Genomic DNA, 144,179 nt, shown 5'->3' with positions numbered 1-144,179 from the left:
TAAACCTAACTCACGTCCCACTAGAACAGCCAACTCGTTTTGTCTTAATATTCCTAGATTTAAGTTTAAAAAAGCAGGAGGAAGCAGTTTCCCTGTGAAAGCTGCACAAGCATGGACCGCACTACCACTGTCCCTCAGAGTGGATCAGTCCTACCTTAGCTTTAGACGTAATCCTCTGAACTGGCTGAGAACTAACGATATCTGACTGGATGCTGTCCACTACTGATCTCTGTATTCTGTATCCTGATTACATCCTCGCTGTCATCACCTCCAGATGTACTTCTTGATCGCATTTGTATCCATCGTGTACTCTCTATTTCTGTATGTATCCTGGTGATTCCCCTTACCTGTATCTAACTTTGCTCTGAAATAATCTTGTATTCCTTACCCTGTAACCTAAGCTTAAAGTGAAACTGTAAATGTTGCACCCAGATACCTCTGGGTTTGGTGCGCTTTACAAATAAACAAACAAACGAACCAGCAAATGGACCACAGATAAGCATGAGCTGAACCAAGGCCATAATGATGAGGAGCTACCTGGAGAACTCCCTCACCTGCACCCAGAAAGCCCTACTTACTTACCAGCTGGCTTCCTCGTCCCTCGCACCACCATTTCGAGAGTTTCTATGCTCTCGGGCTGCCATTCACACTCTCTTCCTAGGCCACACCCCCTCCAGCCACTGAAATGAATGTGAGACTCCATGCAGCGTCGCGGCTGCCATTTCAGTCACACTCCATTTTGTCTGTGTTTCTCAGGTCACTATCAGCTCTCGGGTGCATGCGAGGTGCTGATAGTGTTAATTCCCGTGTGAACCCAAAGCCTCTCCAGGTGAGGGCCCACGGCCCCCTCTGAGGAGCTCTCTTTGGCTCTAGGCTGGCCGGCCGTGGATCTCAAAGCCTTCAACATGAGAGAATGCAAAGAAGAGTTGATTGGCACCTGGATTCTACTGGAGAGGTAATCGTTCAAAAGTATCCCCTGCACAAGAGAGGACGCCTTGCACTTCTGAACTCTGATAACGATGAAGTTACTGAGGAACTAATGATTAATATCGAGTTCCATGATCAAACTCAGGACAAAGAACATTGGAACATCAAGCGCTCCATGTGCATCAATTGGGCGTTTTCCTTTCCTTTTCTTTCTCCTTTCCTCTTTTTACTCTCTCTTTGATCAGTTCTTCTTATTTCTTTATTTCTCTTAAATGTTTAAGCTGCCTTATTTTCTTTTTAAAAAGTTTGTAACAAACTGAATTAAAATAAAATGAAAAAACAAATAAATAAATAACGAGAGAGTCAGTCTTGTACGAGAAGGAAATGGTGTATTCTGTGAGAATAGGCATGTGCCAGAATACTCACCATTTAGATTTAGAGTCATAATAGTCTAGTGTAGCAAGGATAATCATTGTGACACAGTTTCTTTTGTGACAAACTCAAGTTGAGAGAATCAAGTGCTAACAGGAGCTGAAACATTGCATCATGGGAAACAGAGTCTAGTTGCAAAGCATTATGCAAGCAAGTGAAGCAACGTTGAAACAGAGAGAAACTCTCTTGTGAGAAGGGGCAGGCTAAACTCAGGGAGGTCATGCTGAAACCCAAAGGATGATGGACAGGAAAGAAGGGCCTATTAAGAGAACAGACACTGAAGGAACAATAGTCAAGTCACAGACAGAAATAGATGGAAGTCTTGTTTTCTTGGAAATAGCCTTCAAACCCAGAAACAATGGGTCTTGGAGGTTGCCGTAAGTGGAATAAACCAAGGTACAGAGGGTAGAGAAGGGACCCAAGAGAACTGTGCCCTTGAGGGAAATAGCCCCCAAAACATAAGAGACAGTGCAGTGTCCCACAGCTACAGCGTACTTGAAGCCATTGAAGCTTGAAGCCAATCACATGAGGCTCACACTGGCAGACAGATGTTAGAGGATTGTTGTTGCTACTGCGGTGAAGTTCCCTACCTCATTCTGATGGCTACCAGTTAGTTGACGAAAGGGACAAGCTGCCTCCCCAAGATATTGGATGAGGGATGGTACAGCAAGGATTCCCGGTTACCCCCACTTAGTCCCGTCCATGGGGCAGGTGGCAGCCACAGGAAACGTTCACAAAGACAATGGCCATATAAGAAACCCACAATCCTTGGACCCCACTGGTAGTGATCCCCCACTTGTATAGGCAACCGAAATCATGACACAGTGCGTTTAAGGGAATGGAAAACAAATCACGTCCCATACGTTTCCGAGGAAACAACAACCCAATGATTGAACCTGCTCAGATTTCAGGGGTCTTTTATAAAATTCGAAACATCTTGATTCACAAACCCTGCAAGTACCAAAGGAATTCAGAAATCTTCTGGGCAGCTTCCAAAGGAATTTAGCATTGGAAGGAGAAAACCGGCAGCCCAATCTCTGTGACTGGGAGGGGGAGTAGCCAAAGTAAAACTACTTACCATAGAGGTGAGCTCTACCCTCTGAGCCCTAAGGGGTAGAGGCAATTAGGACCTCACCGGGAGAGGCTCCCCCTGTGAGGACAAGTGCTCCTGTTACCTGGAGGAACTTCCTAAAGCACATCCCAACATTACTTGTTTAGGCTTACCCTGTGAAGACTTATATGAAGAGAGAACAACTATATGTTATTGTCAGCAAGAAAATGTGAGTAGCAGGCAGAGAGAGAGAGGCACATAGGTACACCAGGGAAGACCCTCAGCTACATAGCACCTGAGAGGGGGGGAGACTTTGAAGTCGGAAAAGCACATGAGTTGCAAAACTACTCACATACTGTAACTCAAGATCTGGATGTACAGCGGCCTGTCAGCTGGAGAGAGAGAAGAACGAAGAGTGGTGGATCGGTGGTCCCAGAAACTATGCCGAAACCACTATACAGTTGGAACACATACCGTCCCTGTATCTGACACTCCGGATGGCCATCCGACATGAAGATACGTAGTACGTAACATTGATAGAATAAAGGAAGCCGAAAGTTGGAGAAAACCAATCCCAAACAAAGAGAAACCCCAGTGACATTATCCCTGACAGTATCCGGTAATGGGAAAAACAGGAGACCCGGGAGAGAGACCGAGAATCGTTATATGACTACTATACTTGTTCCAGTAAAGATAGCAAGATTATAACATTGAAAGTAAAAGAAGTGAGTGAGAATAGTTATGGCCCTGCTCATACTCGTCCTAGCCAAGATAATAAGAGTTTAAGCCTGAGAGCGAGAGAAGTGGATGAGAATCGTCATACGAGTGCTCATACTGGTAGCCAAGATAATAAGAGTATAAGCCTGAAAGCGAGAGAAGTGGATGAGAATCGTCATACGAGTGCTCATACTCGTCCTAGCCAAGATAATAAGAGTATAAGCCTGAAAGCGAGAGAAGTGGAGGAGAATCGTCATAGGAGGGCTCATACTCGTCTCAGTCAAATCAAAGAAAACATACTCACGAAAGAAAATGAAGATATAAGTGAAAAAGCTGAAGAGAAGGATTAACTGATATATATGTCCAAAGACAGATTCAATAGTGGAACCAAGGTGGTGAATTCTATGACAAGACAGGAGGCTCCCATTATGCTTTACCTTCTTTGATAATGCTATATCAGCAATTTCAACAAAACATTTAAAACCGTAAAATTTGCTCTTTTTTTCTTCATTTATGCAAAAAATACCAAATATGAGAGGTTTTAAAGTTCAACAGTCACTGTTCCCTGCAGCACTACAACCCCCATGATCCTCTGGGGTTTAGTAGTCCTGACCTCTACTGATCCACCTATCCAAGAGCAGGTCCTAGTATAAGAACCCTCTATGTTAGTCCTCTTCCTCTTTCAATTTGCTGCCATTTTGAGATAAGTACCTGCCTCTTATATGTTATATAAGTTTCTTTGTGTACTTGGATATTTATTGCAAGCGCTCATACATATTGCACCTATTACGCTCTTGACATAGTGCGGCTAGTAATCTATTAGGACAGTTCTCACCTCACCGAGTCCCTCGGCCGTGCAGCCGCGTTCGTGAGGTATAAATAGTTTGTGCTCAGATAGAGTTTCGATCCTTGTCAGGTGAATAATTTCTTCATTTATAGTGTTGCAGGAGCGGGGGCCAGAGCCGCGAGCTAACGTGCCCACCTTAGGCAGCTGGCCCCGCTCCTTGTGGAGACGCCGAGAACACGGCAGACTTTAAGACCCAGGGGAGCGGGAGGCGGTATGCTTCCCGGCGTCCCCTGGGAGCTCTCCAACGCTCATGCGTAATGCTTTCATTACGTTTGTGGAGCTGAGAGTAGCAGTGAGCCTCCAGAGCATGGAAAGCATAGAAAAAAACCAAAAAAAAAACAAACATGTCAAGCTTTTCCGTGCAGAGGGGAAAAAGGATTAACTTGCAACAGCAGAGGCTGGCTCTGAGTCCATAAGGTTCTTTCCTTCCACTACCTAGTGCAGCCTTCTCACCCCTCAGTGCTGACAACCTGATAGTTGGCCTTGCCAACAGAGGTAATGGCTGTATACAGAAGCCCTGGCCAAACCCCATCAACTTCTCCTGAATGGAGTGCAGAAAAGTGGGAGGAAGACCCCTCTCACCTGGAGCCTGATTTATCACAAAGTTTTAAGAAAGTATGAGGGGACTCGCTTACTCAAGCAGTCTCTCTAGGGGTTCAGCCTATAACACAGAGGCTAGAAGTTTTGGAGGCAATGAGGCAGAGCAACAAAAGCAGATAACTGCCAAGAAAAGATGGGCAGAAAGCCTGGATGAAGGGCCGTGAGCCAGACACCCCGCAGAAGGGGTTGAATTTAAGGGGCGTAAGGCAGCTCAGAAGAGCAAACACTCTTTGACCCCCCCAGAACACAAATGAAAGGGAGGGTACTGCTCCCCAAGATAAAAGCGACCCTGTCGCTAGGCTAAAGAGAGCCTTCCTGGACAAACAGAAAGAAAGCCAGGACAGACCCCCTGCCCCAGGGGTGGACAATTTAGGGGATCATGATGAGGGCTACTCGCCCGATGATGTGGGGGAAGGAGACAAAGACACCTCCCGGCACTTCGAAGAAAATGTCTACCCTCAGGATTTGGAGAACACCACAGATATGTTCGATCCAGAGGCCATCAGGCACCCAACATCCTCTGAGTGGGTGCCATCACCCAGAGTAGCGGCGTACAAGTGCCAGCATATAAGAAAGCTGCTGGATAGAGATGTGCGATCGCGCATGAGATCGGAGTGTCCTAGGCCGGAGTTTCCAGGGAAGCTGGCGGAAACCTTTGATCTAGACCCCAAGATGGTCACATTTGTGATTAAATCAGTGCGGGACATTAGGAAGGGGGTTGACCGCGCTTGGAGGGGATACCAGGACAAACTTTTGGACATAGCTGGTCCGTTAGCAAATATAATGAACCTGGCAGAGAAGGCAAATGATACCAGAACCCCGGTAGACCCCCTTGCTCTTGGTAGCTGGGCCCAGAGACCAGTGTTTCTTCTGGGCAACGCCAATTGCGCAATCTCGTCAGAAAGGAGGAGAGGTGTCTTATTGAAAATTGACTGCAAATTGAGCGACCTAGCTTCTTATGAGGCGGGGGAGAATGCCAAGGGCCTTTTGTTTGGTGAAGCTTTCACTAAAGAGATGGCACAATTTGTGGGCACATACTCAGCATTAGAGAGAGCTCGGAGCTCAATAAAGAAAATCTTTCCGGGATGTGTTTTTTTCAGGACCGGATGGCACAGGGGTCGAGCATCTGGTCGATATAACTATCAGCGCAGGCCCCAAGGACAACGAGCCCAATACTTGGAAAGGAAGCCACAGGATACCTTCTTCCCATCCAGATCCAGATTTCCGAGAGGTCGGAGAGGGAGAGGATCTTATCGCAAACCCAGTGTTGTCGGCGGTGAGTACACCAAGCGTGAAAGTAGGAGGGAGAACTCTCCAATCTTTAAGCGAGTTGCGAGCTTTGTCGCGCGATGCATGGGTGCTACAGGGGGTGGCACGGCTGCACCTAGAGTTTGTAGGAAACCCCGTCCAAAGGGCAGAACCTCTCCCCATATACATGGCAAGAGAGGTGTCGGCATTATTGCACAACAAGATCCTCAATTTAGTAGAAAAATGAGCTATAGAGCGAGACGTGCAAGGGGGACAAGGTTTCCTCAGCAACATGTTTCTGGTCCACAGGGGAGACAAGACGCGGCCAGTCATAAACTTGATGAGTTTGAATGCATGGCTCGAGTACAATCATTTCCAGATAGAAGGCATAAATCTTCTGCGCAACCTCCTACGCAAAGGAGACTGCTTAGAGCGCCTAGATCTCAAGGACGCTTATCTTACGATTCCGATAGCTCAGGAATTTCGGAAGTATCTGCGCTTTCGGTGGAAGGACCAGATTTGGCGTTTCTCATGTCTCCCATTCCGCCTAGCATCCGCTCCTTGGGCTTTCACCAAAGTCATGAAGCCAGTAGCGGCTGCCATACAAGAAAGGGGAATACGTATTATCATATACCTAGACGATTTTCTCGTACTGGCCGCAGACAAAAGTATTCTCATCAAGAATGTACAATGGATCTGCACGCTCTTGTCCTCTCTAGGGTTCTTAGTGAATTTGGACAAGTCTCAGCTAATGCCAGTTCAGAGGTTGGAATTTCTGGGCTTCACTATAGATACAGTGAAAGCAACCCTCGACCTCCCTCAACACAAGGTGAGAGTGATAAAGAAGGAGCTCAGAGTAGTGATAGCGAAGAAAGTTAATTTTCTTCGGTGTCTGGCCAGAGTAGTGGGATTGTTAGCAGCCTCGATTCAGGCGATATTTCCAGGCCTACTCCACTACCGAGCACTTCAGCGTCTCAAGATCAGACATCTACAAGGAGGCGTAGGGTATCGCCAAATGGTGACCTTAGACAATGAAGCGCACACCGAGCTCCTTTGGTGCCGTCAGAATATGGAGGCGTGGAACGGCCGAGCCATATTCGGAGACGCTTCAGATTTGGTTATAGAATCGGACGCAAGCAGGTCAGAATGGGGAGCCAGATGCGAGAACATAGAAACAGGAGGGAAATGGTCAGAGCAAGAGTTGCATCTGCACATAAACTGTCTCGAATTGTTAGCAGGTTTGTTTGCAGTGCGCGCCTTCATGAAAGACAATGCGAGATGTTGTGTACTGCTCAAGATCGACAATATCTCTGCAGTACATTATATAAACAAACTAGGAGGAACAAAGTCCAAGTTACTAGCAAAGGATTTCTGGCATTATTGCCTGAGACACCATATTGCAGTAACAGCAGTATATTTGCCAGGGACTCTCAACGAGTTAGCGGATTGGAACTCGAGGTATCGTGTAGATTCAAGCGATTGGAAGCTAGACCCGCGAGTATTCGAGAAGCTACAGAGTCACTGGGGCCTGGTACACATAGATCTATTTGCGTCCAGACTGAACGCTCAGACGTAGACATACTTCAGTTGGAGGATAGACCTGGATGCAGCGGGTGCAGACGCATTGCTACAGACTTGGTACAGAGTGCTCCACTATGCATTTCTGCCGTTTATCATGATCACGAGAGCGTTAGCGAAAGTACGCAGAGAACGCGCTGAACTCGTGATGGTGCTACTACTCTGGAAATCTCAGCCCTGGTTTCCAGTGGCGATGGAACTTTCTTCGGATTTTCCAAGGATAGTTCCTCATCAGCCGGACCTTCTGCTAGGACCCACCGGCCAGAGGCATCCCCTGATAGCAGCAGGCAAGTTGCAGTTGATACCCTGCAGGATTTCAGGAGGAAATGGGAGTTGCCAGGAATTTCGCTGCAGATTGCATCAAGGACTCCTGGGCACCTTCCACCATTAGGAGCTATAGCACTGCATGGAAAGCCTAGGCTCGGTGGTGCGCAGACCAGCGTCTGGATCCCGTTTCAGCCCCTTTAGTACAAGTCCTTAACTTCCTAGTGACTAAATTTCAAGAAGGTGGAGCTTTTAGAACAATAGGAGTTTACAGATCAGCGATCTGAGCGGGACACGATAAAGTTGATGGGAATGCAGTAGGCGAACACCCAGCCGTCCTGAGGCTTCTAAAAGGAATAAAGATGAGAAAGCCCCCAGAAACAAAATACGCGGTCGTGTGGGATGTTAGAGTAATGTTCAAACTTTTTCTTAGATGGCCAGCGAACAAAGATCTTTCCCGCTCTCAGTTATAAAGTAAACCGGCGATGTTATCGTGCCTTACAGCATGCTGCAGAGTATCAGATGTCAAGGCATTGGAGATTGATAGAAAGATTTTCTATCTTGAAGGGATAGACTTTCACATAGCGAAAAGAAGGAACACAGGGTCACAAGTTATTTCATACCCTTATTTCGCAGAAAATGAGAAACTGTGCGTCGCCCAGTGTATCAAAGATTACGAAAATGTCACAGCGCACCTTAGACCGCGAGGGGTGACCCAATTGCTTATAGTGCGCAGAAAACCTTACCACCCAGTAGCAGAAGCCACAATCGCTAGATGGGTGCGCAAGGTTATGCAGTGGGCTAGAATTGATCTTTCAGTATTTGGGGCGCACTCAATGAGGGGTGCGATGGCTTCTAAAGCATTCACAGTTGGGTATCTCTGCAAGATATTATGAAGTCAGCGGATTGGTCCTCTGAGTCGACCTTTAAGACCTTTTACTTCAAGCCTGTATCTAATATAGCAAATGCAGTGGTGGCAAGCTTTGAACAAGCATAATGCGAGCCTCCTGTCTTATCAAAGAATAAAGATTGCCCACGCTGACAGCTCAGGAAGTCTTCATTCTATTAAAGACAAGGAGGCAAGCATTATATCCCACCCGATAAAATGTTTAAAATCTGAACCTATGTATGTGTTTTGTTGTTTAGATGTTGTTGACCCGCCCTCATGAAGTATTTTCCATTTCTCGTAGGAGAGGATCAGAAGGCGACTCTAGTTCATGTACAGATCGAAGGTGCAAAGAAGTTCGCTCAAAGTGGTCCGGAGGACCTAGCAAGTTGCAGTTGAGCACTCAGTTCCATTTTTGTCAGTGGTCATGGTTGTGGACAGTTTCAAGTTCATTACACAGTTGAGAGGAAAAGAAAGCGGAAGAGGACTAACATGGAGGGGTCTTATATTAGGACCTGCTCTTGGATAGGTGTATCAGGAGAGGTCAGGACTACTAAGTCCCAGAGGATCATGGGGGTTGTAGTGCTACAGGGAACAGTGACTGCTGAACTTTAAAACCTCTCATATTTGGTATTTTTTTTGCATAAATGAAGAAAAAAAAGAGCAAATGTTACAGTTTTTAATATGTTGTTGAAATTGCTAATATGGCAGTATTAAAGAAAGTAAAGCATAATGCTTGCCTCCTTGTCTTTAATAGAATGAAGACTTCCTGAGCTGTCAGCATGGGCAATCTTTATTATGCAGGAGGGAAGACAGAGAAATATAAAGGTTTGATAATGTTACCCAGGGAAAAGGGAAGAATAACTATTTGCAAAAAAGTAAAGCCGAGAAGAACAAACAGAAACCATCCCAAAGGAAGAATATATCATTCGAAGGTCAAAGGGACCTCCTTTTTAGAAGAACTATTAAAAATGGTAAAGGGACTGTATGAACTGATCAAAGAGGTCACAGGAGACTCTTTGAAAATCAGCTATAGGACAGAAGTTTGCGAGAAGCAACATTCTGGAGAAGGCAGTACTTCTCCTGTTTTAGCTGTTAAGATAGATGAAGGGTCAATTAAGGTTAGTTTGGATGGAAGACAGATTCTTTTAAGACATTCACTGATGACTGACAAGCACCGTAGATAGTTTGTTAGGTAGGGAACACCCCAAAGAAGTAGGGAGAGACAGGCATGATCCTTTTATTTAATAAATACCAACTTTAAACGTACAAGAGTCTGCATCCTTCTTCTGACCCAACACAATACCCTTCAAAACAAACCCCACTCCATATGAACTTTGAACAAGTCCCTATTCCCACTTTCCCTATGCTCCCAGCCCGTCAAATCAATACATTCCTTTTCTCCCGTGCACTTTGTGTTGTATCATTTCAATACCATTGCCAGCATCTGCCCTTCATTTTCAGTCCAGTGTTCCCATTTGTCAGTCACTTTATACATATAGTAAACCATCAAAATACAGTACCTTCTAGTGTTGTTCTTCTCCACTTGTCTGGTCTGGCCCAGCTTTCTACACCCCGCTCTGCCGTGGGTGCTGCCATGGGTTTAAACACCCTGCTGTTCGGTGCAGGGCTGGATGAAGAGTTATGATGGAGATGTTTTTTCTTATTAGGGCAAAGGAAGCCCACTTTCCGCTGTGGCGCAGACGGGACCTGTATTTCCCTGTGCTTCCCTTTGTGGCAGTGCTATTGCTTTTTGGGAGCTTGTGAATTAGGGCAAAGGAAGCCATTTTCCTCTGTAGCGGTGCATTCATATGTAGGACTTGTAAATATTTTAATTTTCTCTGTTGAAGTGTTTTTTTTTTCTTTGTGGGGTCTCTAATGCCCTTCATTTCCTCTGTGGCTTATGTTAGCAAATACAATTAGGGCTATGGAATATCTCAGTGCTATCATAGCCCTTATTTACTCCGTGGCGATGTTCATTTCCCTTGACAGGTGGGTGCTGCCATTGTTAGGCTCCGCCTAGAGCCTGCCCACCTGGGCGGGACTATGAAGAACCACCACACTTTGCTGCAGAGCCTGGCTGCGTTAGACTCAGCAGTTGGTATTACAGGTAAGTCCTACACTTTGCCACCCTCACCATCTGGCTATGGGGGAGTGAACGGATCACACTGGCCTCCCGGCACTGCATGCAGCCCCGTGCAAGCCACTGCTGCCATGTGTGATATGCATCTTCACTACCCTGTCTTGCTCCAGGGCAGGTGGACTTCCTGCAGGCCACACCGCCACCATTTTCACACAGGCCGCTGCGAACCCCGAGCCCAGTGGCCCGGGGCTTTTGTTCTTCTCCGGTTCACCTGGGCCTGGACCAAGGCGGACCGCATCCACGCAGGCCATGCCCAGATTTTGGGATTGTTATAGTGGGATTGTTTGCAGCCTGGATTCAGGCGATATTTCCAGGCCTACTCCACTACCGAGCACTTCAACGTCTCAAGATCAGACATCTACAAGGAGGCGTAGGGCATCACCAAATGGTGACCTTAGACAACGAAGCTCTCACCGAGCTCCTTTGGTGCCGTCAGAATAGGGAGGCGTGGAACGACCGAGCCATATTCGGAGACGGTCCAGATTTGGTTATAGAATTGGACGCAAGCAGGTCAGAATGGGGAGCCAGATGCGAGAACATAGAAACAGGAGGGAAATGGTCAGAGCAAGAGTTGCATCGGCACATAAACTGTCTTGAATTGTTAGCAGGTTTATTTGCAGTGCGCGCCTTCATGAAAGACAATGCGAGATGTTGTGTACTGCTCAAGATGGACAATATCTCTGCAGTACATTATATAAACAAACTAGGAGGAACAAAGTCCAAGTTACTAGCAAAATATTTCTGGCATTATTGCAGTAGATCAAGAGTGGATAACGGATAAAACAAGATTATTCTTAACCAGGGATTGTCCAATAATGCCGGTATTGTATATCTTACCAAAAGTGCATTGCCTTGCCACACTCAATATGTGGGCCAGACTTGCACTCGTCTTTGGCCCGTCTGGTCTGGACCCCTGATGGGCCGTTGCATCAGAGGCCATACGACTCATCTCAGAGTCACCCCGCTCATGCAGCCCCGGGATGGGACACTTCTTCACCTGGGCCGCCCTCAGCATGTAGTCTGGGGATTTTGGGGATTTTGATCTTTGCCGGGCTGTGCAGCCCAGCCGGCCACCTCCTTGATGCCCTAGAGTGCTGTGGCCACTCTTGGGGATGCTAATATTCTTATCTTTTTGTATTCCTTCTTATATCTCTCCCTCTCTTTGTCTGTCCTCTTTTGGTTTCTCCTTCTTTTAATTGACACTTCCAACTGTCTGCCTTTTTCTTCTCATTCCCCTGTGGAACCATTTCTCTCACTCATCTATGCTGACTGGTGTACCATCATACTCTGATGTAGTGATCGTCTTCCCCATTTGTCTCATGATCACCTCCTTTTTCGTATTTGTGTTTTTTTGTCATGTTTCGCACCCTCACGCCTTAGGGTTCCTGGCTGTGCATTATAAATTGAATTGAATTGAATTTGGAAATCAATCCATTCCTGCTGTTAGAGCAGAACTGGTCTCGAGTCCCAGTGTTCTATGTGTCCCCCATGGTGTGTAAACGTGGTACAGTCAGGTAAGTCTTACAATCAAAACACATACACATTAAATAACTGTTCTTTGGCGGCACCCTCCCAAAGGGGGGGGGTGCCCACATCATGAGTGCACCCTGTAACACCCTTATCGTCTTCTGGGTGGCCCCATCGGCTGGGGGGCCACCCACACTTACCGCCGCACTTTCCTCTTCTGGGTGGCCCGTTGTCATGGGGGCTACCCACGTCACTGCCACGCCCCATTGTGCCATGTTTACTTCAGGCATCCCTTGCCATCGCTTTCACCGCTGCATTCGCTGTATCATGTTGGAATCAGGTGGTATTCCCATGGCAATGGGTACACTGCCATTTTTCACTGCCACAGCCAGGTGCCTTCTCACTCTCTTTGATGATGCATGTAGGAGATGCAGGGGGCCTTGACATCCTCACCTGGGTGGCAATCACTGAGCAGCCTGGGACTTTCTCACCTCCCCTGGGCTGCTCCGGCAGTCTAGGGCTTTCTTCACCACCTGCCCAGTGATGGTGGGGCGGTCTTCTCCCACTCTTCCTCCCCTCCCAGGCCACCAGGTAGTCGGCTGACATGGGGCCACAGTCAGGTTGCCCAGTTCAGGCCATCCCCCACACATGACCTGGATCAGATATCTCTTAATTCTTTGGCACGGGCAGCCCCGCACATGCTGCCTGGGCCCTTTGATCTTTCAGGGCATGTCAAGTCTGACCCATGGGTGGGCCAACTCCCACCTTGCTCCCATGGGTGGCCAGGCTGCTCCTAGCACAAAACCTGGCCCAATGGATCACCCGTCGGGTCCCCTCACACGTGTGGGCCAACACCACAATGTCTGTGAGCACTGGGGGGGCGCTCGGGCAAGAGCCCCCCCAGGGAGTTTGGTTCTCTGTTTCTGTTCCCTTCTCTCCTTTCCTTCCCCTTAATCTTTTTTTGAACTGTCTTCTAACTGTCCTCTTTTATTCAAACCTCCTTTAGATTCTTTTCTCCCCTGCCCAGCCCATTCTTGGGTAAGGGAGTTCTGCTCCTGTGTTCCTCTTGTCTTCTCCCTTCAACATTCCATCCACCCAATGTTCAGCTGGAGGGCTTATTCCAAAAGTAAAACACACTCAAACATACCCACACACCCTCCACCCAGTATTGTTATTAAACACTGGTGCCTGTGTCTTTATGTCTAGATTTTCACTTAGGGGAAAAGCGTGTAGCCATTTCTAGCCGGTCCACATCCATGGGCTACAGGTGCTTAGCAACACATGGAGTCTAGCTCATGTGTAGGGGATATAGGCTATATAAGCCTGGGCTCTCAGTAAGACAGTGCAGGTATTTGGGGAAGGTCCTAGCAGGAGGTCGGAAAAGGTTGGTGATTGTGGAAGGGGCTGTTGGCAAGAGTTTGTAGAGGAGGTTGGAGATTAAATGGCGAGCAGGAGAGGATAGCAGCAGGAAAATAGAACATTGTAGAACATCATAAGGTGGTGGCAGAAGGAGCAAAGGAGGAGGTTGACACACATCCGAAGGGGGCATCAGAAGGAGGAAAGGAGAAGGTTGGCACACCTCAGAAGGAGGAGGCAGAAGGAGCAAAGGAGGAGGTTGACACACACCAGAAAGAGGGGGCAGAAGGAGCAAAGGAGGAGGTTGACACACATCAGACGGAGGAGGCAGAAGGAGCAAAGGAGGAGGTTGACACACATCAGAAGGAGGCGGCAGAAGGAGCAAAGGAGGAGGTTGACACACATCAGAAGGAGGCAACAGAAGGAGCAAAGGAGGGGGTTGACACACATCAGAAGGTAGTTGTAGGAGGAGATAACGGGGAGGTTGGAGAACATCAACAGTTGGTGGTAGGAGGAGATAAGGAGGAGGTTTAAAAGCATCAGGAGGAGGTGGTAGGCAGAAAACCGAGTACATTTGGGGGACACCAGTGGAGCCCAGGGCAGGGGTAGGTGGACGTCTTTGACCTGGAGTGGTTGGCCTACATTGTGAGGAAGCATGTTGTGGAACATCAAAGAGGAACAGGAGTAGAGCAGCGCAGAGAGGGGCAAAGTTCAGGACCCTGAGGAGTTCATGTGAAAAGAACTTGCTCAACCCTCTTGTGGAGGTGCGAGAAGAACCACCCCACTTGTTATACCTGAGTCTGTCTGCGAACTGAGCAGTTGCAAAGAGAACCCCCGTTTTGGCTACAAGAGCTCTTTGAAGTGGGTAGCAGGCACAGCAAATTATGCTGCGAGAAACGCTTAAGCTTGATTCTGAGAGTAGAAGACTGGGGGGCATGGAGGAGCCAGGAACCAGACTCCTGAATGAGCTCTCTGAGTGGGAGAAAACTCTGGCTGCAGAAACCCTGCCAACCCGATACTAATCCTAAATTGTTGTTTTGACAGTTTTAACTCTGCCTTTGATGTTTAGTCTCGTTGTGCCACCCACTTAGATATCAGACAGATGGTGTAAGGATTGAGATGACCATAAGGTATGACAGAAGCCCAACCACAACATGCAGTTACTAACCTCCATGTATTAGATACTGGCTGAAAGGCCCAAGTGCCTTCAATAGTCATGCCTGTTGAGAAGGACTTTGACATGTGCAGTTTGGAGAATATAGACTTTCCATCATCATGGGGGGAGACTGGTCAGTGGGAGGTGAGTGGATGCTGTGAGACTTCTCTGTACTCAGGCCCATACTTGTAGATCCATCCTGAGTTCCAAGCACTCTCATTGGCTGACGCACCTGCTCTGGGTTCTAATGTACTGTTCATTAAATAAAATGTCAAGTCAACCAAATTATATCAAATGAAGAAAAAAATAGCAGGTTGTTTGAACGTTACTGTTACGCGCTACACGGAGAGTGATTTAGCTGTGGGATTCTGACTCTGGCATGCTGTGGGGGTGTTGATACCCTTCAAACTGTAAAGCATCCGGTGCACCGAAATATTTCAAAACACTCTCCAATGCAAATGCGCTCTTCCCAAAATTAAAGAAATGCACATTTAAATATAAATATTCATACATGGTGTTCTATATGAATTGAAGTGACTACTCATCTTGCATATATAATTACACATTTCTAAATGTATCGTTCGCATTCATAGTTATATGTTGTATGATGACACGTGTTTCGCCCCCTCTGTGCTTTTTCAGGACTATCACGTTATATAAAATGTTCTATACACATAGGAAATAAAGCTTCATGTAGCCAACGTTGTTTCTGCAGTCGCTGGCCATGCTAAATTATGGGGAACATTGAAACAAAAGCGGTACAAATGCGGCCTTTGATCCCACTGAGTCAAACAGAGGTGGTCTATTGAAGACATAAACATTAAAAACTGCAGACTGCCCACACGTCTGAAAAAGAGCCCAGAAGATTGACAAAGATGTTTTTATTTAAAGGAATAAGAATATAACATTAGAATGAAAGAAAAAGAAATATGCTTCTGGAAGTGGGGGCTGAACAGGATATACTGTAAGGAGATGAAGAAAAAAGGTGAAAAGGGCAACAGGAAAGAAGAAGGATGCAGGGCAGTACCAAAGAGGAGGGATGATTTGATGGGGCAAGGAGGAAATATAAACACAGACAACATGGTTCAAGAAAGGGAGGGTGCCTTAGAAGGGAGTGAACATGTTTGGACTAAAGCAAGGAAGTCACAGAATGTCACCCGTCCCAGAACCCGTTTTTTAGTATGCTCATTGCAATTTTCTGTTCATTTTGTTCAATATTTCTGTGGTACTCAATCCTGTTCAGGTGCACATGAGAAGAGGGGCACACTTATGGCTGTGATCAGGAGGATGGGGGAGGGGGAAAGCCATTGGCTGTTGGTGGCTGCTAGGGAGATTTATCAGTTCTATTCTTAACCCCACTCCTGGTGAGACCCCCTGGACTTCTGGACCTTTTTCTTTCTATCCTGAAGGAGGGGAGCCTTTTTCCTCCGATTCATTCTTATTTGCTCTGACTTTTGGGACTCTGTTCTCTGTGTTTCACCTGTCCTCTGAAGTCTGCGTTTCTCCATATCTCTTTAAAGGCATCTGCGTTTCACTTGCACAGCGCACAGCACCCTACGCGCACTGTTGCTGGGAAACCTTGGGTTCTCCTTTGAGATTCCTTTAATAACCCTAAAAACAAGTGTTCTTAAGGATAGAGGGATACTTTGTATCCTTCCTAAATCTTTATCTTTGCGAGAGAAGCACACACCACCTTATGTGGAGTGCTAAGGGGATACCTAGTATACTCATGTGACCTTCTAGTCACAGTGACAACCCTATAGTTAGGATAGCTCAGGAGCAACATGCACGCCTGGGAAGCAAGACAACACAGACCACCACAGGTTTGATCCCCGGGTCCACCCTTAGAAATCTCTAGCTATTAGGTGCGTTATAAATAACATATCATATCATACAGTTATGGCTGGTGGCAGTGGACGAGTTCTACCAACTACTGTGCTATTTTTTACCGCAGACTGTATTCACAGCCTCAGTTGTGCGCAATAGTGTCACCTATGTCCTAACTTGGTGCCTCCTTTCTTTTCTCACCATTTCTCATGTGGTTGTCCTTTGTTAACCCTTCTTCTACTATTCTAGGAGGGGGTGGCCGGTGTGTGTGTCTTGCCTTTGGTGGGGACCCTTGGCTGTCCCCTCCTAGGCTCCAGTGTGTATGGATAAGAAGCAGGGAAGGAGTTTGACACTCCCCTGCCCTTTGCCTACTAGAGTGCCTGGATGGAACCAGTTTCCACTGGGGGGACTGGTTGTCCTGATGAGACAGAGCCACCCGCCCCTTTCTGTAAAGTGCTTGGAGAGTTTGCAGAGGAGTGAATGGGAACTCTGCATATACGGTGAGGTTCCTGCGGCCGAAGACAAGTCAACCACTGCAACAGAATAGCCAAAGCTGAAGACAACCAGAGATGCCTGCAGACCCTCCCGGTAACCATGAAGCAACCGCTGCTGTTCCTATCTACAGAGGAGCTCCCAAGAGGATGACTCCTTTGCTTTGGCTGATGGGAATAGCCAGTTTCAAGATGAAATACATAACGAGGCATCTCCCGGGGTGCTTTGACCTTCCAGGGCTGCAAACCGTGAATACCAGGAGACCTCCGACCCATTTGCAGTGCAACATCTTGGCTTGGACAAATCAGCCCAGAACTTTGATGAGCACCAGTTGGGCCTCCAGAGGAACAATCCCACTCATTTAGGTTCCATCACCAGAGTGCATGACTGAAAAACTGAGGACGATGGACCGTGCAATAACCATTCTTTGCTAGAGCTGATAAAAAGGTGCCAAAACTGTAGACCGGCATCAGAGATCAATGAAATCCAAGCTGCGGGTCCTTTCTCGTGACATCCCATTCAGAGTCATTCAGCTGCATTTACATCTAATTTAATGTACTGTGGGGCTAAAGGTAGAAGTTACCATAAGCCAAAGAGTGGCTCCAGTGTGACTGGAGTGCGTTACAAGGTGTTTGGGTGTCCATACCTCTCGCCATAAATTGACAGCTTGTGTCCTATTAGGGAGTCATTTGCAGGGTCCCCATAACCAGTGTTAGGCATTTTTATTCCAGTGACTAAGGTAGGAACTTTGCCTTTCCTGCTGCTACATGAGACTTTCTGTTCTACTCCTACATTGACTTTTGGCCAGTTGGGGATTGGATTTACAAAGTGTTAGAAGCCTTGAAAAGTGTTGCTAGAAGGTATAAGATTGCTAAAGTGTGAATAACCATCCTATTCCTTCCTACAGACTGTCTGATGCGACTTTACTATATGGATACAATTACTGTTTATCTGTGATCAATGCGAGTGCGCGACAGTACCGATAATACGGTAGAACTGTCCTTATTGTAATTCCCTGTAACAATTGTAACCACAAGCAACTACACTTGAAGCAGTCACTTTTCATAAGTGTTGTGAATATTTCCTTTGAGTATTGGTTAGTCTAAAAGAGTATTTACTTACCTCCCTTGAGTATATAAAATACATCTATATGTTAATATATCTTCCAGTGTGTAAGTGTTTCTTTGGACTATTGTATTTACTGGGTTCAGTGTACTCACCTACAGCTCACATCCTCCTCCTAAGATACCCCTGGCTGTTCTCCCATTATGCCAACAGCCGTTGGGTAGTACAGACTTATACTAAGAGTTGGGGACCTGTATACCAAGAGATAGTTTTATAGAGTCTTACCTGCAAGTGGACTTTCGGGAAGCTCCCCTAACACTGGCGCTGGTGGAGTCTGGGGAGTGGGTTCTAGATGTGACCATTACCAGGTATAACCATGACGGCCATCACCCTCTGGGGAAATTGACAAGAAAATTAAGTTTGAAAGTAAAGAACGGCCCTATTGAATGGTCAGGGTGCAGCCAGTGGCTGATTTATATTTTATAGTGTGTAAGGCGCCAATAGTGAACACAGTCACTTTGTGGCACTACAAGTAAAAGGGGTGGGGGAGGAAGCGAAGAACAAAACACAACAGGACAGATAGCTTCTTGGCTTTGTAACATTCGGTCATAATAGTAGGAACGGCAGGGAAATGGGTAAGTGCGGGAACGCAGAGGAACCCAAGGTAAACCCAGCCTGACAGGCAAGACAGACGGTGACGGACCCTGGCGCAGCAGGCAAGGAGAGGCCAGGTGCACAGAATGTCGCTCCGTGCCATGCAGAATAAATCACAGTTGCACACAGTGTCTCGGGAGGATAGCTCAGGGGCAACGTGCTCGGCTTGGAAGCAAGATGACACAGAGCACCACAGGTTTGATCCCCGGGTCCGTGCTTAGAAAGCTCTGGGTATGAAGCGCGCTATAAATAACCTATCATATCATAACATGACATGGACCCTGGCACAGTCAGGTAGCGTAGGTGAGTGGCAGCTAGGTAAGCAGCGCAAGTGGTGCCAGCGCGACCATGTGCTCACCTCAATCCACGGGTTCCTAACAGCCAAAGCAGTAGAGCTGTTTCACCTGTAAAGCCTGCAAAGAGTCAATGTGAGTCATTGAGAGGTAGGTCTTAGCAACTAAATGATGTCTCTCTTGCCAGCGCTAAGCAGGCAGCAAAGGGCTAAGCAGGCAGTGAATGGCTAAGCAGGCAGCAAATGGCTAAGCAGGCAGCAAATGGCTAAGCAGGCAGTCAATGGCCAAGCAGGCAGCGAATGGCCAAGCAGGTAGCAAATGTCTAGTCAATGGCCAAGCAGGCAGCAAATGGCTAAGTAGGCAGTGAATGGCTTTTTCAGAAAACAAGTTCTAGAGAACTAAAATGAGAAAGGAGACCCTTGTCGACATTTTTTAGAGTTTAGGAGTAATGTCTTACAAGAAGCTGCTCGCGGTGTGATTTGCGAATGCAGAAGTTGGCTCCACGCTGCCTGAGAAGTGCTTCAGGTCGGGTGCGGGGCAACAGGCATCTTTTGAAAATCCCCTTAACTTCCTTCATGGAAACTGCAGCGGATCAACACGTCACACAATGTTCAAGAACTTGCTTCAGCTGACGGCCCACTGCAGCGGGACGATTAATGGGTAACTTTCCAAAGGGGTCTTTCAGAGCCGTCCATGAAACATGCTTAATTTAGACGAACTAAGTCAACAGGCGGGGGCGGGGGCGGGGGGGGGGGCCTTGGCTGATCAGATATGAGAATCCATGTGATATAAATGTCAATATTCACGGGGCGGCCCCCATTCTCGGCGGGCCTCCAGCGACCATGCACGGCGTCCTGTTCCTCGCGCTTCTGGGAGCAGCTGGTGAGTGAATATTACCAATAGGCTGGTTTATGCTCTGCATAGTGGAGTTCAAAGTGGCCAAGTTATCTATCACTAAACATTTAATATATATATACTTCTTAAGACCTTCACAATGACTGTTTCATCATAAATGCCCTTGCTTTATTGGTTAACTACACAAATACTCAGTTTGGTACCCACTAACCTGGTGCACGTGTGAAAGTGCCACATGCTCAGTGATTAAGCTCAATGTTTCAGGTACTATTGGCATTTGCCCATTGGCAACATAGACTGTCGTCTGGGATTAACCAGCACATCTCTAAGTGTTAAGCACGCCACCCTAAAATTCCTGGGGCTACTGCAACCAGAAAACACAGGGAAAACGTGTGAACACTTTCATCAGTGCAACGAATGAAGCGAACCCACTTTGCACAATTCCTGGCACTTGCAAAATTAGACAACGCTTCAGTAGGTGCCAACTCCAGTTACTAGGAACCCAAGATCTGTGCACTAAGGAGCCTGGGAAGGCAGCCTGCCGACCTTCCGGTGTTTCAGCTCCAGGTAGCTTAGTAGACGCGAGCATTGTGGGAGTCGTAGTCCTGACCATCTGGAGTGCCGAACATACCTGTTCAACCTCAACCCAGGCAGAACCTGGTATCCTCTCACTTCCTCTGATCTCCCCTCCTTCCTGACCATTGTTCGTCCACTATGTGCGCTCTGAGGCCCACGGGCATGTGGTGAGTTATAAAAATAAATAAATAAATAAATAAATACATCTAGGGCGATTGTGAGCTGCGGTTGGACATCTTTATCGCATCATGAGAATTCTTCTAATGCTCACTGCATGATCGCTCTCACTTAGTGTCTAGCCTGACTGATCACACCGACATGGAGGGAGCCTGCAGTCACTTTACACGCAATACCATGGAATGCTGCCCGGAGTACACCCGTGCACGAGATTCCGATGCATGCAAGGCCAGGAGCTGAGTAAACAGCAGTGGCTACACGATTCCTGGGAAGTGCAACTAAGATTGTTCCAAGGAGCCGAGTCTGGTGTTGCCGGGGAGGAGGTTCCAGAGTGTGGGTTCCTGGACAAAAGAAGGCCTGGCTTCCGGCTCTTCCCTTCCCCCACCGGTGGAGTTCCAGTGTCTTTAGGCAATAATGAACTGCGCAGTTTAGCACCAGTGGAGCAGACATGGACATTTAATGTAGCAGTTCATTCTTAATTTGCATTTTACACAACGAGTGCGCGTCATTCAATGCGGCACCATACGTGTCACATTTCATATGAGAGAGGGTTGCACTGGCTGATTCAAATGTGAAATTTTCTCTTGTCACAGGTTTTAAAATGATAAATTAACACACAATACAAGTGAATTATATCACAACTATGTGTAACATTGCCTTGTGGTATTTAGCCACAACAAAACAAATTAATGTCGACACATTACTAAGCCATCCTTTTTAGTTTTAACTATTAGGTGGTACATAAGCGCCACTTTAAGACACAACTATTACATTCAAGTACAGCTAGAAGGGAAGTGTTTGTGAGGAGTGACAAACAGCTTGTGGGTGTCGTTTGGTTATTTACCCACTCATTAACGGCCGATGGCCATGCTAATCCCCTTGGCTGTCCCCAATCACTGAGTGCCCCTCCCCACCCAAAAAACATCCTTCTGGGATCTCCTTCAACTTCCTCTATCAAGAAATAGCATCACACTTTGAGCTGCCAGTGACAAGTCTAAGGAGTCAGCTTAGAGGTAACGGTTTAGTTGCAGCAGTAACTGCACCGCTGGTGTCATAACAATGTCTTGAGCAAGTGTGCCTTCAGCCACTCTGATTATAGCTGTTCATTGCACTGACTTCCAGTTGGAAACAAGCTGTGCCAAAGCCAACCACCTTTGCTTGTTTATAGCCATTTCCCAGGCACCACAATCATGTTCCCAGGTACTCACACCAATGTCCAGCTTTTGACATAGTATGGTCAAGTAGTACCAGTATGGCACGGTCTGGCAAATGCCTATCGCCTACCCACAGAAAAGCCAAAACTGTTGGCTTTGCCAATGTCTGCTTATATTTTGTCCCATGAAGTTTATAATCCAGTCAGTAAATCGCTGACTGCATGACTGGCAGCTCCATGGCAATGCCTGCTGCATGTCCTCAGTGGCCACACACAGGACCATCCTGCTCTGCCGTTTTCCACCCTCTACCCTCCGCATCACGGGCCTCCTTTATGAACCCGCTATGGATTCCTGTGGCGCCTGGGGGATTCAGGATGCCACATCATATGATTCAGTACCCTTCACTGGCGACGCAAAGGTCACGTTGTTGTGTGCGGTCCTTTCCTCTAAAGGACCAGCATATTTCCTGTTTCGTATAAAAGCTCACAGTGGTGGTTACGCGGCGTCTGGCAACAATTGTAAATCGTGTTGCCTGATGTCTGGATATTTTTCTTCTCTCAGGTATTTAGGTAATTAGGTTTAGTTTTGTTTTTTTATTAGTGTAGAGAAGACACCAGGATCAATCACTGGTGTGCCGTAAACTCCAGGAGTTCTTTAAAAAGGCTAAAGAGCATAATTTAAGGATTGTAACTATATTCTGTGTTTGCTGATTTAATGTGCCATATTCATTATTCTCCTGTGTCGAGCTGTAGCTCCTGTTATGTTATACCATTTATATAGCGCCAAAGCCCTAAGGCATCCAGGCGCTCACTCACAAGCAGAAAAGAAGGACAGTGAGGATGGCCAATGTTTGTCTAAACAGTGTCGTTTTCAAAGATTTTCTAAAAACTAAGTGATTTGTTTCTTCTCTAAGCACTTGAGGCAGGTCATTCCATGCATATGACACGAGCACTGGACACGAACGTCCATTTCCACATGCTCTCTTGATCCTAGCCACTTTTAGGAGCTTGTTAATGACTCCAATCAAGCATTCCCACTAAGTCAGTGCCTTGTCTGGGATTGCTCAAGGGAAGCCCTTATTTATATATTTTTATGACAAGTTATAATCTGGATGATGAACCCTTCTATAACACCCCTCTCTTAGAATCCCCCTGACCCCACTGAGCCAAGAAGTAGGTTTGTTTTGCAAATTAAAAAGGTTTATTTGAAAAATTAAACAATAGATATACATCACACTTTTATAATAAATTAATATTTGATATCACACTTAGACATATGACAGTGATCAACAATGGATGATGTTATACTAGCACACTGGTTTAATTACTTAGGAGTAGTATAGAGGATAAGGTAGCTGAGAATGCTTTATGGTTTCAAGGAGATGCAAAGATGAATAAAAGGCAGTACAGAAATAAACTTGATATGATTTCAGCAAAAGATAATATGATCACTTTTTCTCTGACAATTCACTCCCCCCTTATGCAATGTAAGGAGATGGAAGTAACACGCACAGTCTTCAGGAATACAATCACAGTACAATGCAAATTCACTTCCCCCCTAGCAAGCTTATAGCACCAGGGATGATTTTGAAACACAGGCGAAAGACTTTCAGGTGATTTACAAGGGAGTGAAATATGCTAAAATTGATTTTAATTCCCTCTAGAGGTTCAGGGTGAGTGAGCAATACTTTAAATCAGTGCAGGTCCACACCAACAATGATTACTGAGGGATTATCAGGTTGAAAACGGATTTCAGTAATGAAAGCAAAGGACAGATCTTTCTACACGTGGTTGAAATGAAGCAAAATGTCAAATTGCTGCACTTTTTTTTTCGAGTGCGTTGAGCGCAATTACGGAGCAAGTCGGTCTAGAGCTTGTGGGAAAGCTGGGAATCTTAGCTTTACAATAAAATTTGTTCCTAGGATGCACGGTTCCGAAGATACAGACGATTTTGTAAAGGTCGTTTTTAAGAAATGAAATAACAGTTTCGGAATGACAGATGCCCTTTGAAAGGTTTGAATCAACAGGAGGAACACACGATTTCCTATGACGCAGTTCTAAACAGGTTCAAATGTTTTGAATCAGATTATTTTAAGCTAAGAGATGGGTTCTGCACAGTTCTAGCTGGGTACTCACACTATAAATTTGAAAAGAATGGCCTCGTCACGGATCTGGTCAACAAGTTTAGCTGCGGTTCTCTCTGCTCGGCGGGTCAATCAGGCACCGGTTCTGTTCACAGCGGTCTGGTCTGGGTCTCTGGTTCTGCTGGTCTGGATCAAGTGGATTCTGGATACCGCACTGCTTTCTGGGTACTGGTTCTGTTCTGGATACACAGGACTCTTAGCAAGCAGCAAACCGCACAGCCCGGCGGTTGAATAGTTTGCAAAAGATTTTGAGGCCTGCTGAAGAGTTCAGCTCTTTGGAGTTTTTGTTCTGGAGTTAGTCTGGATCTCTGGAGTTCTGGATTCTGGAGTTCTCCGTCAGCGTGCTGCGCAGGAATTCAGTTGAACGTTGGAAAATGAATGTCCCTGTCTGGCTTCCAGTGGCTCTTTTTATGTCTTTAGAAAATGGGTGTGTGTTGGCATAACTAAGCCTGCCCCTCACAACTTATCATTGGCCAAGTTTTCCTCTCCCCCTTGGTAGGGGAATTGAGTTGTGTGTCAGAGTGAGTCATCAGGTGTCATCTTTATGGCATACAGAAAGAACACTCCCCTTTACTTTTGCTTAGAAAATGGATTTTACCCCAAAACACATATTTCCCAGATACCCAAGTGGTTGACATTACATACACACATCATATATCACATAAGGTAGTCTCTGTTCCAACTCTGATGTTTTGAAGAGCTTGGATTAAGAAGTGACAACATTTTGCGCTTTTTAGTTGGTTTTACAATATTGGATTTTTACCTAAAATTACACAGATGTACACCATCTCTCTACACATATTCCAGTAATTTACTGTGTCTCTAGCATAAACACAGTGTCTGTAGTATTAATAATTAGCGGGGTTTTGCCTCAGAACATCACAGAGTGACCAGCTGAGCCTTGAACTGTGAGTAAAATTACAGTACAATGCAAGTAAGAATTTCAAAGTTGTACATTTCTGTCATCTGATTACAATTAGTTATCAGTATTTTTATAAAACATATATTTGCCTTCAATTCAATTCACAAAGTGTCTGGGTTCGCCCCCAGAAGCTTGGGGAGTCAGATGGTCACATGACCTTCTTTGCTGGCTGGGCACTATTTACAGCCCACACCCAAATCAGCATAATCCATTCAATTGAAAGGGTCTATTGTGTTGGGTCCAGCATTCTGCAGGGAAGTCCCCCCCCCCTCTCAATCAACAGGGCCATGTGATATCCTGCCTCCTGGTGTGGGTCTCTGGGGTGTTAAGAGTTCTCAGGAAAGGCATGTCTTTTGAACTTTTAATTAAATAAGACTCCTGATCAATGCACAGTTCTGCAAGACAGCTCTCCTGTCAGAGTTTAGACCGCTAGTGCCGGTTAGTGTCCAATGCCAGTACTGCACCTATTTTTTTAGGAGTTGTCTTGAATTAATTCCATTTCAAAAATGGGATTTTACTTGATAGTATGTGATCCTTGCTTAACATTGTTTTGATGGGAATCCTTACAGTAGAGTGGTGATGTGGAACCCCCCACAAGAAGGTTGAAACTTTAAAGTGATCTTGTGAGCCATGATTTTAGCAAATTTTTGACATCAAGAAAATGAATTCCCAACAGCTCTGGGTTGCTTTTGGCAATCAGCATTGCCATTCCCAATGGTTTTAGGCTACTGTGTGTGTATCCCAATGGTGGTTTTAAGCAGTGTCCTCCTGTGCTCACAAACATAGGCAAAAATGGGTGGCAGCCTATTCTTCACGTTTCCCTGTGCACTTTCTGGGGAGTTCTGGCCATCATGATGTTTTCAATGCCAGTAATGCACAGTTTTGTGGTAGGGCTTGGATGCATGGGTAAAAACATCCCACAAGCCCCCCCTTCTTGTGATGGCCATTCTGGTCTTTCACTGATGGAACTCGCAAGATCTGGGCTGTCCGCCTCATCTTCTTTCGATTCCACAGATGACAAAGTTCAGCATCTTTTCCTCCATCAGGATGGATCGATCAGTTCTCCTCGCCGGTCCTGATGGGAGTATTGGGCGGTACCCCGGGCCCCTCGGATCTTTGCTCCCGGTCTCCAGGTCGTCTTCCGTGGTCAGTCTCCGGGTTTTCTTTCTCCTAGGATGACAAAGCAAAGTGGCAATACACATTCCTAGACATTTTTCCACCACTATTAATGGTGTGGCGAACAGATACATTTTATACATCAGGATACATTTTGCAGTCTTATTTTAAAAACAGGATATAATTAGGAGACTTTTACATTATGTTACTATATTTTTGATATGTGGAATATTTTAGGGTTGGAACTGAATTACTCTGAAGCGGCCCCCTCTGGTATTGCAGAGGACTCTTCCAGTTGCTGCAGAGTGTGCCTGGGATGGCAACACTTTAACTGATTTATATGGACCCACTTATCTTCCCCTTCTGCCAAACTACCTTTGGGGATGCGGATCTTGCAGGTAACTGGGGAGATCTTGTCTATAATTTCAAAAGGTCCCTTCCATGTAGGCAAACATTTTTGATGTTTGGCCTGGTTTCTTGGGAAATTGTATAGATAGACCCGGTCTCCCACATTATATACTTTCCTGGAAGTTTTCAAATCATAATGGGTCTTCATGCTATCAGCTGATCTTTCCAGATTCCGCTGAGCATAGGCAAAAGCATGTTGAAGGTGTTTCCTTAAATTCTCCACATACTAATCACTTGTGGAGGCATTTATCAATGTCTGCTCTTGGGACATGGAGAGCAAATGCTGGGGAAGCACCATCTTGCGTCCCGTCATCAGCTCAAATGGTGACATTTTAGTTGCAGATGAAGGGGTAGATCTGATGGCCATTAGGACCAGAGGTAATCAGATATCTCAACTCTGCCCAGAATCTGCCACAAACTTTTTTAATATGCTCACAATGGTACGGTTGTAGCGTTCCACTGCCCCAGAAGAAGCTGGCCGGTAAGCAATATGTAGCTTCCTTTTGACCCCCAGTATCTCCCACATCTTTGTCATTACCTTGCTGGTGAAATGGCTACCTCTGTCTGACTCAATCCTTTGAGGTAGACCAAAACAGGAAAAGATGTGGTTAATCATCAGGGCAGCTGCTGTTTCTGCCTTGCAGTTTGGGGCTGGGAGACATTCCACCCACTTGGTAAACAAGCATGTGACCGTCAACATGTACTTGCTTCCCCTAGAGGAGCAAATCATGGGGCCTATGAAGTCGATTTGCAAATCTGACCATGGCAGTGTCATCCCCCTCTTTTGGAGAGGCGCCCAGTGAGCGAGGGATGTTGGCTGAAATTGTGCACAAACAAGAAACCCCTTCAAGTATTGGTTGAGGTCCTGCCCCATGTGTAGCCAGTATGCAACCTCTCTTAAGATTTCAAGTGTTGTATGAAACCCCCTATGACCGGCGGTGGCCGCATCATGGGCGTGACTTAACATCAGGCTTCGGAATGAGGTAGGGACCACCCACTGATCATGGCCAGCTAGGGATTTCTTTACCAAATAACCGTCTTGGATTCAGAACATTTTTGGACATTTCATCAACACTCTAAGGTCCTCCTTCCCAATGTAATCGGTATCCGTCAGGGGAAAGTTCTCAGGGTCCTCAATGTGTTGGTAAAACTTACGAATTATTGGATCCCCATTCTGAGCCTTAATTAAATCAGCATCAGGGGTCTCCTTACACCATTGTGCAGTTGAAAGATCATTCTGAGAATTTGTCTGGGACCTAGTGATAGCAGTGACCCGGATTTCCCCCAACAGGGATTCAATCTCTATTAGAATCGCTTGGATGGCCCCGGTTTTGGCCAGCTGATCAGCTAAGTCATTTCCAGTTTTGTCTGGTCCCTCTACTTTGGAATGACCCTTGATCTTTTTCCAATAGATGGTCATCTCATTCGAGGTGACCAGATCATCAATGTTTTGGATCAACTTCCCATGTTTCAAGGGTTTGTTGTTAGCACATAGCATGCCTCTGGTTTTCCAATTAACCAGGTGCTCCACAAACCCATTCCGTACATAATCCGAATTCGTGATTATGACCAGTTCGTGGAGTTGATGTTGGACAGCAGAGAGGATGGCTTGATGCACAGCCATCAACTCGGCTACTTGACTACTTCGGGGACCGATTTTGTACCCAGCGGAGGGTTCTGGAGACTCATTCACCCACGCATTCCCTACGCCAGCCACCAGTTCTTTTTCCACGTTGTTGTCAACATGGTAAGAGCATCCATCCACATAGACAGTGGGCTTTCCCTCACACTTGTCTTCTTCAAAGACTTTGTGTGGGGAATTAAGGTAGGCCTCCATGTTGTACTTGATTTTTAGACTTTCGTCCTCGAGACAGTTTTCCCTGGCACAATCATGCAAGTCAGCCAGACCTTGCGCGAGGGGTCTCTTCTTGTTTTGGCCATATCTGACCTCCACAGGAAAGCCTTGCATTGACAGAATCCAGGAAGTAATTTGGGAATTACTCACATTTCCGGCCCGGATTCTGTCACTTTGGAGATATTGCAGAGGCTGGTGTGGAGTCTCCACTATGATGTGTTCCCCCTGGATGAACGGGCGGTAATTCTTCAATGCCCATACCGTGGCCAGGGGTGCCTTCTCACAATAGTTGAATTTTTCCTCCACAGAGGATAATGTTTTGCTTGCATAGGAGATTACTTTATTATGCTTTTGGTATAATACTGCCGTCAAGCACGTATTAGAGAACCCTGTCTCCAGGAAGAACTCCTTGTTTCTGACAGGGTAAGCTAGGCAAGGTGCTTCTGAGAGGCTTCTTTTGAGTTGTCTTACTGCCTCGGATTGTTCTGGACCCCATTCCCACTTGACCCCCCCTTCAGGAGATGAATCAGGGGTCTAGTGATCTCTGCGTAGTCCTCATTAAACTTTCTGCTGTAATTAGTCAGTCCAAGGAGTCTCCTTAGTTCCCACAGAGTTGTGGGATCTTTCAGTTTCTGGAGTGCTTCCACCTTCTTTTCCTGGGCACAGAGACCCTGAGGAGTAATCTCATGCCCCAAGAAATTTACACGTGTTCTACACCACCGTGCTTTTTGGAAGGAAAGTTTTGCTCAGGCGGCCCTAAACTGTGTCAGGACATAACAGATCTCCACTATGTGTTCCTCAATAGTTGAGCTTTTAATGAGGACATCATCTACATAAGCCTGGTTACCCCTCGCACCCAGGTCGGGCATGGCCTTGTGCAGGAAAATGGTGAATTCATTGCCGGAGTTGAGGTATCCGAAGGGAATGCGGGTCCATGTGTACTGCTGGCCCCCAAAGGTAAAAGCCAGTTTGTATTGGTCCTCCCTACTGACAGGCACGGTCCAGTATCCATTGGTCAGGTCTATTGCAGTGAATACCTGGGAACCCTGGATCTGGGCCAGCCCTTGGTCAATGTAGGGCAGAGGCCATCGGGAAGTATGGACCCGTTTGTTGAGTTCTCTAAGGTCGGCGCAGAGTCTCCACTGGTCCTTCCCAGCACCGGATTATTGAAGGTGCTGTGTACTGGACGGATTATTCCCCGGGACTCAATGTTCTTAATTATTTCAGTAAGGGTCTCCATGGATGCGAGAGGCAAGCGATATTGCTTCACAAACACTGGAGTCATGCCAGGGTCCGTGGGAATTGTTGTTGTGTGGATTTCGGTACGACCACAGTCATATGAGTCTACCGCAAAGAGATTTGGAAATTCAAGAAAACCTGTTTCAACTTTTGCTTCTGTTCCAGAGTCACGCAGGCATCAGCTAGGTTGACTCTCTCTTCCACCATCTGCCTGAAGCCTGGAAAGACTTCTGATTTGGCTATCTCAGCGGCCTCCTCCAGCTGGGTGGAGAAGTCCCTGGTCAGAGTGCTGATTTGGACTGGAGGCTTCAGGTGGGAAAGGCAGCCCTCATGGACCTGGAAAATCACCTCATCCCTTCTGAAGTCACAAGTCACATCTTCCTTACCATAAGGGCAGGAAGTGTACACCGGGAAGTTCCCTCCATGCCGGGTAAAGATCCTGTCTGGTGTTGTATTGTCATCACTGTCACTGTCTAAACAGTCCTTGGGGATTGGTCCTAACAGTTAATTTCCTAAATCAATGGAGAAATGTCGGTCATCAACCGCCATTCCAATAAGGGTGCCTGCGGCTAGAGTAATACTCTTTAAGTCGCTGTTATCCACCTCTATTGGAATGGTGTCATGTTCTATGTTGACTAATGGTGTTGGGTTTACCCCTAACTCTTGCTGTTGGAGAAAAGCATTTAGATGAATATAAGCATCAGGGTTTTTCAATTTTTGTCCTCTTTTATCTTTCACTTCCAGGGAGAATTGTCGGGTCCTTTCTGGGATGGTGACTTCCTCTTTAACCTGAATTTCAACTGCATAAGGTCGCAATTGAGCTGACCTAAATGCTTTTTCTGGATCATCAAAGCTCATGGGATTATCCGCTAATCGGGACCAAGCTTTGAAGTTTATTAGGTCCAAGCTAATGGCAAAGCGGTTGAGAATGTCACTAACTAAGTAAAAGGCGGCAGTGACGTCTCGCACGACCCAACAATTATGGACTATGCTCTTGTTACCAATGGAGATTTTGAGCATACACCTGCTTGGCAGGAGATGTTTGGAATTGGGTGCTTCCAGGTCCATTTCCCATTTGTCTATCAGTTTCAATGTGGGAATGGCTGGATCTTTTGGGAGTTGGCGGAACATGGCTTCGCTGATGAAGCTCTTACCATTGTTCACACACACTCGGGCGAGAACAGAGTCCTTCACATCATTTAACTGAACAGGGATGAACAACTGCTCTCCAATTTGCTGAATATCTGCCAGGCTCTGAGCTGATTTCACATCTTTCTGGACTATCAGAGTGGGAATGTCTGATTGTGGATTAGTAAAGAATTTCAGAGTGTTTCCTTCCAGTGTGGAATACCAACTTAAACTGGAAGGAAGGTTCATTTTCAGAAATAGAGAGGACCCCCCATCACCAGTCTGTTGTTCTACTGCTATTACTGTCACATCTGGAATTTGGTTATTCTGGAAGTGGAATTCTATTTGGTCAGATTTTTGTTCAACCATGTGGCACGTGCCGTTTAAACTAACATGGTTGACACTCTGCTTTAATTTTATTGGTCGGCTAGTCTGGGTCCAGAGGACCTTGTTTACACAATCTATTAGGGGTGACAACCTTCTCAGGAGGTCACTCCCTAGTAAACAAGGGGTGCCCTCTGGAGTCACTACTATGACCGGGTGTTTCACCTTGTGTCGCTCAATTTTGATGTCCAAATCTGCAGTCCCCTTGACGGGAATTTCTTTCCCGTCAAAGTTCTGCAGTTGTCGAGGAAGAGAGGTGAGAAGAATCTGGTATTTCTCCCCCCTTCCTGAATTTATTTCATCAAAGGCCTTTTTCGACAGAAGGGTAGCTTGGGATCCAGTTACCACCAGTGCCAAAATTGTACCGTCCCTGTACCTGTACCGGGGCATAGCATCTTCCCTCCTTCTCCTCAAGGGGGCACAGATAATGCACATTTTTGGCCAACTGGTGGGCTAATTTTCTGGTTTTGGACATTGGGAGAGAAGAGATTTGGGCAGAATTCTGTGGAGAGTCCTGGGAATCTGCAAGAAAAAGTTGGCAACTTAAAAGAGGATATTCAAGCTCCCCTGGTTCCGGTCCTGGGCCGCCCCCCCCTATTTGGAGGCAGTCACCAGAATGGGTTTGAAACCGGGGATTTTGATGCTGTTGGTGCTGGGATAGGATGATGGGCGGCGACAGCTCAATCCCCACATCTACCCAGTCTATTGATGCGGTTTTGGGTTCCCCTGGTTCTGGTTCTGGGCCGTCCCCCCCTTTTTGGAGGCAGTCACCAGGATGGGTTTGAACCAGGGATTTTCGGTATTGTTGGTTCTGGGATAGAATGATGGGCGGTGACAGTTCAATCCCCACATCTACCCAGTCTGGGTTGGAATCCATTGGGACCCATTTTTCCTTGGGAGGAGTTCCCCCATCTCTGAAGGAGAAGATCCTTTTCCCAGGATCCTCTGAGGATCCCTCTCCCTCAAATTGGAAGACATGTACCTCCTCCACAAAATGGGTCTGTTTGGGTCCATTGTTTCTCCTACCCCCACTCTGCTCCTTGGGAGGCAGGCTTTCAGGGGTAGGAGATTTTGTTTCCGGTTCCTGGGGCTGTTTACAAGTTGGGAAGGAAGCTTCCTCCAAGGCTTTACACCCCCCTTCCCCTTGTGCCTCCTCCCTGGGAACCGGTGGGTTATCGGGGTGCTGCCCCCGTCATTGTTCTGGAGCACCAGGCCCAGAGTTTGGGGTATTTTGCAGTGGCATGCTCATCTAAGGGTTCTGTTGAGCCCTCAGTATGTGACCCAGATCCCGTGCCATATTTTGGACCTGGCGCTCTTACTGTGAAACCCGCTCAGGCTGATACGGGGCTCTATTTTCTCCCCTGGGCTGATCCCGGGAAGGGTAGCTATCCCTTCTCTGGTAGTACCCCGGGTTGGGAAGATTTGGGTACCCCTCCACCATTGGCCTCCCCTCACCCGGATTCGGTTGTCAGGGCTCAGGGAATTGGGGAAAGAAGGATGAATGATGTTGGGGCTGGAAGTTGGGTGGATACCTAGGGAACAAGTTCTGCCCAGGATTTGGTGAATTTCTGCCCTCCTGGGTGAAGTGCAGAGGGAAATTCCCTGGGTTGGGCGCTTGGTTGGATCCCCCCCCTTGGGCCGGAGGAGTCCACACATAACCCAGGATTGGTCTGTTTCCCTTGTAGCGGGGACTTACATAGTCAGGGGAGCGAGGGACCCCATTTGTGGGATTACCTCCTTGACTCCCGGTCTGTGACTGGCCGGAGGTCCTTCTGGGCTGTGAATTGTTCGGTGCAGGCAGGTTTTTAGGCCCCCCCATCTCCAAATCTAAAACGGGGGCAACCTTTACCTCTGCCACCTTGGCAGCAGCAGGGGTGCTGTTGGTTTGGGGGGGTTTTGGGCTGATTCTTATTTTCCACCGGTTTCTGCACCTCATAGATGCGGGTAGCTTGCTCAATGACCCAGTCTAAAGATCTTTTCTCGTGAAAATCTCTCACAAGCTGGGTCATTATGTATTTGGGTAAGGTAAAAACGTATTAACAAATTCTTTACTGTCCGTGCATACCCTTTTTGTAGTCTGCGCAAAAGCACGCTTTAACTCCTGCACAAATTCTTGTGTGGCCTGATCCTCCCCGCATTGCAAATTGTAGGCTGCCTCTTGAGGATTTCTATGAACAGAAAAATGTTTCAAGATGGCCGCCCTATATGTGGACCATCTTGAATGATTTTCGTCCTCCAGCTCCGCAAAGAAACCAGAGTATTCTGGGGAGAATGTCCATTTTACATACTGAATGCAGCTACTGCTGTCTTTCAAATGCAAAGTATCCATCATTTGCTCATAAAGCTCCAAGTGTTCCCAAACAGAATACTTGGCGTTCTTGTGATAAGGGGTGATGACACTCCTTATTGCCTTAATCTGTTTTAAGGGGTCCTTAAGCAAGGCCAGTTTTGCCTTATTGGCCTTTTCGGTTCGGGTAACCCTGGTCCATTCATCCTCTGACTCAGAAGCACTGCTCCCAGAGGTGCCCGTCTGATCTTCCAGGTTTTCCCGGATTCTGCGAACCTGGGAATGGCTGACAGAATGTGGGGACCTGATCTCCTTTGTCCTGTGACATTCAGAGGAGTCTTCAGATTCCTCCTTGCTGCCAGGATTTGATGGGTACCCCCCCACTGACCTAACTGGGCAGAGGTTTTCAGGATGCCCTTAGTGGGCCTACTCTCCTGGGGTTCCCCACTAAATTGCACTCTACTTAGGTGCCCATACCCGGGTGCCCGCCCATCCATTCCTGGGTGGTACTGGCCTATGAGTCCCATACTTTTGGCTGGATAGTAATCTGCCATTCCTGTGGCCCTGTGCTCATGCGCGCCAGGGGACATGGGGGTGGCAGAGTCCAGGGACTGAGAGAGATGAAGGCCTCTGGTACTAGGGCTCCTGAGGTTATGCTCAGGTGTTTCCCTTTCCCAGCGAACTTTATCTCTGTCAGCCCCTGCTCCCTGTTGCAATGCAAGAGCCTGTGCTTTCAGTTCCTCAGTTAAGGCCTTACTAGACTCTATCAGTCTCTCCTGCATGGCTACCTGTTGCTGGAGCCTATCATTGTGCTGACAGAGAGCCTCATTTTCTCTCTGTGCTTCCTGGTTGGTCCTGGAATACTGGACCAGTCTTTGCTGCAGGAGGGTTACCTCCTGAGTCCCATCCCTACTGGCCTGTTCCTTTCTTGCCAGAGCATCTTCCACCCTCCTGGTGTGCTTTAACAAGTTCTGATGCTCTTTTTGGAGGTCACCCAGTCCCTGGAGGGCCAAGTGATTTTCTTCGATTTTTTCTTTTAATTGGCAGACTTCCTGGCCTAAGTTGTCCCTTTCCTGACTAAGAGCCTGCGTCTGTGCCGCCAGGTCATCCGTCTGCCTTTGAAAGGCACTAGCTTTCTGGCGTTCTTGATCAAGCTCTGCCTGGGTATCCAGGTCTTTCAAAATCAGTTTATTGCTCTCTGTCTTCTCCCTATCTAGGTGGCTTTGCAGGGTGACTACCTGCTCTGCGCATGCCCTATTGAAGTCCAGTTGTTGCTCCAGCTTTTTCTGGCTCTGCAGTAAGGAGTCCAAACTGTCTTGGTGCTCATTTTGCAAAGCCAGAATTCTGGTATCCTGGTCAGCCTTCTCCTGTTGCAGGATATCCATATCCTCCTTTATTTTAATGATGTACTGCCTACTATCATTTTCTGACTCCTGGCTCCTGTGCATCCTCTGCTCAGAAGAGACCAGGTCAGATTGGGCCTTTTCTAATGCCATCTGCTGCCTATTAGCCAGATCTTGGCCGTCAGCACATTTGTCCTGTATAGCTCCCTTATATAGATACAAATATGCTGCTATCCTGACAATATTGTCATGTTCATCTTTAGCTTTAGGAGCCATATATAGTTCACTCAGGGCTACATGTAATGGACCCTGATCTCTCCATGTGTCCGACCCTGTTTCAGTGATCTGGGGTGCGATTGCCTGCAACCAGACCGCCTGGCAAAATAGCTCTCTGGCTATTTTGATGTCTACCAGTGTCGTCATTCTGGAAGTTGATTTCCTTCCTGACTTACCGAAGTTTGTATTTTATTTTGCAAAATAGACCGTTTCCTTCAAGCGTTCCTTTGGTGGGTGCTTTCACAGTGTAAAACAGCGTGGTGATCTAACCGGATATATGTATCCTGTCAGTTGGCACACTGTATTAAGCTGCACAATGGTAGGTCTAATCCAGATGCCCCGGCTCGAGCCCCCAATCTGTTAATGACTTCAATCAAGCATTACCACTAAGTCAGTGCCTTGTCTGGGATTGCTCAAGGGAATTTTGTATTTATATATTTTTATGACAAGTTATAATCTGGATGATGAACCCTTGTATAACGCCCCTCTCTTAGAATCCCCCTGACCCCACTGAGCCAAGAAGTAGGTTTGTTTTGCAAATTAAAAAGGTTTATTTGAAAAATTAAACAATAGATATATATCACACTTTTATAATAAATTAATATTTGATATCACACTTAGACATATGACAGTGATCAACAATGGATGATGTTATAGTAGCACACTGGTTTAATTACTTAGGAGTAGTATAGAGGATAAGGTAGCTGAGAATGCTTTATGGTTTCAAGGAGATGCAAAGATTAATAAAAGGCAGTACATAAATAAACTTGATATGATTTCAGCAAAAGATAATATGATAACTTTTTCTCTGACAATTCACTCCCCCCCTATGCAATGTAAGGAGATGGAAGTAGCACACAGTCTTCAGGAATACAATCACAGTACAATACGAATTCAGTTTCCCCCTAGCAAGCTTATAGCACCAGGGATGATTTTGAAACACAGGCGAAAGACTTTCAGGAGATTTGCAAGGGAGTGAAATATGCTAAAATTAATTTTAATTCCCTCTAGAGGTTCAGGGTGAGTGAGAGATACTTTAAATCAGTTCAGGTCCACACTAACAATGATTAATGAGGGATTATCAGGTTGTAAACAGATTTCAGTAATGGAAGCAAAGGACAGATCTTTCTACACGTGGTTGAAATGAAGCAAATTGTCAAATTGTGGCACTTTTTTTGGAGTGCGTTGAAGGCAATTACGGAGCAAGTCGGTTTAGAGCTTGTTGGAAGACTGGGAATCTTAGCTTTACAATAAAAGTTAAATTTCGTTCCTAGGATGCACGGTTCCAAAGATACAGACATTTTTGTAAAGGTTGTTTTTCAGAAATGAAATGAAAGTTTCGGAATGACAGATGCGCTTTGAAAGGTTTGAATCAACAGGAGGAACACACGATTTCCTATGACGCAGTTCTAAACAGGTTCAAATGTTTTGAATCAGATTATCTTAAGCTAAGAGATGGGTTCTGCACAGTTCTAGCTGGGTACTCACACTACAAATTTGAAAGGAATGGCCTCGTCACGGATCTAGTCAACAAGTTTAGCTGCGGTTCTCTCTGCTTGGTGGGTCAATCAGGCACCGGTTCTGTTCACAGCAGTCTGGCCTGGGTCTCTGGTTCTGCTGGTCTCGATCAAGTGGATTCTGGATACCGCACTGCTTTCTGGGTACTGGTTCTGTTCTGGATACACAGGAATCTTAGCAAGCAGCAAACCGCACAGCCCGGCGGTTGAATAGTTTGCAAAAGATTTTGAGGCCTGCTGAAGAGTTCAGCTCTTTGGAGTTTTTGTTCTGGAGTTAGTCTGGATCTCTGGAGTTCTGGATTCTGGAGTTCTCCGTCAGCGTGCTGCGCAGGAATTCAGTTGAACGTTGGAAAATGAATGTCCCTGTCTGGCTTCCAGTGGCTCTTTTTATGTCTTTAGAAAATGGGTGTGTGTTGGCATAACTAGGCCTGCCCCTCACAACTTATCATTGGCCAAGTTTTCCTCTCCCCCTTGATTGGGGAACTGAGTTGTGTGTCAGAGTGAGTCATCAGGTGTCATCTTTATGGCATACAGAAAGAACACTGCCGTTTACTTTTGCTTAGAAAATGAATTTTACCCCAAAACACATATTTCCCAGATACCCAAGTGGATGACATTACGTACGCACATCATATATCACATAAGGTAGTCTCTGTTCCAACTCTGATGTTTCTAAGAGCTTGGATTAAGAATGACAACTATTTGCGCTTTTTGGTTGGTTTTCCAATATTGGATTTCTACCTAAAATTACACAGATGTACACCATCTCTCTACACATATTCCAGTAATTTACTGTGTCTCTAGCATAAACACAGTGTCTGTAGTATTAATAATTAGCAGGGTTTTGCCTCAGAACATCACAGAGCGACCAGCTGAGCCTTGAACCGTGAGTAAAATTGTAATTTTAAGAATCTCAAAGTTGTACATTTCTGTCATCTGGTTACAATTAGTTATCAGTATTTTTATAAAACATATATTTGCCTTCAATTCAATTCACAAAGTGTCTGGGTCTGCCCCCAGAAGCTTGGGGAGTCAGATGGTCACATGGCCTTCTTTGCTGGCAGGGCACTGTTTACAGCCCACACCCAAATCAGCATACTCCATTCAATTGAAAGGGTCTATTGTGTTGGGTCCAGCAGGCTGCAGGGAAGTCCCCTCCCTCTCAATCAACAGGGCCATGTGATATCCTGCCTCCTGGTGTGGGTCTCTGGGGTGTTAAGAGTTCTCAGGAAAGACATGTCTTTTGAACTTGTAATTAAATAAGACTCCTTCTGATCAATGCACAGTTCTGCAAGACAGCTCTCCTGTCAGAGTCTAGACCGCTAGCGCTGGTTAGTGTCCAATGCCGGTACTGCACCTATTTTTTTTTGGAGTTGTCTTGAATTAATTCCATTTCAAAAAGGGGATTTTACTTGCTAGTATGTGATCATTGCTTAACATTGTTTTGATGGGAATCCTTACAGTAGAGTGGGATGTGGAACCCCCCACAAGAAGGTTGAATCTTTAGAGTGGAAAATGAATTCCCAACAGCTCTGGGTTGCTTTTGGCAATCAGCATTGCCATTCCCAATGGTTTCAGGCTACTGTGTGTGTAGCCCAATGGTGGTTTTAGCCAGTGCCCTCCTGTGCTCACAAACATAGGCAACAATGGGTGGCAGCCTATTCTTCATGTTTCCCTGTGCACTTTCTGGGGAGTTCTGGCCATCATGATGTTTTCAATGCCAGTAATGCACAGTTTTGTGGTAGGGCTTGGATGCATGGGTAAAAACATCCCACAAGCTGGTAGAGGTTGATCGAAGATTTCTGGTAGGCTGGTATATGGAGACTCTTTCCTTTAGATGACTGAGTTCGAGCCCATAAATGCACTTGTGGCAAAGAGACAGTAATTTGAAAGAGATACTGGCTGATATAGGATGTGTCTTTACCATTAGTTCCAGAGGGCGGAGTCTAGTAGCACTCCTGCCTGGGGGGTCAGACTACACAGGTTGTTCATTTGATCTGTTGGGTCTGTTCTTTTAGGGAGGTGGAGCACAGCGTCCAGAACTTCCGAGAGTCACGGTCATCGCCAAGCGAGGCCTGACACGATGGGACCACATGCGTATACATCTTTTGATGTCTAACATAATTGAATTTCGTATTAACCCTCTAAGTGCCAAGGACGATTTTGCTCGTCCGTTTTGCATAGACTTCCATAATAGCCTAATAGCCTAGCAGATTTGAGCTTTTTTTCTGTGTTTCTTTCGCCCGTTCTATTTGTCTGTAGTGCTAAGAGCATTCCACTCCAGTGCTCCTAGGAGTTTGATATCAAGAGGGGGGCCTGGTATTCTCATTTCTTTGATAACAGACTTAAAACATGCCCATTTTAAAGACCACTCATGGTTGTCAAGGACATTTTTTGGAAAATAATAATCTAAGCAACTATTGATTTTTTTAAAGGATTTACTGCTTTTTGTTTTCAGCTGCCTTCCCATTAGAAGATGATGACAAGATCGTGGGGGGCTACACTTGCCCTGAACACTCTGTGCCCTACCAGGTTTCCCTTTACTCCGGCTACCACTTCTGCGGAGGATCCTTGATTAACAGCGAGTGGGTCGTGACCGCTGCCCACTGTTATGAATCGTAAGTTGGAATATTGCAAGATCCACATTACTGCATAAACCCAACTGCTATTTACTTGAATATTTCCCAAAAGAACTCAAACGTACATGCTGGCTATTCATTTAATCACAGATGAGTGTGTCCTATTTGTTATCAATTCCTGTTGGCCCCCCTCTTGCCCATCCTATCACGTCTAAAAACAGTTAATGTCTGTAGATTATTGTACTGACGTGTTTAAGTTGTGTGCGCATATCACAAAACTATGACTTATTATAAAATTATGAAACCATATGGGAAAGAACTAGATTCCTCCCTGGATGTATTTCGGAGTCAACACTCTGTCCTCAGTATACTGTACAAACATCTCAAAGAGACTTTTAGCCTCCAGATCAATGTAGGTGTATTCCCTGCTGTTAGCAAACATAATTTCATGAGCCCTATTTCTAAAATAGGGGTAGGATTTGACCAAGATATCCATCAGCAGCCAACTGGGCCAATGTTCATATCTTCTTTGTATATTCATAATGATCTTCCTTTTCTTAAACGATCCACCCGTTTCAATTACCTTCCATAATAACCCTTGTAGGCAATCGCACGTCCCATCAACAACGTTCCAATATAAAGCGAGAGAGCATAAAAGATACTTAGCCAAGACACATCTAACCTCGAAGTCAAGGTAAATGTATTCAGCCGGAGTATGCTTCAGGAGTCGTAGTAGGCCTCTCAAATTAAGACATAATATCCTTTCAATTTTTGTGATCTTGTCACAGGCCCAGATTTCAGAGCCATACAATAGTACCCGGAAAATCTTGGATGCGTAAAGCCAAATAAACACTCCCACAGAATAGCCCGCACAGCCAGCGGTGAGACATAGATCTTATAGCACCTGTCGCCTGCGAAACCTTAACCTGAACCTGTTCCAGATGTGCCTTCCCATTAAGGGAAGAGTCCACCATAATCTCAAAATGATGATACATGTTCAACTCTTCGATAGGTTCCTGATTAGGTTTCCAAGTGAAGTTAGTATTTGCCTTGAGGAATTTCCGTCTGAAAATCATGATCTTAGTTTTCCCAGTATTGATCTGAAGGGCAATTTGGTGTGCATATTCGGCAATTTTATCCAACAAGGACTGCCCGTTGACGTGCAATCCAATATGACAACGTCATCGGCATATGTGAGCCACTGGAGGCTGACATTCCCCAATTTACGTGGTAAAGAGGCTGAGCTTTTCAATCCTGCTCCCCAATCCGCCACATGAAGATTGAATGAAGTGGGAGCATGGATAGAACCCTGTTTAAGGCTACTATTGGTGGTACTCCAACCTGTCATCATGCCATGGTGATCCATATGTACTTTTACCCTAGTGGTGTTGTGTAGATTAAACCATTAGGTATGTTTCAGTTCTTAAGCTTCACTCATAGTTCATGCCTCACAACAGTGTTGAATGCAGCACTATTTTCTCTAAATGCCACATAGACCGGTTGGTTGCGTATCAATCAAGCCTGTTGGATAACAGTAACTAGTGAACAGTGATACATGAAAACTCTTCTCGGCATGTAGAATGCTGACTCACATAGAAGTCTGTCCCCATTGTAAAGGAAATAAATATGTGCATCAATATTGGGGCAATAAGGCCTGAGACGGTGGGCCATTACTGCCTAAGGTAATGCCCGCAGGGCCCACAGTCCCCATAGGTGCTAATGGCCCGCCATCAAGGGGCTTATTGCCATTAGTACCCGGCCCGTTAGACAGGGGTACTAATGTTGTTTTTCCCCCTGCTGCGAGTCGTGTTGCGTTTCGCAGCCGGAAAAAAAAAGTTACAAAAAGTTCAAAAAGAATGGCCACCATGGACCAAAAACGTAGCCCGTTTTCTGTTTCCGTGGCGGCCATAGTAAACAAAAAAAATGGCCGCCATGGAAAGGGAGAACGGACTACAAGTAGTCCCTTCTCCCATTCCGTGGCTGCCATTCCCAGAACGAAAATGCAGCCGGGGATCTAAGCGAGCTGCACGCCGTTGTGCGTTCGGGATTACCATCAGGTAAGGCTCGGAATCCAGCCAACCAGAGGTAAGTGATTTTATTTTTTTATGGTGCCAGGTGCTAATGAAACATAACGTATAACTGATACAAAAATGCATGTAGATTTGCTTTTTGCCTATCATATCAGTACAGAAACAAAACATGTATGTTTGGTCACCCAAACACCTAAGTGTGTTCAATATAATCACACAGGCAGTAGGGGGTATAAAACCTTCACATCAAAACAGATCTTCTGTATTTTAATGTACCATACTGACAGTAATTTAACACAAAGTCTAATTTAATTAGATAAAACGTGTATATTTAACATACCTGTAGTAGTATACGTCCACTTTCAGAACAGCAAAGAATTAATGTAGTAAAATGTATGGCATATCAAATAAAATAGTATGAAAATGTGACACAATAACTTACATATGTATTACAGTCGTGTACATTCTGTTTTTTTATTTGTAAAAATAATATTTCTATTCTTTTTAAATGATTCACATTGAGTTTCTTTTCTGACATGAACAAATATTGTGAGTAGTACTAGTGTTATTAATGTATCATTATTGGTCAAACTTGTGTTACATTTATTATTTATAACACCATTATTTCGGATCCAACTGATATAGTATTAAAGCAAACACAAAAAAAGATCAACTTGAAGCACAATATGAAACTACATTAGTACTACACACAGAAGATTTTCTGAAAATGTTACATTTAATAATTATGTTCCAACCCTTTAAAAGGAAACTTTGACACTTTAAATTGTCGTACATTTAAAAACAATCTTTAAAGCCATAAGAGAAGACTACATTTCTTTTTGGAATTGTTTTCACAATGTAATCACATGCTTCTATAATAATGTTATCATGTAACACATTTAGAAATCTAAAGGTTGTAGACCCCTGTACTACTGTCAAGGTTCTGCCAGGCAAAGCATGCATTGTGCCACCAACCCTTGCAAATATACATATAACATGTATTACTACCAGGAATTAGACTTTGTAACAAAATTTAGCACCATTGTGTCATGCAAATTTGATTGGTTTTGAACGATTGATATTAAACGATGCACTGGGGTATCTCATTCCATGAAAGGTCTTCGTTATAAAATTCTAGAGAGTAATGCAATTTGCGTTTAATAAAGAAACTTTGTAACCCATCACATCTCTCCTCAGCCGCATCCAGGTCAGACTCGGGGAGCATAACATTAAGGTTCTGGAAGGAAATGAGCAATTCATCAACTCGGCCAAAGTGATCTGGCACCCCAAGTTCAGCTCCAGGACCCTCGATAACGACATCATGCTCATCAAGCTCGCGACGCCCGTCACCTTCAGCGCTCACATCCAGCCCGTCGCGCTGCCCACCCAATGTGCAGCGGCTGGAACAGAATGTCTAATCTCAGGCTGGGGCAACACCCTCAGCAGTGGCAGTGAGTGGCAGCACAATGACACTGTCTGATATTTCAATGTGTGTACAGTATTCGTCTGATTTCCTTGAGCTTGCTTTACTACTTTTATTGTGGTTGTGTATTACTTTGATTCATTGCCTCAGCACACTCGTGAGTCCCTCATGCATCCAACATTGCATTGTGTACTAATTTATAATTCTCCAAACCAGCCTTGGAACACAGCCCAATTATCACAGCCCTTTAGGACATATGCTGCTCCTCCCTTTTTCAGAATTAAGGTCCAGCTAGCAGGACAGACATGCACCCATGCTATCGCAAAACATCCTTCGCCCGCTGCATCCCTGCTCCCATCCTCTTATCTTCCCGGCCTTCATTTTCTTTCCTCCAACAGATGACGTTCATGATACCCCTGCCCCAAGTTCTAGTCCCTCTCAATTACCAGGTGGATTAAGACATACCCTGCCTTATGAATCAGACATCCATTGCTCCGGGACACTTTTTATTTTAAGAGTCCTGTACTGTGGTTGAAAAAGGATTGGTCCTAATGCGACACGGGGACAATACCTTTATGAAAGGGTAACTGCAAGAAGTTCCGTTTAGGCAAATCCTGATTATTACCCCAGAGTTTCCCTTAGCGCTAATGGTTGGTAGCCAGGAAAGGCTTGACCAGTCAATATGGGAAGGCCTACCTTTTACCGTGTCCATAACTCTACATATATGCTATTTAGCTTTCACGGGTATAATATGTTTAGGGTACATGCTTCTGTATCGCCATGCTTATATTCAGAGTGTTAGCAAATTCCTTTGCCTTCATGCTCACGCAACTCTCTTGCTGAGAGCGTTCCCTTGATTTTTCATCCACCTATACCAAGAGTTGACCCCAAGGAGGTCCATGGAGCCCCGTCTTGCTTATAATGGTTGTGTAAATCTCCGGACGGCCCCTTAACTCCCTTCTCTCTTCACCCACTCATGTGTCTCCTGCTCCACCCCGTGAGCCCTAGAGTGTGCCTCTGTGGCAGGCTGGCAACAGCATGAGACAGTAAGCCTTGCTGTCTGGTTCAGCTCGGTGTAGTGCTTAGTTTGGTAGAAAAGAAGTGGCAGGGCCCAAATATTTTCTTGCATGGGTGAGGGGCAGTTCGCTATCTACTGTTGACACCACCCACTGTTGCTCAATACAGTGTCGCCCAGCTTCTCCATAGAGTGTCACGCGGCTGCGCCCTACGGTGTCATGCTGCTGCTCAATGCAGTGTCACACGGCTGCTCCATACAGTGTCGCACGGCTGCTCAATGCAGTGTCACACGCCTGCTCAATGCAGTGTCACACGCCTGCCCCCTACGGTGTCACACAGCTGCTCCATGCAGTGTCACACGGCTGCTCCATGCAGTGTCACACGGCTGCTCCATACAGTGTCACACGGCTGCTCAATGCAGTGTCACACGGCTGCTCCATGCAGTGTCACGTGGCTGCTCCATGCAGTATCACGCAGCTGCTCCATGCAGTGTCACACGGCTGCTCCATACAGTGTCACACGACTGCTCCATACAGTGTCACACGACCGCTCAATGCAGTGTCACACGGCCGCTCCATGCAGTGTCACGCGGCTGCTCTATGCAGTGTCACGTGGCTGCTCCATGCAGTGTCACATTGCTGCTCCATACAGTGTCACGCGGCTGCGCCCTACGGTGTCACACGGCTGCTCCATGCAGTGTCACATGGCTGCTCCATACAGTGTCACACGACTGCTCCATGCAGTGTCACGCGGCTGCTCCATGCAGTGTCACGCGGCTGCTCCATGCAGTGTCACGCAGCTGCTCCCTGCAGTGTCTCACGGCTGCCCCATGCAGTGTCACACGGCTGCTCCATACAGTGTCACACGGATGCTCAATGCAGTGTCACACGGCTGCCCCATGCAGTGTCACGCGGCTGCTCCATGCAGTGTCATTTGGCTGCTCCATGCAGTGTCACATTGCTGCTCCATACAGTGTCACCCGGCTGCGCCCTACGGTGTCACACAGCTGCTCCATGCAGTGTCACACGGCGGCTCCATACAGTGTCACACGGCTGCTCAATGCAGTGTCACACGGCTGCTCCATGCAGTGTCACGCGGCTGCTCCATGCAGTGTCACGCAGCTGCTCCCTGCAGTGTCTCACGGCTGTCCCATGCAGTGTCACGTGGCTGCTCCATGCGGTGTCACATGGCTGCTCCATGCAGTGTCATGCAGCTGCTCCATGCAGTGTCACATTGCTGCTCCATACAGTGTCACCCGGCTGCGCCCTACGGTGTCACACAGCTGCTCCATGCAGTGTCACACGGCGGCTCCATACAGTGTCACATGGCTGCTCAATGCAGTGTCACACGGCTGCTCCATGCAGTGTCACACGGCTGCTCCATGCAGTGTCACATTGCTGCTCCATACAGTGTCACGCGGCTGCGCCCTACGGTGTCACACAGCTGCTCCATGCAGTGTCACACGGCGGCTCCATACAGTGTCACACGGCTGCTCAATGCAGTGTCACATGGCCGCTCCATGCAGTGTCACACGGCTGCTACATGCAGTGTCACGCGGCTGCTCCATGCAGTGTCATGCGGCTGCTCCATGCAGTGTCACATTGCTGCTCCATACAGTGTCACGCGGCTGCGCCCTACGGTGTCACACAGCTGCTCCATGCAGTGTCACACGGCTGCTCCATACAGTGTCACACGGCTGCTCAATGCAGTGTCACACGGCTGCTCCATGCAGTGTCACGCGGCTGCTCCATGCAGTGTCACGCAGCTGCTCCCTGCAGTGTCTCACGGCTGCCCCATGCAGTGTCACGTGGCTGCTCCATGAGGTGTCACGCGGCTGCTCCATGCAGTGTCACACGGCTGCCCCATACAGTGTAAACACATTTGGGGTTAAAGCACCAACTCCCGCTGGTTCATTGAAGGTGAAAACATTAGTTGTGTCATGAAATAAGATACATGTTTAAGTATTTCTTTTAAACACATCTTTGTTAACATGTTGCTCTAATCATATCGCTGTTGAGTGGAACATGTTAACCATCTCACCACAGGAAAAAAGAGCAAACATGTTTTCCTCCGATGGTAAATTGATAGACGAATCTAGGCAAATCATTACTGAACTGAGGAGTTGCCTGTCAATCACTGCAGCAATATGGTCTTGTATAGGTTGGCACTTATGGCTGGCTCTCTTGTTCTATATGGGTCTGGTCACTGACTTTGCCCCTCCCTTGGGGCTCTTGGCCGGTGACTGTCCTGTTGTTGTCAGCCCACCCTGCTGGGTATTACACTAGAGAATCGGCAGCAATGCCGTGCAGACTCAGTGGAGCAGTGCGGGGACATGGCCAGCATCAGTGCCCAGGCTTGCCACCTTGCATCTCATTGTTTTATCAGGAAATGGATAAACAGTCCTGCCCTGTGAAGGTTAACGTGCCAGCCCAGGATGCAGAGACCCTGGCCAGTGAACACTGCTGTATATTGTTCTGTTACTATGACTGACAGTTGCAATAATAGAATTTCCAAAATACTACAGCATAATCAAGCTGAGCTTAAGAATAGGTGCCCTGGCTCAGGAATAGGTGCCGGGGCTGAGCCCTGGCAAGCCCCTCCAGAAATGAAGCACTGGCTCAGTGGCCTCTGCAGTGTAGGGGGGCTCCTCAAGGTGGACCTCAGCATATACATCTCGGCCTAAAATGTTTGTGCCCCAATCACACCTGATGTCTGTCAGTTAATATTGTATGCGCCCCAGTAAATGATCTAAACCAAAGTGTCTACTTTCCTCTAGACTATGTACTGCACATTGGACTTTAAATAATGCTGCTGAGACCCCCCACAGTCCATGCTGTGTTGCCTGGATATTGCTTTGAGGTTAAACTAGTGAGATCGATCGGCGGCAGACGCCAAGGCAGCCATCCAAACATTGCTCTTATGCAAAAAAAATGTGCACATTAATTTAATGCCAACTTTAAAGCATAGATAACATTGAATAGTGCAGAAAGCTTCAGCCCCTCCCCCATCTTACATGAGAATCTTTACTAGGGCAACAATAAAGCAAAACAAGATAGCACATGTAGTAAATGTAGTGCTTTCTATGTTACACAGCAAACATAGTTCAAACACAGTCTATGTATTGCCCTAATACAGTGCAAACGTTTTTAGATAACTTGGATTGTGGAGAAACCTGCTTGTTTTATTCAGTGTAATATGATCAAATTTCTCCCCCGCAGGCAAATACCCGGATGTTCTTCAGTGTCTGAATGCTCCCGTCCTGAGCGATGACGAGTGCAACGACGCGTATCCCTTCCAGATCACCGGGAACATGATCTGCGCCGGATTCCTGGAGGGCGGCAAGGATTCCTGCCAGGTAACTCCTTCTACTTCCTGCTGTCTATGGTCATTGATCTGAAAGAAAGACTGCCTACCAGTCTGCCTTCTATGTCTATCTACTTGGGAGATTTGCCCCAGTATAGAGGGATTGTACCAAGCTGAGGCGACCAGTGTGTTACCCCACTTGTCCTCTCCCACCCTAAGAATTGGAAAGATCCTGAGTCTCAGCCAGGCCTGCAAGGCCCCCCAAATACCAACACACTACCCAGATTAAGAACAGCAAAACAAAGAGAAGTCTTAATCTTGACAGTGTACCCCTATCTTTGCCAGGCATTTAATTGGAAATTGCTGTGCAGTACAGCTGGAGTCAAGGGATGAGTTGCATTTTAATGTGGGCCAAACCCAATGCCAATGCTTTTGGGCCGGGTGGGCAGAAATGAGGAGTACACAAACCACTTCACTGTGCTAAACCCTTCTCCTATGTGTATTCGCAGCTTCCCTAAAAAGTATTATGTGTGGTAGTGGGACTCAATTCTTTTAAGAAGGTGGGCTGCTCTGACCTGGACTATAGCCAGGGTTAGACTGGGACCCAAAAGAGGCCAGGGAAATAATGTTCAAAGTGGCCCCATGTTACACATTTTGAGTAGGCCCAACCTTTTTCCTGCGAGAAAATGTGGAAATAAAATAGAAGAACACACAAAAGAGGCCCATGGCGCAGAGGCCCATGACACAGAGCCCATGACACAGAGGCCCATGACACAGAAGCCCGCCCGGACATCTCCAGCGTTCCCTGTAGGCCGATCCACACCCGACTATGGTAACAGAAAATATATTTCTTACGTGATCCCAGATCAAAACTCTTCAGAAATGATTTCTCCGAGGCTTTTGTGACTGTTCAGTTCTCGCTATGAGTGTGGAATACCCTATTCAGAAACATCTAGTAATTACCCTCACTGCATGAAGTATATTTAGAGGTCTGCGTTTATAATGACAGCGCAGCCGCTGCAGGTGTGGAATCATGCCAGGCGTGCTGCAATTCAGGACTACTGCACATGGGACTTTTTAAACACCCCATTTCATGTATTGGAAAGTTTTTTAAAAATGCATCTCCGTCTCTGGGTGTTGAAAATTCAAGTAGAACGGCAGGGGGTGATGCCTTCTCTGCGGGATGCCATATGGGAGTGGGGACCACCACATATATTCAAAATGGTTGCTCAAACTAACCTTATATTTGCAGTTAGCCACTTTTGCACTGTGTGGAAACATATGACCCCAGCAAAGACCAAGGAGACATCTTTGTCTCGGGGGGATAGCTCAGGGGCAACATGCTGACCTTGGAAGCAAGACGTCACGGAGCACCACAGGTTCAATCCCCGGATCCGCGCTTAAAAGCTTGCGGGAATCTTTAATATAACAGCAGCCTTGTCTTGAACATTATGAAGGCAGATGATATTGGCCAATGCACTTTGCGATGAAACTGCCCTTCTTCAAGGTGAATTCTGCCTGATTTGAAGTCTGCACAGTCAAGACAAAAACGTGCGCCTTCGTAGAATGCTTTGTAATATATTTCCTGTACATCGATCATTGATTGGGTGCTTCAGTAGGCTGGTTTCACACATCCTGAAGACAGATATTGCCCTGATGAAGGACCATTTTGGTCAAAAAAAGCGTAGATCAATATCGTCTGCCATCACAGTGACACATTTTCAGTGTGATGAATAGCAAAAAGGGCCCGGCTAAATGAATAAGGGATTATTAGGGAAATGTTCACAGCACAAAGCGTAGGCAAAGGAAACAAGGGGAAAACGCAATTAGAATTAAAATGGGATGGGAGACAAATCTTCATGGTTAAGGTTACCAAAGGAGGATAAAGCAATGGACAGCGGGAGGGGTCAATAGTTGGTTGTTAGGGTAGGGGCCTTGGTCAAAACATAGGCTGTAAAAAATGCAGTCACTTCACTCTTTCAAAAACATGTATTTGGTCAAATCACCTACATCCCGATACCGTAGAAGTGACCGAATCCAATGTTTTCGAGGACAAAGTAAACAAAGTTATTTTTTTTTTCTTTTTACTGAAAAAAAATAACTTTTTAACTACAATATATGTGGGGTGGGCTAAGGGATATTAATAAAGGTAAGGGAAATGAGTTGGGGTTGAGGGAGGTTTCCCTCTTACGTGCAGAACACATGCACACCGAATAACCTGCCGGCTCATGCAGATGCCACACACAGTTGTCATTGGTTATTTATACATGTTCGGAATTCCATTGTGCCTCCTAATTTTCACTGATTTCCTATTCTGACTGATTATTAAAGTGCATCCTACCTAAATAGGTGAAATTGAATAGATAGGCAGTTCTGGAAAATGAATACTAGGAACTCGTTTGAAACATATCTTCTTTCCTTAACCCAATCACAGCATTCTGATGCTTTGGTAAAAGAGTTATAAATAAAAGTAAAAAAATACAAATATTTGTTCTTTTTAGCGATCACACTTCTCATCATGAACAGGTGGACTTTAGTGATAACCTATTATAAAAGTGGGGCACAGACAAGATTTGTTTCCATAACAGAGGCAAAGTGGAGGTATTAGCAGAGTAGTAGTTACTATACTATAATTAAAGCTCCCAGTATTTATTTGTCAACATATCCATCTGTGTTTATCAGCATTTATTGAATAGCCAATATTTTTGCTTTTATCCACATTTATAGTTGGTCTGTTAACAAAATAATTTGCAGCTAGTTATTTTCTGCATTTAGTCAGATTACACATGTAGTGCCTAGATGCTTGTATTGGAAAGCTCCTAGAGCCGGGTTCTTGCACATCAAGGCTAGATCAATTTTTTGACTTAAAAGAGCTGTCCCCTATGCTGGCATCATAAACATCCAAGCAGTCCTTTAAACTATTTTAAAGGGCAATACATCTATTGTCTTTGCCACTCCATTGTGTTACTTTGCACAGCCATTGTTCTGCAAGGCGTAATTGACAACCTCAAGAACTAATCAAGACACTTGACTTTCTGCTTTTTTCAATTTGTACAAATAAATACTGAAAGGAAGCAGACTGATTTCCATCTGTAATTATGTGTAGAAATCATAAACACTGTTAAATCAGAGCCCCAATTATAATTCTCGAAAGCCTCCCTGTTCCATCAGCGATGCTGGGCAATAGTCTAAATAAATTGTTACCTTAGGTGGCACAGCCAGCAGCGGCACAGCCTTAATAGCCCCAGACATAAGTCAGTGCTCGGAAAATACTTATCTAATATCTATACATGTGCCAAAACTGTTGGCTTTGCCAATGATTGTTTTTAGCAGGACTTCAGTGAAGGACACTCACATGCTTATAAATCAAGTGACTGAAGGCCGGCTTGGTATGGCATTTTTATTACACCAATAGCACATTTACAGCTCAAATTAAGCCACTAACTCTCTGAAGACTGTTTTGAAATAACACTGAAAGGCACGTCAAGTACAACGTTTTATGTTGTTGCTTTATGTATGTAGCTCAAACAGATTCCAGACGGTATGTTTTGGGCGAGTATGGGCAGGAGTGGGTGAGAATGGCCATAGGTATTAGCAAGTGAATGGATAACCCACTTGTTGATACAGTCTAGTAGTAAAAGGTTTCTCCCTCTCCTTTTCGAGCACTGTTTGTTAGTATATTGAATGTCCCTAAAACATATTGTGCTCACTTCTAAATAACCTAATCCTTAGGATGTCTTTGTTTCGTTGCCACCTAGCATGATATTCATGCAGATACATACAACCACAAAAAGCCACTTTTTTCTTCAATAACCACGAACAATCAAATACATTGGGGGCCATTTTGTTGATGATAAACATAGGAATTAGCAAGGCCATGGGCAGTCAATGGGTGGGTGAATATGGCTTACCCCCACAGTGTGGGTGGGGGGCGGTTATGGCTGGTTATGGCCGACTAGACCGAGCTAAGGTAGGTGAGGGCTGTCGGCCATTGCCAGCAATGGCAGTATCCTACTGCAGAGGTGAAAGCCATCCGAACCCCGGGTTTCAACCGGGGTGCCGCTGCAAATGTTTTTTTTAATCTGTCTGGAGATTTACGCTGCTTGCGCAGCCAACCTCCACGGGAACAAAATAAAATAAAAAAGATGGCTGCCGCCTTAGGTAAAGGGACTAAGCCCCTTTTCCATTTCTGTGATGGCGACTGGGCGACGGGGGTGCGCTAGGACTGGAGCACAAAGCTCTGGTCCAGCAGGTAAGTGGGTGGGGGGGGGTAGGAGGTGCCGAAGGGGTTGGAGTTATTCTCGGGGTTAGGGGGTGGAGGCGGGGAGCCAACAAGGAGAGGCTCCCTGTTGTCTCCCCACAATAAAAACAAAACAGAGAATGTGCATTCTTGCCCGTTGTTCCAGCCACCTGATTGGCTAAACTGTCTTCCCCGGCTGAGAATCAACATACAACACCATCCCCACCTCTCTCTAAGCTACACTCTAATGGAATAATTTCAATTTATAGATGCCCCAACTTATAGCCAGAACCAATCAGAAGGCTGCAACCATGTGTGAGCGCCAGCTCCTCCACGAAACGGAAAGGAAGAAAGAAAAGCACTATAAAAAGCAGCTTTGGGGGTCAGACTCTCCCTGAGAAAATAACTGACTGCTCTCTTTCCAAGGAAGCAAACTACAAAGTAAACCAGACCATACCAATACAAAATAAATAGGTAACCAGGAACCCATGTTAGGCACTCATGGAGGTTGAGTATACAGTCAACATGGGTGCTGTCACTAGCCATTTTATGCGCCCAAAAACTCTAAAATCTTTAAACACGCCTCCCAGCTCCACCCACAAGCTAAAAAAAAAGGAAGATGCTGGTTAGGCCGGGTACCCCCTTTGATAATAGCAGAGTGATTTCTCCCCGACAAAAGCAAATAACCGGTTAAATGTATTTCCATCACAGGAAGAGAGCTTCATTACGTGTTTGGCAGAATTTCCTCTGTTACGTTTGCCCAACTCGTTCACCGTTCCTGCCACTTACTTTGGCGGGAAATCAGCCATTTTATTGCAGGGAGGGAGCCTCATTACGTGTTTGGCAGAATTTTCTCTGTTACATTTGCCCAACTCGTTCACCGTTCCTGCCACTTCCTTTGGCAGGAAATCAGCCATTTTATTTTAGGGAGAGAGCCTCATTACGTGTTTGGCAGAATTTCCTCTGTTACGTTTGCCCAACTCGTTCACTGTTCCTGCCACTTCCTTTGGTGTGAAATCAGCCATGTTGCTTCAGGGAGAGAGCCTTATTACGTGTTTGGCAGAATTTCCTCTGTTACGTTTGCCCAACTCGTTCACCGTTCCTACCACTTCCTTTGGTGGGAAATCATCGATTCTATTTCAGGGAGAGAGCCTTATTACGTGTTTGGCAGAATTTCCTATGTTATGTTTGCCCAACTCGTTCACCGTTCCTGCCACTACCTTTGACGGGAAATCAGCCATTTTATTTCAGGGAGAGAGCCTTATTACGTGTTTGGCAGAATTTCCTCTGTTACGTTTGCCCAACTCGTTCACCGTTCCTGCCACTTCCTTTGACGGGAAATCAGCCATTTTATTTCGGGGAGAGAGCCTTATTAAGTGTTTGGCAGAATGTCCTCTGTTAGGTTTGCCCAACTCGTTCACCGTTCCTGCCACTTCCTTTGGCGGGAAATCATCCATTTTATTTCAGGGAGAGAGCCTTATTACATGTTTGGCAGAATTTCCTCTCGTATGTTTGCCCAACTCGTTCACCGTTCCTGCCACTTGCTTTGACGGGAAATCAGCCATTTTATTTCAGGGAGAGAGCCTTATTACGTGTTTGGCAGAATTTCCTCTGTTACGTTGCCCAACTCGTTCACCGTTCCTGCCACTTCCTTTGGCGGGAAATCATCCATTTTATTTCAGGGAGAGAGCCTTATTACGTGTTTGGCAGAATTTCCTCTGTTACGTTTGCCCAACTTGTTCACCGTTCCTGCCACTTCCTTTGGCGGGAAATCAGCCATTTTATTTCGGGGAGAGAGCCTCATTACGTGTTTGACAGAATTTCCTCTGTTACGTTTGCCCAACTCGTTCACTGTTCCTGCCACTTCCTTTGACGGGAAATCAGCCATGTTGCTTCAGGGAGAGAGCTTTATTACGTGTTTGGCAGAATTTCCTCTGTTACGTTGCCCAACTCGTTCACCGTTCCTGCCACTTCCTTTGGTGGGAAATCATCCATTTTATTTCAGGGAAAGAGCCTTATTACGTGTTTGGCAGAATTTCCTCTGTTACGTTTGCCCAACTTGTTCACCGTTCCTGCCACTTCCTTTGGCGGGAAATCAGCCATTTTATTTCAGGGAGAGAGCCTTATTATGTGTTTGGCAGAATTTCCTCTGTTACGTTTGCCCAACTTCTTCACCGTTCCTGCCACTTCCTTTGGCGGGAAATCATCCATTTTATTTCAGGGAGAGAGCCTTATTACGTGTTTGGCAGAATTTCCTCTCTTATGTTTGCCCAACTCGTTCACCGTTCTTGCCACTTCCTTTGACGGGAAATCAGCCATTTTATTTCAGGGAGAGAGCCTTATTACGTGTTTGGCAGAATTTCCTCTGTTACATTGCCCAACTCGTTCACCGTTCCTGCCACTTCCTTTGGCGGGAAATCATCCATTTTATTTCAGGGAGAGAGCCTTATTACATGTTTGGCAGAATTTCCTCTGTTACGTTTGCCCAACTTGTTCACCGTTCCTGCCACTTCCTTTGGCGGGAAATCATCCATTTTATTTCAGGGATAGAGCCTCATTACATTTTTTTTGGCAGAATTTCCTCTGTTACGTTTGCCCAACTTCTTCACTGTTCCTGCCACTTCCTTTGGTGTGAAATCAGCCATGTTGCTTCAGGGAGAGAGCCTTATTACGTGTTTGGCAGAATTTCCTCTGTTACGTTGCCCAACTCGTTCACCATTCCTGCCACTTCCTTTGGCGGGAAATCATCCATTTCATTTCAGGGAGAGAGCCTTATTACGTGTTTGGCAGAATTTCCTCTGTTACGTTTGCCCAACTTGTTCACCGTTCCTGCCACTTCCTTTGGTGGGAAATCAGCCATTTTATTTCAGGGAGAGAGCCTTATTACGTGTTTGGCAGAATTTCCTCTGTTACGTTTGCCCAACTCGTTCACCGTTCCTGCCACTTCCTTTGGCGGGAAATCATCCATTTTATTTCAGGGAGAGAGCCTTATTACGTGTTTGGCAGAATTTCCTCTGTTACGTTTGCCCAACTCGTTCACCCTTCCTGCCACTTCCTTTGACGGGAAATCAGCCATTTCATTTCAGGGAGAGAGCCTTATTACGTGTTTGGCAGAATTTCCTCTGTTACGTTTGCCCAACTCGTTCACTGTTCCTGCCACTTCCTTTGACAGGAAATCAGCCATTTTATTTCAAGGAGAGAGCCTTATTACGTGTTTGGCAGAATTTCCTCTGTCATGTTTGCCCAACTTGTTCACCATTCCTGCCACTTCCTTTGGCGGGAAATAAGCCATTTTATTTCAGGGAGAGAGCCTCATTACGTGTTTGGCAGAATTTCCTCTGTTACGTTTGCCTAACTCGTTCACCGTTCCAGCCACTTGAGCTGGCGATAAATCAGCCATTTTCCTTGGTTGGAAAGTAGTGTTAATCCCCATTTAGGAGCTCCCATTAGCCTGGAGTATTTACCGCTGGGGGCAATTGTACCAGCAGTAAATACTCCCTATATTTAGAGAAAGAAGCTTCCGCCAAATGTTCAGGGTGTTTCCTTTGATTGCAAAGGCGGCTCGTACCTTTTACAATAGCAAGGGTGTAAAGATCGCCCACAAATTATGATGAGCGAGGCGCAACAAACCAGGTGTGTGGGGGGATACCATTGCGCCCCACAACAAAATCAGTTTTTCTACGGAATGAGTTAAAATGGTCAATTTTTAACAATATTGCTGGTGAAAAACTGTGTACATACCGATACAATTCACAATCAGAGAAACACATGAGAAATTCAGATGCCATCCAGTCACTCACAGTACCCACGAGCATTTGGCAACACCTTTACACAAAATGGTGTGTGCACAAAATAAATTAACAACGTAAAAAACGATTAATTGTGCTTTTTGCTGCAGTTTTCCTCCATGTCAAGTCTGTCGCTGCCTGCCCGGTTCTGTGCCTTTTGCAGCTCCCTGCCTTACTTCTGTCCCATGAGGCTTTGTGGCGGGATGAGTCACAACCTGGCACTCAGGGCCCAGTTCTTCCACCATATAGCTTTGAGTGCCCCTAACATTATCTTGTTGCATGCACCCTGCTATCTGCACCCATGCACCCTGCGATCTGCACCCATGCACCCTGCTATCTGCACCCATGCACCCATGCACCCATGCACCCTGCTATCTTCAACCATGCACCCTGCTATCTGCACCCATGCGCCCTCCTATCTGCACCCATGCACTCATGCACCCGGCTATCTGCACCCATGCACCCGGCTATCTGCACCCATGCACCCTGCTATCTGCACCCATGCACCCTGTTATCTGCACCCATGCACCCTGCTATCTGCACCCATGCACCCTGCTATCTGCACCCATGCACCCTGCTATCTGCACCCATGCACCCATGCACCCTGCTATCTTCACCCATGCACTCATGCAACCATGCACCCTGCTATCTGCACCCATGCGCCCTCCTATCTGACCCATGCACCCATGCACCCTTCTATCTTCAACCATGCACCCGGCTATCTTCAACCATGCACCATGCTATCTACACCCATGCACCCTGTTATCTGCACCCATGCACCCTGCTATCTGCACCCATGCACCCTGCTATCTTCACCCATGCACCCATGCAACCATGCACCCTGCTATCTGCACCCATGTGCCCTCCTATCTGCACCCATGCACCCTTCTATCTGCACCCATGCACCTGGCTATCTTCAACCATGCACCCTGCTATCTGCACCCATGCACCCTGCTATCTGCACCCATGCACCCGGCTATCTTCACCCATGCACCCATGCACCCTGCTATCTGCACCCATGCGCCCTGCTATCTGCACCCATGCGCCCGCCTATCTGCACCCATGCGCCCTCCTATCTGCACCCATGCACCCTTCTATCTGCACCCATGCACCCTGCTATCTGCACCCATGCACCCTGCTATCTGCACCCATGCACCCTGCTATCTGCACCCATGCACCCATGCACCCGGCTATCTTCACCCATGCACCCATGCACCCTGCTATCTGCACCCATGCGCCCTCCTATCTGCACCCATGCACCCATGCACCCTTCTATCTGCACCCATGCACCCGGCTATCTTCAACCATGCACCCTGCTATCTGCACCCATGCACCCATGCACCCTGCTATCTGCACCCATGCACCCTGCTATCTGCACCCATGCACCCTGCTATCTGCACCCATGCACTCTGCTATCTGCACCCATGCACCCTGCTATCTGCACCCATGCACCCTCCTATCTGCACCCATGCACCCTGCTATCTGCACCCATGCACCCTGCTATCTGCACCCATGCACTCTGCTATCTGCACCCATGCACTCTGCTATCTGCACCCATGCACCCTGCTATCTGCACCCATGCACCCTGCTATCTGCACCCATGCACACTCCTATCTGCACCCATGTACCCTGCTATCTGCACCCATGCACCCTGCTATCTGCACCCATGCACCCATGCGCTCTGCTATCTGCACCCATGCACCCATGCACCCTGCTATCTGATTCAATTTGCCATGCTCTTTGAGAAAAAAAGTGCTTGTCTGCTCATTAATACCCTCCTACGAACACCCTGTATTCCCAGAGGTGCCCCAGTGCATGGGTAAAAAGGAAGTGGGTGCCGAGGCCCCACCCTGTAAAGGTCCCCAACTGACTGCCTGATGCGATGAAGACCACACATACCACATCATGATCTTGTCTAATGATCTGTTAAGGTTTTAAGCCTAGAGCCTGGCTGATTTGACAACTATCTCCTGATCTGATCAATTCACCCTCTAATGTGTTCTGTGTTTGTGCGCTTACCATAGCACAACTTGTGTAGCATTCCTTTTTCACATTTTCTTGGGAGTATACTGATTGAATTAAAAATGCATGTGGATAGGTGTGAGTGCTGCTTGGTTCAAGCAGCTAGATCAGTGGGCTAATCACTTGTTTCAGAGATGTATGCTCACATTCTAGATCAAGGTACCAAATACTGGCCAGGCCGAGACAGAGGCCCCTCTCTCTGAGGTTCTTAAACTAGAAGGTTTGGTCAGGATGGACATGAACAACATGGCTTTGTGGGAAATCATTACACGGGGCTGTGGTTGTGCTGCCTAATTTAGGGAGGCAGGGACTTTCATTACAAATCAGGAGAGGCTAATCAATTTCCAAATCTGGTTTTGCCATTCAAATTTACAACAAAATGGCAGAACATGTCTGGAACTTAACTTAAAATGTAATTTGATGCCATATGCTTGATTTCATTGCACTTGAACTGTTTGAACGCTTCACATCACAAGAATGCAGGCGGATCTGGGCAGATGAATTCACACGTGCATTAACTATAACTGCACACCTCTAAGTGAACAAAGCAAAATAGTCTGAGACTCAAAGCCCTTGAAATAACCTAACCTAAGCTAACTGCAAAGTGCAAAATCTCACTGTTTAATGCACTGATGGGAAGCTGTTTTTCACTCCATAATTCACCATGGATCATTTCCAGCCCACCACTTCAGTGACTTGGCTACTGCGGGTGAGTGCCGGACTGCTATTGGTCAGTACTTTTATATGTGTAATTTAGTGGGTTCAGTAGGGCTCGCTTGGGGCACAGTTCTCCAGTGTCAGTCTAAGACACCTCAGAAAAGTGACTGACCCCCTCAGCAGCCTCACGTGGCTGGAACTGACTAGAAAGGAAAGCAGGGATGGGGGGCACGTCCACTTGTAGCATTGGGGCTATGCTGAGCACGGGCTCTGTGACGTGTCATCATGGCACGCCGCTCATGACACCGCGCAGAGTGTGCAGTGCCAACCGAGCGATTTACGCAGACGAGGAGCTTTGGATTGATGGAGTAACACACGTCTCCCCATGACTCTGCAACGAATTATATAATATGCCGGGTGTGGGTACATAATAACTGATGGTTATTATATTAATTTAAAAAAGAGTTAAGAACCAGTGTCAGTCGTGAAGAACCTGGGAGTCTACATTTCCTGGCGCCTAAGGTCAGCACTGTCTGCAAGGCTGGTTGTTAGGCAGAATCACATGCAGTAACCTTGGGGAACACTACATGCAATTAAGACTGCAAGTGTCAGTGCAATTTCACCTTTGGTAAAAGCCTGTACTACATAGTTATGTGGTAGCAATGGCTGAGCAGCCAGACTTCTCTCAAGAGTTGAGTGAGCAGTAGAACAAGTTACACAAAGCACCGACTAATACAGTGATTCAAATATACACTTACTCAAGGTATTTTGGTAAAAGAATATACATTTATTTACTCAGTCAGTTAGAAAACATTACACTAGCATAAGCAGCTCAATATCACACACTAATACACCACAAAAATCTAACCGGTAAGTAACTGAACAAGTTTAGCTCCAAATGAAGTGGGAGCAAAATGGCACTTCAGATACTTAAAGTGGGGAAAAAGACAAGGTTATGAGAATAGACAGCCCAAATACATTCATGGGCAGGGCAAAGGGTTTCAGTTAAATACAACCAGCAATTCTTCTCAATAGGCCTGGGCCAAAGTCAATGGTTCAGAGTCTCTTGTGTAGGATAGCACAGTTCTGGTAGATAACGGTTAAGTCTTTGCCACAAAGATTAGAAGAATTTGGCTAGGTGAAAAGCTTGACAAATGTTTAGGGAAGGACAATCCTTCGAGTTTGAGGAAAGTTCCACAAGCTTTCACGATGTCCGAAAAGATTTCCGGACTGCGTTTGCACAGTACCTGGTCAATGAAGGAGAGCTATAGCTGAGGCAGTTGTTCCTGGCAGTTTGAGCAGATCTCGCTGTTCCTGAGCTTCAGTCATGGGGACAAGAAAGAGGACGTCGGGAGGTTCCTGCACTGCCCAGGGAAGAGGTCAAAGCTGTAGCAAGACGTCGGTTTAAGGTGTGAGTGCCTTAAAGTCAACAAGCTGGTTTCCTTCACTCTGGCTATCTGGTTTTCAACAGCACTCTGATGAAAATTCAACCAGAATAGGATGGTGTCCAGGTGGCTTGCGAGTTGGTTGTTTCCACCAAACTCAAGGGAAGAAGTTAACTTTGAATGGCTTCTCTGTCGTCGGAGTTTCAGGCAATTCAGACTCTCTCTAGGTTTCCCCAGCCCAGAGGGGGAGGAAGCCACAAACGTCTTCACCTCAACACACCCACAAAGCTAGCTATCAGTAGCCAATGTTCCAGCTGGGCTTGCTGCATGTCACCCAGCATAGAATCTTGAGGTGGTGTAGGCTCTCTGATCCACCTACCTTGCTGATATGATGCTTATCTCTGAGAGGCTGCATCCCGGACCACGCCCATATGTCACTCAGATAAGACCCGCCCCAAGAGGGGAGGATCCAATCATAGCTTCTCTTCATTAACTGTGTTCTGCTGCTGGGGGCCGCAAGCACACACACAGCAGGAGCACACGTGTGGCGCTGCTGGGGGCCGCAAGCACACACACAGCAAGAGCACACGTGTGGCCTATCACTCTCGATCCTGCCTCCAGACAAAGTGTGTCTCAGCAGCAGCACACACTTGCTCGTCTCTGAGGCCGCACTCTGAGAACATGCTCGCAGAGACTCTGGACTTGTGTGCGAGTCTCCACTCCCCTCCTGCCTTTATGTTTGCCTGTCATTTCGGTGGGGCTGCACCCAGACACTCCAAAGCAGGAACTGCCTCTGTTTGATTGCCCTCCAAAGTTGGAAGAGGATGGTGTGGGTAAAATGGCAGCCATTTTGTATTGCTACTGACACTTTAGCCAGTAGGTTCTAATTCAATTAAGGAAACACAAACAGATGAACAGGCATCCACCCATTCCAGGCCCACTAGGAGTTAAGAAAGCACGCCACATTGTATAAATAATGCATACAACAATCCTTCTTAGAGTGTGTGTGCTGGGGGGAGGGGGGCTCAATTTACGCATAAAATCAAGAGCCCTTTACAGGTCATGCACATTATGACACCTTTTCCGTCTTCACACATTTCTAAACATATCTTTTCCTTCTTTTCAGGGTGACTCCGGTGGCCCGGTGGTGTGCAATGGGGAACTCCAGGGCGTGGTCTCCTGGGGGAAGGGGTGTGCACAGAAAAAGTACCCCGGAGTGTACACCAAGGTGTGCAACTACAACGCCTGGATCGCAGACACCATCGCTGCTAACTAAAGCTGCGCTGCTCAAAACTCGAATGGATCCTTGTTGCAAATACAATGGGAAATACAATTTTCAACCAATAACTTTGTGCTGTGCCTTTCTTGGCCGCCTCCCTTTGCAAGACTGTGTGTGCTACAGCACTTGGCTGGGATTCGTGAGTGTGTGTGTGTTTGTGCAAAACATAGTCTACTTCACACTCGAAGTCAAAGCTCATACATTTCTGCCAGCATGTGTTATTTCAGAGCTGTCATCGTAATTATTTCAAGTATTCCTTAGGTTCAAGAATTATCGACTGAAAGTGTGTTTTTTTCAAAAGAAAGTTTGCTCTAATTCCAATGTGTAAGCATATTAAAACAGCATCATTGATACAAGTAGTTTTATCACTCCTATTTAAATGTGGTACAAACAAATCAAGTTACACTTGACTGGTACAACATTTGTATCTTCAGTTATTTTATGTTTTTAACTTTTTTTATTCATAAATGAAAAGTGCTACAGGCAGGAAGCACTGTGCCTGGCAGGGCATAGCGATGGCTGGAGCTTTAGAGACCTTTTACAAAGTCATATGCAGTGGATAACATATTAAGCAAGTTGTATATTAAGCCAATTACTTTCAAACCTCAATGGAGATAGCACCAGACAGACTTTACACACCCCTGGAACAAGAAGAAAGCTTTGCTTGTCCTCAGCTGTTGAGTAGCCGGAAAGATACAGGGTTGAGGGCCCGTGCAAAAGGGCTCGAAGGAGCGGGCAGTGCCAAATTAAACTCCAGGTGCACAAATGTGTTTGATTTGGCAAAAGAGAAGAGAGATGCGGGGGAAGTCCTGCCTTGTTTATGCTGGGGGGACTGGGGTCTAATCTGAACTTCTGTTTACTGATTTTAAAAGGGGGGGTGGAGGAAAAAGAGAAGCACTCACACGTTTAAGAGAGCGGTCAGATTGTCAACCAAGGAGGTGAAATAATGGATTGAGGAATGGAGGAAAATGGGGTGAAGTGAGTTGCCCCAATTGCAGCGCCATGATGCCCTCGCCAGTCTAGGGGCGCTTTACAAATATAAGTAACATAACATAACATAACAATTGTGGGTTGGAAGGTTGTCGAGGGCGTGAATACTCAGAGAGTGGAGTCCAAATGGGTGTCTGAACTTTTCTCGTGCTGTGGAGGTTGAAGTTTCCATAAGAAGATCAGTGGAGCTTCAATGGGAGAAGCATACATGCAGGGTAAGCTCCTAGAAGAAAGGTGGATTGTGCCAGGGTAGTTGAGGGAGATAGTAAGCAGGACTGGTGAAGGAATTTGAAGAGCAATGTTTTCAATAGAATCGGTGAGAAGGTCAGGTGTGGGTGGGGAAACGGTGCTGGCCTTCTCGATTGAGGCTGGTACCACTGACTTTCTTACAAGGCTTGGCGGAGCGAGAAAAGGCAACCAGGTCAGTTTTTATGGCTGCAGGAGTGGCCGTGCCATGGCTGGTATCTATATTTCAGTGACAGCAATCACGTGAGATGGGGTTCTAGGAGTCCAACTGGTCAGTAAGAAAGGACATTTTTCTACAGAGAGATGGGGAATTCTGGAGTCCGCAGTTGGGTTCAGTCTAGGAGAGGGAGAATGTGGAGGGAAAAGGGTTGATTCTGGTGGATACATTTGGTGTAGGTCAAGGTTGAGCAACCAGCATCTTGATATTGCGTAGGAAGGGAAGAGGGAGAAGAAAGCAGCCGCCTTCGGCACCCTGTGGGGAATGAATGAGTCCAAAGGTGAAAGGCGGGGAAAGGATAGTTAAGATGCTGTTGAGGATATACAAGAGCACAGAGGCAGGGGAAAAATAGAGGGTAATAAATGGACCTTGGAAGGCAGACAAAGGCTGGGAAACGTGTGTGGTTAGCGGGGCCGAAGGGGAGTGGACCAGCAGAATATCATGTAGGTTTCCATTTTCTTGACTCTCACTTGACTTGAGAACATTAGTCGCTTTTCCTGATTTTGGCCCCTGATTGTGGACATCCATGCTGTACGCCCTCAAGAATCTGAATGTGGAGGGACAGATTATAATTTATGGGCCTCTGGGCACCAAATGGAGGGCTACAGATGGCTACCATCTGGTCAAAGAAGCTGTTGAAGGCTTCATGTTCTTGACTGCAGCTCAGTTTGTGCTGCAGGACCCTGAGGGGGCGGTCAGGGTCCTCTGGAATGGCACGGTCCGTGCCAAACATAATACCTTAAAAGTGGTTTTTCCACTTACTGTCATGATGTGGTCATGTGATCTTCTGGAAGCCAATCAGAAACCTGCAATACATTCAAGCAGGTCCCGGACACTGTTGCAGGCCATTTGGTCTTGCAATCAGAGGTCACCTCAACAATAATTGTGACTATGGATTAGCCAACATTGAGTTACACCGAACATCCTTGAAATCATGACCCATACGTTGGAGTGGACCGCTCATGACTTTATTGCTTGCCTCGAATATACCTTTGCACGTTTGAATCAAATGACGGCACCATTTCAGGCACTCATCCTTCTGAGGTCAAAATATTTAGTACCCTTTATTGGTAACAATGACTGCAAATACTACAGTGTTTAGGAGGGGTATCGAGCATGAAACACTATAATATATATATATATTCACAGAAGAAACTTTGTTAGAGGGACGTTATGGGAAAAAACATGTTAAAGGGATGTTATGGTTAGAAATAAAACTGAAACCCCCCAGAAATGTGCCAGTTATGGTAAGCTAAGTAAGCACAACTCGCGCCACCGCCGTTAACGGCTATGACTAAAACCCAGGACGTCAAACATGACTTCACAAAGGTCATTGATGACATCATGATGACGTCACAAGTATTTGTAACCATACATTTTAATAAACAGTCCATATAAGGGATTGGGTTTATAATGTTGGAAACAAGATGTTAGGGGTGATTGGGAGAATATATCATGAACTACATGTCTTAGCAGTGCACGGTGGTGGCGCGAGTTGTGGTTAGTTAGCTTAATTGGCGAATTTCTGGGGGTTTCGGTTTTATTTGTTACCGTAACGTCCCTTTAACAACGTTTTTTCATTGAACTTCACTGGTTTTTATTAGTGCAACTTAAACATAACGTCCCTTTAACAAAGTCTTTTCAGTGAATTTAAAAGGTTTTTATTAGTGCAACTTAACCATAACTTCCGTTTAACAATGTTTTTTCAGTGAATTTCATGGGTTTTTACCAGTCCATGATAATTTCTGACAATGTACTAATATCATACTTACCCCGATATAGCTACATTTCTGTCCAATGTACAAAGTTTCACCTTAAAACTTCTAGCATAATTTGTAACACTTTATACACTTTTTGCAACATTTTCCACAGTTTTTGTGTTTGTTGACATCTGTGAAAGTCTGATGTCATCACTGACTTTTTGGACAGTGACACGTGAATACTTGTTCCCTAACGTGTCTGCAAGTCACGAACGGGTCCGTGCTCAGCAAACAGTTTGGTACTGCATTTTTAGCTGATTTAGGAACTTTGAAGCTCAAAATGTACCCTTGCAGAGCTCCTGCACCTATTCCTACTCACTATCCATTAACAATCTAGCAGACAGCACATACTTGGAATAATATTAGGAAAACTGATATTTATCTTAAAAATGGCATCAGCTATTGCCACCCCCCCTTACAAAGAGCCACCATGACACCAGCAGCTGGAGGACCAACACAATAAAAAGCGCAGTACTTCCAAAGACAATGAGGAGGACCAAGAAGATGAGGTAGAGGAAGTGCCTACCTCTAGCACCCAGACAGAGAATCACGGGTGTGGCAGTTCTTTACCACTGGTGGGAATGTACCAAAGACTAAAGCTACCAAAGTGAAATGCATGTTGTACTCATTCACGGGCTGCCTGGACAGTACTCCTATGGAACCACATCCATGCACCACCACACCAAATCCAACCATGCAATGCTCTCATAAAGGTTGTTCCTTTCTTAGCAAGCAGTAGGCTGTCTTCCTCCACCTCATCTTCCTCAACCAATCCTGTAACCAGACAGCCTACTTCTGTGGGAGAAAAAATCCCACCAGCTACCTGGCAAGCAATAAAAGAGGCTTTTGATCCATATCTTTCGAAGACAACAGTACTCTGTATATACTGCAACACACCATTCTGCAGGGAGGAGCAATTTGAAAGTGCTTTTGAAGCTGTAATCAAGGAGCATGAGAAACACTGCCCTCTCCCTTAGATGTAACACACACGCAACATCTTCCCCTCCATATTAGTGTTTGGTGCATCTTTCCTCAATTCCCTCTCCACCTTACGCTCTAACATCTTCTGCAAAACAATTACAATAAAAAAGAACGAAACAAGGTTCCTTCATACACCACCTTTCACAGTTAAAAAATAGAACCAAAAAATTATCTTATAGACTCCATCTACTTAATATTTCTCAGTAAAGTAGTTCGACTCAAAAAGATTTTCCAACATTTCCATTAGAACTTTGTGTTATGCTAATGGGAATACTGGACAATGGTATACTAGAGAAAAATATAAAAGGACGGAAACAATTTTCTGTCCCAAATACTTTTCTTTAGCATACAATAAGGACCATAATCGATTGACCTTAATAACTACCCACTGTTTCCACAGTCCCCTTTCCAGGCCATGTATCATAAAAAGCCCCGGATAGCACGTGCACACCATTGCACAGGACAGCCCTTCTACCCTTTTTAATGTTATATCTGTAACAGTCCCTCAATACCTGCTTTCAAACAGTCACACATCCATCCACCAATCACTTCGAAAAACTGCACATATAACCCCATGACCATATTAAGCTTCCACCCACTAGCTGCCACTTAACAATCTTCTACCAATCTTTTACACCTGCGTTTCCCTTACTTATACAACACAAATGTTACACAATGCTCCTATAAATGCACATATGCATTGTGCAGTGAGAGATGTGCATAGATAGAAGGGACAGTACGAATGGGCAAGTGATCATGAGAACCCAGGAAGGAAATGCCAAGGTATGCCAAGATGGGACGCCACTGGGCAAGTACTGCAGCAGAGGAGTCCCAAGGGTGGGATGCATCTTAACATAAATTTCTTTTTATCAAAGATTTTTCTGTCAATTTGATAGGTTTTTATATGTGAAAATGTTTCATGGCGTTACATCACTGCATATAAGTTATTAATAATTCCTCTTTTCATATATATGAAAGAACTATAAAACTCGGAAGCATATCTCAGAGGCAACGTGCTCGCCTTGGAAGCAAAACGACGCGGAGCTATGCAGGTTCGATCCCCAAGTCCACGCTTAGAAACCTCTTGGCGCATTCTAAATAACCAATTACAATGACTCCTTTAAGAAACATATTTTTTCCAACAAATACTTATTTCTGTCGTTATCAGCCGTGCATGCTGGGGATGCAAATCATCATTCAATTGCCTACGGTATACGGCTCCCCCATAACCCCAACGAACCAAACCAGCCTATTATTCACTGCACCTACCCTGCATCCTAGCTCAGTGTCCTTTATACCTTAATAATGTCACCAATGGCCAGGGCTCATGTCTTGCAGCCATGGCCAGTCTCCAAATACATGCCACATTTCCCAATAGGCAAATCAGAGTACACATTTGCATTTGCCGAGGGCCAGACCCACTACCCAGACACCTCTTCGTGCATATTGCTGCAATTCCATCCGACACTTCAACCTGTACCCATGAGAAGATTATTTTTTCCCATTCAAACCTATCCCAATTTTAAAAGACATTATCACATAGCTGGTCCCTGGTGGTCATGCCCACTTTTACCCCATTGCTTGTCCCTCGTGGTCATGGCCAGTAGCCAGATTGTCCGGGTATTTGGCCATGACCCAGAAATTCTGGCCACTTCCCATGGCCCCAGGCTATACCTCAGTCACAAAATGTATATCACTATTTTGTGTACCGATATTATGACACATTTGCAAAACCATGCTTTCAGGTCCTTGTCAAAATGGATGTACAAAAAATTGTCATACAACTCAGCCCCCTCTTGACAAGATCCATTCAGACTTTGCACAAACATTAAAGGTTGGGTCTATAATCTATCTGAAAATTGTTGTCCATATTTATGAAACAGCAACAAAGTTATAAGCCATGTAAAAATGTTGAGACCCCCCTCTAATTTTGCCCCCTCTTGACAAAATCCTACTAAACTTTGCAAAAAACATTCATATCTAGGTCTAAAATCTGTTTGCAAACTTGTGTACAGATTTGTGAAATGGCAACACGTCTATAAGTCTTTAAAATATATTCAGACTTCCCCCTCTAATTTTGTTCCCTCTTGACTAAACAGCTCCACAAGTTGCAGAACTATTCAGAGTCAGGTCTAGAATGAGATTCCAAAATGTCATGAAGTTCCATTGAGTGGCGCCAAAGTTATAAGCCATCAAAAAACTGATTTTCACCAACCCCGTAAAGCAGAAATAGGCATATATGTCCCGGAACATCTCAGATGTTCACAGACATCACAGGACTGCCCCGGACATCTGGATTTCTTATGGATGTCAGAGTTGAAAAACACATATTTTCTGGGCTTTTTATGGCCACATTCCATCCTCATCGCCCCTACCATCGCCAGAGATTGTTTCATAAGTTTGACAAGTGCAATGTTGTGTTTTTTAATATGATTTCACTGCAGTGTTCAGGGTCAACAGCTGCTGTCCACAAATCCAACATGGCGGGCATTTCCAAATATCTGACGCACCACCCGCTTTTCACCATCCAATCAACGAGTGCTCCGATGTCCGCGGACACATCGCACATTGAAACACCTGTGTATAGGCGCCTTATAAACGCCATATCATATCATATAACCACAGCCTCTAGGCCAATCGGAGGCCTGCCCGCGGACCAAACTGAGAAGTGAATCTGCGGACCAAACCCAGATATCACTAATTTATTTATACCTACTTTTTGGCTGTCTAAAAAACGACTGGACGGATTTACACCAAATTTAGAAAAGCACACTTTTTGGACCAAGCCGCCGCTCCTGCCACAAATTTGGTGAAAATCCGTCCAGCAGTTTGGGCTGTAGGTATGAGCAAAATGATTTTTCCATAATCTCAAAACGCCAGTGCAAATGAGATGCACAAAGGTTTGTACCAGGGCATCTCACAGATAATCCAGTTTTAGGATTTGTGAATCCGGAATAAGGGGCATCCCAGATTTTTTCCAGTGCTGATGTTTGTGAATCAGACACAGGGTTTTCATTATATTCCAGTGCATGATTTTCCATGAAGACTGTAGTGGTGAAAACAATGAATGTGTGTCTATATCCTTAATTAGTGAGGATTTGAGACAAGGGAGGGGATCATGGGGCACTGTCGAGATTACACATAGTAGTCATCGTTATAGAGGGCATCATCACTCTTGCCAAAATTCACGACCCTCCCAGTCGTGCCAGCCCTGCCAGTGGCTAAAGAAATGTTCTGGAGGGCGGTATGGGGGATGCCATGAGTACATTTTGGGAAATGGAAGGATAATCTATATAATGGCACAATCGATGCATTACAGCACAGTGTGGTTGTGACGAATGGGATTCTGCTTTGCAGGAGAACAAAGATGAGTACGGGTAAAATGGCCCACTCAGCCCTCACACTCCAAAAACCAAAATATAACGCAATCATGAAGGTAAAACAGGGGCAGTAAGAGATATACCTCCTTTGCCTTTTGTGGTAACGTTGGCTGAGGGAAGGCTATGCTCTTGCGAGGAATGTGAAGGTGAACCAGTAGTGACCCAAACAACACAGGATCACAGTCCAAAATAAAGGAAATGTCCAATCAAGGTTCTATAAAAATATAAACATTTTAATAAGACACACCAACTGCACGTAGAATGAAAAATAGATTACTGCACAAAAACCCACCCCAGTGAAAGAACAGAGGAGATGAAATAGACTGCAGAAAGTAGCTCTCTTAGTGGGGTTCCAGGTATGGTAGGTAAGATACTACCAGAAAAAGGATATAGGGGGTCATTATGAGTCCGGCGGTAGGGGGTTAACGGGGCCGGTAGAGCTGCCGGATTACGAGGTCTCCTTGCGGGACCCGCAAAGGACGCCCGGTGTTACCAGGCGTCTTAGTGGGTCCCGTGAGCAGACCAGCTCCCCATTCCCATTGAGCCCTATGCAGGCTTGAATGGGAATGCGGATGGGTTCCTAGAATGGGGAAATACCGGGCCCTCCAAGGTCGGAATGGCCCAGTATTTCCCCATTCCAGGAACCCGGACCAGGTACCCAGAATGGGGGTAGCCATGCCGCAATAGCAGCATGGCTACCTCCAGGGTCGTAATGACCCCCATTGGGTTGAAAACAGGAACGATGAAGACCTAACCAGTCTCTAGGGACCAAGTGGACAGTGGGGGCAGTTCAGTGTAACAGTACCAGGGTTCAGTTCTTGGTGGGCTGATGCATCAGACCCGGGCTTAAACGTTGATGAGAGCTTATCAGGCTCAGATGGGCACATAGGATCGTGGAGGTCCTGGCAGCAAGTTGACATCAAGTAGGTTTGAATACGGGTGCTCAGTGCAGTTGAACATCAGTGGTTCAATGAGGCAGGTCGGGCAGACCCAAGAACGCTACACAGTTGGTCAGGCCGAGTCAGGCTTTTGCCGCTGGGTGAGGTCATCGAGTGACACTACAGCAGTTTGAGTTTGCAGCAACGGTCAATGATGTGGTGATCAAGGGTACATCAATGTGCAGTCAATGACGCAGCAGTTCTTGGCTAGCTGGGTTGAGCTGTAGTTGTAGCCCCCAGTTAGAGTCGGCGAGTGATCCTCCAGAGATTCCGTTCGTGTTCCGACATTCAGCAGTTGATTCGGGCCTAACAAGTGATGTGCTTCGCGAGGACATGATGCAGTATCGAGCTGGTTTACAAGCAGTAGTTTGGCTGGTTTGAGGAATAGAGACACCAGTGCTGGTGCGTACCCCATTGTTCAGGATGGGGGAACGCAGAGCAAACAGTTTGGTGCAGGAGTACAGGGAGCTTCTGCTGGTCAGGTTGCTGGGAGGACTTTGCAAAGGACTCGAGGACAGAATACTCAAGTTCAGGGTCTGCTCTTTTGGCACAGAAGATCCATTGCAGAATGGTTGTTCCTGGTCCAAAGAAATGGCCACTCCCAATGTTCCATGGGTGTGGTTAGTTGATATATCTTCCTCCTGTCTTGGACGACTCCTTCTTCACCTCCGGCTGAGGGCTTCGAACAGGAAATCCTGGTGAGAATGTTCCAAACGTCTCTTCGCCTTAATGGATCCTCAAGGAGCAGAGGGAACTCTGCTGAAGTGGTGCAAGGCTCCTTCTTTTAAGGGCCCACGTCCTCAGATGATTGGTCTAAACATAGCCTGCTTTTAAGGACCAATCCCTGCTCCTGGCTGGAGTGGACTTTGCCCTGCTGATGTCACAGCCGAAGTGCTTTGCTCCAGATGAAGTCGAGGAGACAGGAAAGGGGAAGAGAAACAGTGAGAAACAAGATGGCAGAAGGCTTCTTCCAGTGTCCAGAGCACTCCTGCATATTCTATTCCCACCCCATTCCCTCCTTACTGACAACAAAGACTTTTGGATATGCAACACCCTGGTGTTAGGCTACTCCCCCAGAATAGTTGTGCCCCAGAATGGTTTTGTGCCTTTGATACTTGGGCCCAGGACAGCTGCCCGCTGTGCGCCTGCCTCTGGTAGAGAGGGTTGCCAACCCTCCTAAAGAGAATCAAGGCGAGGCTGGGTCCTCTGGGTTCCTCACCTGCCGTGTGGCAGTATCGACCCGTCTGACCCGAATACAGAGTCCCTTCCACAGCAGAGCCGACTCGCAGGAGCTGACTGTGGGATGTTTTTACCCATGCATCCGAGCCCTACCACAAACACTGTGCAGTACTGGCATGGAAACATCATGATGGCCAGAACTTCCCAGAAAATGCACAGGGAAATGCATAAGGAATAGGCTGCCACCCATTTTTGCCTATGTTGTGAGCACAGAAGGGCACAGAGCCTAAAACCATTGTAAAAGGGGCAATGCTGATTGCCAAAAGCAACCCATAACTGGTGGGAATTCGTTTTCTTCAGGTCAAACATGGCTAATTTATGGGCACACAATTATTTTACTGCAGAACTACACCAATGCCATTTGTTGAACCTGGACAATATACTTCCATGTAATATCTCTTGTTTGAAATGCTTGAATTCAAGACTGATCCAAAAAAATTGCATGCAGTACCCGCTTTTGACTGAGGGCGGCGCTAGCGGTCTAAACTCTGACAGGGAAACTGCATGTCAGTAGTTGCAGGAGAGGCCTTTACATCAAAGGCTGGGAGTTAATTAAAATCTTAACCACATGCTGTTCCCAGAAGACAATCTGATTTAATTAACAGGCCAAAGGCTGGGAAACCTCTCACCTCCAGAGATTCACACCAGGAGTTAGAATCTCACATGACCTCTTGATTGATAGAAGGCAGACTGGCTGGGAGCCTCCTGGAGACCACACAATAGGCTCTGGCACTTGAATAGAATATGTTGATTTTGACTGTTTCCTGTCAACAAAGGCCTGCCTGCCAGAAGACACATGTGATCACTGACCCACCCAAGTCTTGGAGGCGGACTCCAACACTCTGAGAACTGAATTGAAAGCAAAATATATATTTTACAGAAACACTGATAACACTTTGTAATCAAATGACAGGAATGTATAACTTTGAGAGCCTTAATTTAAAAAATGTACCTTCGATTCAAGCCCAAACTCCAATTTGTGTGATGTTCTGAGGCAAAACCCCGCCATTTATTGATACTACCGACTCTGTGTTTAAGCTAGAGACATGGGAATTTACTGGAGTATGTATGAACAGGCCGTGTATATGTGTATAATTTTTAATGAAAAACCAATATTGCAAAACCAGTTAAAAAACGCAAAATGTTGCCATTTCTGAATGCAAGCCCTCAGGAAGAGCAGATTTGGGACAGAGACTACCTCATGTGATAGGTAATATGTACATGCAATGACAAACCACTATGTATTTGAGAAATGTGTATTTTGATCAAATATAGATTTGTGTGCAATTTGACAGGGGAGTGTCCTTTTTGCAAGCCATTAAATGACATCATTCTGACACACAATCCTGCTCTCCAGTGAGAACGCAAAGAATTCTCCAACCTATCAGAACTCTGAAGGGGTTGGGCCTAGAAAGCTAGCCTCTCCACCCACTTTCAAAACACATAAAAAGAGACTGCTGGGACAGGTAGAGAGATTCAATTCCATTTGTTGCGGAGCATGCTGACCGACGACTTCACATCCAGAGATCCTACACTTAGACTTCCAAGCTAAACAGAGACTACAGAACTTTGAACCAAGAAGGCCCACTGCAAGCAAAAGTATTTGTCAGCAGGCCCAAAAATCATTTGCAGACTATTCACAGCCGGAACCAGGTGTTGATTCTGGCCTGAAACCCTGTGCCAGAAAGATCCAGAAGCAGTGCTGTACCCAGAGAAAGCAGAGCAGTATCCAGAACCAGAGGCCAGAGATCCAGAGTGACCCAGACCGCTGTTAGCAGAACCAGAGAGCTGACCCAGATCATTGTGAAGTGCCGAGACCAGAACCGGAGTCCAGTCCAAAACCTGACCAGATCCTTGGGGAGGCCTATTTCAAAATATATTGTGAGTACCTAGCAGAACTGTGCAGAACCAATCTCTTAGTTAAAATAATATAATTCAATCTATTTTAATCTAACCAGAACTGCCTCCTAACTGTCACCTGTCATTTGCAAAGCTGTCACCTGTCATTTTCTAGCTGCAAGCTGTAACCTGTCGCTTTGAACTTTTAAAATTTCAAATCCGAAAAACTACCTTTATTAAAACTACTCCTTATACTTTCGCTGTAATCACGATTCTCGCACTCGCGAATTTTGCCGCGATTTGCGATTTGGCCCGATTTCTTTACTTGTAAAAAGATAGCTGCTTTTGCCTGAACTGCTAAATTTCGTCTGCCTCTTAAGAACCATCCCTGAATCATTGCTAGAGTGAGCCTGAACTCATATTAACTAGATACCACTCACCCTGAACCTCCTGAAGGGAATTAAAAGCATTTTCAGCATATTTCTCACTGCATTGTCATCATATTCAAAGCCTTTTGCCTGTGTTTCAAACTTCTGTAGTCTAAGCTTGCTGGGGTGAACTGAATTACATTTGATTGCATTTCTAAGAACTGTGTGCTCTCCCCTTCATTTACTTACATTGCATAAGGGGGGGAGTGGATTGCCAGAGAAAAGTGATTACATTGTTTTGTTGAAATCATATTGAGTATTTTCTGTATTGCATTTTCATTCAACATTGCATCCATCTGAAACTAGATAAAGCATTCTCTACCACCTTAGTCTTCTGTCCCTATTCCCAAGCGTGCTACCTCATCCTTTATACTACTCCTGGGTAATCAAATCAGTTTGTTAGTAGAACATTACCCATTGTTGTTAACTGCTCATGTTCTGAAGTGTGATATTCAATTATTAATTTATTATAAAGTGTGATATATATATATATGTATTGTTTAAATTCTCAAATAAACCTTTTAACTTGCAAAACAGAACTACTTCTTGGCTCAGTGGGGTCAGGGGGATTCCAAGAGAGGGGTGTTATATAGGGGTAGTCATCCAGAACTCATGAACTGGACATAAAGATATATCAATAAGGGTTTCCATTCAGTATCCCAGACTAGGCATTGACTTAGCTGTAGTGTTGAATTGAATCCTCTTACACGACACATGTGCGATATCAATTGGTTTGTGGCAGTCACAATCATAAGTATCGCCATGCCCTGTGCATAAACCCAGGCATAGCTCATTCATAGAGATTACCCTGCCACCAGCATGGGGTACTCATGATCATTAGTAGCACCAGGCACTATCCCTACACTCAGGCATAGCTTATTCTTAGAGATTACCCCGCCACCAGCATGGGGTACTCATGATCATAAGTAGCACCAGGCACTATCCCTACACTCAGGCATAGCTCATTCATAGAGATTACCCCGCCACCAGGATGGGGTACTCATGATCATAAGTAGCACCAGGCACTATCCCTACACTCAGGCATAGCTCATTCATAGAGATTACCCTGCCACCAGCATGGGGTACTCATGATCATTAGTAGCACCAGGCACTATCCCTACACTCAGGCATAGCTCATTCATAGAGATTACCCTGCCACCAGCATGGGGTACTCATGATCATTAGTAGCAGCAGGCACTATCCCTACACTCAGGCATAGCTCATTCTTAGAGATTACCCCGCCACCAGCATGGGGTACTCATGATCATAAGTAGCACCAGGCACTATCCCTACACTCAGGCATAGCTCATTCATAGAGATTACCCCGCCACCAGCATGGGGTACTCATGATCATAAGTAGCACCAGGCACTATCCCTACACTCAGGCATAGCTCATTCATAGAGATTACCCCGCCACCAGCATGGGGTACTCATGATCATTAGTAGCACCAGGCACTATCCCTACACTCAGGCATAGCTCATTCATAGAGATTACCCCGCCACCAGCATGGGGTACTCATGATCATAAGTAGCACCAGGCACTATCCCTACACTCAGGCATAGCTCATTCATAGAGATTACCCCGCCACCAGCATGGGGTACTCATGATCATAAGTAGCACCAGGCACTATCCCTACACTCAGGCATAGCTCATTCATAGAGATTACCCCGCCACCAGCATGGGGTACTCATGATCATAAGTAGCACCAGGCACTATCCCTACACTCAGGCATAGCTCATTCATAGAGATTACCCCGCCACCAGCATGGGGTACTCATGATCATTAGTAGCACCAGGCACTATCCCTACACTCAGGCATAGCTCATTCATAGAGATTACCCCGCCACCAGCATGGGGTACTCATGATCATTAGTAGCATCAGGCACTATCCCTACACTCAGGCATAGCTCATTCATAGAGATTACCCCGCCACCAGCATGGGGTACTCATGATCATTAGTAGCACCAGGCACTATCCCTACACTCAGGCATAGCTCATTCATAGAGATTACCCCGCCACCAGCATGGGGTACTCATGATCATTAGTAGCACCAGGCACTATCCCTACACTCAGGCATAGCTCATTCATAGAGATTACCCCGCCACCAGCATGGGGTACTCATGATCATAAGTAGCACCAGGCACTATCCCTACACTCAGGCATAGCTCATTCATAGAGATTACCCCGCCACCAGCATGGGGTACTCATGATCATAAGTAGCACCAGGCACTATCCCTACACTCAGGCATAGCTCATTCATAGAGATTACCCCGCCACCAGCATGGGGTACTCATGATCATTAGTAGCACCAGGCACTATCCCTACACTCAGGCATAGCTCATTCATAGAGATTACCCCGCCACCAGCATGGGGTACTCATGATCATTAGTAGCACCAGGCACTATCCCTACACTCAGGCATAGCTCATTCTTAGAGATTACCCCGCCACCAGCATGGGGTACTCATGATCATAAGTAGCACCAGGCACTATCCCTACACTCAGGCATAGCTCATTCATTCATAGAGATTACCCCGCCACCAGCATGGGGTACTCATGATCATTAGTAGCACCAGGCACTATCCCTACACTCAGGCATAGCTCATTCATAGAGATTACCCCGCCACCAGCATGGGGTACTCATGATCATTAGTAGCACCAGGCACTATCCCTACACTCAGGCATAGCTCATTCATAGAGATTACCCCGCCACCAGGATGGGGTACTCATGATCATTAGTAGCACCAGGCACTATCCCTACACTCAGGCATAGCTCATTCATAGAGATTACCCCGCCACCAGCATGGGGTACTCATGATCATAAGTAGCACCAGGCACTATCCCTACACTCAGGCATAGCTCATTCATAGAGATTACCCCGCCACCAGCATGGGGTACTCATGATCATTAGTAGCACCAGGCACTATCCCTACACTCAGGCATAGCTCATTCTTAGAGATTACCCCGCCACCAGCATGGGGTACTCATGATCATTAGTAGCACCAGGCACTATCCCTACACTCAGGCATAGCTCATTCTTAGAGATTACCCCGCCACCAGCATGGGGTACTCATGAACATAAGTAGCACCAGGCACTATCCCTACACTCAGGCATAGCTCATTCTTAGAGATTACCCCGCCACCAGCATGGGGTACTCATGATCATAAGTAGCACCAGGCACTATCCCTACACTCAGGCATAGCTCATTCATAGAGATTACCCCGCCACCAGCATGGGGTACTCATGATCATTAGTAGCACCAGGCACTATCCCTATACTCAGGCATAGCTCATTCATAGAGATTACCCCGCCACCAGCATGGGGTACTCATGATCATTAGTAGCACCAGGCACTATCCCTACACTCAGGCATAGCTCATTCATAGAGATTACCCCGCCACCAGCATGGGGTACTCATGATCATTAGTAGCACCAGGCACTATCCCTACACTCAGGCATAGCTCATTCATTCATAGAGATTACCCTGCCACCAGCATGGGGTACTCATGATCATTAGTAGCACCAGGCACTATCCCTACACTCAGGCATAGCTCATTCATAGAGATTACCCCGCCACCAGCATGGGGTACTCATGATCATTAGTAGCACCAGGCACTATCCCTACACTCAGGCATAGCTCATTCTTAGAGATTACCCCGCCACCAGCATGGGGTACTCATGATCATTAGTAGCACCAGGCACTATCCCTACACTCAGGCATAGCTCATTCATAGAGATTACCCCGCCACCAGCATGGGGTACTCATGATCATTAGTAGCACCAGGCACTATCCCTACACTCAGGCATAGCTCATTCATAGAGATTACCCCGCCACCAGCATGGGGTACTCATGATCATAAGTAGCACCAGGCACTATCCCTACACTCAGGCATAGCTCATTCATAGAGATTACCCCGCCACCAGCATGGGGTACTCATGATCATTAGTAGCACCAGGCACTATCCCTACACTCAGGCATAGCTCATTCATAGAGATTACCCCGCCACCAGCATGGGGTACTCATGATCATTAGTAGCACCAGGCACTATCCCTACACTCAGGCATAGCTCATTCATAGAGATTACCCCGCCACCAGCATGGGGTACTCATGATCATAAGTAGCACCAGGCACTATCCCTACACTCAGGCATAGCTCATTCATAGAGATTACCCCGCCACCAGCATGGGGTACTCATGATCATTAGTAGCACCAGGCACTATCCCTACACTCAGGCATAGCTCATTCATAGAGATTACCCCGCCACCAGCATGGGGTACTCATGATCATAAGTAGCACCAGGCACTATCCCTACACTCAGGCATAGCTCATTCATAGAGATTACCCCGCCACCAGCATGGGGTACTCATGATCATAAGTAGCACCAGGCACTATCCCTACACTCAGGCATAGCTCATTCATAGAGATTACCCCGCCACCAGCATGGGGTACTCATGATCATAAGTAGCACCAGGCACTATCCCTACACTCAGGCATAGCTCATTCATAGAGATTACCCCGCCACCAGCATGGGGTACTCATGATCATTAGTAGCACCAGGCACTATCCCTACACTCAGGCATAGCTCATTCATAGAGATTACCCCGCCACCAGCATGGGGTACTCATGATCATTAGTAGCACCAGGCACTATCCCTACACTCAGGCATAGCTCATTCTTAGAGATTACCCCGCCACCAGCATGGGGTACTCATGATCATTAGTAGCACCAGGCACTATCCCTACACTCAGGCATAGCTCATTCATAGAGATTACCCCGCCACCAGCATGGGGTACTCATGATCATTAGTAGCACCAGGCACTATCCCTACACTCAGGCATAGCTCATTCATAGAGATTACCCCGCCACCAGCATGGGGTACTCATGATCATTAGTAGCACCAGGCACTATCCCTACACTCAGGCATAGCTCATTCATAGAGATTACCCCGCCACCAGCATGGGGTACTCATGATCATAAGTAGCACCAGGCACTATCCCTACACTCAGGCATAGCTCATTCATAGAGATTACCCCGCCACCAGCATGGGGTACTCATGATCATTAGTAGCACCAGGCACTATCCCTACACTCAGGCATAGCTCATTCTTAGAGATTACCCCGCCACCAGCATGGGGTACTCATGATCATTAGTAGCACCAGGCACTATCCCTACACTCAGGCATAGCTCATTCATAGAGATTACCCCGCCACCAGCATGGGGTACTCATGATCATAAGTAGCACCAGGCACTATCCCTACACTCAGGCATAGCTCATTCATAGAGATTACCCCGCCACCAGCATGGGGTACTCATGATCATAAGTAGCACCAGGCACTATCCCTACACTCAGGCATAGCTCATTCATAGAGATTACCCCGCCACCAGCATGGGGTACTCATGATCATTAGTAGCACCAGGCACTATCCCTACACTCAGGCATAGCTCATTCTTAGAGATTACCCCGCCACCAGCATGGGGTACTCATGATCATAAGTAGCACCAGGCACTATCCCTACACTCAGGCATAGCTCATTCATTCATAGAGATTACCCCGCCACCAGCATGGGGTACTCATGATCATTAGTAGCACCAGGCACTATCCCTACACTCAGGCATAGCTCATTCATAGAGATTACCCCGCCACCAGCATGGGGTACTCATGATCATTAGTAGCACCAGGCACTATCCCTACACTCAGGCATAGCTCATTCATAGAGATTACCCCGCCACCAGCATGGGGTACTCATGATCATTAGTAGCACCAGGCACTATCCCTACACTCAGGCATAGCTCATTCATAGAGATTACCCCGCCACCAGCATGGGGTACTCATGATCATTAGTAGCACCAGGCACTATCCCTACACTCAGGCATAGCTCATTCATAGAGAGTACCCCGCCACCAGCATGGGGTACTCATGATCATTAGTAGCACCAGGCACTATCCCTACACTCAGGCATAGCTCATTCATAGAGATTACCCCGCCACCAGCATGGGGTACTCATGATCATCAGTAGCACCAGGCACTATCCCTACACTCAGGCATAGCTCATTCATAGAGATTACCCCGCCACCAGCATGGGGTACTCATGATCATAAGTAGCACCAGGCACTATCCCTACACTCAGGCATAGCTCATTCATAGAGATTACCCCGCCACCAGCATGGGGTACTCATGATCATAAGTAGCACCAGGCACTATCCCTACACTCAGGCATAGCTCATTCATAGAGATTACCCCGCCACCAGCATGGGGTTCCCGCCACCAGCATGGGGTACTCATGATCATTAGTAGCACCAGGCACTATCCCTACACTCAGGCATAGCTCATTCATAGAGATTACCCCGCCACCAGCATGGGGTACTCATGATCATTAGTAGCACCAGGCACTATCCCTACACTCAGGCATAGCTCATTCATAGAGATTACCCCGCCACCAGCATGGGGTACTCATGATCATTAGTAGCACCAGGCACTATCCCTACACTCAGGCATAGCTCATTCATAGAGATTACCCCGCCACCAGCATGGGGTACTCATGATCATTAGTAGCACCAGGCACTATCCCTACACTCAGGCATAGCTCATTCATAGAGATTACCCCGCCACCAGCATGGGGTACTCATGATCATTAGTAGCACCAGGCACTATCCCTACACTCAGGCATAGCTCATTCATAGAGATTACCCCACCACCAGCATGGGGTACTCATGATCATAAGTAGCACCAGGCACTATCCCTACACTCAGGCATAGCTCATTCATAGAGATTACCCCGCCACCAGCATGGGGTACCCGCCACCAGCATGGGGTACTAATGATCATTAGTAGCACCAGGCACTATCCCTACACTCAGGCATAGCTCATTCATAGAGATTACCCCGCCACCAGCATGGGGTACTCATGATCATTAGTAGCACCAGGCACTATCCCTACACTCAGGCATAGCTCATTCATAGAGATTACCCCGCCACCAGCATGGGGTACCCGCCACCAGCATGGGGTACTCATGATCATTAGTAGCACCAGGCACTATCCCTACACTCAGGCATAGCTCATTCATAGAGATTACCCCGCCACCAGCATGGGGTACTCATGATCATTAGTAGCACCAGGCACTATCCCTACACTCAGGCATAGCTCATTCATAGAGATTACCCCGCCACCAGCATGGGGTACTCATGATCATTTTAGTTTGGGTACAGGGGGGCATTGCTGACATGTTGCCGCTGTGCTACAGTGACTTTGCCGTTGCTGCGGGGGTCGAGTGGGCATCTTGTGACCTTTGAACCTGCCCTGCGCCACAAGCAAAGCGGGTACTGCGGGTCAGGCTACAGATGTAGCAGGGCACAAGTGCACCTATGCTTTTGGCATGGGGTTGCAACAAAAGTGGGTCTGGTTAGCAGATCACCCCTGTGGAGAAGGAATCACCCACATCATGATATGCACCAATAGAAATTTTTAAAAAAACCAGGGCATTGCACCATTTCCTGAAGGCAAATCCTTACCGGGCCTCATTGTGAGGATGGCGGTGCAGTGATAGAACCGGCAGTAGCGGAATAATCACCACATTAATTGCACTGCCACATTTGGGGTTTGGTGGCGATACTGAGAAAAAGAAACTCCAGCACTTGGCTGGAGAATTGTCCCTCACACTGCCTCTAAGAAGGTGAGGGTTTACCATGCAAGGAATTACTGCCCTCAGCGAATCCCCGATGGAATTCTATGGGAGTGCGTGTGTGCAGCACACCTACACCAGCCATATGTTGGTGGCTGGTGTACGTGCCCCCCTTGTGACTGTCTTTTTTTAATATAATGGTTTTGTAGCCGAGGTTGCAGCCAGACCCGGAAGTGGACCAATGGGCCTCCGTGCTCTCGTCAATGAATTCCTGTGGGCGGGTCTCCAAAATTAGATCCTGCTGTAAATAACAGACCCCAGCTGCCCCCTGAACTCCCCGCACCAGCACCACAGCCACCACATGCAGCGCTTGCAGGCAGCTGCGCCCGGCAGTGGCATTGGCAAGCCTCCACTCTGCAGGGAGAGGGGAAGCAGGTGTCTCTCTGGGAGGGCTTCTTTTTGTATGAGACTGCAACGCCGTGGGGACTGGGGGGCACTGTGATGCATTCCAATGAGCTGCCTTTACAAAAACCTCCCTCTCAGGCGAGCAGCTGCCTGCGCGCGTCCTCGCGGCTCCTTCGTGAGCACAGGACCGGCCTGGCGCCTCCTGAGGTGGAGCAAACTTTCCATTAGGACACTGGCGACCTTAGCAGCAGCCCGGGAACAAGGCTCACCATTCTAGGGGGGAATTAAAAGTACTGTGGTGTATTTCCCTGCTGGCCCTGTCTGAGCTGAAGCAGTTTTAGAAACAGGCAGGGTTTTTGGACACAGGACCCACTGGTGTGCAAACAGCCAAGCAGCTCACTTTGGACAAGGCACCAGACTGACCGTACTGGGTAAGCAGAAGCGTGAGATGCAAGCGCACTGAAGCCATGCATCGGGGAGGGGTTTTCTTGGAAGTGTGTTCTTATGTCATCTCAAATGCATGCCTGAATTGTTTGACTAAACTGTCATGCGCAATATTGTATGCCACAACGCAGGCTAACACCTCTAAAAGCCAGTGTATACAGGAGGACGGCACGTGGAGGTCCCGTGCCAGATAACGTTAGATGGCACCGTGTGGTCTTCAGCACGCGGCTACTAGTTTCAGGTAAGAAAACACGGCTCACTGTTCTGAATCTGGCACCTTCCTTGTGCCGGTGGGATTTTGTGTAGGGTGGCCCCACTGTGAACACGGAGCGGCTATATTTCGGGGCTGGCACTAAGCTCACGGTTCTAGGTAAGGTTTGATCTGTCCAAATATTTGACATCATGTGTACAATGACTAGAACATACTGAGCAACCACCCCAAATGGCCAGACTTTCATTTGACTTTACGAATCAAGTTTATAATACCAGCCTCATGTTTCTCTTTAAAATGTTGTTCCTAAATTATAGTACATGTCTGGAAAGCATTTAACCGAATTGATATTCGCTAATACGGAGACTGGCGCAAGCGCAGTGTTGCGCCAATCCGCAGATAATTTAATCAAATAATACCTTTTATAGTGCGCGTTATTGAGCAAAGGCGCCCCCGCTGCCAGCCCCCGGCACAGCAGGGTTGGGAAGTGCACCCGGTGTGCAGCGGCCCCTCGGCAGCTCGGCGTGTTTTGTGGCGGCACCCGAGCACTGTGTAATAATCGAGAAGTTTACTTCGGCGCCGGGACCAGGCTCACCGTTTTAGGTAAGAAAAGCGCGTTGCCTTCCACGCAGGAGAGGTTTCTTTGTGCCTTTGTGGTGATACAATGGTGAACTACCCTGGTGTTGTTTCAACATCCAACATATCACAAGAGGAAGAATGCAAGTACCACAGTAGAGTGAGTTCAAGTTGTGAGAAAGTGAGTGAGCATAAGGCGTGCGCTGTGACCTGTTGTGGGAGGACCGCTTCAAAGCGCTTTGTCCTATAGCGCAGTGATGAAACTGGTACCACACGTGGTGTATTCGGAGAAGCTCGAGGGTTCCAGTGTCTAAAATGTCCTTCTAGGTGCAGAGTCAGGGAATATGAGTTCTAATCCTAGTTTCTCCTCGTTAACAAACGGTGTTACCCTGGGCACATGACAATACCCCAGAGCCGCTTTACAGGTACAGATAAGATCTTGGGGCCGGGGGGGTGGGGGGGGGGGTAGGGTAGGGAGGGAAGGACCGTGCAAGGCTTAGGGTCACTAATGTGTGGGACTCCTCTTGAACATACACGCAAAGGGCACCGGGTGACAAATAGCATGCATTGTCTGTAAGTATGATCATATCGCCTTGAAACCCTTGTGTATAGGCGCATTATGAATGCCGTATCGTATCATAGCATGAACAATGCACTCGTGCAAGGGCCCTGTATTCCTAGTGTAGTACGTTCTTTCTTTATATTTCTGGACCCGGACATTGCCTATTTGCACCTGGGCAAAGCTTGCCCTCAGGCAATAACATGCATTCAAAGCACATGTTCCTTATTGTTATTGTGCTATAGTTGGCGCTACACAGACAACCCCTTCACAAGACCTTTTCCAGATCAGATCCCTTCCCCTCGCTTTAATATAATCCCAGTACTTGCACAATTCAGTACTATATGTTAGAGTCAGAGTGATTGTTATATTATAACATGTAATGGTAGCTACCATTGTAAATGTTGAGAATCGGAAGTACATTTGCTTTAGTTGAGCAAAGGAAGGTTTCACCTATATTGCAAGCTCGGCCTTGCATTTCTTGATCCGTTGTTCATTCAGAACCGTAAAAACCACTTCCATCCTAGGTCCCCTTAAGGCCTAGTGTAACCATTTAAGGTTTCTTATTCTGGAAAATATAAATTTGTTTTTATTTGCTTGGGTTTATGGCTAGATGAGTGTTTTTGGGATATGCTGCTGATAATGTCCTCTGGAGACCAATTGGGCATTGGTAAAGGAAAAAGCAAATTGCCTGCACATGCCAGTCAATGTATGCACAGGTGATGAAGCCTTACTGGGAAAGAGCAGAATTTATTCCACAGCTTGTGGATGTCCACAGTGTATACATTAACTGCCTGATTCATGGAACTATTTGCGCCGAAAAACAGATGTGTGTGCGTCATTCTGCCCGCAAATCCCTGTTTGGCAAAGGGAGATTTGCGGGCAGAATGGCGCACCCTGTTTTCGGGGCAAATAATTCCATGAATCAGGCAGTAAAATGGACTGGAGCCATTACACAACCCTGTACCTGTCCCTGGCGACTTCAACGCCCCCCCTTCTGCCGTGAGTCTCACTTGAATTTTGGTATCGGCGTGTAACAGAATTATTCATTTTAATAGCTCTTCCGGAATATTCCAGTTAATCAATTTTACCCACAGCAGCTCTCATAGCACCCTATCAAAGGCGTTACAGGGATCTTTTTTATTTTTATTTATAAAAGTGTTTTACAGTTTACAAGAAATGTTTACACCTGATTTACCAAGATCTATAATTGCAATATATACAGCCTCGCCCCTTTTTCCCCAATGCCTGGACTTTAATTAAGCCTAATATCATCCCACTTAGAAGAGTGTCCAGCTTCCTGGTATTTCCACCTGCAATTTCCAGATCAGCTTCCTCTCTTAATCCCATTCTTAAATATCCTCATGAAGGGCAATGTTTGTCCGAGTGCTAAAAACATGCAAAGGTGCGCAACGTTTCTGTAATGATATGATAGATTATTTATAAAGCACTCAATACCCAGAGGTTTCTAAGCACGGACCCGGGAGCGAACCTGTGCTGCTTCCTGTCGTCTTGCTTCTAAGGGGAGCATGTTGCCCGTGAGCTGTCCTCCCGAGACAAAGACTCCCAAGAGTATTTTTTATATCTTGTTTCAAATAGTGCTCTTGCTCTAGTGATCAGAGTCTAGTGTGTCTTTGACATATTTAAAACCTTTTGAAAGGTGTTACAAAACTTAACTTGTAAAATCTCATGTATTTGCTAAGTTAGCTCACTTTAATACTGAGAGACTATGAATTGTATTTTAGTCTGATCGGTCTAACACCACCTTTATAACTTCCATCCTGCGGAGAACTATTGATTACCTGAGCTTGTTGAAACCATTCATCCGATGTATTGCGCCAACTCTCAATAAAAATACAACACTTACAACTCGTTACTTATAAACTGTATGAGATGGTTATAAAATAAATGTAAGGAAATATGCCCAGATAAACTCAGGGCAAGGAGATTCGAGCAGGTACCTTAGACCGCATGATGCCACATTCACAAGGTTTTGCAGTGGAGGCATGCTTGGGATGGCCGGAGCATGTTAGCAGTGCTCATCTGCAATTCACAAAGATCTGGTTACTTATTTCTTGACAATGCTTCAGTGAGAACATATCTTTGTGAATATGTCACAAGGAAACTGATATGAATCTGAAATCATCACGGGGCACACCTAATGCGGCCAGAGAAAGCCGTGGTGAAACGGGCGCAATGTTCTTAAAATCTAAAAATGCACTAATACATGATTAGATTATATAGATATCTTAAACCTTATTGAAACGACCTAGATGCGAAACCTCTATTGCTAACTCCCAATATCCCCACAGCTGGAAGCCGATGGATCGCCTGTCCAATCTATGCAGACGACGTTGCTTTATTAGCAGTGTTATTTAGCAAGAAACACTTGAGTACAGGGGCGTTATAAATGACTTATCATCTCATATCATAATGACTCCTATGGCTCTCCAGACATTATCAGGGGTTACCAATCATTCATGAAATCCCAGAAAATTGATGCATAATGTAAACAACTCACATGTTTTGTGTTTCTATAGAGGTGGCACAAAGAAAACATGAAGATTTTTAGTTGATGCCAGTGCTATATCTACTGTGCCTGTCTTTGATTATTTAGAAATCAGGATTAGCAATAGGAATACATTGACCCATCAGATTGATCAATTGCCTAACCTCTTAATTCAGAGAAATGGTGCTTTATTAAACTTAACGAGACAATTTGATGGGTTGGCAATATGTATATCATTGTAGTTGTGTGGGGCTAAATCTTCTGGGATCTCAAGATATGGTGCAGGTTAATGGGTATACAATCTTCTATATCTAATTACTATGAGCGAACCGAGACTCGGGAAGCCATTATTATCTACGGCACATGATCTCCTGCAAGCAGAAACAGGTATAAAACCACTAATGCATTCATTGGCCATATCACCTCTACTTTCTTAGGCCTCCACCTGCCCGACTGAAAAAGCAATGCGTAATCAGGGGATTTTAAATGAAATGCTATCCTTAGATAAGGTATCACGGACGACATGCAGGTCGTACTCCCACTAACTGGGACCTATGAAGAAGATGCGACAGCCCTAACCAAAATTTAAACAGCCATCCAAACCTGGATGGCTGCCAACGGCCTCTGCCTAAACGGGGATAAAAACTGAAATCCTCATAGTAGGTACTACCGAAAATCTCAACTAACTCCCCCCACAATATAAAACCTTCAACATCGATACTTCCATCATCACAGTCTCCAAGACTGTCAAAACCCTAGGTGTCCACTTAGATGCCTCATTAACCATGTCGCGCCAGGTCAACGCCATAGCCTCCTCCGCAGCGCTCACCACCAAGGTGATCAACGCAGTCAAGCTCTTTCTCTCCACCAAAAACTGCCTATCCATCGCCAGAGCCACAATAGGTACTAAACTGGACTACTGCAATGCCCTACTCCTAGGCACCTCTGTCAACAATCTAAAAAATCTCCAAATCACGCAAAACAACGCAGTCCGGGCAGCACTGTCCATTCCCAAAAGGGAACACATCTCTCAAGCAAGGAAAGATGCCCATTGGCTACCGGGAAAAGGAACGCATACTCTTTAAAGCTATGACCATCACACATAGATGCCTTACATCTGATTCCCCACCCTACCTCTCGGAAAGAATCACCCTCAACTCCTCTAACAGACCCACTAGAGCCAACAGCGCCAACCGGATCTATGTCCCTACATTCAAAAGAACCAAAGCCGGAGGGTCTAGCTTCCAACACCTCGCACCCAAAAACTGGAGTGCCCTGCCAACCTCACCAAGGAATGAACATTCATACACCACCTTCCGCAAAAACCTAAAAACCTTCTTGTTCCGCTCATGTTTAAAACCAGCCAGCATAACACTTGACCCGCTCTGTCTTTTACTACTTGTCATTCTCAATGCTGCACTCAAAGTATGTAATCTGCTATACTACTGCAACCGACTATGTTAAATCTTACCTATGTTAAGCTTAAGCTCGCTGTAACAGCGCCACGATGCCTCAGGGCCGTTTTTGTGCGCTTTATAAATGCAAATAAGTTTTTAAAAAATCTGCATATAACGGATTAGATATCTCCATAATAGTTTAGCTGGATCTAGCCGAGTATTTGGATAATCCACAAATAACATGAATGACGGCCACATCTCAGATCACACATGCTGCCCCAGGAGCGCTAGAGTAGAAATAGAATCAAGTGGCTCAATGAAAGATGACTGTTCACACTTATTCCACTCTCTTTGCAACTAGTAATTCATATGATTATTGGAATCATACCGCAAATAGCCAGCAAGCAAGTGGATTCCTAAATTACACCCCAAAAGTAACCGATTGCTACAAATAAAGACATGTGGGAAAGGGATAACACATATGTTGAAACCAATGTGCACGTTTTATTCTTTTGTGATTGGTATAAAAGACCAAGAATCAAACACTTAGTTCTGCTCCTGAGAGAATTGACATTTGGGCAGTGCCAACCAGTCCAGGATTACACTGCTGATAGGAGTGCTTCTTGGCACTTGGATGCTTCCTATTAGCTGCTATGAGAATAAGACTATTTAGAACCTAAAAAAGTAAAACTATTTTTGCACACTGATTTTATGCTGTCGTGCCTTTCCTCCTAATAGGGCACTGCACTCCTTTTACTATAACTAATGGAAAATAACATCATTGTAAGGATTTGGCTGCATTTTTTTATTTTTATTGTTTATATTGAACATAATTGTCAGTGTGTTTATTCATGTATTCAACTTAGTGTCTGTATATTTATATCACAATGATCAAAACCCTGTGTTAGAGAGCTACCACAAGATCAATTTCTTAACTGAAAAATAAACTTCAACCAAATATATAGAAAACCATAAATATCAAATCTTTGTATTCTGTGCCTGGCCCACATCTGTCAATTTCCATACAAATATCATTAATTTCAAGTTTATAAACAAGCAAAACAATGAGTAGACAAGTGTCACTTCTAAGCCATTCAAATTGGCTGAACACATAATGGACAAATAAAAGGAATTCATTCACATTAAGTATATGTAATGATATTAAGCCCAATTTCAAAAGTAATTCTCTTTATGTCCCCAATTATTAGGTTCTAATGTCTATTGATTCCTAGCACCAGTCACTTTTATTATTACAAAGTTTTTCTTTCGTTGATGGCTGAATAGTGAAAATATTTTTTTATTATTTTAAAAAAAGGAGAATGTTGCCCAGTAGCGAAAGCAGAAGAGGAGTAGGTACATCACCAACCAATTACCTCCTCCTGTACAATAGAACTTATTTTGCAGGCTGGCCCCTCAGACAACCGTCAGAAGAAATGCAACGTCAAACCTTGTCAACGATTGTAGATTTCATCCAATCAAGGAATTGAACAACATATCGAGGCAGCATGTCGCTGATCTGTAGAACCAGATTTAATACCGACAACATGTGAGGGTGCCTAAGTATCTCCATTATCTAGCAAGGGATTCAGTTTGTGCCAGGTGTTTTTGCCAGGTTGCTTCAGGACACACAGGAGGCCATGCAAGAGTCAGGGCTGATCTCCCGCCTAGGAATAATAGTGCATTAGCACAGACATGCCTGAATTTTGATATCCTCAGCAAATATTTGTTTAGGCGAAGAAAGCATACGGGCAACACTCCAATTAAAATACCACTGTAGCATCAGCATAAGCTACTAAGGGCCTCATTACAATTCAGGCGGTAAGGGGTTTACGGCGCCGTAAACAGCGCCGACCCTTACCGCCTGAGTACGAGGTCCCTTAGCACCATGGCGGATTTAACACCTGCTTTTAGCAGGTGTTAAAATCCATGGCGCTAAGGGACCATGGAGTTAATTACGCCACCGTAATTTACGGTGGCGTAATTAACGCCTTCCCCACTCCCATTATGCCCTATGGGGCAAAAATGGGAATGGGGAAGGGTAAATGGGGATTGGGGACTTACCGCCCCGCCAAACTCGGAATGGGGCGGTAAGTCCGCCAACCACCATGGCGTAAACGTAGTTTACGCCATGGTGGTAAAGTCACGGCCCAGGCGGTAACTTACCGCCTGGGTCGTAATGAGGCCCTAAAGGTTTTGCCAAGTAAGAGGAAGAAAATAATTGAGGCACGCTACATCAGAACAACGAATAAACCTCGGATTTTATAATCTCCCCGCCATTAAAGCGGGCACTATCGGGGTAGTCCAGAAGCTCGTCCTTGGCCCTAGTTAGTTACCGCCACATTCGATGCATCCCGCTTTTATGGTTGTTCAGCGATCTGGCATAGCAGCTTAGCATTGAATGGTTAAATGCCATAGCGCCGGGAGGATAGCCCAGGGGCAACGGGCTTGTCTAGGAAGCAAGACAACACATAGCAGGACAGATTTGAATCCTAGTCTCGTGCTTATAAACTGTTCTCTAGTATTAAGCACGTCATAAAAAAACTATCACAATTGTTAGGGAGATTTTTCATTTTTATGACAAATCCTCTCTAACTGTGAGACACCCAGCACTTTTTGCTGTACTTTTGAACCTTTTTCTTGTTCTCCTGAATAAAGGGAATCGTTTTCCCCGCATTCATTCTTTTTGCTCTGACCCTGGAAACTCTGTTGATTCTGTTTTTACTGCTAATACATGGGGACCCCTGACCACAGTGCAGTGCATTATCTTCCCGTGAACTAATCCTCCCAGAACTTTGGTGAGCTCCAGTTAGTCCTCCAGAGACAAGACCCCCCCCTCCTCAAAGTCCCCTCGCTAGAGTGCAGGATCGAAGAATCAAAGTGGACCGACCAAGTGGTAAACGTTCATCCTTGGAGCCTGTGAAAAGACGCCAAAACTGCAGACTGAAGTCGGAGCACAAAGAATCCTTTCCTGTGAGTCCTTTCACCCGATTGCTGCTGCAGCATCCTTTCCAGAGTACCTCCTTTTGTCACCATGGCCAAGGAACAGGAGGCCAGGTCCACCGCTGCTGCACCAGGAAAGAATCCAGCTGCATCATTTTGACAACTCCTCCGGTACTGTGGAACCCATGGTAGTGTATACCTGAAGTCATTCTGTCACTCCTTTGCTGCTGGTGTGCTGATTCCAGTGTTGGGTGTTTGCCCATCACATTCGCCCAGGCCCAACACTTGTGCGCCCATAGGCAGTCTTTCCCAAGGTCCCTGAAACCTTTTTGACCCACAAAAGCATCTTACTTATCTGTAATAGAGGAATCCTCTGGAACGTTGCCTTTTCTGCTGCTGTGCCTCACCTGCTCTACCTCCAATCTGACCTTGAAGAACTCGCACCGAGGTCATGGTGGACTGCTAAAGCCTTCAGGCCTCTGAAATGTATTACAAACCAATGAAAGTGTTGATCTGATATGGCTGGGGCTGAATAAACCTTTTTATTCCTACAACAGAACATTCTCTGAGTTGCTATAACAAGTGATTTTACTACCATTGAACTGTGTTCATGGTCTGTGTAATTCCAGGTTTCTCACCTGCAGTATTGCTTATGTTTTCTATTCTGTTGACTATTTAAATAATACTTGCCTGAATATAACTTCATCATGTGCATATATATATATATATATATATATATATATATATATATATATATATATATATATATATATATATATATATATATATAATATCTATTTTACACTACAAGTGTGTAATAGTTTCTTTGGGCTTGTGTATTTACTGAGTTCATTGTACTTACCTCCCGCTCACATCCTCCCCCCTAAAATAAGCCTGGCTGCTCTGCCATTCGACAAAAACTTTGAGTAGTACAGACTTCTACTACAAGTTGGGGCCTGTATACCAAAGGATCGTTTTTTAGAGTATTACCCCGGGTGAACTTTAGGAAAACACCACTAACAGCCATGTTCTTTGCAAATAAACCTCAAACAGCAAGTAACAGGTAGATCGACCCATGCAGAACATGACACTTCATTTACCAGATGTTATGGTCCGAGTCAACATGAGAGGGTGATCATTTATGCATGATCAGCACACACGCGTGTTCCTCATCCAGTGATTACTGCAGTTTCTTCTTAATGCTTATCAACCTCATTGCTGTGCCCTCGAGGATGGACCGACGTAGGGTAAAAAGAAGTAGAAGATTAGGGGGTTGGAATTGAGTTTCCACTAGACACACATCCAGCATATTACGAGCACCTCGTGAGCCCTGAGTCCTTAGGGTGAACTTGACTCTCCTATTGGTAGCTTGGATGACCTCCAGGCTTAACCCCACCACATATGCTGTGAATCATAGAACAGTAGTGCAATGCAAGAAGGTCACTAGAACAAACGTATATGCTCTTATTTAAAGCTTTGTGTTGGATGAAACCAGAGCCTTCTGCAACCAGTGTAATTTTAGAAGCCAGCACCAGAAGATGACATTAAAATCATACCATTGTTACCTGAACGGATTTGCAGTGATGTATTTAACGTTATTGATACTGAAAGCTAGCTACAGAAGAGGCTTCAATAACCCTTGTAGTTACTCTCTATGCAACACGCGCCCAAGAACTTCCACAATGAAAACATATCTATGTCAGTTAAATTATGAGTCTATACATTAATGAGCAGAATCCAAAGAACAAAAAATCAAGCGAATTGATTATCCTTTTTATGCCATATCCTACAAATAGAAAGGAATCAAGAGACGCGTGTGTGCACTATTGGGAGCAGGGCTCCAGTCAGTGGTCGCTAAAGCCCTAAGTCAAGAGGACCAATGGCGATGCAGACTCAGTCTGTAATGGACAACTGCTGCCAAAACAAGGCTCATTTGTGCAACGCCTTGCAGTATAGCGCTATTGCCTATGAGCCCGCTGATACAATATAGAGGTGCCAATTGGTGCAATCAAGTTCCATGACTCTTGACCGATGATTGGACACCACAAACCGTAGACAGCTTTGGGTCAGGACACATAGATAAACCACTCTCTGATCAATGGGGCCAGGGAGCACTGTGGGAAAATGAGTCTTAATCCGGTTCATGCCATTCTACAACCATTTCTGTGAGAGGGTGGATGTGTACCACATATGCTCTGCCTTTACATGCATGCAGGCAGAGGGGTTTCATGACGCCCAGATCTAGCTACGTAGCAACGAGGTACAGCAGGGGAGGGGATCTGGGGACCATGAAGGAATGGGATGGGGCAGGTGAACAAGGAGTGAACATGAAAAGGAATATGGCAGTGTTCCTGGGCTTCATCACTCTAAGGATCTCCAGTTTTGTTCCGCATTGATGGATAACCCCTCAGATACCAGAAAAGTCTGCATCGATAGATCAGTTACTCGTAAGGTGGCAGGGGCAGACTGAACACTACAATCTTTTATCTGTGGATTGGCCAACATTTCACTTCAATGGCACAGTTGTGGAGGACGTTCTGCCTCAGCTAAAGTGTTAAACTATTTAGATAATGCTTCTTCACCCAGAGAATCCCACCCAGAGCATACCTCGCTCCCCTCCACAATATCCCCTGAAGCTCTGATATTTGGTCTCCTTTAAATGTAATGAGGCTATGAAACTCCAGCCGCTGGCCTCCTGTGGAATCTTCCAAATGCCTGCACTAAGAATGGTCACTGGACTTGCTTCTACCTTGTGTTGATAAGAAGGTGCTGCACGGTTTTGTCATAAAAAGTAAAAAAATCACTTTCTTTCATTCACTGGATATCCCCAATGTCTAGAAATTTACTGAAAGGATCGGAAATCTGACCGCTACCCTGAGGTCCTTTCCCTTCGATCTAGCCCTTTCCAGTTCAATTTCATGAGCATCATTTTCAAATACCTATACAGCATACCCCATCACACCTCAGGGGAGAGACCAGGCCTCAGCACCACAATAGCAAGCTATGCTGTGTTCCCCTATCACTCAAAACACTAACACCATTCCAATAACCACCATCCCAGACCGGTCCTACCTTGCGTCAGTTCCGCCTAGATCACGCAAGAGCAGGGTTTGTGGAATGACCAAATCATTCTTCTTTCACCTCCCGGTGTCGCATTCATGTGCCCTTTTTATCAACTTTGCATTCAAAGAAGGTTCTGAGTTGAGGAACTGTGAAATGAGTGATATACAAGCTGTGCGGATTGAGTACATGTCCTCAGCATCACTAATGCAACTTTGGGCGCATCGGCTCCGCTGGTAGCGATATTTCAATCAAACACATGTCCCACACCTTTAGTAACTGAACCACCTCCCCACATCTAGACTGGAACACAGACCTCACTGACAGATCAGACTCACACTCACACGCAGGTGCTGCAGAAAGTCCCACATGTATGAGCAGACTGAGAGGACCAATCCACTTGGGAAATGCAGAAACCTCAATCTGACTTGCACCAGCATCAGGACTCAGCTTTTGTGGAGGGCGCCACAAAGGCCGAGCAACCAGACACCAACCTACACTCAGTAACCCAGGAGGTTGCTGCGGAAGGATCCACTCCAACCTTGGACTCATGGAAAACACACCTTGGCAGTTCATCGTCTCACCCACCCTTCCAGTCATCGCCAAGAAGCCATGACAATGGCCAAAGTTGCACTTTATATATGTGAGCTCAGAAACCATAACATGAGAAGCCTTTATCTTCGTTTGATCAAATGTTGACATGTAAAGAAAAGATATTGAGTAACAGCACTTTGCAGAGTCGCCATGAAGTTTGACATTCACATGTTCTTTCTTTCAGAAAAGGATGTCCCTATCCGGGAACCAACCGTTGTCATGTTCAACCCTTCGGAGCTGGAGATCAGGGAGAAGAGGAAGGCCACTCTAGTGTGCTTGGCCACCAACTTCTATCCGGGCCACGTGACCATCAGGTGGTCTGTCAATGGCCAAAACAGAACGAAGGGCGTGAAGACGGATGACGATGCCGCACATGAAGAGACCACTAGAATGTACTCGATGAGCAGTCGGCTCAGGGTCTCAACGCGGGAGTGGTTTGACGTTAGGAATACCTTCCAGTGCACAGTGCACATGTACTACCCTACAGAGCGGGATATAGTGAAGTATATCACTGGAGGAAAAGGTGAGTCCCAGCCTCTCACTGCTCCACTTGCAATGTCACAAGTTTGCACAATGGCTGTAGTCCCAAGTAGAACAATGAGCTCAATCTAACATCTGTAATCTAATGTTCTGAGCTTGGCATGTGTGTAATCTGGGCAGGCAACACACGCCTCAGAGGCTGCAATACCCATGCACTGAAAATAACTATTAATGTCATGCAAATAGGAAACATATGTTTTTAGTATTAAATAAATGGCAACATGAGATTTCATTTCTTTTGCAACAGCAGTTGTAGGTGTGATAGTTCTCCCCATTTATCACTGGTTTTATTGTATCCAGCATTATCATTATTATTGTGTTATTTATTGAGGGCAGACCTGGTTTCGAGAAGCAACAGAGCGCTTTAGAGAGGTGTACATCAGTACAGATGCATAACAGAGTGCTTTGCAGAGGTATCAACAGTACAGATGCATAACGGAGCGCTTTGCAGAGGTATTCAACAGTACATATACACAACGGAGCGCTTTATAGAACTATACAACAGTACAATTGCATAATGGAGCGCTTTACAGAGGTGTACAACAGCACAGATGAATAATGGAGCGCTTTGCAGAGGTATACAACAGTAGAGATAAACAACAGATCACTTTATAGAGGTGTACAACAGTACAGATGCATATCAGAGCGCTTTTCAGAGGTGTATAACAGTACAGATGCATAACGGAATGCTTTTCAAAGGTATACAACAGTACAGTGCATTACGGAGCGCTTTTCAGAGGTATACAACAGTACAGTTGCATAATAGAGCGCTTTTCAGAGGTATACAACAGCACAGTTGCATAACAGACCGCTTTTCAGATGTATACAACAGTGCCGATGCATAACAGATCGCTTTTCAGAGGTAAGAACAGAATAGTTGCATATCAGAGCACTTTTCATAGGTATACAAGAGTACAGATGCATAATGGCACACATTTTACAGGTGTACAACAGTACAGATGCATAACGGAGCTCTTTTCGGAGTGTACAATAGTACAGATGCCTAACAGAGCACTTTTCAGATGTATACAATAGTATAGATGCATATCAGAGCACTTTTCGGAGGTGTACAACACTACATATGCATAACAGAGTGCTTTTCAGAGGTATACAACAGTACAGTCGCATAACAGAACACTTTTCAGAGATATACAACAGAACAGTTGCATAACAGAGTGCTTTTCAGAGGTATACAACAGCACAGTTGCATAACGGAGTGCTTTTCAGAAGTATACAACAGTGCAGATGCATAACAGAGCGCTTTTCAGAGGTAAGAACAGAACAGTTGCATAACGGAGCACTCTCCAGAGGTATATAATAGTACAGATGCATTACAGAGCACTTTATAGAGGTATAGAACAGCACAGTTGCATAACATGGCGCTTTTCAGAGGTATACAACAGCACAGTTGCATAACGGAGTGCTTTTCAGAGGTATATAACAGTACAGATGCATAACAGTGCGCTTTTCAGAGGTAACAACTGAATGCATCTGGCCATTCAGAGCCATGGTAAAATCATGGCTACTAGCCTGAACATCTAGACTCTCCCCGACATGACCGGCTAGCTGCCGCTCTCCACCTGCAGTAATATTTACTCTTCTACAGCCTATGCAGGACCAATCTGTAACCGGTCCTCATTTGCCACTGTAACTGTGCTATTCTCTGTACACTATACTCTCGGTATATTCTATGCTTGTATGTAACTCTCAGAGCCTTGACTAATGTATGCTCTGTCTGCTGTATTAAGATGTTCGATATGTAACTCTGTTGTAACGATATGTAACTCTGTTGTGCACATGATTATGCGCCCAGCTACCTGAGGGTTCGGATGCGCTTTATAAATAAACAAACTAAACTAAACTAAACAGTTGCATAACTGAGCACTTTTCAGAGGTATACACCAGTGCAGATGCATAACAGAGCACTTTTCATAGGTGTACAACATTACAGATGCATAATAGAATGCTTTATAGAGGTATACAATAGTACAGATGCATAAAGGAGCACTTTTCATAGGAGTATAACATTACAGATGCATAATAGAATGCTTTACAGAGGTATACAATAGTACAGATGCATAAAGGAGGACTTTTCATAGGAGTACAACATTACAGATGCATAATAGAATGCTTTACAGAGGTATACAATAGTACAGATGCATAAAGGAGCACTTTTCATAGGAGTACAACATTACAGATGCATAATAGAATGCTTTACAGAGGTATACAATAGTACAGATGCATAAAGGAGCACTTTTCATAGGAGTACAACATTACAGATGCATAATAGAATGCTTTACAGAGGTATACAATAGTACAGATGCATAAAGGAGCACTTTTCATAGGAGTACAACATTACAGATGCATAATAGAATGCTTTACAGAGGTATACAATAGTACAGATGCATAAAGGAGCACTTTTCATAGGAGTACAACATTACAGATGCATAATAGAATGCTTTACAGAGGTATACAATAGTACAGATGCATAAAGGAGCACTTTTCATAGGAGTACAACATTACAGATGCATAATAGAATGCTTTACAGAGGTATACAATAGTACAGATGCATAAAGGAGCACTTTTCATAGGAGTACAACATTACAGATGCATAATAGAATGCTTTACAGAGGTTTACAATAGTACAGATGCATAAAGGAGGACTTTTCATAGGAGTACAACATTACAGATGCATAATAGAATGCTTTACAGAGGTATACAATAGTACAGATGCATAAAGGAGCACTTTTCATAGGAGTACAACATTACAGATGCATAATAGAATGCTTTACAGAGGTATACAATAGTACAGATGCATAAAGGAGGACTTTTCATAGGAGTACAACATTACAGATGCATAATAGAATGCTTTACAGAGGTATACAATAGTACAGATGCATAAAGGAGGACTTTTCATAGGAGTACAACATTACAGATGCATAATAGAATGCTTTACAGAGGTATACAATAGTACAGATGCATAAAGGAGCACTTTTCATAGGAGTACAACAATACAGATGCATAATAGAATGCTTTACAGAGGTATACAATAGTACAGATGCATAAAGGAGGACTTTTCATAGGAGTACAACATTACAGATGCATAATAGAATGCTTTACAGAGGTATACAATAGTACAGATGCATAAAGGAGCACTTTTCATAGGAGTACAACATTACAGATGCATAATAGAATGCTTTACAGAGGTATACAATAGTACAGATGCATAAAGGAGCACTTTTCATAGGAGTACAACATTACAGATGCATAATAGAATGCTTTACAGAGGTATACAATAGTACAGATGCATAAAGGAGCACTTTTCATAGGAGTACAACATTACAGATGCATAATAGAATGCTTTACAGAGGTATACAATAGTACAGATGCATAAAGGAGCACTTTTCATAGGAGTACAACATTACAGATGCATAATAGAATGCTTTACAGAGGTTTACAATAGTACAGATGCATAAAGGAGCACTTTATAGATGTATAGAACAGTACAGATGCATAACGGAGCGCTGCATCATTCCTCATTGAAGACTTTCTGCGAAGTGAATGCATGCAAATCTACAATATCAGTCCACCCACCTATACAGTGTCACTACACCCCTGTGTGGCTCTGTATGATGTCACTAGTTCCTCTGCAACCCATGCTGCAATGCCACCACACCACACCACTATGCAGCTTCTTGTTCCATGGCACGAGACCCCTCAAAACCTACCAGTGCGAGGCTAGCATAACCCTCTGCAACATCTGATGCAATGTCACAACCCCCTTCTCATGTGGCAGCGTCACATTGCCAGCTCACTCAGCGACCTTTGGTGCATGGCAGCTACACACGTTTGCAACTTGCACTGCAATGCCCCTAGACCCTACCTCAGTATCCGGTGCAATGCCATTGCGCCCCATTTCAACACTCACTGTAATGTTACCTCAGACCACCCCACCATAGCCTGAGCTCCCCTTCTGCCCTTGGTGGTAGTGTGGAAACACATTATAGTCCAGGAGATGGAAAGAGCAACGAAAACATCATAAGAACTACATAATCAATATAATGAAATAGCAAACACGTTAGTATGGAAATGCAGATGCAAAGTGGAGAATTGTAGCGTTCAGCAGGGGCAGTGTTAACTAGCACTGGGAACTGAGCACCAGGACTCCTATTTTTGGTATGGAATGGGGCAGAACCATTTTTCCCTAATCCAAATTTCGCTAAGATTGCTAGGAAGTCTGAGATGTGTACTATCTTTGCGGTGTAACACAAAAGAAAACGATTTTGCCACCAACACAATCCCTTCTTTCATATTTGAAATTTCCAGCAAACCTCTGCTTTTTTTTCCTATTGCATTAACAAACATTACAAAGATCTGCGTGTGTGCTCCTATTTGACCTTGTGATTCCGAATGGTCTGTAAGGGGGTCCTTGCCCAATTTCGACAAAGCCGTCTTTGTGTTATTGCCCGAGACTCTCGCTGAAGAAGACGGGCAGAGCCATTTCACTTCATTGCAGAAATCTGAATGTGATATGGATCTGGGCAGAATATGTGTGTGGAATTCTGTATTATCAAGCGGGAATACCCTTGCCAAGCTTACCCCCACCTCTCAGACTTGCCTCAGGTAATCATCGCAGGTGAGGGGCGTAAGTGATATGATATGATATCATATGGCATTTATAACGCGCCTAAACACAAGTGTTTCAAGGCGTGAGTGGACACAGCCTCCAGAATTGCAATCCACGGGTTATCTCTAAGGAAAGTGGGACACAGTGAGAGTAGTCTAGACCTTCTGCAATTCCCGAATTCTTAAACTTTGGAGAGCCCTGTGATGCAGTGGTCCTGGAAGTTCTGTGTGAATGGAGAAGAAAGGAGTCCTTGTATTCCGGAGGTATTCTGGAGACACCGCTGGTATCTGACTTGCCCTGCTCATTTCTTGATCAAAGGAGCAGACTGTGATCATTGGATTTTATGGAGACGATCTCCTTTGGTCTACTAGGAAGATATGGCAACATTACTCCCAACTGATGCTGAATCCTAGATAGCGAAGAAAGATTCCGATCGCCTAAAGGTGATTCTATGTTTCTTTAGGCAAGGTAATCCTGACATTCTTAGAATGTCGTCAAATGGCATATTGCCGAGTCCTGACACAGGACAATATCGGTTTCAAGAGCCTTATGAACCAACTTCTTCCTTAAAGGAAAAGCCTCATAGAAATAATAATTCCATTCCCTCAAAAACTGGTGATACTTCTGGAGTTGGACACAAATTAAAACCATAGTTGGGAGTGCTTTTCAAGTGTCTCACCGAGGCAATTGTCTCCACTGTGAACTCACTCACTATAGGCAATACACTTCTTAAGATTTCTGAGGTTTATCACTAGGTCCAAACCCTTATTTTTCTTTCACACTTGGAATATATCTCTTAGAGTGCACTGGTGACAAACCCGTCCAATGCCTGTTGCTTCTTTTCACAACATTGCGCTCCGTCGTGAGAAAGTGGGAGATGTCCCTCCAGAGGATATAGAATCTCCCTTTCAGGCGCCCGTTATTGAGGACACATCATAACATTTATCATGGAGCACCTTTCTGTTTGCAATCCCCCTGGATCTTGATAAATAGGAGATCAATTTCTTCCATGATGAAGACTTCTTCCCCGTTGAGGGAAATGCTGAACAATGACGAGTTGACCTGGCTGAACGTTCAAGGGTCTTCCCCTCCCCTTGAACCTTGATTTCTATACATCTGCCACCCCTATGGGAACAGCGCAGACTTGGGAGGTGAAAACTCTTGCTCAGACTGGTGCTGCCTGAAGGACAAACCTGAAGACCTACGTGGCCTGCTGGTTGAGCAGAACTGTGTAGGGAAAGTGTGACATAAATATGCACTTAAGAGAAGTTTCAGGAGTTAAATGCATTCACAAATCTTCCAAGAAATGTTCAAACACTTACCCAAGCAGCACTGTCTTTAGCTTCTGCGAGCCCACCCTAATTTGGGACTAAACTACATTGAAAAGTCTTACTTTCTTTCACTGGTCATCGACTCGATCGCATCTCCAAGAAAGCACAAGGCTCTCTGTGCCCAACAACCTAATTCTCCTGGTTCAAGAGTATGTTCTAAAAATGCATCTTCTCTACAAGATTAAGGATCTTCCCTGTTCAGAATGAGGTCTTGGCAAGTCAGCCATGCCTTCCCCACCACTTGTGTCAAGTCTTTACTACACTTAGTGATCAAGACCAGATTTAAATTGTCCACAACTGGTCTAAATGTAGTTAGGAGATGGAGATTAGGGTGGGTGCAATCTGTCTCCATATTGATCCTGGTATTGGAACCCATCTAGCATCTCAGAGGTTGATCTACATACTCTGCCACCCGCTATAGAGGCACCCTTTTCCTACTCGCAGGGCGGGATGTGGAAGTGGGGTTGCATATGTGGGGCCCTCGTATTCGGTACAGTGGAAGTACGCTCTCCCAATCTGCACCTTGTAAGGTGACGTCACCCATTGGGATGGAGGGGGATCCTACCCCAGTTATATCATCTCTTAAGTGATAGGGGGATCCTGCCATTCGATTTTGCAACAGATTCAGAGCCTTTCTGGATATTTTTTATAAAATATATTCATCAACCCGTTCATCTTGTACAGTGCGGGCAGAAACTGCCTCTGCCACATGTGGCAAAGCCACTGGTGGAGCCCTCGGTTCTGGGGTTGGCAGCTATGCCCTGTATGTAATCCCTTCATGCATTAGGTGCTTTCTTTTTGGAGGTGCCTCTTGAGATAAGGAAGTAGACATCTGGTTGCTGGACACCAGCACAGGGTTGCTCAGTGGGTTTAGGGATTGGTGCCAATTGATCAATAGCCGTATTTAAAAATTAATCCACGGCTTTGGCCAAGTTATTAATTGGTTCAGTGAATAAGAAAAGTCCAATTCTGGATAGGGGTGGTCATATTGGTGCACGTACCTTGTGGTTACTTGAGTCCTAATCTTCATCGTCCCAATCCCTATCAGTTAGGGGACATTTTCAGAGCTATTCCTTAGTTGTGACGCCAAACATTCCGTAGAAATTATTTATCAAACTGGATCCTCTCATTGGGAGGTGGATCCGATATACACTCCTCCCCTCCAGCAACTTGAATGGGCTGTCAAAACCTAGTGCATACTGCACAGGTCTGAACAATACATACAGAGGACTGGGTTGAGGAAGAGTAGGACTCAGAGTAATGAAGATGAAGGGTAAATCATCAGGGCATTGCCTCATTGTCTGGCTTCCTCGTACCAGTCCTTACCAGGGTGAACATAGCAAAGGCATGAGAACTGTAACACAATAACATACTATGGCAATAATCCTTGAAAGCCTCACATTTGCCCACATTATACAACAACTCATAAGCTTTTGAGATGACTGTGAAAAAGCAGAACCAAGGCTCGCTGACATATTGGAACTCAACTGCGGCTTTTTATAACAACAACATCGAGGAGGAGGAGCCTGTGTGTTAGTGCCACACTAATTTCAAACAAGGCTAATCTGAGGCGAACCTCTCGGCAGCCATGACCCACTACATCTTCCCAGCACGGGTCGGGATATTGGAATGTGATGTTGATTACAGGCAAATAAACTAATGTGTTGTACTCATCTGCTCAACAGGACAATGAAAGGTTTCTACATTTGCGGCATGAAAGTAAAGCCAAACTGACACATTACAAAGTATGTACTCTGTCATTTCGGACACCTGGGCAACATAAAACAACTGAAGTCGACAATTTGTGTGAGAGAATTATGGTAAAATCAGATCCTGTGTGATATGAAAAAAACAATGAAACTTTAGGAGCAAATATCAGCCAAGGTCACACTGTATATATCTTATTGAAGCAAATGTAACCAAGCTTTAAGTATTCCTATCATGTTGTGCGCCCAGCTACCTAAGGGTTTGGGCGCCCTAAAAATAAACAAACAACAAACAAACAAGGTCCCAATACAAATCCCTTTGGCAAGAAACGCAAGTAGGTAGTCAAACAGTGCCCAATCTACCTACTTAGGCTATATCAACAAGGACAACCGTTTTCAAAGTGAGAATGTTAATGTGGTCTCTTCAAAAGGTTAAAGAGATTCCCTCTGTGAAAAATCGAAGACCAGTTGCAATCAGGGACGCCATTTGGGAGTCGCCAGGGCTCGCATTTGCTACCTCTGCCATCTCCCTTGCTACCACTAATTTAAAACAAAAAGAAAAAATCAACGTGCCCCTTTGTGTTTATATTCAGAAGAAGGCACCCACCACTTTGCTCCCTCTTGAAGGTCACCATAGCTAGTGTGAAGAGAAGAAGCCTGCCCGGCCTCGGATAGCTGCGCGTTGGCGTAGGTGGACTGGGAGTCCTCCTGTTTGGGAGTGGGGGCACGTACACTGTGAGACTGCAGATTAGGAGAGAGGGGTGACTCTTAAGGGAGGCAGGCCCTTGTGGTTTTCAGGCTCCCTGGGAGTGGGTGTTGCAGTAAGCCGGTTCTCGCACGGTTGCTTCTGGCCTCTGACTGATCCTCCTCTCAGGGCGAGTCTATGCCCCTTTCGTCTGTCCGCCATACAAATTGATGCATTTGCACTCATTTAAACTTCGAATAATGGATGCATGCCCTTACCAATGTCCTGACCAATTACATAAATGGAAATGTCTAATTTGAAACTACAAAATTTCAGCTTACATCATCCCATAATGTAACACGGTTACACATTCCCAAATATCCCAGGCATGGTTCCACAATGTCATGTATAAATTAATGATGTGACCCCCAAAACAGAAACAACACCACTTGACACTTTTTGCTTTGCTATGTGTGCTTTAGCACAGGGAGCTGAAGATTTCTTTATTTGGAGGGGGATGTGTATTTGCCCCAAATATTCCAGAGCGACCAGCATAGCGAGGGAGCTCAAACGAATCAAAGAGTGTTGGTGGGGGGTGGGGTCAAATGACATCACTTCCTGTAATGTCATCGGAGGTCAAGGGTCGTGTGATGTCACTTCTGCTGCCCCTGGCATTTTGGTGAAATGACGTCCCTGGTTACAATCTCAGGGAGGACTGGATGGGCCAACTGGATGGGGCAGTGGGTGAAGAAAAGCATGTTGCTGTCCATTTAGATATACTGATAAGTCATAATGTTATTTTAGGGTTCTCTAAACATCCCAGTGGGCATTAGCTGAGCCCTCAGAATAGAGACCGAAAATCCCAAAGGAAAACCATCTCATAGAAACTTCAGGATGATGATTGGATCACCAAAATGACATTGACTTTGGGAAGCACCAAGAAGAGAACTATTTCCAATGTCTGCTGCACCACTTTAGAGTGGAATTTATGAGAATTGCTGAATAGCACTAGACCGATTCATTGCATCTGCAGATCGACAGTGATAGTCAATTCAAAGCCTGGAGTAGAAGAATTGTCAACCTCGGGGGGGGGGGGCACGAGAACAAGGGACAGAAGATATTAGAGGCTCTGATACAAGAATGAGTTTCCAAGTCTTCCAAAGCCAACACAAAGCCACTGGTACCTCCAGGGACCTGTCTTCCCTGATCTTGCAGAGGACCTGCTGCATCAGGGGAACAGGAGGAGCAGATCAGATGAGCTGACCATCGCAATCCCATGGCATCCATTGCCCATGAGTGAGGATCACCCTGCCAAGGCGCAATACCAAGGGATTAACATATCCCTGAAGGAGGTCAACATGTCCACCCAGAGAGTGCAGAACCTTCAGCATTTCGAAGAGAACATTGTAAGTGATGTGAAGGCATCATGAAGTAGACGCAGACAACTGAATTTCAAGTCTAACTTTTTTGTTAACAGAAACAGGGTTGGATAGAGGCCTATCTTGCCCTATGCTAAGGTACTAAACTAAGGATAGTCTCTGTCAGGAAATCCAAAGCAAAGATCTGTCTGTGTCCACAGCCTACACTTGCCCTCACATATATATGTATACAGTGTGTAGGGATATCAGCATCAAAATGAAAAGTGTTCAATTAAAAGCTCAGAGCTTCTTCCAGCTCTTGGTATGTGAAGGGTTCCCCTTCCCCAAAGTTCAAGGCAGTTCACAAGCAAAGGGGTTCCCTTCCCCAATGTTCAAGTCTTTCAACCTTTGTACATCACCGTTCTTGGTAATACCTTCCAGCTCTTCTGGTTTGGTTATCGTTCACCAAGTTCATAACATACAGTTCCTTAATTTCAGTTCACACCCAGATACCTTTACATTCAAACACGACCTTCTTCACAGATACTTTAAGTGGCTTGTCCACAGATATGTGACCTCGGTCTAGGAACAGTTGTCGGACCACACAATCCCCCCATTACAGGTCACGCAACTGAGACACCTGTCTTGCCTCGTCTTCCTTGCAGACACGTCGCCACTGTTTCAGCTCTACAATTATGCTGGGTTTATCCTCTCATCACATCCATATGATGCTTCACCATTTGCTGGTTTTGCCCCCATTCACTTGATGCATTTTCATGTATATTCTTATGGCTCCCGCCAATACGGGTTTCCTCAAATGACACAGTTCCTTTACCACGTAGGATTCCACGAAACTGCTTTCATTCAGCTCGGTATTTAACAGTACTTGTTTTCCATTTGGATCGTTATTCAAAAATGCCTGCTTTCTTGCTTTCATTCAATTCGGCATTTAAAATGATTTGCTTTCTTGCTTTCATTCAATTCGCTATTCAGAAACGTTTGCTTTCCTTTAGTTCAGCATTGATTAAAGTTGCATAAGTGTGACTTGCACCTGCCACCCCGTTCTCCCCCTTCCTAGGCTGACCCACCGGTCGGTGCCTAGGGCGTTCCGGCGAGGTCCCCAGCCACCACAAGCCTTCTCTCTCTTGCGGGGCACCTTGCTCTGTCTCCACCGATGGTATCCGTGGCTTTCCTCCTGCTACCGATGAGTCTCTAGCAGTCCAGGCATCACTCGGAAGCTTCACTTGGTCACGCCGGTTCCCGTTACACTGTTCGCTGCAGGCTTCCAGCATCTTTAAGTCTTGCTTCCCACTGCATACACTTTGAATCATTCTGGGGCTCTAAAGTACTCTGTCTGCCTTGCCGTCTTCCAGTAGAGGTCTGCGCTTCCCAGCGGTAGAGGTCTGCACTTCCCCAGCGGTCTGTAGATGTGCTTCCACAGCTGCCTTCATTTTCACTGGTCTTCCTGCTTTTAAACTTCCCGCCAGGTTGATTGGTCTGAAAAGGTCTAGACCTCTCACTACCGACTTGTAATTTCCGCATTGCTCTTGCTTGCCTCCTCCTCGTCCCAGTACATAACTGGTGTGTGTATGTCAGAGTGTCAATGAAGAGACAATGTATTTCTCTAGTTAGTCTCATCCTCTTGCCAGTACCTGAATGGTATTTCTTGGGGAATGATTTAAGGAAAAGGTAAGGAAGAGGGGGGCATTGGACTCATGGTGAAAGGTAAATGGGGAATACCCCAAGTCTCCTCCACCCAGGTAGTCCTCCCTCGACTATCCACCCCCAGGGTCAGGAGCTGATGGCAATGGCCTTTCCCTGGCCACTTGGAAGGAGGATATGTTGGGGAAAGAAGTGAGGGCACCCTCACATTCCTCACAGTGAGTATAAATATTGCAGTGATGAAAGCCACACCTGGCTGAAGGGAATCTGTGTGTATGTGGTCTACCCGGTAAAGAAATGAGGTGACCCTCTGCCTAAAACTGATGAGAGAGATCCAACTGTATCAGACCTCTCTGAAACAAGATGATGTGATTAAAATGTGATGAGACTCTATCGGGTGTTGAAATTGACAGTAGCCAGAAACCTCTGCACCAGCTCCCTCAAGTTTGATGAACAGGGCTGGGATGTCAGTCCAAAGGCGTAAAATGGACTGATCCCCTAAATTCACTCCTTATCTCTGCAGGTTGGCATGACTTGTGGTGGCCGGGGGACAAGTAGCATTAAGTCTGACCCTTCAGTAGTAGATCATTATGCCTCCACCTTATCAGCTGCTTTGCCAATAAGGGGCTCAAAGGTTTGGTGTCTTGTACTGCCACAGACCTTAGAATGAGCACATTATGTTCCAGTTGTTCCAGATGCAATCTTGCCCATGGTACAATGACTATTGATGCAGCCATCCTGCACAGAACCGGAAGCCAAAGACATTTGAAAGGTTCCAAACCTACCCCCGAGCATACCCGCAAGACTGGAACTTGTCGACACAATGTATGATAGGTGAATTTTGCACAGATGAGTATCAAAGTATATGCCTGTGCACTCGAGTGTCCTTGGGCAATCAAGTGAGAGGTCTTGAGATGCATGACTAACCTACAGGGTGCAACACGTCTGCAAACACTCAGGGTGTCTTCCATCCCCATGGCTGACACACTTCCAACCATCGGGGTCCTACACCCACCACAATCATGGTAGTATAACAGAATATTGTTTCTTGACCTCTTGGTAGTCAGTATTTAATTGGACCCAAGTCACAAGCAATAATAGAAAAATATTACTTTCTTGATTAGGCAACATTTTTCACCAGTACTTTACAAACTATCGTAGATGAAATCCATCTGTAGAAACTAGTGCTGTGCTGAACCCCTTCACCGTGTGTCCAGGGCTATTATTCATCACCAATGCTGCATGGATGATCCAGTAATTCTGTCGTGAATTAATGGGGAGCCCGTTGAACTGCAGCTGCGTCTTAGCCGTGCCCCCACTTTTGTGAACGCTCTTGGCCCGATGTTGATCTTGGATGTGACTCCCATTTATGTCTCACTGTGAGGAATGTTTAGAGATGCGCAAATAGGCATCCAGAAGATCGGCTGATGTCAACGGTTGACGTACGATGAGGTCCATCACAATGGAATCCAGGGATACCATCCTGATCTTTGCGTTCATGATATATTAATTTAACTCCTTGAGGTCCAGGACTGGTCAGAAACCACCTGAAACTTGTCCATTAGGAAGAAGGCAATGGAAGAGGAGATGACCCTGGAATGGCATCGCTTTTCCCTTCCCTCGTGGGGATCAAGGCACAATTACCTGACTGTCTGTGCCATAAATAAAGCTTGGGCGATCCAGGAAGTGCGCTGTATCGTTCATGCCGCGAAGAATTGTGGGGCGGCACAAATGCAGTAGAACCTTCTCCTGCAGGATCTCAGATTGCTTATGCACGTTTGCAATTCGTTGCACCCACAACAGAAGGGACTCCATAGGGTTATGTGCTACAGAGCCGCCCAAATAGCCATATTCAGAGTTGCTGAGGGAAAATGAAGCATGGTTTGATGCACCAATGGCAACACACTACCTGTATAGTGACAGAACAATAAAGCTGACAGAGTTGAGGAGGAGATACTTGTAGGGTACACCCCTCCAATAGGAGGAGCCTCTTTGCCATATGTTTTATTTGGTAAAGTTTAACTTGTGAGCAAAATGATGTCTTGGGAGAACGCCCCTTGCTGGTCAGGACGGAGAAAAGGAAGATGAACGATGAGGTAAGGCTAAGCACTGATTTCACCAAACACTCAAGCTGATTAGTTGATTGGAAGTCTCAGAAAAGGCTGGGCAGTTCATTTGAGGTTGGCGGAGCATTCGTATTGCGAGTGGTTTGCTTCAAGTGTCCAATTCATCCACATACTCAAGAGTGCTTGAAAATGTGCAAGTTGCACACAAAAAAAGGGTGTCAAAGAGCTGCAGGCTGCTCATCATTCGAGAAGCACCAGTCATTGGGGCAATAAAGTGAACAAGTGCCCCCAAAGCCAGTCAATAACACAAAATAACAGAGCGGACCAACGTGCCCGAGAAAGCCAACTTTATTTACTATATTCACACAAGTAAACGGCCGGGAGAAGATACCAAAACATTCAAAACACGCCTCCGTCAGGCCAAGGGGTATAAACCAAAAGAAACACAGGATTTACACAATCATAAAATAGAACATTTTAAAACATGCTTACACAATCATTGGCTGCTCTAATCAAAACCCCTACGTAACCTCGTATATTTAAATCTACCATTGGTCAATCCATTATCTCCAAACCGGTCAAGGCCCACCCCCTTACATATGACATCATTACATGAACATCATCAAGTTAAGATTGTATTGGTTGGGACATCGTTATGCCGACAACATAACAAAAGTCCTGTGAAATTGGCTGCTTCTCACTTTAGTAGCCTCGGACATCGCTTTTATTTATTTGATTGATTTATCTTTATTTTGATATACCACGCCACATGTCCGCAGGTGTTAGGCAGAATCCAGGGCAGCTCCCTTAGGGAGCCCTACACCAGATTAGGACTACAGGTGAGAGCAATAAATCCCCTTTGGTATCGGTCTGTACCACAAAGATTTAGTTGGTAGCTGTGGCTGAGCAGTCAGACTTATCTCAAGAGGGAGATGAGAAGTATTCAGGGTTTACACAACAGGTAGTACAGTACTATAGAGCAAGGAAACACTGACCAAAGCTTGTATTTAAAAAGAGAATATATATTTATTTTATACACTTCTAAGTCAACACATAATCACAATTGGTAAAGTACGTAAAAAATTCAGTCAAGGAAAAGTAAATACAACTCCCTATTCAATTGTAGACAAGTTTGCGGTAGAGTGAAAACTGAGCAAAACGGCACAGTGAAAACCTACTACAAATGGCACTTACGAAAGGGAGGGAAAGCACAAGTTCAACCGAAATATCTTCAGACACCTCCTAGCAACACTTCCCTGAAGTTTTGTGAACAAGTAATGCACAGTAACACTTTAGCAGAAAGATAAGTGAATGAAAACTGAGCAAAATGGCACTACAGTGAACTGATATAAGCCAACGGAACGATCCCGAGAAACTCAAGACGTAGCAACTTCATGATATATGCAAACATAAATCAGATGCCAGGAAGAAATGTATACCTGTGATTTTAAATCTTTAAATGTTTAAATGTTTAAAGGGCTATGTGTAGTGACCAAGTGTCAACTACCCCCCCCCTTTTTTGTTGTTGTTGTACTTGTCTATGTCCACAAAACAATAAAAAATGTTATACCAACAAAAAAAAAAACAGTAGGAAGGAAGAGGGGTTTAGAAGATTCAGGTGCATCAACACATTTCTCATTGAAAACCAAACTAGTGAGAGCAGATCTAACAAATCAGCCAGAGTCCATAGGGCTGAGCCAGAGTCAGTGGTACAGGACCAAGAGCTTAGGAGCAAAAATGTTCTTGCAGCTGCAGTCAAGTCTTTGGTAGTCGAATATTGAAAAGGTAGATGTGAGGTGAAAGACAATGTTAAGAGAGAGGGCGGCCGACCCAACAAGTAGATAAAGGATTTAAAACACCTTTAGGGCTACCACGGAGAAAGGGCGGCCTGGCGGAACAATGTACGTTAAACGTGAAGAAGTGGCTCCTGCGGTGGTGTTTGTTACTGGTAGTTCTAGCAGGTCGAGGGGTCCAGCAGAGGAAGAGAGGCTCTCATTGTGGAAGAAGGTTCTGGTCGCTGCACTACCCAGGGATGAAACCAGCCGCGGTGCTGCCAAACAAAGTTTAAAAGGTACGCTCCTTTTAATCGCGGTTCAGGTCGATAGCTGCCTGGCTATCCGGTCTCCAAGTGCTGGGCACTGTCGATTCGACCAAGGCAGGTCCGAGGAAGCGATAGGTGAACTGATTGACCCCACCAGCTCAAGGGAAGGAGGCTCTTTCGCTGAAGATCTCCTCTCGTCGTGTGGAAGAAAAGTGGTGAGACGATCCGGCAGGGCTTCAAAGGTGGTGTAGATGCTGAAGATGTGTGTGGCTTCTCTCCCCTTCGGTTCCATAGTTCCAGTGGCGACGTCTTGCTCTTCCAGTCCTCAGGACCCTGCTTTTATGCAGAAAGAGACACATTCATACAGCCTAGCTGTCACTCACACAGCAGAGTGGTCTTCTTGGCGGGAGACCCTCCAGCCTATCAGGTTAGAGTGTGACCTGAGTTGCTGTGGCAACTCTGTCCAAGGGTTCTACTCCCCCTCCCAAACAACAGACCCACCCCAGACTCAGAGGCGCCGAAAAGAGGACTTCTTGGCAGAAGCCCGCCAAAAGAGCGAACAAAGGATCCCCGACCTGGGTTAGGAGTTTGGAGTAAGACACGAGAAAGAAATTATATCAAAGTTCTGGCAAATGAAACCTACCGGAGTAAAGTTAATAATAATATAAACCGGCGGTATGTTAGAGACTGTCAGTAAAAGTGTTAGCCTCGAACAATGGGAAAATCCCATAGGGAGATATTTGCAGTCCAATATAAAAGGTAGTAACCACTGCCACCAGCCAGAAACTTTGTAGAGGGGGACTTTAAGGTACCCTCTCAAAAATGAACATAGGGGAAAAACTATTAACCCCTTCCAGTACTTCCATATTAAGATGGGGTGTACTGGTTTAGTTCATAAAGATCGACTAGTAAAGTCAATGGGGACTTTACATGCCCTGGGAGACAGTAGTCAGTCCCAGGGTATGGAGTCTATGTTTGGGGGTCTTTACGACACCCCTGTGTCACTGCACGGAGGGTGCGGTGTACCACATGTGCATAAGGATGGTTCCTATGGGTGAGAGAAAAGATCCCATAGGCATTAAACACAAAAATAGCCTACAACACACATAGCAAAGATGCCTAAGAGTGGGAAAAAGAGTCACACTCTTAGCAGGAAAAAAAGAAACAAACCCTTCAAATCCAGCAAAGCTGCTGGGGAACTCTTTAGGTAAGGGAAATTAGCCATACGTGAGAATTCTCCCTAACAGGCAGCCCGCGACATGCAACACGTCCGGAAGCTGCTGGGGGACTCTTTAGGTAAGGGAAAGAGCCATACGTGAGAATTCTCCCTAACAGCAGGCCACAGGGCACACACATTTCTCCACAATAGCCAAATTAGCGTTTCATGAGAGGGGAGAGATCAAAACATGGCTTGAGAAAAAGTAACAAAAGCACTCCCATCTCTTTTCCGCTGCCGGGCTCCCCGGCATCAAATTATGAATTTAAAGAACATGACCCCATTGTACCATTTCTGGATTCCACAAGCACATGAGCCTTCCATAACAAGGAACAATCTATCGTCTTAACATAGAGTCCTAGGAGAGGGTGTCTCATGGGAATGCATGCAGCTAAGAATCCAACAAGTTGCATTATTTGGCTAAGCGCTCACGTGTAAGCATCATCCAGCAGCAAATATAACAGTCTCAATTATTTTAATTTATTTTAATTGTTTAAACCTTTTTTATATACATTTTATATAAAATACACATATAACTGTTTCATTTTAACAATTTAAAAGTTAACATATCATGATGTAATTTTATATTAAACATCTTCCTGTCTCCTTTCTTTTCTTATTTCAGAATGCGGACTGGATAAAGGTAAGAGAAGGCACACTGTGGTTATCCTTTGTTGACCTGGGAATTTTGGAATGGTCAGTTATTACTGTCATGGATTATTGTAAGAATATGTGTGATATGCAGATGATAGATGCAGTATGTGAGCACCGAGCCTCACCTTGGCCAGCACAGAGTTGAGAGTAGATTGCACTTCATCAGGACCCGTCCCAGTAAATGCGCCGACACCCAACGTCAACTCCTACACGCAACAATCTGATTCTTAGAAAGTATGTATTTGTCGTCACTATACACTTAGCTGTGGCAGCGAGAATGGGAGATAGAGCCCCAATGTACTGGGGACTGTGCACAATCTACATTGTCTTCAATGTCAAGGGATCATGACAAATGCAGTCTTTTTCCTTTCTTGCTGATGTTGGTTTGAAGGAATAAAGGGGCAGTAATTGCATTCAAGTCTCTGCTGAGTGTCTTAAAATAAAAATGTTTCATAAAGAAAATAACAGCAATAACAACGATAGGTTTGCGGCGCTATTATTAAAGATATTGTGCAAAAGACATACTATATGACATGGCCGAAACATGTTCCCTTTCTTTTACAGAGTCGTACAAGCGGCAAGCGACATCAGCAAAATTCACTTATGTTTTACTCTTGTGTAAAGGGTCTCTATATGGTGTTGTGGTGACTGTGCTTGCCTGGAGATTTAAGGTAAGGATAAATGTTGCCAGCACATCTACACTGCTCTGTCCAGCCGTGTGTGCATTTATACGGTTTGGGTGATTACTGTGAATAGAATTGATCGTTGGAGAATTGGCCGCATAATCTTTTTCTGACATCTACATTTTGCTGCATATATATGCAGGGGAGACACCCCGCAACTTCCTATAACCTCAATGCATTAAGTATATCCCTAAAGCCACCACACACACACACATATATATATATATATATATGCAGCAAAACGTGCAATATAAATTGCGACCAACGCGCATGCACAATAATCAACCAATCCCCATTTACACATTAATATTTTACTTCATTGGGCTTATATATAACAAGGGTTTGCAACCTGTATCCCTCCAGGTGTTTTGGGCTGCAACTCCCATGATCCTTTGCCAGTAGTGTATAGGGATACCTCTTGTCAAACTGGCAGGTGCTTCCTAGTAGGTCCATCAAAGTCACGAATCCCCAAACATTTTTTATTTAATTATTGATGTATTCTTCATATGTTTTTAATTTCATGTTGATGTGTTTTTTTATTTGTTTTTTACATACAGTTTTCATTTCTTTTTTAATTTTATGTTGATGTGTTTTTATTAATTGTTTTTTACATACAGTTTTTACATACAGTTTTTCATTTATTTGTTTTTTACATACAGTTTTTCATTTATTTGTTTTTACATACAGTTTTTACATACAGTTTTCATTTATTTTTTATATTACATTGTTTTCTAATTTCCTTCAAAATGTGTTTATGTTTTAATTAGATTTTTAATTGGTTTTGATCAAGGTCAATGTATCACCCTAAGAAATGCAATATTATAGCCATGCCCCATCCCTGCAGTATGTGCTGTGTGGGTCAAAGGCAGGCACGCGGTCCTCAATGGTCGGAATAGCTGCTGCACTATGCAGGCTCCGCTTGCCTGAACAGCTGCTGCGCAGACATGACATACCTGCAAATGTCCAGAATCCAATCAGCCTCCTGAGCTGGGGACATGCATGTGGCATGTGTGTGCGGGAGGTGGCCAGTCTGTGATGTATATAAAAGTGTATCTTTTGATAGATCCAGTTATCTCAAAACAAATACAAGAGGTCGGTGGATCACCTTGAAACATCTTTTAGGAGAACAGAGAAACCTTGAAAGAAAATGGTGGCAAATCTTTGCTAAACCGCAAAGCCCACCAGTGATGGACGAGGTTCCTTGCGATGAGGTTATAGATGTTGTTAATGATACCAACCTTTGACTGCTAATAATTCTGGAAAGAAGTGCTATTTGGATGAGGACCCCTTCAACTGGAAACCAGTGGTAGCTATCGCGAGTGAGATTTGCAGTGGGAGCCCGCTTAACTCTCTCATATACAAGGTTGTTGAGAAAGAGAATGACAATGCTAGCAGCTTCCATGCGCATATGGATGGGCTAGACGGAATCTTCACGCAACAATTTGAGGAACATACCCCTGTTATGGGGAACACTTCATACAATGAAGCCGATGATGTTGTTGGAAATGTAAGTGTGGTGTGAGTAACACATGCTTCTGCTAGCTCTCCCCTTTGAAATGTGAAGCTTAGCAAAATGTTAATATTTTCAACTTTTTCACCAGCAGTTTGTTGAAAAAGCAGTGCAAACGGAACCCGATGCTAGCTCTCCCCCGGCTTCAGCATTGACGCTGCGGCTCAAAACATAGAGAATACAGCTACGTGCAATGTCGGGATGTGTGTAAGGGTTGTCTGTTGGCAGGGGAGTTGCTAAAAGTTGATACAGGGATACAAAAATGAGACTGTTGAAGGGGGTGTTTGTTCAAGGGAGGTTAGCTCAAGCGCAACATGCTCGCCTTGGAAGCAAGACGACACAGAGCGACACAGGTTCGATCCCCGGGTCCATGCTTAGAAACCTCTGGGTATTAAGCGCGTTATACATAACAAATCATATCAAATCAAGGTGTAATGGCTGCTGTAGTAAAATAGAATTTTAAATATGATTATTTTAAGGATTTCCTAGGCCCCCATTATCAGGATCCGCAACAGGATGCGCCTGAATGACTAAATGACTCGTATATGAACCGAAAGGCACTTTCAGAAGAATATGTTACATGGGAGACCCTTGGAGAGTCTTTAATATGTTGAACATTGTTCATTTAATACTCGGGTTGGTGGTACATCCTGCCCCAATTAAAACCAGAAGCAAAAACATACATGAGATACAATGGGCCTCATTAGGACCCTGGCGGAGAGGGTATTACGCCAGCGTAGTGCATGGCGTACCTCTCCGCCATACTACGAGTTCCCGTAGCGCCATGGAGGTTTTCTCCGCCTGGTTTTACCAGCCGGAGAAAACCATGGCGCTACGGGACCTCGTTGTTAATTACGCCACCGTATTTTACGGTGGCGTAATTAACTCCTTCCCCACTCCCATTATACCCTATGGGGCAAAAATGGGAATGGGGAAGGGCAGAATGGGGATTGGGGATTTACCGCTCCGCCGAGGTCGGAATGGGGCGGTAAATCCGCCAACCCCCATGGCGCTATCGGCGGCTTTCCGCCATGCTTCGCGGTGCATTTAGCACCGCGAAGTCCGCCTGGGTCGTAATGAGGCCCAATGTAACTTCAGTCTTTCAGAGGAAATGGTGCATAACAAGCACACAGGCACCTCTAAAAGTGAAAGTCAGACTGGGATTGTATTTTCAAAGTCTTGGGTCTTCTCATGAAAGAAAAATGTACTCTTCTGAAAATGGACTTTCCTAATCTTCCCCCGAAGGTGACCCCTGAACATGTATTGACAGTTTTGCGGAACCTTTATGCTGTGGGATGCAACTGAAAAAAGCCTTCATGACTGTGTTGTTGCTCTGTTTCTTCTTCTTTAATAGGGTCTTGGGGGACCTCGCAGCATATTGATTTTGTTTTTTATTTTGAAGTGGGTTTTACGGATGTAGATTAGGCTGGTGTGGTAGGTCAGAACGAGGAGACAGACCAGTTTTTAAAGTCATAAGTGAAAAAGGCCTCACAATCCCTCGTCTATGGGTCTCCCTGCCCAACCATACTAACTGTGGTGCTCTTAGTCTCTGGTGAAGTCCAAAAAATAAACAATCTGTCTCCATCCAAATCTCAGCTGCTCTGTCCCTACCACTGATACAAAATAACCAAAGGCCAAGAGAAAGACCCCCTTCTCCTGGATACGCTTTAGTAGACAATCTTGCAGTACTCTTTAGTTACCTCATGGATTAATCGGTTCAGTTCTTCTTGGGCGCCTTTCCAAGTCTTTTGTTCCCCTTTTCGTTTCTTCGTAGACTTCTCTTCTTCAGGATTATTAGCTTAGAAATCCTGATACAATGATATGATATGATAGTTTATTTATATAGCGCCTATACACAATGTGTTTCAAAGCGCTTCAAGGCAAGGGAGGGAACAAGGGAAAATACAATGACATTCTTACAGGCCATGAACAGTAAGGATGTGAAATTAACTATCGTACTCGGCCTGATGACATTTCAGAGCCAAGACATAGATAAGGAAGGGAGGGGGAGAGTGGGAAGGAAATGGAAACAGACAGGCGACTACCGTACTAGGCCTGACGACATTTCTGGTAGAGCCGGAGAAAAACAAAAGGTGAGGGGTGCAGAAAGGGAGGGGAGGAACAAAACAAGCGACTATCATACTAGGCCTGACGACATTTCAGATAGTGCTGGAGGGATGGTGGGGAGGAAAAAACAGTAATGGGAGGGTGGAGGAAACAGACGAGGTTGCTATCATATTAGGTCCAGGGACAATTCTGATAGAGTAAGTGCATAGAAGAAAGTAAGGGGAGGAGATAGGAAAAGGGAGAAGGGAAAGGAGGAGAGAACAGAGAGTTAGCAGTTAAAGGAGTGGAGAAGCAAGAGCCTCATTATGACCCTGACGGACCAGAAACAACGGTAGCGGTAAATCCACCGCCACCCTCGTTTCCAGACCGGCTGATTCCGAGGTCTGCAGGAGGGAGGTGTCGCTCCAGGTCTGACCTGGTGGGAGTAACACCACCCGCTTGCAGGCAGAAATGGAAACACCAGCTTTGTCATAGATGGAACCAGTGTTTCCATTGTCCCCATCCCATGGAGTCCTCTGGGACTCCATGGGGTTGGGGATTTACGGAATTCCGCCTGCGGAATTACTGGATCACCGGGGTTGTAATGCCCTGGGGATTCCGGCAATCACAGAGCCGGAATGGTATTTCGGGTCCAGCGGCAGCCTGCCGGTTTTTCCGGCATGGCTGCTGCCGGACTCGTAATGAGGCCCAATGTCTTTCTTAGACGTTGCTAAAAGCCTTTTCTTCTCAGGTTCTGCCGGGCATACTGAATCCCTCTTTATCTGGTTCTTATTGTCCGTGGTTTCTCTAGAGCCTTCATTCCTTATGAATAAGACAGTTTATGTTAAGATTCTTTGCTTCTGGTTCACTGTATTTGTCCTTCAGATTATTATAGCTAACCCACTGGTTATTCTTGATCCCTTGTTCAGTTCTTATTTTACTGAGGTGAGTGCAATGGGTTTCACACTGGTGCTCGTTCTTCTTAACTTCTTGCCACTGACTGGAACGAGTAGGCTGAGTGCCCTAGGGTGTCTCACTCTTCTGGATTTCAAATCACTCACTGGGATGACTAGGCTGGGTCCCAGAGTGTTTCTCACTCTTGTGAGGCAGGCATGGTATCAAAAGATAGACACAGTCTGGGCCCTATTCTAATCCAGGTGTTAAGTACCGAAAAGGACGTTAAAAGGCTTAACAACCTTTTCGGTACTTAAGACCTATTCTGAAGGAATGCATGTGGCGGTTGCTAGGATGGGTTGGAAACCAACCTAGCAACCGCCACATTCGTAAACTGGCTTTTTGGAAGGCTATTCTTGTGGCACACCAGCAGTTTAATATATGCGCTAAACTAGCACACATACATGGTACCCTTTTGGTGGCCTTACACTGGAGGAATGCCACAAGAAGCCTTGTTTGTTGTAAATGAAAGGGTTCATATACACCCGTGTGTTGTATAAGTACACTTTCCTATACACCAAAGTAAGCAGCTTCAATATCCTGCAATGTTGAAGCTGCTCACTTTGTGTACAGGAACGTGTTCATACACACCTGTGTTCTCTGCAGCATTTTTGTAAAATAATGACTATGTTGTTATTTTACAAAAAGGCTGCCGAGATTGGATTGCGCCCGTTATAACTAAAAACAGGCGCAATCCACACAGTGCACTGTTGTGCTCTACGAGGACGCCCACTGAGAATTGTAGTGGAGCCTGGGCGTCCTCTTTTGGCCCAGTGAATCGTGCTGTTGAGCACCTTCACTGCGCCAAGTTGACAATAAGGGCTCAGACAGAAGGATACAAGTTCAAAAACCTTTATTTGGTCACATGGGATGGCATAATACCTAATTAGCCCTACTTCTAACTGGGAGTACAATCAAACAGTAACATAAATGAAGAATAGTCTACGTCTATCACTCAAAACAAAAAGGCTGTCAGTGTCAATCCTACGCTTGCCCTCACTCTATAGACTAGCATTGTGCAAGAGAATGGATAAACATAAACAGTGTGTAAAAGTAATAAGCGGATGGCATTGGAGCTTTCTCGCAACTCCCTCTCCCAAGTTCAGGACACTGGGATTTATCAAAATTCCAAATAATGTTCAAAAGTTCACAATAACTTCTGAAGCTCTTCTCTGGGTTTTCTTTCTCCCAGACTCAGAGCCCCTTTTCATCAACTCCTCTTGGTTTCCAAGGTTCACTCTCAAATGGTTTCACCTTTCAACTGATTTCGCAAAGTTCGCTTTTAAATGGTTTCCACAAAGTACCCTTTCAAATCAAATCTTTAAACTCCAAGTCCAATTCACACATATATTATTTATTTCATGGGGGTTCCCTTCCGCATTCTTCATATCACTCCTCGAGGGTATTTTACGGTTCACTGAGGTTCTCCCTGGGCCGTGGAGCTGTTGTCAGACCACACGGTCCACCCATGACAGGTCGCGCAACCCGGGCCCCTGGGGTCTAGCTTCACACCTCCTTTCCACCTTCTCATAAATGGCTTTCATCATAGTTGTATATCAGAGATGTTTTCCGAAAGCATGGTTTTGCTTTCCCCTATGCGCGACCACTCTGATACTTAGTATCGCTTTCTTCCTGCTTTGCTTTCACACTGTTTCCTTTTCCATGCCACTTTCACACTGTTTCCTTTCCCATGCCACTTGCACACTGTTTCCTTTCCCATGCCACTTGCACACTGTTTCCTTTCCCATGCCACTTGCACACTGTTTCCTTTCCCATGCCACTTGCACACTGTTTCCTTTCCCATGCCACTTGCACACTGTTTCCTTTTCCATGCCACTTGCACACTGTTTCCTTTCCCATGCCACTTGCACACTCTACTTTATCTGCTGTCTTTTCCTTGCCGCTTCCACATTCTAACATTACTGTTTTCTAACTTTACTCATCATCTCTTTCTTTCTCGTGCCGCTTGCCCACTTTACTTTCAGCTGCTTTTCTTTTTTGTGGCATTCACACACTTTTACTTGAAACTGCTCTTCATTTCCGTGCCGCTTGCATGCTTCACCTTTTCATCTCTCAACTCCAGACTCACACCTGCACCGGGTTTCTCTTGCTTTCAGAAACTCACCGGTCAGCATGATGCTGCTCACGATGTCCCCTTCCTTCTTCCAGCATTGAGGTCAGGGTCTCTCCTCATGCGCCTGGGCTATTCCTGGGGTCTGTATCCCACCCAGGGAAATGAGCACTTTGCTTGACGCCACCAACAGGATTCAGAACTCTGGCTCCTTGGAGACATGGCTACCTCGCCATGCTCTGACCCTCACCAAACAACGGGGTAGTTCTTCGGCGTCCCGTTCTCCACTGGGTACCTCTGGGCTGCTCTGCTGCTTTCAGGCATTCTGCTCCCACTGCTAGTGGGTTTGTTTGTCTGCCTGTGTCCTTTTTATACTTCCATGCAAGGTTGATATGCTGCAGGTGATAGTAGTCCGTTTTAAGTGCTTGACTTTGCCTGACCTCGTTAGAGGGGCATCTGTACTGAGCGTGTAGGTTTGCCTTTGTTCTCTTCCTCTTCGCAGTACTATAATGGTTTTTCCCATAGGAAGCCTGCATAGCTCCTTGCTCTCTCTTCCTTGTCTCAGTACTTGGGTGAAATAGTGGAGACTGGGTGTCTTGGGATTGATAATAGCCTATGAGGGCTGAGGGGATGTCATGTAGGGGATATTGGAAAAGGGAAGATACCATGTCTCATCCTCAGGTATTCCCTCCCCAATCCCTGAGGACCCTCCACCCAGGTCATCCTCCCTTGCTAGTTCAACCCCAGGGTCGGGATCCAAAAGCGATGGCCATCCTCTGACCACCTGCATAGAGGATCCAAGGGGAGTAGGAAGGGGAAAACCCTTAGGTCTTTCACACTCTTGTTAACCTCAGACCACTCACTGGAACGAGTGGGCTCAGTCAAACAGTGTTTCTCACTCTTCTTAACTTCAGACCACTCACTGGGACGAGTGGGCTCAGTCAAACAGTGTTCCTCACTCTTCTTAATTTAGAAATCCTCACAGGAACGAGTAGGTTGATAGTGCTCTTTACCGCTGCGTTCCATCCCGGGTCTCCCGCCATTCCCGTTACCTTGGTTCTTATGGGTTGGCCTCACTGGGCCTGTTTTCAGGATTGGTTCTTCATGCATCGCCAGGAAGGCTACGCTTCTCACTCCGACTCCATCTGTTTCTTCTCCACGAATCTGCGGTACCAATGCTCCCGCGGTCTCTGTATTGTTGCTGGACTGAACAGTCCACTTCTAATGGATCATGCCACCACTCGTGCCTGGTTCTCTCTCTTGGAGTTTTCCCACCCTCTCTTTGTCGAACTTTGCCTTCTTAGGCACTTCTTGCTGACAACATCTTGTGACTTCCTCCCGATGTAGGATCTCTTGATCTCCCTCAGCATTCACGGCTCGACTGAATTGAATCACTTGGGTTTTACTTCTCAATGCTCATAGTCCTTCTTCCCTTTTTATGATAGGTCGCTGGGTCCTCCCGAGTGGAGGATTATAGTCTGTCCTCTCTTTTAGTTGATCACTCTACATTATTTGTTCACTCTTCTTCGCCACAGTATTATTGATTCCCAAACATTGAGCAATTGATATTACTCGCTCTCCATACTTCTTCACGGTTTTAATATTTTGTTCCTCAAGTGAAATCTTGTGTCTCATATTACAATAACAAACAGTGGCTTGCTTTGATGTATTTCTCTGAAGCCCTGGTATTACTGTTTCCAAAGAAAGGTTTTTTGGGAGTTCCTCTGCGGAACCGGAGTCCTTGTCCCTCAGAAGAGAGTTTCTCCCTCTGATGTCCCGCTTACCGCCACCCTAGGGGGAATGTTGCGTAGCGGGCTCAACTCCCTAGCCTCACAAGGAAAGGCTCCTCCCTGGGGAGAAGGACTGAATCCTGCGGTTCATCACACTGGACACTTGATGTTTCATCTGTTGCAAATCATGTTGTGCCCTTATATTTATTCGATCCTACAGCTCTCTGAATACAGAGCCCATCACAGCAGTAGTGATCTTCTTTGCCACAGATGTCCCATGTTGCTTGGCCACCTGTAACCCCCTTTTCAAGAATGGTATGGCTCTTCTGAATAAGCTTTTAAATATTCTACCCAAACTAGATCTGTACATGTCTGACGCCCGTGAAGGCTGTCATGCCATGGCCTGCTGGACCATATAACAAGCCTTGCAAAGGGATGGCTTCTGATAGATTTGGGCTCCACCGTGATCAACAGTTACAACTCTGTCAAGGGTGCATTTGGTTTTGGGATTACCCTTCCAAACTTGAATGAGACCAGAGCTGCATTGTCATCCATTCTCACAATGCTGAAGGCATCAAAAGGTTCTTTACAGATGGCCACAAAGTTCGTATTAAAATACTGAATTTTCACAATCTTGTGTTAAAAACCTTGATCTGCATCTGCCTGACCAGGACACATTACTACCATCCGACAATGACACTCTACGATCGGTACGGGGAAAGACGGTAAATTGCGGTGTTAATATCAGCATTGCTCTTGTCGTGCAGATCAAAGTCATCTACATTCTGTACTGTTCCTAAAACCCTAACGATGTTTCCAGTACAGTTGAATTTGATATCGGGATCCGGGGCTACAAGAAATGCTTCCCTCAAAGAGCTTTCTAGAGTCATTTTTAAGTCACTATGCATCTCGACGTTTGCAAGGACATTGTTCATGATCTTGATGATGTCGGATATGCTCTGGTAATGTCCATGCGGGTATGTCCTGTGTAGTATTTCATAACCTCATTATGGCGGATGTGAATTCTGCTAAACTTCTTGAAAAAGTGTTTGTGATACAGGGATACTGGACCCCGGTGCATCTTTCAATGAGCCTTTTAAATCTACAGGATTCTACTGTTTTACTGTGTAATGGGGGCGTGATTGTTTGGAAAACTGTCCACGGAGGAGTTTGATAGAAAGGGGATATTAAAAAAATGTACACAAATATATTTCAGATTTTCTCCATTTTTGGGACACACACTTTTAGGTCCTTTAGGGAGCCAGCCAAAATCCAACTACTGAAAGTGGCTATCCAGCCGTCCTGTTGCTCCTCTGCCTCCCATTGCAATAACCTTCTCTACGTGGTGTTTATTTTAAAATGTTTTTAGTGGCATTTCTTAATTGCAGCACATGTGAGTACATCGTCAGCATTTGGTGCCATACATTCCAGTGTAAACAAAAGGAAGAAAAGAGGCAAGAAAGATTACATAAACCAAACAGAGTAACAGAACAACAATAACTGTCTCCTTACATTAGGTCTTGCTGTGAGCAATTGGGGAACATCATTGAGGGGGTGAGGAGATGATATTTTATGTGTAGCAAAGGTTGAAGAGGTGTCCGGTTTTGATTTATTGCATTCAGTGCTTATATCCGTGGCTCAGGAGGGTGTGACTGTTCAGGGGGGGGGTTTATCGTCCGAAGTCTGGAACATATCCCATACTAGTAGTTTCCATGTCTCAAACGTTGCACTTGTCCCGTCCTCTGACCTGGAGATTCCTCCCCCCCATGTTCTGGATTCCGCTTCTGTCCAGCGTTCGAATTCCCTATACCATACATTATATTGTGGCCCCCGTGGTTGTTTCCACGCCATCACTGTAGTTCTTTTGGCTAGTAGGCATGCCATGTCCATAAACTTAGTTATATGCTTCATCTTGGCTGTCCTTGGGTAGGTTCTTTGGGGGACCAATCATATCTGGCTACTCCCGCCCTTCTGCAGGCTTGCTCAATTTTGGTCCATAAGCCGTGCAACTTCGTGCACTCCCAGAACATGTGTATCAGTCCTGCCCCCGTTATCCCACACCATGGGCATAATGGTTGGATTTGCTTGTTGAATTTGACCACCTTGTTCGGGGTCATGTAGGTGTGATAGATTACATTCAGTTGAATCAGTCTGAATCTCGCATTCCGGGATACTTCTTTGGGAAATGCTAGCGCTCTCTCTCATTCCCTTTCGTCTATGTCCGCCCGAAGGTCCGTTTCCCATATTCACTTGAGTGCATCACTCCGGGGGTTGGGTCTTTCAGTTAGCTGGCTGTATATTCTAGAGACCACCCATCATCCATCTCCTAGGTTATACATTAATGTTAGCAGAGTGTCTGTTGCTGGTTCTTCAGGCCAGTCTACCCATTTTACCTGAGCAGCTCTCTTGACCCTCTAGTACCACAAGAACTGTCCTTTAGGGAGCCCCGCACGGGACTGCAGGGTGGTGAAGTCTCTCACAACGCCTCACGTTAGCGAGGTCAGTTGTATACTTGCACACATCTGTGGCCAGCGGGACTTCCGGCGAGTAGGAGTGTTCTAAGTGCAATAGTGTTTTGGTCCTGTGCCAGACTTGTCTCCCCAGAGTTCCTAGCATGGGCATGTTTTTCAGGCACCCGGCTGGGACCCAGATCAGTTCCTTTAACTGTACAGGGGCCACCAAGTAGTGCAGCAGTTCGGTTTCAGACGCAGCGTCATCTGATAGCCAGCAGGTGACGAAGCTAAGTTGGGCAGCCAAATAGTATCTTTCTAAGTCTGGAAGTTGTATGCCTCCTGCCCTGTATGGTAGGGTGATGTGTTAAGGGATAGTTTGTGGCGCCCCACTCCCCCAGAGGAAATCTCTAATCACTGTCTCCAATAATCGGAAGAAGGAGGCCTTGATATAGTAGCAAACATTCTGAAAGTAGTACAAGAATCTCGGGAGTATGATCATTTTAACCATAGATGCCCTGCCCATCATGGACAGTGGTAGTTTTGACCAGAACTTAATGAAATTGCGCACTCCTTTGACTATGGCCCAGTATTGCCACGAAGAGGCTCATAGGAAACATGAAGAGCACTAGACCGTCATCCACAACAGGTGTTGAAGTTACACGGAGGCAGGACCAGCTCTACATAAGCGACACTGAGAATGTACTCGACATCTTCCAGCAAGGGACCCAGGAGTTCCCAATCACAGCCAACAAAGAAGCAAGTGGTGCGGCAGATGCTGGAGAGAAGCTGTGGCAGTATGAAGGAGGTCTAGCAGGAATAGACCTCTCCACCAGATCTGCAGAGAAGAGCGGTGGTGTGACCATAGCTGGCTGAAAATTGAATGAAAAAAAGAAATTAGAAAGGGGCTGGGCTTCGCGCCTTATGTTCAACCCTCTGAGGAGCTCCTGTCAGTTTGACAAAGGTATCCCTTTTTACGTGTCTGTGTTTTCTTGGGCTGATGGGAATTGTATTCCAAAATGTCTGGAAAGTTAAAGGCCAAATGTTACAGAACACTGCAATATGACATCATGCAACTCTGCGGGGTAGCGGCATGCTCTTGGTAGGGCTAGGACTTGTGTGATTAGGCCAGCAGGATTATATATGCAATGCTGGGACCTTGAAGTAAATACAGAAAGTGCAGATGCATTGAAGTGTTGATGTCAGGAATAAGTAGGCCATGGGGTGTCAGCGGATGGAGGGAGGTGAAGATGAAGCGTGGGGTTTTACTTCCTTGCTTTATGCTTGTAAGGTAATCCAGCGGCACATATACAGACCCGTATATAAGATTTATGCGCAAGCAGCCTCAGTTTGGAAATTCCATCCAGACCTTGAAGGATATCTAATTAAATATCCTAGTAGATCTCTGCGAAATGAATTCATGAGGTTTGGTTTAAAGGACAAATGAGATTTTAAACATGAGGCACTTGAATGGGCTAGAAGGGAAGGAGTGTAGATTCTGTGAGTCGACGGAAGTCGCTTCAGCACTTATTACTTGTATGCAAACCTCTACTTCCAGAGAATCTTGTATTTTTCTAACTTTGTGTACTCAACTTCATGCGTTAAGCGTGAGTTATTATGGTTCACAATGCTTCATGGGAACACAATTGGCTAAAGATCAGAATTATTTCCTCTCTAAAAAATGTGTGTGGTTGGACCTAACAATGTGTCATGATTATTGAGTTGATAAATTTGATATACTTAGGCTTACATTTTGAGAACTATGTTTATTTGTCGCTTTTTTCAATCATTGAAACTAATTTTAAATCTTGTGTGAAAAGTTTTTCTGTTTAAAAAAAAGATATGTCTATATTTCATGTTAAGTATTTATGAATAATTGAAAATTTGTATATTTGAATTTGCATTCCAATTTTGTAAAGGTTTATATAAACCGAAAACAAATAAATAAATAAATAAATATAGACCCTGGTGGATGCTGAAATTAGCCTCAGAGAAGAGGAGGCTACACTCAATTTCCCTCTGTAGCAGCTTTAGAGACGTGCAGTCTCTGTCTGCTGCTGCTGCACATGGGGTACAAGGACCCAGTGGGGGATTCCTGGCCAGATAATCTTCTGTCATTGTTTGTTTTGCTTTGTAGGTGTGCATGGCAACATGATACAGTTGTGGGTTCAGAGAGATTGGTAGTGTCATGCGCAGAGCTTCGGGTTGATTTGGACAGGCTTGGATCAGATAGGCAGCTACGTGAGGAACTATTTTTAGTTTGGCGGCGTGGAATCGCGGAGGGCAGCGAGGAGGGTGTTGCCCCAGTGGAAGTGGAAGTGGCTGCACCAAAATAAGGCATTTAGACAATTTAATTCCTCTCAAGACAGGTCACCAAAGAGTCAACTTACATTAACTGACCCAGTGGTTAGAGTGCAAACAATTTGTTTGAGTTTTTGTGTTGACATGTATCATGTGTATCCTTGGTGGACACACCAGCCAATCAGAGTGCTCTGAGCGCTGCCATGATTTGCTGGTGCTCCCTCAGCCCAGCATGACTCTTCCCGCTTCCCCCTGCATCTTGGTCCCTCCTCACTTGCCACACTGTGCCTTATTGCGCACCTTCCTCACCCAGCATTCTTCTGTGAACGGCCACAATGGAAATGGAAAAAATAGTCTTGTCAATGGGATCCCTTTTCCTTCTGTGGCCATGTTGGATTGGGCCCAAATCCCTTTTTCAGTAGGGCTACTTGCACGAGTGTCCTTTCATAAAAGATTTTTATTAATTTAATCATTATCATTTGGGTTTGATTTTGATTTTGAAGTATTTATATAGCGCACCTAATGAACCAAATCGCATCTGGGCGCAGATGAATCTACAATACACTCAAGGGAACAATGCATAAAGAAAGCACATTCCTACCAGGATTCAAACAGTACTCTTAAAGGAGCTCCTACATTAGCACCATCTTTTCAGGGTTACTTGAAGAGATGTGTTTTAAAATTTTTGCGAAAACAAAGTGAGCTTTTTAATGACCCAAATTTCCACTGGAAGTCTGTTCCATAACGTTGACCCATATACTGCAAACCTACGGTCACCCCCAAATTCACCATTTGAGGGGGGATTTTGCAGCAACAGTTTATCACAGGACCGCAGCTGTCGACTTGGTTGGTACAAAAATATTTTTTCAGAGAGATAGCTGAGAGCCAGCATGTTCCCATATTTAAAAACCAAACAGAGAATTTTTAAATCGATACGATCCTTCACCGACAGCCAGTGTACGGATCGACGTAGCCTTGAGGTTGGGAAAGATGTTTTTACTCGATCTGACAGCTGCATTATGGGCTTTCTGCAACCTATAGATTTTTGTAGATGGGATGCCCGCTAACAACCCGTTACAATAATCAAGGTATGAATTCACCAATGATCCGCCCACCGGTGCATGATCCTTGGCTGGGATGAACGGGAGGGCCTGCACCTTAGCGCCTACCTGGGCTTTACTCCCCAAATCCTCCTGCCAGATACATCTACAGTTTGTTTTAATTTTTTGGGCAAATTATAGGTGGGTGTCCAAGAAAAACAGGGTGACCCTGGATTCCTACGCCCCGGCAGTAGGTGTTCTGGGCCAAACAATGCTACCTCTGTTTTTCCGGCGTTCAGGAGGAGCCAATTAGAAGACATCCACCCTTCATCTTCTTCCAAGCCTCACTCGACCCTCTGAAATGTCTCCTCCCCCTTCCCTATTTCGATGAACACTGGAGCATCATTCGATAGGAATGAAATTTCACTTTATTCTTGCTCAATATATCCATCAGTGGCCTACGATATACATTAAAGAGTATATTCGGGTCTGTTAATGGTAGCAATTGGTGTGGGACCATACTGGATTTTTGTGTTTAATGTGTTTTAGGGAACAAATAACAACAACGTTTTTTCTTTATGGCTAAAGTTAGGAAGTAGGCAGGTACTGCTGAGAGTTGATGGCGCATATGTGCCCCTTTTCCTCCAACTCTTAACCATTTAACTAATATTCATTGTTTTGCTTTTGTTATTATTCCAATACATTTACATTGATATTGAACAATATACTTTTAGTATTTAAGCTGTATTGTCTCGTCTGCTTGCGCTCTTCGTTTGTGTCCTTCCCTGGTGTTCTCCCCATCCCTACCCATCCCTCCTCCCCCGCTTCCTCTTCTCCCCTCTCCCTGCTTACGCTATGCTGCTCTCTATCTCTCCTATCTTTTCTAAATACTTCTCTATCGACTATCCTGCTCTCCTCACTAAATCTGGTTGGAAGACGTTTAAAAAGTACATCCTGGTCTCCAACCCAGGCCTCCCTATCGCTGACAGCTATACCAGTGCCTCCTCCAGGCAAACCCTCACCGACATCCTCTTTGTTGTTCCCTCGCCAGACCTATGGACTCTACATATGGTCTCTGTGCTCTCTTCTGTCTCTTACTCTCCCATTAATGGTGGCACCACTCCTCTAATGTCATCATTAATGTTTACTTGAATGGTACCATCTTCGTTTTGATAGACAATTCCCGTGCCTCATCAGTTTCCTTTCTTCTCCTGCGGTCCCCTCTCTCCCCTCCACAGCTTCCTCGCCTCCCCCTGCTGTCTACTCCTTGACTACCTTGCTGTCCCCTCCTTCCTCTTCTGCCCCTCTCTGGCCAATTCTACACCTCTCCAAGGTGTACCCCTGATTTGTACCCCTCCCCAGAAGTCTTTCAATGATGGCAACCGTCTCCATATTGCCACTCTAAACTCTCGCTCTGCTGTCAAACACTCCTCTGACATCTGCTGCCTCCTTGAGGAACTTGACCTTGATGACCTCGTTCTCACCGAGACATGGTTCACGGTTTGCTCTGTCACAAGCTTTCGACACTCTTATCCCTGATGGCTACAAGATCCTCTCCATGCCTAGATCCAACCGTTCTGGAGTGGGTGTAGCCCTGATCTTCCCTGAGTGGATTCCTGCCTCTGTCATTCCTACGCAGGCCTACTCATCTTTTGAATGCCTTGCCTGCAGGTTCTCTCTCCCCTGGCCATTACCTTATGATGGCTAACATATATCGGCCACCTGGTCAGATCTCCTCCTTCGTCTCTGAGTGGGCGGACCTCTCCTCTTCCCTCCTGGTCTCGACCACTCATCTCCTCCTTCTCAGAGACTTCAACATCCACCTGGATGCTTTTTGTCCTTCCTCTGGACTTTTTAGCGACCTCTGCAACACTCTCTCACTCTCTATTTCCCCTCTGGCCTGACTCACTCTGCAGGGCGCACTCTGGACGTTCTGATCTCTTCAGACCTTCCCCTTTTGATCCCTCTCACCACTCCTCTCTCCTGGAGTGATCACGTTCTCCTTTCCTCCCAGCTCACCCTCTCTACCCCTCAGGCCAAGTCAACTCCAGCACTGCCACCTACCTTCTCGGTTATATGACCCATGAAGCATGTGTCAGTTTAGGCTTTCGCTGCCACTTTCTCACTGCCTCTCTTCCTTCAGCTGACTCACACCTTGACACAGCCCTCTCTATGCTCCACTCCGCTACATCTGATACTCTGGACGTTCTTGCCCCTGTCATGAGGATCTGCTTGAAGTCCGAAGCCAAGTGCATCTTCTGGTATGACTCAGACCTCATCACCCTCAAACAAAAGTGCAGGGCGGCTGAGAGGAAATGGCATGCTACCGGTTCATCCTCTGACTAACTGGCCTGCCGCCTGCTCCAAAGGCAATACCGGCTCTCTGTCTGTACCAAGAAGAGACCCCACATCCAACCCTGCATCTCTGCAGCATCCCACAACTCAGACAAACTCTTTAAAATCTGCAATGAGCTGACCAATTCTGCTGCAGTCTCTACCTCTCCTGTCCCCTCCCAGACCCTCTGCACGACCCTGGTTCGCATTTTATCTCTAAAACTCAGGACATCCTGTCCTCTCTCTTCTCCTCCTCCCTCTACTCCCTGCTCCTCCTCTGGCCCTTCTTTGGCCATCACTCCTCCCCCTTCTCTGCCTTTCCCCTGTTCTACCCAGACAAGGTTTCTAAACAAGTGCAATCTATGAAAGTCTTGTCAAAACAGTTTCCCCACTGTTATTCTAAACCCATCAAGGACCACATTGACACCATGGCTCCTGCTTTGGCAGAATTCTGCAACCACTGCTTTGCCACTGGAGTCTTTCTTTCCCCCCTGGAATCACTTCCTTGGGCACATTCTTCTTAAGACAGCCTCTGCCGACCCCTACTGCCTAACTATTGCCTAATCTCCATCACTTCTTTCCTAGGCAAACTCCTGGAAAAGCTGGCCATATCCCAGCTTAATCGCCACACTGAATCTGTTGGTTGTCTTTATGATCATCAGTCAGGCTTCAGAGCTCCCAGAAGCACGGCAACTGCTCTCCTGAACATCCGTGAAAACCTGCTCTCCAACCTTGATTCCAAACCCCATGTGTCCTCATCTCACTTGATATCTCTTCTGCCCTTAACATGGTCAAATATGCCATCCTGCTCAACCGACTCCATGATAACCTGGGTATCATCGATCAGGCCCTGGCTTGGCTGACCTCTTTCCTCTCCGATCGACCCTCCCAGGTCCAACTCGGTCCTTCCTCTCCTCTATCTCTATCTCTATCTCTGGTGTTCCCCAGGGGTCTAACCTCTCTCCCTGGCTTTTCAACGAATACCTGGCACTTCCTGCCCACCGCTCTCTGCCCCAACTTTCAGTGCTATGCGGATGACACTCAGCTCATGTTCAGGCTCCCTTCAGTCTCCTTCTCTCATCTCTGACTGTCTGTCCGCCATCTAGGAGTGGTGTGCCACCAATGATCTCTGCCTTAATGTCAGTAAGACTCAGATTCTCCTCATCGGCACACCTGCTCCCTCCTTTCCTGTCACTTTCTGCCCGGCCTCTCTTGGCCTTCTTTCTGCTCCCACCTGAGAAGCTAAGAACCTCAGGGTCATCTTCGACTCCACACTCTCCTTTTCCCCTCACATCTCTGACGTCTCCAAGAAGTCACACTACCAGCTGCACCCACTGAAAGGTATTCTTCTTTTCCTCTCCTACCCCCAGAAGCTCACTGTCCCCGGAGCTCTGGTTCTCTCTAGGCTTGACTACTGCAGCAGCCTCTTTCTAAATCTGCCTGCCTCTACTCTCCGCCCTCTGCAACTCATCCAAAACAGGACTGCGAGACTTTTCCTCGGCCTCAAGCCCAGGGATCGTATCTCTCCAGGACTGAAATCTCTGCACTGCTCCCAATGCCTGTGAGGATCAAGTTCAAAACTCTCTGCATTGTCCACAAGCCCTCTTGGGGACTGGGGCCTAAATACCTCCAACTCTCTCTTCCTAAATATCTTCGTTCTCGAGCCCTTCGCTCATCTGCCTCCAAATCCCTCCGGGTCAGTCGCTTCTCCAAGTAACAAGTTGGTGGTCGGTCCCTTTCTTCGGCTGGAGCCTCCCTCTTTAACAACCACCCTGCCTCTCTTAAGGAGAACCATATCCGGTTCTGGAAGCACCTCAAGACCTTCCTCTTTGCTTCTGCTTTCTGTCCTCCTAACCCCTGCTGAACTCCTGGCTGAATCTGAAATTGCACTGGTCACCTGGCTACCCTCTGTTCTTTGGCCCAGGTCCCTTCCCCGCCAGTTGCACACCTGCACTGCCCACCTGGAACCCACCTGCACTCTGGGGCTGTTTCTGTATCCCTACAGCCCCCTACCAGCTCCTGACACCTGATGTCTGCACTTACCCTGCACATTCCACCACTTGGCTGCACTTCTTATTTATTGTATTAATTGTTTTTTATGCATTTTATTCTTATCCTATGTACTGCACTGCCACCTCCCCTTTCACCCTTGCACTTTTCCCCATCCCCCCTCCTCTGCACTTGTGCAATCTAAATGTCACCTGGCCTCGTAGGATTGTTGTCTCTGTCTTCCCTCTGTTCCTCCTCCCTTGCCTCGTCGCGCCTTGAAACACTTGTGTATAGGCGCGTTATGAATGCCATATCATATCATATTATTATCAGACATGTATTATTAATTATTATATATTATTATTATTATTATTATTATTCGGGTATTTATTGAGTGCAGACCGAGCTTTGAGAAGCAATGGAGAGCTTTACATTCATAGGGGGGGCAAGGTTAAGAAGCAGCAAAACAAGGGAATGGGAATCCAACAACAGGGGAGGGAATGCAATAGCCAGCAAAGGATCTACAAGTAACCAGGCGAGGAAAGTCAGGGGATCATGTGGGTAATAAGAATAACACACTGTAGCATATGCACAGTGTGACACAACAGACTAAAACATGTTAATTCAGGAATCTTGCTCAAGCAGATTTTGGAATTAGCAATGAGCAGATTGCAAGGATTCTGGAGTCAGGTGCAGTACAATAGGAGGTCACATAAAGCCACAATAAGTGTGAAAAAAAACTGCCAATGAGCACATTTACAAAGCGTAGTTGATCTTGTTCACAAAATCTTACGTTTTGAGATACAATTTATGAACATGTTTCTTTGACATGGAGTCCAGTTCCCTGGAACAGATGAACATCTTCAAAATGTTCACTAGTCTCTTTTGCTGTATGAACCAGTCACACAACCTATGCCCCCCTGACGATCTTCTCTCAGCAATAATTGACCCGGGGGGTTCTGTCCCATCTGAGGGATGTCAGAATCCAGCCTCTCCTTACAGGGCCCTAATTGATGACCCTGGGAGAACCGGAAACATTTCTGGAAAAAGTTGAAATCTTTACCAGACCTCAACCCACCAGATATCTGTGTGGTTTCAATTGTCCCAAAACAACCTTGTCCAGGCACAGACAGAACAGCTTATTTACTTATGTCCTGAATAAAAACAGAAAAGACAAGAACTCCACTTTGTAAATCAATCTTTACGTCAGAAACATTCTGTTCCACATGGAAATGCACTTTAGTCTCGGGTAGGAGTGTACCAAATAGGAGATTTAGTATTTGCCCGAATAGTTGGCCAAAATATTCGGCCAAAGCCGAATACAGAGCCGAATAGTTCCTTCCCACCAATGGCATGAAGCATATGCTGTCATTGCTGAAACCTATGTAGTATCCACCAATTACTATCACTGGGGTGGGGGGCATCACTGTTAAAAGCAACCTTTCTACATGCTAGCCACACTATTGCCACACTATTGCCGCTTTCTGACTACATTTCTTTTAATTATTGTCCTGCCCTGTTTCATGTCAGGGGCCTCTTCGGCTCATCTGTCATGAATCCAATTTCACTTTATTTACAGCAATTTGCTGGTTTGATTACTGTGCTGATGAATAGCCTGAAGGAATTAAGTTACAAGTCTTTGCCCCTGTGGACAAACATTTTAGAAGATAATAGAAAGGTCTTCACGAACGCCCAAGTAGTGGGGGTCTTTTGTTCTTATTAAATCATCTCTCCTGCCCGCACCTTTTTTGGTGTTGTGCGACAACCTTCCAGGGTTAGGGGCTATTTTGAAGATGCTGCTGGGAGCGCACCATAGGTTGATGGCTTTCTTTCAGAGTTGAGGGATTATCTTTCGGGGAGGGGCAGCCGAGTGGCAGTGGAAGGAGAGAGTTGGCTGCCCTGTGCCCCCCAAAGACAGGAACAGGTTAATGAATCTGACCAGAGGTGGGAGGGGGCAGTGGGAGCCCCCCCTCCAAAGGAAGACAAATACTGATCATTTGTTCCTGAAAATGCAAAACCAATAGTTTGCCATAATTGTTTGTGTAAACAATATTTTCCTTCTTACACAAAATAAAGGCTGTATTCAAGTTTGGGCCCCCCTCCACCCAAAGAAAACCCACATTCATTTATTTTCAGTACAAATCTGGCAACACAATACAAATATTTTGTGTTTCCGTTTTGTGTGCTAAAACATAACATATATTTTAGAAGCAGCATTTAGTGACGGAAATAAGAGGCAGCAGGCATGCTGTGCTTGTGTGTTTTCAGAGGACCATTGTGAAGCAAATGCACCAGAAGAAGAAATGTTTGTGCCTTTCCTAGAGTGCATGCACCCTGGGACAGGGACACCGGGTCAGACCACTGGATCTACAGAGGGGACCTGTGTCTTATTGTGGGCCCCTGGCAGGCTGTCAGACAGGGTGGCCCACCTTATGTGACAAAGACACAACTTTCTCAACGACAAACGCATATCAACCCTGCAGCACACATGACATAACAAACTGCTCCTAGGGCTTGGCTCCTTCACCCCCAGTTAAAAACGCTGAACGCTGCATTTTGCGACACGTTCAAACTGTGCACTGTTCGTATGGGATTCTTTGTTAATTGTCATGTGCATTGGTGCTAACTTATGTGCATTCAAGAGTAAAATACGATAGCCACAAATGGTGCTCACTCGACAGAATCTTTGTGAATAGCGAGCAGCCACTTAAAAGCAATCATCACTCCCTACGTTCAGCATTATCTTTAAAGCAATGAACATTTGCACCTGCCTGATGTGTCAGAGGCCACTTAGTGTGGACGGGGTGGCCCTTGAAGCTTCTTAACCTCATAAGTGCCAAGGACGAGTAAGCTCATCCTTTTTGCATAGACTTGAATAATAGCCTGGCAGTTAATTGTGCCAATAACATTGGGTATAAGTGTCAGCTGCACAGTACCGTGGTGGTAGATTTGCACTCATCAGCGGGCTTTAAAATGTAGCATTTCCCACCCATTTTCCAATGTATACACTTCCAAGTATTACTAAACAGTCTATCATGAAAAGTCACACATTGCAGTTTGTAAATACAGCCCACTCAAAGACAAAGTTGGTGACATGCCTGAATGATTCCAGTCATGCAGTCAAAGAGGAAACTATTTGGTTTCGAGTGATAGTTAATTAAGTATTCGGCCGAATGCTGAATAGCTCATTTTCTGGCATAATTCGGCCGAATACTTATTTGAATCCGAATTTCAGTACACCCGTAGTCTCGGAAATCATATTACATAACAGGGTTTAGCAATTCTGCAGGTGCAAACTGCTATTACAGCATGATAAATGCACACTCTTAAAATAGTTGGTAGAGCTTTAACTTCTGTCAAGGGGGCATTTACCATGGGTGGTATTTTGTATTTAACAAGGCCAACTAGATATTGAAAATCTAGTTGGAGTGGGTGGAAAGAAGGTGCTGTGTGCCAATGCATCATGTGGTTTTAGGGCCCTGCTGGGAGTGCTTGTGCCTTGTAATTACTCTTGGCAAGACGGCTGTGTCAATCAAGCATGGGCAAAGCCAATACACTCTGGCTGTCAAATATCTGGGGCAGGGCTTATGTGCCCCAATAAGGCCATTGTATGTATATTAATAATATCGCGGGTGCAGATTAGACTTGATGAATGAAGTGGACACTAGACACAAAGGTCCAGTTACATAATGGAGTACCTGGACCCTGGGGTTCCGAATGGGAATTTGTTTTAATGAAGTGAGATTAAAATGACTGTTTCTGTGATTCATGTGTGCTTTTTCTTTCAAAATGGTTTAACTTCACCACATGAGCAAATGTTTTATTTCGATTGGGTTATGCAGTGCCAGTTAGCTATGTGCAATGCTGAACCACAGGGTTAATAACAACGTGAACTCTTTCAGCACTCTTGGCAATTAGAGACCATACCTTAACCCCTTAACTGCCAGGCTATTATGCAAGTCTATGCAAAAAGGACAAGCATACTTGCATATGCACACGTGCATAGATTACATGAATTCATGTTTTTCTTTTTTTCTATTTAGGGACCTCGGAAGGCATGCAGCTGAGAAATCATGGTGAGAAGAGGAGGAATGAATTGACTTTTCCATTCACATGCACCCTGCTGCTTCCCAGAGAAAATAATTCAGCTTCTTTTCCACAATGTCTGTTCTAAATATTAAACTATTGACCTTGCTGTCTCTTTTCAATACTGTGCACTTTAGCACCACACCATTGTTGTAAGCACCATGTGCCCCCTTCTTGCGGCAAAAAGTGCATTTCAGTTCAGAATTGAATGGCACGTTGGTAGTCAAGATTGCACAAGGCAGAGCGCAATTCAAATGGGCGGATTCACAAAGCAGGTGTTACTGCAACCTCAGAGAGCATGCACTGTTCACCAATGTGTAACTTAGGCACGACTTACAATGGGCAAATACCGCTATATGTGTGTCTTCCTGGAGTGGTGTTAGGAAGGGACCAAGGACCAGCAGGTCGACCACCCTGATGTGCAGAGGTAGTGACACAGACTTTCAAATGCATCCCATAACCAGTGGCCTGCAGCCTGCAGCTCTCAAGATGTTTGGGACTACAACTCCCATGACTCATTGACTTTGCAGGATGGTGCTGATGGGATAACAAACCCCTTGGCAAGCCAAATGTTGCAGACTCCTTCCCTACACGCACCTGGGGATCTATTTTAACCCTGAATAATAGAGGCGTTTGTTGTGTAGGATATTTGGGAAACGGTTGTAACATTGGCAGCACGTGGAGAGGGCGAGTCACCAGTCATAAGGATATATCTGAATATACTGTGTAGACCTCCAGTGATTTCAGGAAACAATAGTGAGATGCACGAATTGCAGGAAAACACACTTTTAATGCAAATGCAAAATAATGAAGACGGCCGGGAGGTTAGTTGTCCCAAGAGACAGGAAGACTGAAAATAGACACTCCATCCAATAGGTTACAATATTTAAAGACAAAAAACACAGAATTAGAATAGTCTCAAACGTCAGGTAAAATGCAACACTCCTTTATTACAATTGGTAATCGCCTATACACCCCTAGACGTCGGCATACTTTATCATTATTGGTTAGTAGTGGCACGTGACCCCAGATGTGCAACCCTCCCTTTGTGGCCTGATCGTGCTGTCAACAGAGAGAAAGAAACACACCCCTCAATGCAACCAACTAGATTCAGCAATGTTCTCTCCCGTGAGATCCAAGCATTTGGCTAAAATGTGCATCTATCAATCTGGGAAAATAACTAGATACATCGGAAGGGTTCATCACCAGTAGACAGATATTCTGTCTACGTAGACGAGTTTCCATGAGAGAACAAACCAGAGGTCTCTGTCTACTCACATGTAACTAATATCTAATTCTCGGACAATGGCTCATGTTTGCAGCAAGCAATCCAGGCGCGTACTTGCCAGCCTAGAGCTCTCTTGGATTTGCTGCCACGTCATCATGTTGTGTGGCTGGGACAAGGCCTGCGTTTACTTCAAATGGCGCAATATGTGAAGTGTCAGTCCAGTATAAGCAAAGAAAAATGGCATTCTGAGAAAAACTCACACATTCAATATACGATAATAGGTGTCCTAAACTTTACACATAATCACATTCTAATCCTCTGATTGGCTGCTACCTACACAAGTAGTAAACTAGCATAAAACTGCTCTACTCTAATCAATCAATACCCCAACATGCAATTCTCTGTGCATCATCCAGCAGATGGCCTAATTTCTCCAAGCAGCGGGAAGAGGGAAATCCACCCTTACCACCGACCAATCACCTGCCGCCAACGGCCCTTACCTTCTAATGGAGCATTTCGCAAACCTATGCAGTTCCCAAGCTCTGCCACCCTTCCACGCTGAAGCCTGTCCTTTTAACTATCGCCTTCTTGTCTGGGAATGCCAACGGAATAAGCCATTGTTCTGCCCTGTGCTGAGTCTTACATACGTGTTCAAGTGTCTGGGGATGGGATTTTGTCAATTGACTCATATCTGCTCTGCTAACACCCAGACACATATTTGGCCATGAATGAACGCTCTTGCTGAAGGCCGCAGAAATGTTATCCTAATTCAGTACATGTGACAATGGGTTTGTGGCCAGGGCCTTTCAACTAGGCCTCAACTCCATCATATACCTAGAAAGCCTAAAGACACAATACAAGATGGCGGAAATGCAATTATCTTATGACCAAGCCTAAAACTTCTCACACCTATGGTGGCAACTCTGCTCGCCGCAAGAATATTCTTGCACCTTATACGTCTGCATATATTTGTGGCATGGCACCTGCTCCTCCGAAACTTGTAGTAAATCCCTAATGTGAGAAGGCAGGTAATATATTGTAGAACTTGTGCTGCTTTACTAATCGGAGAATAAAACTATCCAGGCGGAGTCAGGGATATGCTATGAGTTCAGTCCATAACCCTGTGCACCACTTGTAAGATATTGAAAGACAAATGAGTGCTGATGCAGCGGGTAGCATGAAGAAGAGGATGTCACATTACCAACTCATGAATATATCTTCAACTGTCTGATTAATGGAGATGTTGTCATGTGTGTCATTGGACAGCACTGTTACTTGGTGGTTGGGCTGCTTTCCCTATTCTCGAGGCTTGAATAAACACACACTTCTATGAAAAAAATGAATGAATTAATTTACTATAACAACAATAAACACCATGACACAGGTAAAGTACAAAATACATGGCAATTTATATGTAGCAATGCTATTCAAAACCTGGACACCAGGTTAAAATTGCAAGACTTTGCATCGTATAAGCATAATTTTGTTTAGTATTTGCTTTGCTGCTAAAAAAGCACAGCTACAAATATGCATATTTTCAATTGCATTCTTGCACTGTGCCAATGATTGCCTCAGTGCAATATAACCTAATGTAATGTAATGTAAATTGGTCTTACATGGCCAATTTCTGCCAAAACTTTGGCCTCAGGCTGCAAAATTGTGCTGCCCTAAATTTACATTTTCAGAGGTACAGTCCCAGGTAAGAAGAAACCACTTACTGTTTCCTCTCATGATTACTGTTTGTCAGTCCTTGAAGAAGAAGAAGAGAAGATTGAAATGACTCAGCAGACCCGCATTTAAAAATATTTAAGCAGAGCAAGAAAAGTGAATATATGAGTCATTCTTCTGTATTTAGGTTCTGATGAAGGCCTTGAAGAGTTGAACTTCTGTTGCCTCCACCTGAAAAGAAACTCTAACAGAGTGTGATTTAAAGCATTCACAATATAAGGAAGTTATTTTCATCAGCAGTTGAAATATCTGTCAACATACCATGTACCCTTTGTGATGATATGATAAACTGCATCCTGGCAAACTACTTTCCACACATTTATTTTTTTCTCATCGCTGATATGACTAAAGGCAAAGTGACTGCTCCTCTTCCCTCTCTCCTTGGTGTGGCAGCAGACGCAAACTGCGCTGCCCATGAGGATACGTTTAGCCATGCCAAGCTATGTCTCATTAGATACTGTTCTGCATGGTGATGCACTGTGCTGTGATCGAGTTTATGTACACCTATGTGGGTTTCATTGCAACAGAAATGGTGGTGTAGATGCTCAAACTCTTGACTTGAAAAAGGGAACAGCAATGGGTGCTGGGTTCGAACCCGTACCGCAATTTGTCTTTGTTGATTTGGAACTATTATCACCTACCATTAAAACACACTGATTGAAATGGTTGTCAGGTGGCAGACAGAGCAGCCTTTAAGAGGTTCCTGGAAGGAAGGACAAGTTGCACCCGAAATCAAGAGCGCTATACCCCTTGCTCTGCAACAACAGGGCAGGGGACACCTGCCAGGAAGAGGTATACTGAACGGCACCTTGAAGAATGTGGAATATGGCAGTGGAGGCCTCAGCAACACAGAATTATCAGGGGTGACAGAAACATGTTAGTCACAGAGCACATTCTACCACTGTTTTTGCTATTTCAATGCACTATATCAAACACTGAGAATAATAGGCTGGGATGGACCAGGTGTTATTCCCAACTTAAAAGTACAAGTTTACATCCGATTCCAGCAGATTTTTCCTAGCTCACAAAGCTATCTCATTGAATGCTAAACAGCAGCATGTGTGTATTTAGTTAACTATTGTTACCCTGTAATAACCTCAATATCAGTCAACTAAGGTGAATGATTGTTTGTACATCTGTTCTCATGATATGCTCTTGTTGTGTTGTTCCCTACAGCCCCAACATATGTTTTATTGCCATGCTTGGGCAAAATGAATCCCCCCCACCAGTCCATTCCATGCCATGCCCTCAATTGTGCCCTGTACATACTGAGGCATGCCCCTTGGGCCCCCTTCACTTTTTTCATATGGTAAAATCAAAACAATCGATTTAACACACTCTCCAGCTCGTTCAAGATTTCTTCAGTTAGGTGTGAGAAACAGAATCAGTTCTGGATTAATTAGATGGATTCCTGTATGTGATGTTTTGCTCTTCTAATTACAAATATATGGCTGCCCATGCCAACATGCACAGACATAAATTCAGAACGGCATGTGTTACTCATGCCTGACATGTGATAGATTAAAACCTCCCTGATATTAGCTCCCTGTTCCCTTGTTTTCTGCTTCCCTCGACGGGTTTGTCCCCCTATGATTGTAAGGGATCTGTTGTTTCCCGCAGCTAGTTCCGCGCTCAATAAATACCCTGATCAATGAGAAATATCATCACAGAAGGATTAGAAATAAGTACGGCTTCAGGGAGCATTCCCAATATTGATCACATTCAGGTTTATACACACACACACACACACACACACTCCAACACATTCACACAGTATGTGATATGGGCAGGGGCTTGTTTGTAGAAGGGCTCCCAGGATGTAAGCAAGAGCCAGTCCTACCCCAGAGGTGGTGTGAGGGAATTGACTTGTGTGTTGGTCTTGGTATCATGATCTGAACACACAATAACATATATTACTGTTGCTGGCCCAAGTTTCATTTCAGAACCACAAGCCCCACTCTGCAAGGTGGTTGAGAAGAAGCACTGTGGACCATCGAAGGAAGTTGCTGACCAAGATACAGCCTCAGTGACTCGGCACACAGAAACTCACCAGCAGAGCACAAGGAATGCAACTTAGCATGGTATTGCCGGAACAGAACACTAAATGAAAACCAATTGGAACAAGCAGAAAAGAGCACATAAGAAGCATGAAAATGGGTGGGGCAAGAGGCTTTTCAAAAGCTGTATCATAAAATGACCCATCCCCTGCAGAAAGGATGGACTGAGATTGGCCCACAGAGTTAGGTGAGAAACTGGGCGATGCCGGGGGAGAAGCATCGAAACTGGAAGTCGCAGGTATAAAACACCCATAAGAGAGAAACAGGGTGAAGTAAAGTGGCATGGAGGTGGACTAAGAGATATGGGAGTATGGAGAAGTGGAGCATTAAATATTCTGTTATGGTGTTAGTTGCTTGTACAGGTACCGTATTGAATGAGAGAGAGAGGGATACTAAGTTACCTGAATCCCAGCAAGGCCAACTCAGCCTTTCATCCTCCCGAGGTCAATAAATTGAGTACCACACAGTGGGATAATAGTAAGAACTGTTAATGCAGCGATTAGATAGCTGTGGGTTTGTAGTGCTATATAAAAACTAGTTATTATCATTATTAGTATTATCATTATTATATTATTATCATTATTATATTATTATTATTATAAGTTTAGCGAGTGAAGCTGTGATTGTGAGAGTGTGTGCGGGAGGACATTTTTACGGGTGTTAGAGATAGGACAGTGAGTGGTAGAGTGTAACGTTCACCTTGTATCCACAGGGATGCCACCCGACTGGACTGGAGCGCATCTGGGTTGGGGTATTTTCTGGAAGACAGGAGTTCAGTTTTAGCCACAATCGCCTTCTCTCGGGGCCTGCCGCCCAAGTGTTCCCGTGTTCACCTTGCCACCCCCTTAGAACCTTCCTCACCTTGTATTTCGTTATGGTGCACTCTCCATCCTGCTGTTCTGTGCAGGGGCGCGTCGTGGCTGGGCACCTTTCGGCCAAGTTACTTCACTGGCATGGGCCCGGGGGTCCAGGCCGGCTGCGACTCCACTCTTGAGGTAAGTCTTTAGTTCTAAAAAAATGTGTGTCCGCAATAGTTGTTGCTCTGTTAACCTTCTCCTTCTCTCGTAGATGCATAAGGGATGATGAAGACGTCGAGCTGATGGAGAGGGTGGTGCTCGAGAAGGTAAGAGAATGCGCGAAGCACGCCACTATGAGCATCCTTTGAATAAGGCTAAACTGTGCTATTCTCCCTTGCAGGTCGCCGAGAAGTTCCAGGAAGAATGCGGCCAGATGGAAATGGAGCGTAGTGTAGAAGATGTCCGGACCTTTGTTGAATTCCAGGAGAGCTTTCGGTAGGTAAGCGGAGTCTGGAGGCGATGCAATCGGAAGACGAATGCTTACTAATTGTCCTCTTCTTGTCTCTCCTCTCTAGGATGTTGCAAGCAGAAGATGACGAGCTCCAGGGAAGACTCCGAAGCGAATGAGGAGCTGGATACTGAGCAGGTAAGGAGGATTAATGGTGTTCTTCTTCTCCCTGTAGATGCAGGCCAAGGATGTTGTTAGGTGGAAACCTGTGCAGTTCCCTCTGGGACCACTGCAAAAGATTTAGGACTACAGGTGTTTGGCAGTAAACCCACTTGGTAGCAGTCTGTACCACACAGATTCACTTGGTAGCTGTGGCTGAGCAGTCAGACTTCCCTCAAGAAGAGTTAGGCAGTATGTGGAGTATACAAAATAGGGCAATTTACACAGTAGAACAAGCAAACACGGAACAGAGCTTTGGTGTAAAGATATATAGTTATTTATTTATAAAAACACATCTATGGAAAACACACTGGCACTAATACAGCAAACAACTTCAATCACAATTACTATAAGTAAATCAATCCCCCTAACAATAGTTAGACAAGTCTAGGTTCAACGGCACCACTTATTTGCAGACAGAGGTGAATGCTTTAACCTAGATGGCACTCTAATATTCGTTAGGACGGGAGAGAAAAGGCAGGGTATGAAATCAACTCAGTACCAACACTTTTACGAACAAATGCAAGGCAAGTAAGGCAGGGTCTACTGTAGATCGCAAAGTTCAGAGGCCAGGCCCACTCGGAGAGAGGCAAGGCGAAATGTTCCAAAAAGTATCACAGTGGAACTGCACTTCGAGTCTTTGGCGCAAATTGTCACAGAAAGATTGGACCAGTTCAGAACAGAAAGTTAAGAAAGCTTGGAGGCGACCCAAAGGAGAGGCGAGGATTAAGACACCTCACACTAACCGTCAGAAAGGGAAGCCAGGCGGACACGGTACCTTGTATGTAGAGAGACAGCTCCGGCGGGGGCAGTTGTTCCTGGTGGTGGATGCACGTCGGGGCTTTGCCAAGAGAAGAGATGAAAAGTTGAAGATCGTTGCACCACCAGGGAAGAGACCAGCCGCGGAGTGCTCCGTCACAAGGCACCACCTTTTGGTCGCGGTACAGTGGGTAGTGGCTATCTGGTTGCCGGGGTGCTCAGCACGGGCAATTCGACCACTACGTCCTGGAACAAAGAAAAAGCAAAGGGGACTGGTTGTTTCCACCAGTCAGGGGAAGAAGACTCTCCAGACGGGAGATATCCTCTGTCGTTGTGAAGTGGTGAGTCGGTTCAGCAGGGCTCCAACAGAGGTGTCGTTGTTCCAGGTCGGCTCAGCTTCACCCTCGTCGGATTCTTAGGTCCTGTGGCGACTTCTGAAGATCCAGTCCCAAAAGCCCTGCTTTTATGCAGAAAACCCCCATTCATTCAGCCTAGCTGTCAATCAAAACACGCTAAGTGGTGAGCGGGGTGGCTCACCACTTGGACCAATCCCACCAGAGTGCGACTTGAGTTGGCAAGGCAACTCAGTCCAGGGTGCCTAAACCCCCTCCCACATCCCCTGTGGTACCCAGACAGAATGGCACCACTTTGGAGGGCCGCTGTGCAGAAGCCCGCCAAAAGTGGAACAAAGGGCTCAACCTTTGGTTTAGGAGTCACAGAGACGAACACAGACGCCATTTCAAAAACCAAGTTCTGGCAGAAAATACCAACCGATAGATTTATTTAAGATAAATAAACCGGTGGTATGTTAGAGATTAACGAGAAAAAGTATTAACCTCCAACAATGGGAAGAATCCCATAGGTTTATATTCGGGGTCGAATATAACGAGTAGTTTCCACTGCCACCAGCCAAAACTCGACGAGGGGGGACGGGACAGTGCCCCCTCGAATAACAGACCCAGGTGTAATCGAATTACCCCTACTAGCACGTCCACAATAGGATGGTTTGTACTAGTTCTGTTAGTAAATTTAGGTCTAGTAAAGCCAATGGTGACTTTACATGCCCTGGGAGACAGTAGTCAGTCCCAGGGTATGGAGTCTATGGTGGGGATCCTCTAGGACGCCCCAGTGTTACGGCACGGAGGGTGCGGTGTAACACACATAGCAAAACATATGAGACCCTATGGAGTAAAAGACCCCATAGCCCATAGAACACATTGACATTCAAAGGAATTACACACATGCATGTCCAAGAGTGGGAGAAAAAGAGTCTCACTCTTGGCAGGATGGAAAAAAACAAACTCCAGAAATCCAGCAAAGCTGCTGGGGGACTCACTAGGTTAGGAAATTCAGCCTAAACAGAGAATTCTCCCTAACACTCGCCCCCCCCAGACTAAGGGACAGGAGGATTTAATCCACTCCTGGATGAATCTCATACCTCTAGTCGATGACATACATCCTAGAGAGACCATCAGCATTTTGGTGGTGACACCCTGACCTGTGCTCAATGGTGAAATCAAACCCTTGCAGGCAGATCGACCATCTCAGTAGTTTTGGGTTTTCCCCTTTCATTTGCATTAACCATCTCAAGGGTTGGTGGTCAGTCTGAATGACAAAAGTAGAACCATACAAGTATGGCCTAAACTTCTTCAGCGCCCACACGATAGCAAAGCATTCTCTTTCGATTGTTGCCCACCTTGTTTCAGGATCCTTCAGCTTGCGGCTGATGAAGCAAACGGGGTGCTCCCTACCTTTCCCATCCAGTTGACTGAGTACGGCACCTACTCCTACATTTGAAGCATCTGTCTGCACAATGAAAGTTTGGTGGTAATCAGGAGCTCTGAGTACTGGGGCTTGGCAAAGAGCCTTTTTCAGGTTTTCAAAAGCCTGATTGCACTCCTCATTGATCTAACCTTTTTAGGAAATTTGGGAGAGGAGATGACATTCAGAGGAGAAGCTATGGTCCCATAGTTCTCAATGAAATTCCTGTAATACCCAGTCAGGCCTAGGAAGGCTTTCACTTGGGTCTGAGTAGTAGGTGTTGTCCAATTTTGCACAGCTTCAATCTTACTGAGCAAAGGCCTTATTTCTCCACCTCCTACCTCATGTCCAAGATAGACTACCTTACTCTGTCCAATTTAGCATTTACTCGCCTTTATGGTCAGATTGGCTCGTCCAAGAGCCTGCAAAACATCTCTCAGGTGGGTTACATGTTCTTCCCAGGAATTGCTGAACACTGCTATGTCATCCAAGTATGCCATGCAGAAGTCCTCCATCCCATTCAGAACCTGGTTTACCATCCGTTGAAATGTAGCAGGTGCATTTTTCAATTCGAAAGGCATTACCTTAAACTGGTATAAGCCAACGGGGGTAGAAAATGCAGTTTTCTCCTTGGCATGGTCTGTCAGGGCTATTTGCCAATAGCCTGACGTCAAGTCAAATGTGCTGAGGAACTTGGCTGTGCCGAGTTTATCCACCAACTCATCTGTTCTTGGCAAAGGGTGGGCATCAGTCTTGGTGACTGCATTACGAGCTCTATAATCCACGCAGAATCTAAGTTCTTTAGATCCAGCCTTTGGTACTAACACAACTGGGCTAGACCATGGACTAGTAGAGGGCTCTATTACCCCGAGATCAAGCATCTTGCTGACCTCACCTTTGATGTGGGTTCGTATGTTTTCTGACATTCGGTATCCTCTGCTTTTGACTGGCAGACAGTCACCAGTGAGTATGTCATGCTGGCCCCAAGGGGTCAAGCCTGGTGAAAGCGAGAACAGAGAGGCAAACTGATTCAACATAGATTTGCACTCTTCTTGTTGCTCAGGTGTCAGATTTGAAGAGAGATTTACTCCTTCAATTTTTCCATCTAAAGGTAAGCCTCTGAGGAGATCCGGAAGAGCTTCACTCTCTTCTTCTTCCTCGGATGATGAAAGAAGCAACGCTCCTACATCAAGTCTCGAGACATATGCTTTGAGCCGGTTGGTGTGGAAGACTGTCGGAGCCTCCTTGGGATTGCCCAAGTCCACCAGATAGTTGACCTCTCCGAGTTTACACACAACTCTGAAGGGTCCCATCCATTTGTCTTGCAAGGCCCTCTGCCTTGTTGGGATCATAATGAGAACGAGCTGGTCTTGAGCGAACTCAACCATGTCAGCCTTTTGATCATGCCAGTGCTTGACCAATGCTTGTCCAGCTTTCAAGTTATCGCTTGCTTCCGTCATCATGTGTGACATTCTCCTCCGGAGACCTATCACGTAGTCAGTCACTTTGACTGGCTTGGGGGAAGGAGCACTCTCCAACCCCTCCTTAATCAGGGCCAATGGACCTCTGACGGGATGACCATAGAGGAGCTCAAAGGGAGAATAACCTACTCCCTCCTGAGGGACTTCTCTATAAGCAAAGAGAAGGCATAGCAGTAGAAGGTCCG

General features: G+C 45.6%; 1 protein-coding gene and 1 gene segment (V, D, J or C); both read left to right on the top strand.

The window, feature by feature from the left end:
• Positions 1 to 19,827: 19,827 nt before the first annotated feature.
• On the top strand, positions 19,828 to 60,165 carry LOC138580104 (trypsin-like). The gene is made up of 5 exons (XM_069650382.1): positions 19,828 to 19,885; positions 38,842 to 39,001; positions 42,190 to 42,443; positions 46,651 to 46,787; positions 59,954 to 60,165. Exons 1-5 carry the CDS (start codon positions 19,846 to 19,848, stop codon positions 60,101 to 60,103), a joined length of 741 nt encoding a protein of 246 aa, XP_069506483.1. The 5' UTR covers positions 19,828 to 19,845; the 3' UTR covers positions 60,104 to 60,165.
• A 21,194-nt stretch (positions 60,166 to 81,359) lies between these two features.
• Positions 81,360 to 136,083, top strand: LOC138580103 (T cell receptor beta constant 2-like). The segment is given in 5 exon segments: positions 81,360 to 81,404; positions 92,621 to 92,959; positions 110,294 to 110,311; positions 110,887 to 110,993; positions 133,474 to 136,083. Coding segments are annotated over 4 exon segments (453 nt in total).
• Positions 136,084 to 144,179: the final 8,096 nt, after the last annotated feature.

The sequence above is a fragment of the Ambystoma mexicanum genome, chromosome 3p (genome assembly GCF_040938575.1).
Source record: "Ambystoma mexicanum isolate Mex_15411 chromosome 3p, UKY_AmexF1_1, whole genome shotgun sequence".
Lineage (NCBI taxonomy): Eukaryota > Metazoa > Chordata > Amphibia > Caudata > Ambystomatidae > Ambystoma > Ambystoma mexicanum.
Note: the sequence above shows the minus strand (reverse complement) of the source record. Positions and strands in the feature narration are given on the sequence as shown.

Excerpts from the sequence above, each read along its gene's own strand:
- LOC138580104 (XM_069650382.1), top strand. The coding sequence starts at position 19,846 with ATGCACGGCGTCCTGTTCCTCGCGCTTCTGGGAGCAGCTG. Across the intron at positions 42,444-46,650 it reads CAACACCCTCAGCAGTGGCA|GCAAATACCCGGATGTTCTT; the intron begins GTGAGTGGCAGC and ends TCTCCCCCGCAG. Across the intron at positions 46,788-59,953 it reads GCGGCAAGGATTCCTGCCAG|GGTGACTCCGGTGGCCCGGT; the intron begins GTAACTCCTTCT and ends CCTTCTTTTCAG.